The sequence below is a fragment of the Phyllobates terribilis genome, unplaced genomic scaffold, assembly GCF_046119375.1.
Source record: "Phyllobates terribilis strain yellow unplaced genomic scaffold, ASM4611937v1 Scaffold_4__5_contigs__length_816908805, whole genome shotgun sequence".
Taxonomy (NCBI): Eukaryota; Metazoa; Chordata; class Amphibia; order Anura; family Dendrobatidae; genus Phyllobates; species Phyllobates terribilis.
The window spans coordinates 563,479,364-563,623,542 of NW_027362764.1; the positions used below are offsets into that span (position 1 = coordinate 563,479,364).

At 42.7% G+C, this 144,179-nt stretch overlaps 2 protein-coding genes across 4 annotated transcripts in view; both read right to left on the bottom strand.

The window, feature by feature from the left end:
- Positions 1 to 53,518: 53,518 nt before the first annotated feature.
- On the bottom strand, positions 53,519 to 96,332 carry TWSG1 (twisted gastrulation BMP signaling modulator 1). Its single transcript, XM_073676707.1, has 5 exons — positions 96,174 to 96,332; positions 90,274 to 90,431; positions 84,953 to 85,052; positions 78,308 to 78,580; positions 53,519 to 53,985 (listed from the first exon to the last, which is right to left on the bottom strand). Exons 2-5 carry the CDS (start codon positions 90,394 to 90,396, stop codon positions 53,804 to 53,806), a joined length of 678 nt encoding a protein of 225 aa, XP_073532808.1. The 5' UTR covers positions 90,397 to 90,431; positions 96,174 to 96,332; the 3' UTR covers positions 53,519 to 53,803.
- Positions 96,333 to 129,713: 33,381 nt separating this feature from the next.
- The window catches only part of ANKRD12 (ankyrin repeat domain 12), a 130,827-nt gene continuing 116,361 nt past the window's right edge, over positions 129,714 to 144,179 (bottom strand). For all 3 annotated transcript variants that reach the window (XM_073679043.1, XM_073679044.1, XM_073679042.1), the window contains exons 13-14: positions 134,311 to 134,406; positions 129,714 to 131,042 (exon numbers count right to left, since the gene is read on the bottom strand). In XM_073679043.1, coding sequence (XP_073535144.1) covers positions 130,857 to 131,042; positions 134,311 to 134,406 — 282 coding nt within the window. In that variant the 3' untranslated portion in view covers positions 129,714 to 130,856. The remainder of the gene's footprint in view (positions 131,043 to 134,310; positions 134,407 to 144,179) is intronic.

Consider the following 144,179-nt stretch of genomic DNA (forward strand, 5'->3'; position numbering starts at 1 on the left):
CGAAACGTCTGCACTCATTTATGGACTGCAATTAAATATATAAAATTCATTTTCTTCTCAGTGCAAAGTTTTTTTCCTATTAACCTGCAGATTGATCCGATATCTGCAGGTAAATAGAGTTATACCAACAAGAAGCAAAACAATGGTGCACTGAGGTCTCATAAAACTGAATTCTTTATTAAAGTGGATCAAATATATAAACAAAATTGGGTAAGAAGCAGAGTAACACAATGGAGGACCATATATGCAAGTATATAGTAAAGCTTGTAGGTTGTTTGGTATGCTTCCCAATGCTTGCAGTATATATCACAGTGGAAAATGCAAAAACAAAGTGTACAAATAAAAGGATAATGGTACACTGCCAGACTATTGATAGAAGAATAGCGACAATTTATTCAATTAAGGCTGCATTCACACATCTGTGTGTCGCTGTCCGATTACAGACCGTCATTCACGAACTGGCTACAGTTCTTTTTACCTAAAATTGACAACCTCATAAGCTTATATGAGGCTGTAAAGTTCAGGGGTCAGGAGACCTGTAGTCGGTTGGTGAATAACTGTCTGTATTCAGCCTGTGACACACAGGTTTGCTGCTGCTCTCTCTTCCTCCGGATGTATGTGATACGTCCGAAGGCAGGTAGAATGAAGCCAGCGCTGATTGGCTATGGGGATCGCATGACGTAACACTGGTACGTGATCCGAGTGTCAACACCGATGGAACAGAGCCGGTACCGGAGGTGAGAATAAATGTTATTATTTTGAAAGGGGAAAACATTTAGATTGAGAAAAGGTTGTCCAAGTAGTTGACACCCCCTTTAAAGTGGTTATCCAAGACGTTTACACAAGTGGTATAACAAGTAAAGCAAAATTCGACACGACCTGTCAGTGTTCTACGATTTGGGTTGATGACACTTATCGTATGTCAACTGGTGAATTTTGTGTGCCAGGGCTTCTTTTCAGTCCCAGTCTGGTCCTTAGTCACCCCCATTATCTGAATGCAAGGTAGAGTGTGAATTTGTGCTAATTGTGCAGTAACACTTCATCATCTCTGCTCCATCCTGTCTTCCAGCACAGGATTAAAAATGCTCTGACTCCATATCTGGCTTCATGGCTTGATCATAGATGCTGGATCCTGATTCCCAAGAAAATACCCCCAACCCAAGATTGTGAAAGAAACGCACAAAACACTTTTATTGGATGTTAAATCAACTGAATTTTATTACAAATCATATTATTATTTCATTCAGTGTCTGAAATTTAGAATCAGCCAATTGCTATGAAAAAGACACTGAAAATGGCAAACCTCCGACTCACGAAGAATCATCCTTCAGCATTCAGGAGAGGAAAACCCCCTGTGGAGGAAACCTCTAGAGAACCATGGCTGGAGGACTGCCCTTCCCTTGGGCTTAGAAGGTTAACACCAATAAGTAACAGCAAATTGTACCAGAATTTGTACATTGTATCATACTTACAGTGAGACATAATATACATCCGCTATAGATATGATAGCAGTGACATCACACAGTCACACAAGTTACACATTACATCAGCAGAAAACAGACAGTAATGGAGAAGTCAAAGCAGGTGACCTGTGCGAGCACTGTATGGAGAAGCCTAATGCGACCTCTCCAGGCTGTACACATAAAGGTGAAGGCGGCTAGTACCGGACGTGAGGGAGATCTGGCTGCAACATCTGTCACCCCATTGATCACTAGGGTTAGTTTGATCTGGCTGGCTGGGCAGTATGGCTGATCTGGCTGGCTAGGCGGTATGGCTGATCTGGTTGGCTAGGCGGCATGGCTGATCTGGCTTCCTAGGCGTTATCCCCTTCCTCCCTTATAGATTGTGGAGTGATGTGATGCCGCCCCAGGTCTCCAGGCACATCAAGTATGGCACCTCATACAGCTGAATGACCTGTGGTTCCGGAATCTTCTTTTATATCATAGATGTGTGTGTTTATGACAACAGAACAGTTGCCATAGTTACCACAGGTGTTTATTACTGATGCTTCACTGGCTAGAAAGTCCCTGTCAGTGTTCCAAATAATTAACCCTTGAATGACTAGCATTGTGCCTTTCTCCAGACGTCTGTAAAATAATCTTGTCACTAGGCAGGACTATTATCATTATTAGATTTTAAAGTATCCCCAATCAAAGTCTAGTTAGTGAGCGCATCTAAAGATTTGATGTGTAACAAGCACAATAATTCCCTTAAGCCCTAATAAATGTATAAATGCAAAATATGAGTACAGAGCAGACCCATAGAGAATAAACGATACAGGGGTCAATGCAGTTAGATAAAGAAGTAGAAAGCCAAACTGGGGTGAGTGTTTACCATGACACAATACAGCGTATACTGGAAGCCACTCCTAATGCAGGTACAAAAAAAGCCCGCTTCCAATTTGCCAGGGCCCATGCTGAAAAATCTGAACACTACAGGGACGCTATACTCTGGAGTGAAGAAACCAAAGTAAATGTTCTTGGAAATTATGGCTTCAAAACTGTATGGAGTCACAAAGGTGATGAGTACAAAGAAAAATGCATGCTGCCTACAGTGAAACATGGTGGTGGCAATGTCCTTATGTGAAGTGGCAATAGTGCTGTGGGTGTCAGGGAGCTACTTTTCATTGACGGTATAATGAATTCACAGATGTACTGCTCTATATTGAAAGAGAAGATTCTACCATCACTCTATGCCCTTGGTAAATGTGCACTTTTCCAACACAACAATGATCTAAGGTCACTGTTGCATTTGTGAAGAACAGGGTGAGAGTGATTCAGTTGCCAAATATGTATTAATGTTAGCATCGACTAATTTGAGTACATCTCAAGATTTTGTAATGAAAGTTATATTATTAACCTTACTTTCATGTTAGGAATTAAAACATTTTCTGTGAAACTCAGTCTTGTCAAATTTTGGAAATTATTCAGTGACAGATTGATTGATTAAAATCTTACTTTTCAAAGGGGGTGTACTCTTTTATGCTGAGCAGTGTATATTGTGCTGACGTTCTATCACAGCACAATAACTCTAATAACTTTTAGAGCTCTTTTTCCTTGTTTTACATAAACTTTGACTAACATTGGATATACTCCCCTCTTCGCACTTGCGCAAGATTTGGCGAAGTATTTAAATTTCTATAAATATGTCTCCCCATTATTTGGGTTAATTTACCTGACCTCGTTTAGGTGTATACTCCTGTATGCTGCTCTCTACGATTACATTGTTTATTATTTATCAGACCGTACTGTGTTTCCTATCCCCCCCTTTGTTTGGAGGTTTATTTCCTTGTCTATTTTATTCCATTTTTTATCCATTATTTGCAATAAAATTGTCAGTATTTTATCCTTACATTGTCAGAATCTCTTCTTATCTGGCGGTCACATGCCGTTATAGATCTTTTGTGGTAGAATAATTTTGAAGGTGTCTGACCTGATGTTATTGGACTGTTTTTGGATTTTATTTATGTATTAATTTTAGCATTGACTAATTTGAGTAGATCTCAAGGTTTTGTAATGAAAGTTATATTATTAACCTTACTTTCATGTTAGGAATTAAAACATTTTCTGTGAAACTCAGTCTTGTCAAATTTTGGAAATTGTTCAGTGACAGATTGATTGATTAAAAACTTACTTTTCAAAGGGGGTGTACTCTTTTATGCTGAGCAGTGTACAGTCATGGCCAAAAGTATTGAGAATGAGACAAATAGTAATTTTTCCAAAGTTTACTGCTTCATTTTTTGTAATGGCAATTTGCATATACTCCTGAATGTCAAAGAGTGATCAGCTTAACAGCAATTACTGTACTTGCAAAGTCAATATTTGCCCAGAAAATGAACTTTAACCCCCAAAACACATTTCAACATCATTGCAGTCCTGCCTTAAAAGGAGCAGCTAACATCGTTTTAGTGATTGATCAATTAACACAGGTGTGGGTGTTGATGAGGACAGGGCTGGCGATCAATCAGTCATGATTAAGTAAGAATGACATCACTGGACACTTTAAAAGGAGGCTGGTTCTTGGTATCATTGTTTCTCTTCAGTTAACCATGGTTATCTCTAAAGAAACACGTGCAGCCATCATTGCACTGCACAAAAATGGCCTAACAGGGAAGAGTATCGCAGCTACAAAGATTGCACCTCAGTCAACAATCTATCGCATCATCAAGAACTTCAAGGAGAGAGCTTCCATTGTTGTCAAAAAGGCTCCAGGGCGCCCAAGAAAGACCAGCAAGCGCCAGGACCGTATCTTAAAACTGTTTCAGCTGCGGGATCGGACTACCAGCAGTGCCGAGCTTGCTCAGGAATGGCAGCAGGCTGGTGTGAGTGCTTCTGCACGCACTGTGAGGCGGAGACTCTTTGAGCAAGGGCCGGTTTCAAGGAGGGCACTAAAGAAGCCACTTCTCTCCAGAAAAAACATCAGAGACCGACTGATATTCTGCAAAAGGTACAGGGAGTGGACTGCTGAGGACTGGGGCAAAGTCATTTTCTCTGATGAATCCCCTTTTCGATTGTTTGGGACATCTGGAAAACAGCTTATTCGGAGAAGAAGAGGTGAGCGCTACCACCAGTCTTGTCTCATGCCAACTGTAAAGCATCCTGAAACCATTCATGTGTGGGGTTGCTTCTCAGCCAAGGGAATCGGCTCACTCACAGTCTTGCCTAAAAACACAGCCATGAATAAAGAATGGTACCAGAATGTCCTCCAAGAGCAACTTCTCCCAACCGTCCAAGAGCAGTTTGGCGCCCAAAAATGCCTTTTCCAGCATGATGGAGCACCTTGCCATAAAGCAAAGGTGATAACAAAATGGCTCATGGAACAAAACATAGAGATTTTGGGTCCATGGCCTGGAAACTCCCCAGATCTTAATCCCATTGAGAACTTGTGTTCAATCATCAAGAGACGGGTGGACAAACAAAAACCAACAAATTCTGGCAAAATGCAAGCATTGATTATGCAAGAATGGACTGCTATCAGTCAGGATTTGGTCCAAAAGTTGATTGAGAGCATGCCAGGGAGAATTACAGAGGTCTTGAAGAAGAAGGGGCAACACTGCAAATATTGACTTGCTGCATTAACTCATTCTAACTGTCAATATAACCTATTGGTACTCATAATATGATTGCAATTATATTTCTGTATGTGATATAAACATCAGACAAACACTAATAAAAACCAGAGGCCAGCAGATCATGTGAAAATATAATTTTGGTGTCATTCTCAAAACTTTTGGCCATGACTGTATATTGTGCTGACGTTCTATCAGGGGCGTACATAGAAATCATGGGGCCCTGTAGCAAAATTCGAAAATTGGGCGCCCACCAATATAAAAAAAATAAAAAATTCTACAAAGTAGAATAACAACGCAATGGTGCAGTCACAAAAGGGCATATCTCTCAACTTTTGAAGACAGGACAGTGGATATGTATAGTGGCATCTACATGTGTAAATGTGTTCATATGGCAGCCCTTTAATGTTCTCACCCATTATGATACCCCTTTTTATGGCCCTATAGTTTAAGATGCCCCTGAAATGACATCCACCACACTGTATGATACCTCCTACAATAGGTTCCCCTACAGTAACCCCAAAAGTACAGTATGATAACCCCATAGTCCCCCCAGCAAAGTTTGATGCTCTCACAAATCCCCCACACAGTATGATGGACCCACAGACCCACACCGTATGATGGCCCTAACAACCTCCCACACAGTATAATGGCCCTACAATGTATGATGGTCTCAACATGACCCCCAAACAACATGAAGGTCCCCACAGTATGATGGTCTGCATAGGTCCCCCACAAATTAACGTTGGCCCCCACAGTAGTAGCCACCACAGTATGATGGTCCCCACAAGCCCCCCACATACAATATGATGACCCCCATAGTAGTCCCTATTACAGTATAAGGCACCACAGCCCCCTACAAGTCCTGACTGGTGAAAAAAATCTATAAAAACTACTCACCTAGCCCTGTTCCCTCCAATGAGCTGCTCTGCTCTATGCAGCATGTGACGTGAGGCTACACACAACAGGCGCACTATGGTAATGTCATCGTGCCTGCTGCTCTGAGACACAGATTCACCACTGAATGGTACAGGAAAGAGCCTTTTAGCACTGGGTACAAAAGCGGCCACACTTTCTGCCACTGGTAGTATAGGAAGATCTATCTTACACTCTGATATATATATATATAGTACAGACCAAAAGTTTGGACACACCTTCTCATTTAAAGATTTTTCTGTATTTTCATGACTATGAACATTGTACATTCACACTGAAGGCATCAAAACTATGAATTAACACATGTGGAATTATATACTTAACAAAAAAGTGTGAAACAACTGAAAATATGTCTTATACTCTAGGTTCTTCAAAGTAGCCACCTTTTGCTTTGATGACTGCTTTGCACACTCTTGGCATTCTCTTGATGAGCTTCAAGAGGTAGTCACCGGAAATGGTCTTCCAACAATCTTGAAGGAGATCCCAGAGATGCTTAGCACTTGTTCGCCCTTTTGCCTTCACTCTGCGGTATTGCTCACCCCAAACCATCTCGATTGGGTTCAGGTCTGGTGACTGTGGAGGCCAGGTCATCTGGCGTAGCACCTCATCAGTCTCCTTCTTGGTCAAATAGCCCTTACACAGCCTGGAGGTGTGTTTGGGATCATTGTCCTGTTGAAAAATAAATGATGGTCCAACTAAACGCAAACCGGATGGAATAGAATACCGCTGCAAGATGCTGTGGTAGCCATGCTGGTTCAGTATGCCTTCAAGTTTGAATAAATCCCCAACAGTGTCACCAGCAAAGCACCCCCACACCATCACACCTCCTCCTCCATGCTTCATGGTGGGAACCAGGCATGTAGAGTCCATCCGTTCACCTTTTCTGCGTTGCACAAAGACACGGTGGTTGGAACCAAAGATCTCAAATTTGGACTCATTAGACCAAAGCACAGATTTCCACTGGTGTAATGTCCATTCCTTGTGTTCTTTAGCCCAAACAAGTCTCTTCTGCTTGTTGCCTGTCCTTAGCAGTGGTTTCCTATCAGCTATTTTACCATGAAGGCCTGCTGCACAAAGTCTCCTCTTAACAGTTGTTGAAGAGATGTGTCTGCTGCTAGAACTCTGTGTGGCATTGACATGGTCTCTAATCTGAGCTGCTGTTAACCTGCAATTTCTTAGGCTGGTGACTCGGATAAACTTATCATCAGAAGCAGGGGTGACTCTTGGTCTTCCTTTCCTGGGGCGGTCCTCATGTGAGCCAGTTTCTTTGTAGCGCTTGATGGTTTTTGCAACTGCACTTGGGGACACTTTCAAAGTTTTCCCAATTTTTCACACTGACTGACCTTCATTTCTTAAAGTAATGATGGCCACTCGTTTTTCTTTACTTAGCTGCTTTTTTCTTGCCATAATACAAATTCTAACAGTCTATTCAGTAGGACTATGTTACAGGTCCGGGTGGTGGAACCTCTGTGCCGAGGTGCAAGGAGGGACCCAGAGGGGCGTGACTAAGTATCAACCCGAACCGACCCTGGTCGGACGGCAGCAAACGACACCGTGACCAGGGAGGATCTGGGCTGAGGGACCAGGTGCTACTCTGGGGACGACCTTGTAAGAGAGCAGGTGGCTCCCACGGGTCAGATGGCTGGGACTGACCGGTATGACGGATGGACATGGCAAGCAGGCAGAAGTCTCTGGTAGCTGACAGGTGGTCACGGTACGTAACAGCAGAGCAGGTAGTAGTCTCTAGGTTTACCAGGCAGGTGGTCACAGCAAGTGACGGCAGAGCCTCCAGGCAGGCTGGCAGGAAACAGACGGGCTCTCCCTGGTGAGCGGGCAGACCGACAAGGCAGGTAACAGGCAGGTAACAGGTGGGCGCTCCCAGGTGAGCGGGCTGACGGACACAGCAGGTAACAGATGAGCGCTTCCAGGTGAGCGGGCTGACGGACTCTGCAGGTAACAGACGGATGCTCCCAGGTGAGCGGACAGACAGACAGGGCAGGTAACAGGCGGATGCTCCCAGGTGAGCGGACTGGCAGACAGAGCTGGTAACAGGCAGGTAACAGGCAGGTAACAGGTGAGCTCTCCAGGTGAGCAGGCTGGTTGGCTCGGCAGGTAACGGGCAGATAACAGGCTGGCAGGCAGGACGAGGAGTCAGGCTAGCAGCGGGACCTGAGGGCTGAAGCAGAGATCAGAAACTGTGCAACAACTTTGCTCGGGCACCTCCATTTTGGACGAGGTGTCCTATATATGGGAGGAACCTCGGCTATTGGCCGGGGACTCCTTAGGACGGTGCGCGCGGCCCCTTTAAGAGGGGGGGGGAGCGCGCGCGCGCCCTAAGCACAGTGCACGGGGGACTGCGCGCGCAGACAGCAGGCTGAGAAGGAGAGCGGGGAGCGTGGTAAGAGGGACGGCGTCTCTGCCCGACAGGAGGCAGAGACGCCGAAGCTACAGAGCTGCGCGCGTCGACAGCAGGCTGGGAAGGAGAGCGGTGAGCGAGGAGGTGAGAGGGACGGCGTCTCTGCCTGGAAGAAGGCAGAGACGCCGATGCTACAGACTATCAGCTGTGCATCCACCAGACTTCTGCACAATACAACTGATGGTCCCAACCCCATTTATAAGGCAAGAAATACCACTTATTAAACGTGACAGGGCACACCTGTGAAGTGAAAACCATTTCCGGTGACTACCTCTTGAAGGTCATCAAGAGAATGCCAAGAGTGTGCAAAGCAGTCATCAAAGCAAAAGGTGGCTACTTTGAAGAACCTAGAATATAAGACATATTTTCTGTTGTTTCACACTTTTTTGTTAAGTATATAATTCCACAAGTGTTGATTCATAGTTTTGATGCCTTCAGTGTGAATGTACAATTTTCATAGTCATGAAAATACAGAAAAATCTTTAAATGAGAAGGTGTGTCCAAACTTTTGGTCTGTACTGTACAGTATATATATGTATATATATATACTGTATTTTTCGGACTATAAGACGCACTTTTTTCCTTTTCCATTTGGAGGAAAATGGGGAGTGCATCTTATAGTCCGAATGTTGGGGGGGTGTATATATATGTGGGGTGTGGGGGGAGCGGTAGCGGTGGAGGAGCAGGGCACAGGAGGCAGCAGCCGCCCGCTGCAGCCTACACTGTCCCCGCTGCTAAAGAGAATGAATATTCACTGCTCCTCATGCCCCTGGGGCATGGGGAGCACTGAATATTCATTGTACTTCATGATTGTGGTAAAATTTCTTCGATATCACTTGCGTTTAATTGTGAAAGAAACGGAAATTTTCCAATTTTGAATTTTTATGCCCTTAAATCAGAGAGATATGTTACACAAAATAGTTAATAAATAACATTTCCCACGTGTCTACTTTACATCAGCAGAATTTTGGAGCCCAAAATTTTTTTTTTTATTGGGGAGCTATAAGGGTTAAAAGAAAGACCAGCGATTTCTAATTTTTCCAACAATTTACAAAACCATTTTTTTAGGGACCACATCATATTTAAAGTCACTTTGAGGGGTCTTTATGACAGAAAATACCCCAAAGTGACACCATTCTAAAAACTGCACCCCTCAAGGTGTTCAAAACCACATTCAAGAACTTTATTAACCCTTCAGGTGCTTCACAGGAATTTTTGGAATGTGGAAGAAAAAAATGAACATTTAACTTTTTTCACAAAAATGTTACTTTAGACCCAATTTTTTTTTATTTTCGCAGGGGTAACAGGATAAAATGGACCCCAAAATTTGTTGTGCAATTTTCCCTGGGCACGCAGATACCCCATATGTGGGGAAAAACCACTGTTTGGGCGTGCGGAAGGGAAGGAGCGCCATTTGATTTTTTGAATGTAAAATTTGCTTGAATAATTAGCGGATGCCATGTTGCATTTGGGGAGCCCCTGATGTGCCTAAACAGTGGAAACCCCCCCCCCACAAGTGACACCATTTTGGAAACTAGACCCCTCAGGGAACTTATCTAGATGTGTGGTGAGCACCTTGAACCCCCAAGTCCTTTACAGAAGTTTATAACATGGAGCCGTGAAAATAAAAAAAAATCAAACTTTTTCCACAAAAAATGTTTTGGCCCCAATTTTTTTTTTTTTTTTTTTTATTTTCACAAGGGTAAGAGGAGAAAATAAACCCCAAAAACTTTTGTGCAATTTCTCCTAAGTACGCCAATACCCCATATGTGGGGAAAATACAGTGTTTGGGCGCACGGCAGAGTTCAGAAGGGAAGGAGCACTGTGTGACTTTTTGAACGCAAAATCGTCTGGAATCGAGAGCGGACGCCATGTCTCGTTTGGAGAGCCGCTGATGTGCCTAAATAGTGGAAACCCCTCACAAGTGACCCCATTTTGGAAACTACACCCCTCATGGATTTTATCAAGGGGTATAGTGAACATTTTGAACCCTGAGGTACGACACAGAATTTGATAACATTAGGTCATCCTATTGAATAAATTGTCATTAGTCTTGAGCGCAAGTGCTCACAACTTGAGTTTGCAACGTGTACTCAGGTATGCACCATGTATCAAGGGTGCTCGAGTTCCCGCTCGCATGTTTCATGGTTATTAGACACCCAAAAAAAACCATGCGGGGATCACTCGTGCATGGCAGGCAATCCCCGCGAGGTTTTTTTTGGGTCGTGAAGCATATGGGGCAGAGACTCGAGCACCCGATGCAAACTCAAATAACGAGCACTTGCGCTCAGCTCAACACTAGTTGCCATGTCGTCATCTTTTTTTTTTTTTCAAAAGTAAAAAAAAAACAAACAGCCCTAGCGTTTATTTTATACCGCACTAGGAACGGCGTAAAAGTGATTAGACGACCTTATTCTTCGGGTTGGTGCGACTACAGAGATACCAGAATCATATCGAGTTTTTATGATTGACAGCTGTCACATTAAAGGACGCCCTTTTTTTTTTTTGTAAAATCTAGTTTTTCCATCGCCATATTTTGAGAGCTATAATTTTTCCATATTTTGGTCGACAGTCATGTGATGGCTTGCTTTTTGTGGGATGAGTTGACTTTTTTTATTGGTGCCATTTTCGGGTACGTAACATTTTTTGATCGCTTTCTATTCAGATTTTTGGAGGCAGAATAAACAAAAACCAACAACTCAGGAATTGTTTTTTTACATTTTTTTTTTTTTATTTTTTTATCCTGCTCCGCGTGTGGTAAAATTGATAAGGTAGCTTTATTCTTCGGGTCAGTACGTTTACAGCGGTACCACATCTATATAGTTTTTCTATGTTTTGGCGCTTTTACACAAAGCTATTTTGTAGAAAATATTTTTTTTTGCATCGCTTTATTCTGAGAGCTATAACTTTTTGACTTTTTGGATGATGGAGCTGTATGGCGGCTTGTTTTTTGCTGGACAAGATGACGTTTTCAGCGGTACCAATTTAATTTATATTTGTCTTTTTGATCGCGTGTTATTCCATTTTTTGTTTGGCAGTATGATGATAAATAAAAAAACGAAGCAAAAAACAATGCTTTATCTTTTTTTTACTGTGTTCACTGAAGGGGTTAACTAGTGGAACAATTTTATAGGTCATGTCGTTCCAGGCGTGGCGATACCAAATGTGTACTTTTTTATTTTATTTTTTTTCATAATATTGGTATGTTCTCCCCGTGTTTGCGTGAGTTTCCTCTGTGTTCTCCGGTTTCCTCCCACGCTCCGAAGACATACTGATAGGGAATGTAGATTGTGAGCCCCAACGGGGACAGTGCCCAAAATGTCTGTAAATTGTCTGAATTGTAAAGTGCTGCGGAATATGTTGGCGCTATATAAATAAAGATTATTATTATTATTATTATGCTCCTTAATAGATGCACACAGTGTAGCCGCGCTGCGGCTCCTGTTGCTGCCGGAATCGCCTGTGCCCGCTGTTAAAGGGCATGAATATTCAACCTCTCTCCACGCCCATGGGCGTGGGGAGGGGGTGAATATTCATGCCCTTTAATAAGCGGGCACACGAGATAGCCGGCAGCAGCAGGAGCCGCAGCGCAGCTACGCTGTGTGCCGGCTATGAAGGAGAGTTAAGTCACTTCTCCCTGCACACACAGTCCCGGCGTGGGGAGCAGTAACTTCCGGCAGCTGATCTCACCTTGTGAGCCGCGCATGGCAGTGACGCCATGCGCGACTCACATGGAGAGATCAGTGGGGGCAGACCGGACGCAGCGCTGGAGGAGAGAAGAAAGGTGAGTAGGAGTGTTGTTTTTTTTTATGTGCAGCATGATGGGGATTAGGGGGACCATGCATACCAGGATAGGGATGAGGGGTGCCATACATACCAGGATAGGGATTAGGGGTGCCATTCATACCAGGATGGGGATTAGGGATGCCATGCATACCAGGACAGGGATGAGGGGTGCCATGCATACCAGGACAGGGATGAGGGGTGCCATGCATACCAGGATGGGGATTGCTGTGCCATGCATACCAGGATGGGGATTTATGTGCCATGCATACCAGGATGGGGATTGCTGTGCCGTGCATACCAGGATAGGGGTTAGGGGTGCCATGCATACCAGGACAGGGATGAGAGATGCCATGCATACCAGGGTGAGGGGTGCCATGCATACCAGGATGGAGGCATGCCATGGATACCAGGATGGAGGGGTTCCATGCATACCAGGATGGAGGGATGCCAGGCATACCAGGATGGGGATGGGGACCACGTATAAAAGGAAGGGGGGGGGGCATATATACCAGGATGGGGGATATTGTCAGAATTGGGGGACATTACCCCTATACCAGTGTCAGCAGAAGACCCCCTCCCCCTTAAAAGTGCATCATGACCACATTTTTTGCTTAAATTTTTTTTTTTATTTTCCTCCTCTAAAACCTAGGTGCATCGTGAAGTTCATGTTATTACAAACAAGAAAAATGGATGGTAAAGCCCCACATATGCTCCATATATACAGTATGAACCCCACATAGGCTCCATATATACAGTATGAGCCCCACATAGGCTCCATATATACAGTATGACCCCCACATAGGCTCCATATATACAGTATGAGCCTCACATAGCTGCCTATATACAGTACGAGCCCCCACATTGCCCTTATATACAGTATGAACCCTAACATAGCTGCTTATATACAATACGAGCCCCCCATAGCAGATTATATGCAATACGAGCCCCCCGTAGCTGGTTACATACTGTATGAGCCCCCCGTCGCTGGTTACATACAGTATGAGCCCCCCACAGCTGGTTATATACAGTATGAGGCCCCCCTAGCTGGTTACATACCGTATGAACCCCCTATAGCCCATACATACATATATATTAATAATAATTAAAAAAAATAAACACAACACATACTCACCTCGCTCCCGTACTCCCGACGCAATGCTTCGGACAGTACCTGGGGCCATTCCTGCTCTGCCTGACGTCATGAGGCAGGGCAGGTCCAGCATCTGTGCGCGATGGTGACAGCATGCGGCCTCGGCGGCCGGCTTGGAGCAGATGCGTGACGTGAGTGGGCACCTTAAACTTTTAAATAGACACGCCCGGCCACGCTGTGTGTGCTGGGTCTGCCCTGGCTGACGTCATGCGGCAGGGCGGGCTCAGCATCATTCAAGCTCCCTGCAGCCGCGGGTCTGCTACGGTGACCAAAAAAAAGACATGGGATTGCGAATTATAAAGGGGGCAATTCATTGGCATCCCCCGGAGTCTCGGGCCCGGGCAGTAGCCCAGATTGCCCTCATTATAATCCACCTATGGGCATGCCTATGGACAGAGCAGCTGACACCAGGCACCGTAGCCCCGCTATGGGCGGCGCACCACTGCGTTTTATAAATAGTTTCCCAGGTATTTTCCTTTTCTTTTCATGCTGTTCTAGCATAGATTCTACACTAAAGTCTGTGTGGAATCAAGATTCGAATAATTTCAATAAGAAATATGCACTAGTTGGATAAATGCACACTTTCCATATTTGCTGCACATTATCAGCACTGTACTATAACACTGGCCAAACAGATAAGATTATCAATTTTCCATGCAAAAAATTGGAACCAGTATGAAATTTGAAGCATGTCAAATCTTTCCATGTTGCAGGCAAAACAATGTGTCAGGTAACTTATTGAAGTGGATTTTGTATGAAACAGCTTGTGGATTTCACTTGCATTAGCCACAAAGAGAATGAGATTCCACAACACATGAAGCTGTAGCTCTGCTGCAGAAATCCAAGGGTTAAGGGGAACCTGTAACCTCAGAAAACGCTAGAATCTGCATTATTATTTATATTTATTATCTGCAATATTTATACCTCCTGGGAGTCTCTGGCTTTTAGTCATGGGGGCTGTGCACGAAGCAGCAAGAGTTACCGCTCAGTACACATTGAGTAGCAGTTGTGAGCACGCCCCAGCAATTTGATTGACAGCTCAGGGTGGAGAGTGTATCTGCAGAGCTAACTGTCAATCAAAGTTCCTGGGCATGCTTACAGCTGTCGCTCACATTATAGTGAGTAGTGATTGTAGCTGCTCTGTGCACGCCACGTGAATGAAAGTCGGCTCCTGGGAGGAAATAAATTAATTTTCTTCCTGTAGCTGCACTTTCAGTCAGATATTAGGACAGCATTGTAATGCTATTAACCTGCAGATTAACCCTATTTCATCCAGTTAAACACTGCAGGTAAATGGCGTTTTCAAAGTCAACAGGTACCCTTTAACTGGAAATTTCTGCAATGGACTCATTAACCCCTTTAACCCCCAAGGTGATTTGCACTTTAATGACCAGTCCAATTTTTACAATTCTGACCACTGTCAATTTATGAAGTAATTACTCTGGAACGCTTCAACTGATCCCCCTGATTTTGAGATTGTTTTTTTTCGTGACATATTGTACTTCATGGTTGTGGTAAAATTTCTTCAATATCACTTGCATTTATTTGTGAAAAAAACTGAAATTTGGCGAAAATTTTGCAATTTTCAAAATTTGAATTTTTATGCCCTTAAATCAGAGAGATATGTCACACAAAATAGTTAATAAATAACATTTCCCACATGTCTACTTTACATCAGCACAATTTTGGAACCAAATTTTTTTTTTTTTATTAAGGAGCTATAAGGGTTAAAAGTTGACCAGCGATTTCTCATTTTTTCAACAAAATTTACAAAACTATTTTTTAGGGACCACATCACATTTGAGCGCCATTTGACTTTTTGATTGTAAAATTTGCTTGAATAATTAGCGGACGCCATGTTGCATTTGGAGAGCCCCTGATGTGCCTAAACAGTGGAAACCCCCCACAAGTGACACCATTTTGGAAACTAGACCCCTCAGGGAACTTATCTAGATGTGTGGTGAGCACCCTGAACCCCCAAGTGCTTTACAGAAGTTTATAACATGGAGCCGTGAAAATAAAAAAAATCAAACTTTTTCCACAAAAATTATGTTATAGCCCCAATTTTTTTATTTTCACAAGAGTAAGAGGAGAAAATGGACCTCAAAAACGTTTGTGCAATTTCTCCTGAGTACGCCAATACCCCATATGTGGGGAAAATACAGTGTTTGGGCGCATGGCAGAGTTCAGAAGGGAAGGAGCACTGTGTGACTTTTTGAACGCAAAATTGGCTGGAATCGAGAGTGGACGCCATGTCGCGTTTGGAGAGCTGCTAATGTGCCTAAATAGTGGAAACCCCCCACAAGTGACCCCATTTTGGAAACTACACTCCTCAAGGATTTTATCAAGGGGTATAGTGAACATTTTGAACCCAGAGGTACGACACAGAATTTGATAACATTAGGTCATCATGTTGAATAAGTTGTCATTAGTCTGGAGCGCAAGTGCTCGCTACTTGAATTTGCATCGGGTACTCAGGTATGCACCATGTATAGCGGGTGCTCGAGTGACATGCTCGAGTCCCCGCCCACATGTTTCACGGTTATTAGACACCCCCAAAAAAATATGCTGGGATCGCTCGTGCATGGCAGGCAATCCTCACGAGGTTTTTTTGACCGCAAAGCATATGGGGCGGAGACTCAAGCATGTCACTTGAGCACCCGCGATACTCAGTGCATACCTGAGCACCCGATGCAAACTCAAGTAGCGAGCACTTGCGCTCAACACTAGTCGCCACATCTTTTGTTTTTTTACTTTTTAAAAAAAATCCCAACCCTAACCCTAGCCCAACCCTAACCCTAGCCTAACCCTAGCCCAACCCTAGCCCCAAACCTAGCCCAACCCTAACCCCAACCCTAACTCTAGCCCAACCCTAACTCTAGCCCAACCCTAACCCAAACCCCAACCCTAACTCTAGCCTAACCCTAACCCTAGCCCAACCCTAACCCAAGAGTTTATTTTTTACGCCGTTCCTCGTGCGGTATAAGTGATTAGACTACTTTATTCTTTGGGTCGTTGCGATTACAACGATACCAGAATCATATCGGGTTTTTATGATTGACAGCTGTCACACACTAAAAGACACATTTTTTTTTGTAAAATCTAGTTTTTGCATCGCCATATTTTGAGAGCTTTAATTTTTCCATATTTTGGCCGACAGAGTCATGTGGCAGCTTGTTTTTTTGCGGGATGAGTTGACGTTTTTATTGGTGCCATTTTAAGGCACGTGACATTTTTTAATCGCTTTCTATTCCGATTTTTGGGAGGCAGAATAAACAAAAACCAACAATTCAGGAATTTTTATTTTTTTAGTTTTTTATTCTGTTCCACATGTGGTAAAATTGATAAGGTAGCTTTATTCTTCGGGTCAGTACGTTTACAGCGGTACCACATTTATATAGGTTTTTTATGTTTTGGCGCTTTTACACAATATAAGCTATTCTATAGAAAAAAAACATTTTTTTGCATCGCTTTATTCTGAGAGCTATAACTTTTTTATTTTTCAGCTGATGGAGCTGTATGGCGGCTTGTTTTTTTGCAGGACAAGATGATGTTTTCAGCGGTACCATTTTTATTTAAATTCGTCTTTTTGATTGCGTGTTATTCCATTTTTTGTTTGGCGGTATGATGATAAAGCATTGTTTTTTGCTTCGTTTTTTTTTTATTTTTTTTACCGTGTTCACTAAAGGGGTTAACTAGCATTACCCTTTTATAGGTCAGGTGGTTCCGGATGCGGCGATACCAAATATGTGTACTTTTATTGTTTTGTTGTTTTTTTTTTTCAGAATAGCATTTATTGATGGATACGTTATATTTTTATTTTTGGTGGATTTATTTATTTTTTTATATTTTTACAATTTTTTTTTTTTTTTCATTTTTTAACACTTTTTTTTACTTTTATTCTTTGTCCCACTATGGGACTTTCACTTTTTTTTATTCTGATCGCCTGTATAGCATAGGGATGGAGCACCATCCCTGTGCTATACAGGCTGTCAGCGCTGCCGATGCAGAAGATACTTTAGTCATGCATTGCGCATGACCAAATTATCTTCCTGCTGTCTGGTGACCCGGATGTTGTCATGACGACATCGGGTCATCATGGCAACATCCGGGGAGCCGCGGCAGACAGCCTTGGACGCTGGCAGGAGAGGTGAGCATCACGATCACCTCCCCTTGCCACTGCAATGCTGCGATCGACTTCGATCACAGCATTGCGGGGGTTAATGTGCCGGGAGCGGTGCGGGACTGCTCCTAGCACATAGCATCGGGTGTCAGCTGTGACAGTCAACTGCCACCCGGCTGCGATTGCGCCCGCACAACCTGTGTGCGGGCGCGATCGCCGTGGCGTACTAATACTTATCTAGCTCTTGAGTCCCAGGGCGCAGGTACATAAAAGTATGTCTTGGGCTTTAAAGGGGTTAACAAATCTGAAATAGATTTTTCTAGCTCCCTTATCAGTGTGTAAACATATGTTTTAGGCCTCATTCAGATGTCCATTTTTCATGTTTGTGTCCTATCCATATTTTTCACAGACAGAACACATATCCAATATAATCTGTGTGACAGTTCATCTGTTCACTGTGTGGATCCCGATTTTTACCCTAGTCCTGGCTCAAAATTCTCCAATCAAGTCTATGGGTTCATGACATCACTGACAGCATGCATTGCCATCTGTGTGCTGTCTGTTTTAAACACTATTATTATAGGAAAAGCTTTTAAATTTATGTACTGTATTTTTCTGATTATAAGATGCACTTTCCCCCCCTAAATTTGGGAGGAAAAGGGGGTGCGTCTTATAATGCGAAGGTACGGTATTTTACCTGGGAGGCAGTGTCAGTGAAGTGGGGTCACAGATACAGGAGGTTGGCGGCGGCTGCGGCAGGAGTCGGGCGATGCTGCGGGCCCCGTCCTCAGAAGAAGTCGGCGGTGAGCGGATGTGCCCTATCCCTTACATAGCCCTGCGGTAGACTTCGGCAAAATGGCGGTGACGCAGCGTGTAGGAGTGTATCACTGGCCCTTACCTGCCGGATAGTCCCACTCCCAACCCTTTTAAAGCGGACAGAACCATTAGATCACGGCGATTCTTGGAACTAGCAGTGGATGCCGGGTTCGCTGTCCCACACAGTGTCATTCCTGCTACTGGGTACGTTATTATATAGGCACGGGGCCATATATTCCTATTATCTCTCTAGGTGGCTGGCTGTCTTATATCTACTTATCTCCACAGATCTAATTATCCTTAAGGATACTTTGTCCCTTCTATCCTTACTAAACTTTTGTCCTGACTCCGGAGCAGTTTGGTAGCTTCCTGTTATTGATGTATTATTATTATTATTATTTATTATTATAGCGCCATTTATTCCATGGCGCTTTACATGTGAAAAAGGGGTATACATACAAGAACAATTACAATAATAATGTATTACTTGCTTCAAATTGTAATTTAGTATGTTATGAATCCTCTGTACATCCCTGTATATTAAATGAATAATGACACAATCTCCTGATTTTACCAGTATTGTAAATGTTTCCGGCTTATGTAGTGTTCTGTTTTTGTTTTCTATGTTGCAGTACACTGATGAAGGTCTTGTGGACTATAACGTCTGTACTCTTTTATGAACTGCAATTAAATATATAAAAATTCATTTTCTTCTGAGTGCCAAGTTTTTTTGCTATTAACCTGCAGATTGACCCAATATCTGCAGGTAAATAGAGTTATACCAACAAGAAGCAAAATGATGGTGCACTGAGGTCTCATAAAACTGAATTCTGTATTAAATTGGATCAAATATACAAATTAGATAAGAAGCAGACTAACACAATGGAGGACCATATTTGCAAGTGTATAGTAAAGCTTGTAGGTTGTTTGGTATGTTTCCCAATGCTTGCATTATATATCACAGTGAAAAATGCAAAGACAAAGTGTACAAATAAAAGCACTTACATCATGTGATGAGAAGATCTGATTGCTGTGCGGCCCTTGCACCAGCCTGCTTTTATGTTTTTCACTGTGGTTTATATTGCAAGCACTGGGAAGCATTACTCTGCTTTTTACCTAATTTTGTTTATGCATTTGATTCTGTAACCATGCTCCAGCACTGACAGCCGGCTGTGTACTGATGCACTGCTGAGCTGGCTGTCCGTCCGTGGCGGAGCATGGTTTCAGCAGCTGCTTACTATGTATTGAGCGTTGACTGGAGCTGCGCCTCTATGGTTGAAAGCCGGAGTCTGCCAGAAGGAATAAAGTTAATTTCCACCAGGTAGCCGGATTGTCAGCTGCACAGCTTTAGAACGCTATTATCCTGCAGAGTGACCCCATATCTGAAGGTTAATAGCGTGAAAAACTTCAACTGCTGCTCAATGGTTAAAATCTGTATGTAGCACTTCAAAAAGTGTAGCCTAGACCTAACTGACAACTGGGCGTCACTATCCCCTTCTCAAATGGATGTGTTCTTACACAGTCTGATATTGGGAGGGATAATGGTACACTGCCAGACTGTTGATAGAAGAATAGTGTCAATTTATTCAATTAAGCCCGCATTCACACATCTGTGTGTCGCTGTCCGATTACAGACTGTCATTCACAAACTGGCCACGTCTTTTGACCTAAAATTGACAACCTCATAAGCTTATATGAGGCTGTAAAGTTCAGGGGTCACGAGACCTGTAGTCGGTTGGTGAATAACTGTCTGTATTCAGCCTGTGACACACAGATTTACTGCTGCTCTCTCTTCCTCCGGATGTATGTGATACGTCCCAAGGCAGGTAGAATGAAGCCAGCGCTGATTGGCTATGGGGATTGCATGACGTAACACTGGTACGCGATCCGAGTGTCAACATTGGTGGAACGGCGCCGGAAACGGAGGGGAGTATAAATTTTATTATTTTGAAAGGGGAAAACATTAAGATTGAGAAAAGGTTGTCCAAGTAGTGGACACCCCCTTTAAAGTGGTTATCCAACATGTTTAAGCAAGTGGTGTAAGAAGTAAAGCAAAATTCGACACGACCTGTCACTGTTCTACAATTTGGGTTAAGGATAGTGTTGAGCGATACCTTCCGATATCAGGAAATATCGTATCGGATTGGATCGGGCCGATACCCAAAAAGTATCGGATATCGCCGATTCCGATACCGGAAACCAATGCAAGTCAATGGGACACAAATATCGGAATGAAAATAAACCCTTTCTTTCCTTGTAGGTTAATTCTACATGAAGTAAAACAACTAAGAATAATGTAGAATGACATGAAAAGCCGGCAATTCATCAGCGGCATACACCGGTACCCGACAATTTACAACAGAAAGAATAGAGCTTCACACATAGATTAGATAGATAGAAACATGTCAGTCACATATATATGAAGTACAGTGACTGTGTTGCTTACTGTACTTGTCATTTAGTGTAAAGGATTTATTAAAAAAAATATTAGTGTTTTCGTGCACCGTCTCTTTAAAAAAGCCGGCCGGCAATTCAGCATCTGTACCCGACAATTTATAACAGACAGAATAGAGAATCACACATAGATTAGATAGATAGAAACATGTCAGTCACATATATATGAAGTACAGTGACAGTGTTGCTTACTGTACTTGTCATTTAGTGTAAAGGATTTATTAAAAAAAAATATTAGTGTTTTCGTGCACCGTCTCTTTAAAAAAGCCGGCCGGCAATTCAGCAGCGGTACCCGACAATTTATAACAGAAAGAATAGAGCTTCACACATAGATTAGATAGATAGAAACATGTCAGTCACATATATATGAAGTACAGTGACAGTGTTGCTTACTGTACTTGTCATTTAGTGTAAAGGATTTATTTAAAAAAATAATAGTGTTTTCATGCACCGTCTCTTTAAGAAAGCCGGCCGGCAATTCAGCATCTGTACCCGACAATTTAGAATAGAAGGAATAGAGAATCACACATAGATTAGATAGATCGAAACATGTCAGTCACATATATATGAAGTACAGTGACAGTGTTGATTACTGTACTTGTCATGTAGTGTTAAAATAAAGGATTTATTTAAAAAAAAATTGGCGTGGGGTTCCCCTTAATTTTAGGCTCTAGCGGAGGTTAAGCAGACAGCTGGGGCAAATGTTTGAAGCCTGGGAAGGGGGTAATACCCACGGAGCTTCCCAGGCTACTAATATCAGCCCCCAGCTGAATACCTAGCCTTTACTAGCTATTAAAATGGGGGAACCCCCCCAAAAAAATAACGTGGGGTCCCCCCTAATTTAATAGCTAGCACAGGCTAGGCAGACAGCTGGGGGCTGATATTAATAGCCCAGGAAGGGTGCCATGAATATTGGCCCCCTCCCAGGCTAGAAACACCAGCCGTCAGCCGCCCCAGAAATGGCGCATCCATAGGATGCGCCAATTCTGGCACTTAGCCTCGCTCTTCCACGCTGCCCTGGTGCGGTGGCAGGGGGTAATAGGGTTGGGGTTGATGTCAGCTTATAATGCCAGCTGACATCAAGCCCAGGTTAGTAATGGAGAGGCGTCTATAAGACACCCCCATTACTAACCCCATAGTCAAAGTTAAAAGAAAACACAAACACCCAGAGTAAAGTCCTTTAATTGAAATAAAGACACAATTCTTTATTGTTCTAAATTAAACCATACTTACCATCACGCCCATTCCAGCTGAAGCCAACGATCTCCTGCAATAAAAGAAAAATAATAAAGCAACCTCATCCTTACCTTTCGATGGTTCCCAGGACAGCTCCAGCTCTGCTACATCGAGATGACAGGCTGGACCGCAGCAGAAAGCTGCCATCCAGCCTGTCATCCCGCAGACACTGAGAAGCGCAGGCATGCTTGCGCTCCTCAGTGTCTCTCTGTGACGTCATCCAGATGAGCCGAGTTCATGTCCAATGAACTCAGCTCACCTCATGCACGTCACTAACAGCGTGGGAAAATTCTCCTGCACTCAGCGCTTCAGCGTGAGAATTCTCCCACGCTGTCAGTGACATACATGAGGTGAGGTCATGTCCAATGAACTCAGCTCACCTCATGCACGTCACTGACAGCGTGGGAAAATTCTCACGCTGAAGCGCTGAGTGCAGGAGAATTTTCCCACGCTGTCAGTGACGTACATGAGGTGAGCTGAGTTCATTGGACATGACCTCGGCTCATCTGGATGCCGTCACAGCCAGACACTGAGGAGTGGAAGTATGCCTGCGCTTCTCAGTGTCTGCGGGATGACAGGATGGATGGCAGCGTTCTGCTGCGGTCCAGCCTGTCATCTCGATGTAGCAGAGCTGAAGCTGTCGTGGGAGCCATGGAAAGGTAAGGATGATGTTGCTTTATTATTTTACTTTTATTGCAGGAGATCGTTGGCTTCAGCTGGAATGGGCGTGGTGGTAAGTATGGTTTAATTTAGAACAATAAAGAATTGTGTGTTTATTTCAATTAAAGGACTTTTTTCTGGGTGTTGTGTTTTTTTAAATACTTTACTAGAAATTCATGGTGGTCATGTCTAATATTGGCGTGACCCCATGAATTTTGGGCTTAGGGCCAGCTGATAATGCCAAGCTGGCCTTAACCCCTTTATTACCCAGTGAGCCACCGCACCAGGGCCCTGGATGAGTTGGGTACAGCGCCAGAAGATGGCGCTTCTATGAACGCGCCATTTTCTGGGGCGGCTGCGGACTGCAATTTGCAGCGGGGGTGGCCCAGAAAGCTTGGGTCTCCCTGCGCTGCGGATTCCAGCTCCCAGCTGCCTAGTTGTACCTGGCTGGGCACAAAAATAGGGCGAAGCCCCACGCATTTTTTTTTTTTAATTATTTCATGCAATTCATGGAATAATTAAGAAAAAAAGGGCTTCCCTATATTGTTGTGTCCAACCAGGTACAAATAGGCAGCTGGTGGTTGGGGGCAGCCCATTCCTGCCTGCTGTACCTGGCTGGACACAAATATAGGGCGAAGCCCCACGTCAATTTTTTTTAAAATAAATCCTTTATTTTAACACTAAATGACATTTGAGGAGTTAATAAAGATGCAGTCCCTAAATTATTATTTATTTTTTAATTAATTTTTCCCAAAACTTTTGACGTGGGCTTCGCCATATTTTTGTATGCCAGCCAGGTACAGCATCCAGCCATTTTCCGGGGTGGCTGCGGACTGCAATTTTCAGCGGGGGGCAGAAAGCTTGGGCCTCCCTGCGCTGCAGATTCCATCCCCCAGCTGCCTAGTTGTACCTGGCTGGACACAAAAATAGGGAGAAGCTTCACGTATTTTTTTTTTTTTTAATTATTTCATGAAATTCATGAAATAATTAAGAAAAAAAGGGCTTCCCTATATTGTTGTGTCCAACCAGGTACAAATAGGCAGCTGGTGGTTGGGGGCAGCCCGTTCCTGCCTGCTGTACCTGGCTGGACACAAATATAGTGCGAAGCCCCACGTCAATTTTTTTTAAATCATTTCAGGAAATTCATGAAATAATTTAAAAAAATTGATGTGGGGCTTCGCCCTATATTTGTGTCCAGTCAGGTACAGCAGGCAGGAACGGGCTGCCCCCAACCACCAGCTGCCTATTTGTACCTGGCCGGACACAACAATATAGGGAAGCCCTTTTTTTCTTAATTATTCCATGAATTTCATGAATTTAAAAAAAAAAAACGTGGAGCTTCGCCCTATTTTTGTGTCCAGCCAGGTACAACTAGGCAGCTGGGGGCTGGAATCTGCAGCGCAGGGAGGCCCAAGCTTTCTGGACCCCACCCGCTGCAAATTGCAGTCCGCAGCCGCCCCGGAAAATGGCGCATTCATAGAAGCGCCATCTTCTGGCGCTGTACCCAACTCATCCAGGGCCCTGGTGCGGTGGCTCACTGGGTAATAAAGGGGTTAAGGCCAGCTTGGCATTATCAGCTGGCCCTAAGCCCGAAATTCATGGGGTCACGCCAATATTAGACATGACCACCATGAATTTCTAGTAAAGTATTTAAAAAAAACACAAACACCCAGAAAAAAGTCCTTTAATTGAAATAAACACACAATTCTTTATTGTTCTAAATTAAACCATACTTACAGTCACGCCCATTCCAGCTGAAGCCAACGATCTCCTGCAATAAAAGAAAAATAATAAAGCAACCTCATCCTTACCTTTCCATGGCTCCCACGACGGCTCCAGCTCTGCTACATCGAGATGACAGGCTGGACCGCAGCAGAACGCTGCCATCCAGCCTGTCATCCCGCAGACACTGAGAAGCGCAGGCATACTTCCACTCCTCAGTGTCTGGCTGTGACGGCATCCAGATGAGCCGACAATGAACTCGGCTCACCTCATGTACGTCACTGACAGCGTGGGAGAATTCTCCTGCACTCAGCGCTTCAGCGTGAGAATTTTCCCACGCTGTCAGTGACGTGCATGAGGTGAGGTCATGTCCAATGAACTCGGCGCACCTCATGCACGTCACTGACAGCGTGGGAGAATTCTCACGCTGAAGCGCTGAGTGCAGGAGAATTTTCCCACGCTGTCAGTGACGTGCATGAGGTGAGCTGAGTTCATTGGACATGACCTCGGCTCATCTGGATGACGTCACAGAGAGACACTGAGGAGCGCAAGCATGCCTGCGCTTCTCAGTGTCCGCGGGATGACAGGCTGGATGGCAGCGTTCTGCTGCGGTCCAGCCTGTCATCTCGATGTAGCAGAGCTGAAGCTGTCCTGGGAACCATGGAAAGGTAAGGATGAGGTTGCTTTATTATTTTACTTTTATTGCAGGAGATCGTTTGCTTCAGCTGGAATGGGCGTGGCGGTAAGTATGGTTTAATTTAGAACAATAAAGAATTGTGTCTTTATTTCAATTAAAGGACTTTTTTCTGGGTGTTTGTGTTTTTTTTAAATACTTTACTAGAAATTCATGGCGGTCATGTCTAATATTGGCGTGACCCCATGAATTTCGGGCTTAGGGCCAGCTGATAATGCCAAGCTGGCCTTAACCCCTTTATTACCCAGTGAGCCACCGCACCAGGGCCCTGGATGAGTTGGGTACAGCGCCAGAAGATGGCGCTTCTATGAACGCGCCATTTTCCGGGGCGGCTGCGGACTGCAATTTGCAGCGGGTGGGGCCCAGAAAGCTTGGGTCTCCCTGCGCTGCAGATTCCAGCCCCCAGCTGCCTAGTTGTACCTGGCTGGACACAAAAATAGGGCGAAGCGCCACACATTTTTTTTTTTAATTATTTCATGAATTTCCTGAAATAATTAAAAAAAAATTGACGTGGGGCTTCACACTATATTTGTGTCCAGCCAGGTACAGCAGGCAGGAACGGGCTGCCCCCAACCACCAGCTGCCTATTTGTACCTAGCCGGACACAACAATATAGGGAAGCCCTTTTTTTCTTAATTATTCCATGAATTTCATGAAATAATTAAAAAAAAAAAAACGTGGAGCTTCTCCCTATTTTTGTGTCCAGCCAGGTATAACTAGGCAGCTGGGGGATGGAATCTGCAGCGCAGGGAGGCCCAAGCTTTCTGCCCCCCCCCCCCCCCGCTGAAAATTGCAGTCCGCGGCCGCCCCGGAAAATGGCGTGTTCATAGAAGCTGGATGCTGTACCTGGCTGGCATACAAAAATATGGCGAAGCCCACGTCAAAAGTTTTGGGAAAAATTTATTAAAAAATAAATAATAATTTAGGGACTGCATCTTTATTAAGTCCTCAAATGTCATTTAGTGTTAAAATAAAGGATTTATTTAAAAAAAAAATGGCGTGGGATCCCCCATAATTTTAGTCTCTAGCGGAGGTTAAGCAGACAGCTGGGGCAGATGTTTGAAGCCTGGGAAGGGGGTAATACCCACGGAGCTTCCCAGGCTACTAATATCAGCCCCCAGCTGAATACCTAGCCTTTACTAGCTATTAAAATGGAGGACCCCCCCCAAAAAAATGACGTGGGGGCCCCCCTAATTTTAGTCTCTAGCGGAGGTTAAGCAGACGGCTGGGGCAGATGTTTGAAGCCTGGGAAGGGGGTAAAACCCACGGAGCTTCCCAGGCTACTAATATCAGCCCCCAGCTGAATACCTAGCCTTTACTAGCTATTAAAATGGGGGACCCCCCCAAAAAAAATGACATGGGGTCCCCCCTATTTTAATAGCTAGCAAAGGCTAGGCAGACAGCTGGGGGCTGATATTAATAGCTCAGGAAGGGTGCCATGAATATTGGCCCCCTCCCAGGCTAGAAACACCAGCCGTCAGCCGCCCCAGAAATGGCGCATCCATAGGATGCGCCAATTCTGGCACTTAGCCTCGCTCTTCCACGCTGCCCTGGTGCGGTGGCAGGGGGTAATAGTGGTGGGGTTCATGTCAGCGCCAGCTGCCATGAAGCCCAGGTTAGTAATGATGGCCGTCTATATGACACCCCCATTACTAACCTACAAAGTGTTAAAAAGAAAAAACACACTACACCCAGAAAAAAAAAATTTATTTGAAATAAAACACCATTTTATTTAATTCTTAGTTTACTAAAAAAAAAATAGTTACCTGTCCACGTTCCTGCGCTCATCTCCCATGCACAGCTGTCACATCTGGAGATGGTGACAGCTGTGCATGGCTGCTGTAAGCTCACGCTGCCGGGAACACTTCCGCTCCCGGCAGCGGGAGCCACTGACTGAGGTCACCGGAGTGCATTCAGGCAGCGCAGCTCCGGAGACCTCCTTTACGGCAGTGCTGTACCGTGGGAATTTCTCACGATACAGCAGTGCCGTAAAGGAGCTAACCGGAGCAGCGCTGCCTGAACTCCGGTGAACCCTTACGGCCCCGTCATTCTAGCGGCGGCAGCGGTTCAGAGCGGTCACATTCTATGTGGCTGCTCTGAACTGGAGATCTTCGTGGGACACTCGTGGACTGCTACGGAGGGGTAAGGATAAGGTTGTGGTTTATTATTTTATATTTTATTACAGGAGATCGATGGCTTCGGGGAATTAGGTGTCTAGGTGAGTATAGGTGTAGTTTTTTATTTTTTACTTTATTTTAGGTGGCGATCGGCGGGGACAGGTAATGTATGAACTAATTTCTTTTAGGTAACCACTGGCCACCAATGACATGTATTTAAAATTTATTGGGGACACAGTAGGGCAATTTAAATAGCAGGATCAGGCTGATGGGAACTACTGCTCCCATCGAGCTGATCCTGCTGGCAGGAGTGGACGGGGGACAGACATAGGCCGATGGGAGTAGTAGTGTCACATCGGCCTATGTCTGCCTGCACGCACAGACACCCCGCACACACACCCGCACACACACACCCCGCACACACACACCCCGCACACACACACACACCCCGCACACACACACACACCCCGCACACACACCCCGCACACACTAATCATGACGGGTTTGGGAGGAGTGGCTGACCTGTGCGGCCGTGGGAAAGTTGATGTGAGTTCATGCAGTCAAGCATGAACTCACATGAACCCTCTGAGGGCACCGCGGCTACTTCAAATTAACAGCTGATCGGCATCACCTGATACCTCAGCTGTTCATTTGAAATAACCGGCGGGAAAGCGCAGCACAGAACGGGAAAGCCGGCGGTGAAGTCTTTTCACTGCCGGCTTCCCCGCCCGGGTCCTTCGCTCCTTGGTGCTGCACTCCCCGCCCGGTCCTAATTTACGATTGGGATTGGAGGTGGCGAGGGGAGCGGAGGATCGGGGTGGGAGGCTGCGGGGAAGCAGTATGGGGCTGCGTGATTGTTTAAAAGCCGGCGGCTTTTTACCGCGCGCCGGCTTTTAAACAGTCAGGAGAATTCTCCCACGCTGGGATGGCATTCTGATGACAAGCTGGATCGCAGCTGAGCGCTGCCATCCAGCTTGTCATCCTTCACAGACACTGCAGAGCGCAGGCATTATGGGAACTTCCGATTCCGGTATTCGATATTATAAAAGTATCGGAATTAAGTATCGGAATTCCGATACAGTGAATATCGGCCGATACCCGATATTTCAGTATCGGAATGCTCAACACTAGTTAAGGACATTTATTGTATGTGGGCTTGGGAATTTTGTGTTTTAAGGCTGCTTTTCAGTCCCAGTCTGGTCCTTAATCACCCCCTTTATCTGAAAGAAAGGAAGAATGTGAGCTTGTGCTAATTGTGCAGTAACACTTTGTCATCTCTGCTCCGTCCTGTCTTCCAGCACAGGGTTAAAAATGTTCCGACTCCATATCTGGCTTCATGGCTTGATCATAGATGCTGTATCCTGATTCGCAAGAAAATCCCCACAACCCAAGATTGTGAAAGAAATGCAGAAAACACTTTCATTGATGTTAAATCGACTGAATTTTATTACAAATCACATTATTATTATTTAATTCGGTGTCTGAAATTTAGAATCAGCTAATTGCTATGAAAAAGACACTGAAAATGGCAAACCTCCGACTCACGAAGAATCATCCTTCAGCACTCAGGAGAGGAAAACCCCCTGTGGAGGAAACCTCTAGAGAACCATGGCTGGAGGACAGCCCTTCCCTTGGGCTTAGAAGGTTAACACCAATAAGTAACAGCAAATTGTACCAGAATTTGTACATTGTATCATACTTACAGTGAGACATAATATACATCCGCTATAGATATGATAGCAGTGACATCACATAGTCAGACAAGTTACACATTACATCAATAGAAAACAGACTGTAATGGAGAAGGTCAAAGCAGGTGACCTGTGCGAGCACTGTATGGAGAAGCCTAATGCGACCTCTCTAGGCTGTACACATAAAGGTGAAGGCGACTAATACCGGACGTGATGGAGATCTGGTTGCAACATCTGTCACCCCATTGATCGCTAGGGTTAGTTTGATCTGGCTGGCTAGGCGGGATGGCTGATCTGGCTGGCTAGACGGTATGGCTGATCTGGTTGGCTAGGCGGTATTGCTGATCTGGCTTCCTAGGCATTATCCCCTTCTTCCCTTATAGATTGTGGAGTGATGAAGCTCCAGGTCTCCAGACACATTAAGTACGGCACCTCATACAGCTGAATGACCTGTGGTTCCGGAATCTTCTTTTCTATCATACATGTGTGTGTTTATGACAACAGAACAGTTGCCATAGTTACCACAGGTGTTTATTACTGGTGCTTCATTGGCTAGAAAGTCCCTGTCAGTGTTCCAAATAATTAACCCATGAATGAATGGCATTGTGCCTTTCTCCAGACGTCTGTAAAATAATCTTGTCACTAGGCAGGACCATTATCATTATTATATTTTAAAGTTTCCCTAATCAAAGTCTAATTAGTGAGCACATCTACAGATTTGATGTGTAACAAGCACAATAATTCCTTTAAGCCCTACTAAATGCATAAATGCAAAATATGAGTACAGAGCAATCCCATAGAGAATAAATGATACAGAGGTCAATGCAGTTAGATAAAGAAGTAGAAAGCCAAACCAGGGTGAGTGTTTCCCATGACACAATACAGCGTATACTGCAGAGGAATTGTTAGAACCTTGCTCTTAGGTTTTTTCTATTGCTGGTCACATGACCTTGTTGGCCTATTTAGTCCTGCTCCGCCCTTCTGGCTTTGCTGGACTTCATTGTATTACTACTCTTTAGCTAGCCGGTGCTCAGTATCTAACTCTGTTAGTTTGCTTGGTCTTCGGACCTCTGTGTTCTATATATATTATTTGTTCGTCTGTCTGCTACTATTTCTGTTAGGAGGTGTCCATTTTGCTCCCAGTCCCTAGTACTTGTAGGGATTCCTTCCCCACATCTATAGGTCTCCGTACAGACTAGCTGAGGACTTTAGCAGGTCTGATCGCAGGATCAGGTCCCCTGTTACATCGTAGGGATCAAGCTGAGTTCTATCGTAGGGACAGATCTCCTCTCTTTCCTTAGCTCTGGTAGCAGAACATAACAGGAATGGCATGTATGGGTATCATCCTCAAAGGAAGCCACTTCTAATGCCGAGGCACAAAAAAGCCCGCTTCCAAGTTTCCAGGGCACATGCTGAAAAATCTGAACACTACAGGGACGCTATACTCTGGAGTGAAGAGACCAAAGTAAATGTTATTGGAAATGATGGCTTCAAAACTGTATGGAGTCACAAAGGTAATGAGTACAAAGAAAAGTGCATGCTGCCTACAGTGAAACATGGTGGTGGCAATGTCCTTATGTGAAGTGGCAATAGTGATGTGGGTGTCAGGGAGCTTTTCATTGATGGTATAATGAATTCACAGATGTACTGCTCTATATTGAAAGAGAAGATGCTACCATTACTCCGTGCCCTTGGTAGATGTGCACTTTTCCAATACAACAATGATCTAAGGTCACTGTTGCATTTGTGAAGAACAGGGTGAGAGTGATTCAGTTGCCCAATATGTATTAATTTTAGTATCGAATAATTTGAGTACATCTCAAGATTTTGTAATGAAAGTTATATTATTAACCTTACTTTCATGTTAGGAATTAAAACATTTTCTGTGAAACTCAGTCTTGTAAAAATTTTGGAAATTGTTCTGTGACAGATTGATTGATTCAATTCTTACTTTTCAAAGGGGGTGTACTCTTTTATGCTGAGCAGTGTATATTGTGCTGACGTTCTATAAATACAGGGTGGGCCATTTATATGGATACTCCTAAATTAAATGGGAATGGTTGGTGATATCAACTTCCTGTTTGTGGCACAGTATATGGGAGGGGGAAAACTTTTCCAGATGGGGTCATCTGAAGGCAATTGTCTATGCTGTGAAGATACGAGATGTGCAGCATCTGAAACATCGGATACTGGAAGCCTGTGCTAGCATTTCTTCTGTGGTGTTGTTATCAGTGTGTCAAGAGTGGGAGAAGAGGGTTGCATTGACAATCCAACATAATGGGCAGCACTTTGAACACATTTTATAAGTGGTCATAAACTTGTAAAAAACTCATGAAAGAAGAAAGTTATGTTAAAACCAAGCACACCATTGTTTTGCTTATGAAATTCTCAATAAGTTTGATGTGTCACATGACCCTCTTCCCATTGAAAAAAATAAAGTTGGATCCAAAATGGCCGACTTCAAAATGGCCACCATGGTCACCACCCATCTGGAAAAATTTTCACCCTCCCATATACTAATGTGCCACAAACAGGAAGTTGATATCACCAACAATTCCCATTTAATTTAGGTGTATCCATATACATGACCCACTCTGTAGTTTCCCAGGTATGTTCCTTTTCTTTTCATGCTGTTCTAGCATAGATTCTACACTAAAGTCTGTGTGGAATCAAGATTCGAATAATTTCAATAAGAAATGTGCACTAGTTGGATAAATGCACACTTTCCATATTTGCTGCACATTATCAGCACTGTACTATAACACTGGCCAAACAGATAAGATTATCAATTTTCCATGCAAAAAGTTGGAACCAGTATGAAATTTGAAGCATGTCAAATCTTTCCATGTTGCAGGCAAAACAATGTGTCAGGTAACTTATTGAAGTGGATTCTGTGTGAAACAGCTTGTGGATTGCACTTCCATTAGCCACAAAGAATGAGATTCCACAGCACATGAAGCTGTAGCTCTGCTGCAGAAATCCAAGGGTTAAGGGGAACCTGTAACCTCAGAAAACGCTATTTACCTGCAGATATAGGGGGAATCTGCATTATTATTTATATTTATTATCTGCAATATTTATACCTCCTGGGAGTCTCTGGCTTTTAGTCATGGGGGCTGTGCACGAAGCAGCAAGAGTTACCGCTCAGTACACATTGAGCAGCAGTTGTGAGCACGCCCCAGCAATTTGATTGACAGCTCAGGGTGGAGAGTGTATCTGCAGAGCTAACTGTCAATCAAAGTGCCAGGGCATGCTTACAGCTGTCGCTCACATTATAGTGAGTAGTGATTGTAGCTGCTCTGTGCACGCCACGTGAATGAAAGCCGTCTCCTGGGAGGAAATATATTAATTTTCTTCCTGTAGCTGCACTTTCAGTCAGATGTTAGGACAGCATTGTAATGCTATTAACCTGCAGATTAACCCTATTTCATCCAGTTAAACACTGCAGGTAAATGGTGTTTTCCAAGTCAACAGGTTCCCTTTAACCGGATATTTCTGCAATGAACCCATTAACAAATCTGAAATAGATTTTTCGAGCTCCCTTATCAGTGTGTAAACATATGTTTCAGGCCTCATTCAGACGTCCATTTTTCATGTTTGTGTCCTATCCATATTTTTCACAGACAGAACACAAACCCAATATAATCTGAGTGACAGTTCACATGTCCTATTTTTTTTGAGGACTGTGTGGAGTCCGATTTTTATCCTAGTCGTGGATCAAAATTCTCCAGTCAAGTCTATGGTTTCATGACATCACTAACAGCACGCATTGCCATCTGTGTGCTGTCAGTTTTAAACACTGGAAAAGCTTTTCAATTTATGTACTGTATTTTTCAAATTATAAGATGCACTTTTTTTCGCCCAAATTTGGAAGGAAAAAGGAAGTGCGTCTTATAATACGAAGGTACGGTATTTTACCAGGGGGGCGTAGTCGGTGGAGCGGGGTTATGTTACAGGAGGTTGGCGGCGTCCGCAGCAGGAGTTGGGCGATGCTGCTGGCCCCGTCCTCAGAAGGGTCGCTGATTCAGGAAGACCTGGGCATTGGTGGTGGCAGCGGGAGTGGGGCAATGCTGCGGGCCCCGTCCTCAGAAGAAGTCAGCGGTGAGCGGAGGTTCCCTATCCTGTACATAGCTCTGCGGTGGGCTTCGGCAAAATGGCCCCCGGAGAATGCGAAGATTGAGTTCTCGGGAGACGAGATCTCGATCTGTGCATGCTCCAGTGGCCATTTTCCCTCAGGAGACATTGCACAACAAAGTATGCAATCCATTTTTTTGGCCTTTACAAAAATTAAAAACTCGGGGTTAAAACAACATTTTAGTGGTAACAATGTAATTATTCTTTCTTCTTTCTTTTCTTATGTCAAAAAAGCCAACTAATTTGCTAGGCGCTTTCAGCTATGTAACTGAAATGTTACATGTATCCTAATGTTAGAATATGTTTTGCTGTGTTTTTGTTTTTACAAGTTATGGTACTGGTATATTCTCTATTTTGTAATCAGACTGTAATTTTTTCTCATGGGGTCATCTGTATGGGTGAGGTTGCATTTGAAATGTTTCCGTATACCTTTAAAAGGAAAAATGGTTTAGTAAAAATGATCTAATTAGAAAGAGAGGTGTGTCCCAATACTTTTGTCTATAAAGTGTATCTACTAGCTAATGTGCAATGCAGCCCAGGCTGGCCAGCCTTTACTTACCAGGGGACCGCTAGCTGGTTGAGACTTTTTTGTGCAGAGTATGCATCAAACATCTGAGACATCCTGGTGAAAAACTCCCCGAAGATCCTTGTCCTTTTATGAACACCTGTTAATTCCTGTGCTTGTCACTGGGGCTTCTTATCCCAGGACCCCTATATACGCAGGGGTCTGGTGTGATATGCAGGCTTCTGTTGTCATCTACAGAGCTGGAAATATCATTGTTCAAGGAGCCACCTGTTGATTACAGCCTTGGCTTTGTTCTGCTTGTGAAGTAGGAGAGAATGGGAACCGCTACTTTTGGAAGCTCCTCATTTTCAGAATTTTTTTTTTTTTATGATATCTTAATATTTTTTTTTCCCTTTCAAAATTCCTTCAAATTAAATTGAAACAGCAGGCGAGTGTCCTGGTTATCCAGTCCACCATTCATTCCCAGCACCACTATATAAAAGTCTTGCCGTAATATGTAATACAAATAGCCAGCGATCTAATTCCATTTCTCTGTTTAGCACATTTTTTTATGATTATAGGTAAAACTAGATGCTATTTTCAAACACCAATAATCATGGACATATAATAATTATAGGCACTTTAATTGATTTTCATGGATAATGCCGTAAAAATTTTAATTCAAAAACATTTTGTAGTATTAATAATAAAGTATTATAAAGCAAAGTTCTAAAAATGATCAGCTTCAGAAAATTGTGAGCCACATGCAAGAAAACACTGAATTGTAGTTTGTATTGTGGGACCATAAGATCAATGTCATCTCATTCTCTGCTTCCTTATAGGATGATGCCTCAGCTCTTCAGCTTGCACAAACTCCTGCTGATGAGAATAGAAACTTGTATATGGGAAAATTGGGATAACTGGCTAAAGGAGTAAAAAAATTTAACATTTTTATGAAGTTCCGATTCTTGCCAGTATCACCACGCATAAGAGTTGCACAATATCCAAATTAGGCTATGTGCACACAGTGTTTTTAGAGCAAAAAAGCATCAAATTCTTCTCAAAAATGCAAAACTCCTCAAAAGCTTGGAGATTCTGCTCAGTTTCCTATAACAGAAACTGCTAGAGGAAACGCAGGAGAGGGGAAGCGTAGCTTGAAACTCTTCAGACAGGTGTGAGTAAGGAACTTGTGGGACGGGCACTTGCTGGGGTGTGCGCCGTGGGCTAGAAGACGAAGTGGTTAATGAGCTTTGCATCCTCCTTATTGGAGCACTGTGCACCTAGCTGCTGAGTGGAAACTCAAAGTTTTTAAATTTGGATGAGGATTTAGAGAGTTTCTACTTCAAAGACTCCTCGAAAAACTCATTGTACACATACAGTAGCTTTTCATGGACAAGTTAAGAATCAAGGCTTAGGTAAGAAATACTGAGAAGAAGGGTATCTTACAAATTTAAGAAGTGGAAGGAACTATTTATTTCTTATCATCATGGATATGAAGATATGTATACCTAAATAGGTGTATATTATTTTTAATCAATACAAAAATCTGTCACAGAAAGACAATCATGTCAATCAAAGGCCTGGAATAGCAAAGTCAGTTTCTGTTGTATTACTTCTCAATTTTGTGAGGTTAACACTGTTTTAGTTAGCCTATCAAATTTATGCTGGTTCTCTTCTAATTCTAATTTTGAACTTAGTTCAAATTTTGACTTCCTAAATAAACCAATAAAATCATTGTATTGTGATCACAAAAAAGCCTGTCACTTATGAATTGAACAAAAAAATCCTTTCTATCAGTTATTTTAGTAACCAGTACTTCTATGTATTTTTTTTTTTATTCTCGTTTTATCTTTTTTTTTTCTTAGACCTATATACTATGTATGGAAGCCTAAAGGGCCCTGCCAGCGACAACTTTCATGTCAAAGTGAAAACTGACAGGTGTAAATTGAGAGTCCTCATTGGTTTATAAATGGCTAACTGAACAATTGTCAATATGGGAAGGGGAGAAAACAGTTGTAAAACATAAGGATTGCCATGCATTATACCAGCTATCTGACCACTCTATATTCTGCTCATATAATTGGGAAAAAATTAAAAAGAAATAAAGGAAATGAGCATGTTATTTATCCTGTCTAGTGAACATCATAAAAAATAATAAAAAAAACAAAGCCAAAATTTCAGGATTTGGGCCACCTTTCCTCAAAGAAAAAAAATGCATTCAAAAAATCACATAAACCCCAAAAATGATAAACCATACAGGTTTAATATGACTGGCTCCATACCATCTAAAACTTTAAAATTTGCATATTACTTTTCCTGTACAGTGAACACTGTAAAAAACAAGAACAAATAAACATTAAGCCAAAATAATTTTTTAGTCCTCTTACCTCTAGAAAAAAAAAGAAATTAAAAGCATGTGACATGTACTTCAAAATGGTATCATTTAGGTTGGGTTGACACCTTGTTTCAGAAATTCTCTTTGTCTGTTTCAGTTTAGGATAAGACAAAGAAAATTCATGTCCAGAACAAACCTAATGCATGACTGACGCAAATATAGGAAAAAGTGCTCTTACCTCCCAAAAAATGGAATCAAAAGCCATGTGTTCACGAAAAATGGTACCATAAAAAGTACACCTTATCCCACACAAAAAAAGGTAAACAATATACATACCGTATTTTTCAGACTATAAGACACACTTTTTTCCTCCAAAGTTTTGGAGGAAAATGGGGGGTGCGTCTTATAGTCCGAATATTGGGGGGGGGGTGTATATATATGTGGGGTGTGGGGGGAGCGGTAGCGGTGGAGGAGCGGGGCACAGGAGGCAGCAGCCGCCCGCTGCAGCCTACACTGTCCCCGCTGCTAAAGAAAATGAATATTCACTGCTCCCCACGCCCCATGCTCCTTAATATTGGCACACAGTGTAGCCGCACTGCGGCTCCTGCTGCTGCTGGAATCGCCTGTGCCCGCTGTTAAAGGGCATGAATATTCAACCTCTCTCCACACCCATGGGTGTGGGGAGGGGGTGAATATTCATGCCCTTTAATAAGCGGGCACACGAGATAGCCGGCAGTAGCAGGAGCCACAGCGCGGCTACGCTGTGTGCCAGCTATGAAGGAGAGTGAAGTCACTGCTCCCCACGCACACAGTCCCGGCGTGGGGAGCAGTGACTTCCGTCAGCTGATCTCTCCTTGTGAGCCACGCATGGCAGACAGGATGCAGCGCTGGAGGAGAGAAGAAAGGTGAGTAGGAGTGTTTATTTTATTTTTTTTTATGTGCAGCCGGATGGGGATTAGGGGGATCATGCATACCAGGATAGGGATTAGGGGTGCCATGCATACCAGGATGGGGATTAGGCGTGCCATGCATACCAGGACAGGGATGAGGGGTGCCATGCATAGCAGGACAGGGATGAGGGGTGCCATGCATACCAGGACAGGGATGAGGGGTGCCATGCATACCAGGACAGGGATGAGGGGTGCCATGCATACCAGCATGGGGATGAGGGGTGCCATGCATACCAGGATGGGGATGAGGGGTGCCATGCATACCAGGTTGGGGATTGCTGTGCCATACATACCAGGATGGGGATTAGGGGTGCCATGCATACCAGGACAGGGATGAAGGGTGCCATGCATACCAGGACAGAGATGAGGGGTGTCATGCATACCAGGATAAGGATGAGGGGTGCCATGCATACCAGGATGGGGACCACGTATAAAAAGAAGGGGGGGCATACATACCAGGATGGGGGATATTGTCAATTGGGGGACATTACCCCTATACCAGTGTCAGCAGAAGACCCCCCCCCCCTTAAAAGTGCATCATGACTACATTTTTTGCTTACAATTTTTTTTAATTATTTTCCTCCTCTAAAACCTAGGTGCGTCTTATTGTCCGGTGCGTCTTATAGTCTGAAAAATACGGTAATTCATATCACCACGTTCATAACAATCTGAACTATAATATTATCATGGTATTTATACAAACTTCCAAAAATGGGATCACACTCTGGGGCAGTTTCCATTGTGCTGACACCTCAGGGGCTCTGCAAATGCGATAAAGCAGCCAAAAACATTTAGATAAAATTTGCATTCCAAAAGACAAATGGCATCCTTTAAAAGTGCGCCAGTGGGCGCGTCCAACTAGAAGGCGTGGTCTCGCTCAATACAAGTGGATGGCGGGTAAGGCCACGCCCACTGGCCGGGGTATGTATAACTCATACATACCCTCCAGTCCCGGGTTTGAAACCAACGAATCCCTGGAGAGCACAGTGTGTGCCTTGTGGGGATTCATAAGTCTTATCACTTTCGACCGGACAACCCCTTTAACTTCTGAGCCCTCCTGTCTGCGTAAACAATAGTGAACAACCACATATGGGGTATTTCTGCACTTGGGAGAAATTGCATATTTAAATGCAGGGTACTGCCTTTCCTATGACCCCTTGGGGGCAAACAAAAACTAAAAGAAAATATTTTTTTAAATGTATCTAATTAATTTTTACAGCTTAATTCCATAAAATGTTTGGTGAAAACCAAATAAATAAGCTGGAACACATGTTGGTACAGGAGCGTAAAAGCCATCCCAGCGCGACAAGGTATACACAGGATGGTCCCTAACCCCTGCAGTTCACTTTGATACGTGGCTCTGAATCTTGTCTATATAGCTTTCCATGGGCAGGTCCAAAACAGTCAGGTCTGGGTCATGCTCTGCCCCCGTCTATTGAGGCCGGCTGGCACCTAAAGAAGTTTAATATTAGAAATAGGACCATCTACGTTATATATTTGGAGCATAAATTGACAATGGATGAACACTTCTGCCAAAAGTGATTTTCTACACAGATTTTCAACACACTTAGAACCCAATTGGATAAAACGTGTTTGCAGAGCCTGCCAGTGTTGCCATTGTCTTTGCTGGGGTGTTATGTACATAGGGGGAGCAGCTTCATCAGCCTAACTGACAGATTCTGCATCCAGCAATAGACAGTGCAACATGGCAGCTAAAGAAAACAAATGCTGCACCAATTCTCTGGAATGCACTATGCAGGACAATTCCCAATACCCTAAAAACGCACTTCTTTAGACTGGCCTATCGCCTCACCTCACTTATCTAAGGCTATGTGCCCACGATGCAGAAATGCTGCATATTTTTTCCGCTTCTCCCTGGCAGGAAAAACGCATGCAGATTTTACATGCGTTTTTCCCGCCAGGTAGAAGCGTTTGTCAAGCATTTTTGCATGCATTTCTGCAATGTGCGGATGGTACCCGGGTTTGGAGGTCACATGACTCAATGACGTCATGGCAGGTCCTTCACAACACCGCGACCCATACAGCAGACCAGACGGAGGGGAGAAAACACCAGGAGGACATCGGAAGGTAAGTATAATCTTTATTTTTTATTTTAAATTCTTTTTTTAACAGGTTCTATGGTACCCGAGTCTGGAGAAGAGTCTCATCTTCTCCAAACCCGGGTGCCAACTGCACATTGAACCGTGTGATATCCGCATGTGCAGATGCAGTGATGTGGATGTCACGCGGTCCAATGCAAGTCAATGGCGGCGATTATGCCGCATGTCCGCAAAATTAATGGAAATGCTGCGCATTTTTCCGCAATGATAATCCGCAGTGGAAATTTCCGCAGCATGTGCACAGCACATGCGGATTATCATTGGGGACCATGGGGCGGCACGTATTACCAAGCGTTTTTTAAGCGTTTTCGCTGAGGAAATTCCGCGGCAAAAACGCTTGAAAAACGCATAGTGGGCACGCAGCCTAACTATTCCCATTTTCCCCCTACAAAATTTTCTTCAAATCTGGTTCCTCATAGCATCTCTTTACACAGCCTCCATGCACTTAATAGCACTTTGTATCTGCACTTATACAGATACTGGCTGGTGAAGCAGCATTATGTGACTACCCAATTTATTATATTGATAGCTGGACCATACAATACAAGCACATTTAACTATTTACCTTTCTTGTCTCCCCTATTTCCTCTGGGCATCTGTTTAACTATATGTTACTCTGTAATGTCTTATACTGTCTATACATGCCCCTTCTGAATTGTAAAGTGCTGTGGAGTATGTTAGCGCTATAAAGATAAAAATTATTATTATTATAATTATTATTATAAATGGGGCAACATTTTTAATGAAACCCAACTGTGATCATTATCTTTACTCCAAAATAAAGTATTTAAATAAGCACTCCTCCTCCGATCAAAGTTTTTATCCTCTTAATATATTGTAATCCTCATATTAAGCAGCACTGTGTACTTACATTTGCTCATTTTGCATTTCTACCCAGCTAATTCTTCTCTTTTCTCTGCTCTATATAGAAACAGGAAGTCTCTTGTCCCTACATAAATCATCTCCCTCTTCAACTCCTGACCCAGCTGCTCCCTCCTCCCCTCTGCCATAGAATTTTGCAGTGACTCATGACTTGTGCAAAAATAATTGATGTCCTTTTTTTAACATAGAAGGATTCAGCTAGTCAGTTTTTAATCATGTTATATCATAGACCTAATAGAAAACAGAAGAATTAACTGGTTAAAAGAGAAAAATGAGCAATTATAAGTACACAGTGCTATATAATATGATGATTGCAATATTCTAAGAGGATAAAAATTTTGATGGGAGGAGTGCTTCTCTAAGTAAAAAAAAAATATTCCCAAAAGGTGTCCATATCCTTTAAAGGGAACCTGTCACCAGAAAAAAAACGCTATTAAACTGCAGATATGGCTTTAAGCTGCAGGTTAAAAGTGGTATTAACCTGGCCAGCACCTGCACTCAGCCAAATGCTGCCAGGAGAAAACTAATTTTATTCCCCTCGGCAGCATTCAGCTTCCAGTAATGGGGCGCCGCCGGCATGGGTAGCCACGCCTCTGGTACTGACTGACAGCCAGCCCCAATGCAGAGCCAATATCAGTCAGGGCTGGGGGCACAGTTACTGTCTACATCGCCCATGTGATGTGGTTGACGCTGCAGTCAATCTTTGCATTCAGAAGTTGTGTGCTATGTAAGTTACTGTCTGCAGCTCTGACATCATGCCAATAGCACTGCAGTCAGTAACTTGACTCAACAACTCAGCCCGAGTTCATGGCATGAGCAGTCAGAGGCGCTGAGCTCATTGATTGACTGCAACTGTAGCACCCTGAGGACTCGGCTGCTACAGGGGTATTACACCTCAAGCCAGAGGTGTGGTATTCCACTCCCGGGTAAGGATGGAGTGTGGAACTGAGCTCAGATAGCTGCATACACTACATACATCCCATTTCCGGGGGACAGATCGACGGTACTCCCACCAATATATGTGCAGGTACGATAGTGTCTGTCCCTGGCTGGAGTGGGAGGGGGGTGGAACATCCCAGTAGTGTAGGGGCAGATAGGGGGAGCAGTCTGGGTAATGCTAGGAGCTCATTGGGTGCTGGTCACCTGAGCTCACACATAGAGGGAGTATATAAGGTGGGCACCATCTTAGGACAGGGTCTTTTGTAGAGTGAGTCAGAGGAGCAGAGCAGAGAAGCTCAGCCAGAAGGGCTGACAGGGAGTTGTGGTTCCGGCTGGGCCCAGCTCCAAGGCCAAGTCTGAGAGAGAGAGAGGAGTCAGAAGGACCCAGAGAGAAGAAGAAGGAACCCCAAGACCCCAGAATACAAACGGCAGGGTGAAGGGTTGGCACCCAGGGTACCGGATCCCAAGCTGGCAGAGAGAAAAGCACACCTTAGCCAGAGACCGGAGGTCGTGGGCAGGATCTGCCACGACCCTCACTAAATCCACTAGGAAGGCATACCAAGTATAGGGTCAGGGAACCCAGAGGAGGTGTACCCACCAAGAGACCCGAGGGAGCCGGACATAAGTGGATCCCTAGTGAGAACGGCCAGAAGAGAGGGAAAGTCATACAGGAGCTCAGGACCACGCTCCAGAATTGCTTGGGGGTTGGCCGAGTCCAGGACCTGGTGGACGCAGCATGGCTCGGGTGGTCGCTTCAGGCCAGAGTGACCATAAGAACACCCGTAAGTAAAAAAACCCCTGAACTGCACAGCCCGACTCTGAGTCTTCTTGCTGGATCATCCTGCACCTTCACAACCACCATCCTCTACATCTGACCCCCTGAGGCTATACCCCTCCCGTTGGGGGTTATACTATCACAGCTGCACACACACCACCAGCCTCAGCGGACCCTTCTGCAGCGGCGGCCTTTTGACCGCAAATCAACGGGTGGCGTAGTCGACACTAAAGAACATTTAACAACATCTGTAAAGACTGCCACACACTGAGTTTGACACCCTGGGCACGGACCGGGTCGCCGCCACTCGGAGACTACAACCCCCATCTGATCCGGCTCCGGGTAATCCCCAAACAGCACTGGCCCAGGGGGCGCGTCACAACCCTGTTGACTTGACGTCAGCTCTGCATGCATTAACAGACACTAGGATCAGTGGTGAACTTTTTAAAAATGGGTGGTTTCCGAAAGGCCCATAATAGCGACTTGAAAGCTGGACCGGTCCCAAAATGCTAGATTTCTGAACTGTTTTTTTAAAATGTGATAAATTGCAGCTTAACCCTCCGTCAGGGGCAACTGATCTGACAGGCGCAGCTCACTTAGCTTCATTTCTTTATTTTCAGTGGTTTGTCTGGGAAACACCCTCCTCCCAGTACCTTCCTAACTTTAAAGGCTGTGTGAAACCTGAGAAGCCTCTTGTGCTGCAGAGCTTCAGGAGATCAGATATCAGTGTTTTGGCTTCTCAGGCTCATTGCCCCTGAATGCGTCACACCTTTGACGGTTAGTATTTGCTGTTTTTATTCATCCCAATTGTTTTTTAGCTTGTTTTATGAATAGCTAGTGCTAAATTTGTGGATTTGTCATAGAAGGTTTTGTTAGAAATAAGAGTGTGCTTCTCAGGCACATTGCGCCCTAACACATATTCTCTCTCTTGCTTCAGCTTTTCTTCTGAAATGGCGAGGAGAATATTTGACTTGTCAAATGCCCTTCATGTTGAGCAAGTGCAAAATATACTGCTTGATGATGATGAGACAGACCCCTTACAGCTAGAAGATTTAGGGGAAGAAAGTGACATGATTCAGAAGATGATGTGGAAGAATGTCCAGATGTGTCTGATACAGATCAAGATGGAGAGAGTGAGGAGGATGCTCAAGACATAGAAACATATTATTTGAGCAAAGATAAAACAACAAAATGGATAAAAAAAGCCACCCCCTAAACGTTCTCGCACACGCTCGCATAACATTTTGAGCCACCTTCCTGGTGTCATAGAAACTGCAAGGAATGCTAAAAATGAAATGGAATGCTGGAACTGTTTATTCACTGATGACATTCTGGTCACAATTGTGACATATACAAATCAGTACATGGACACCATAAGGGACAGTTTCATTAGAAAGCGAGATGTCAACCCTATTGATGTAATTGAACTGAGGGCGTTTATTGGTTTGCTATATCTTGCAGGCACCTATAGGACAAACTGACAGAGTTTGGAGGAGCTCTGGGGTAGAGATGGGGATGGCATTGAGAAATTTTCCTTGGTAATGAATATAAAGAGATTCAAAATTATAATGCGGTGTCTTCGTTTTGACGACAGAAGTACCAGAACTGAGCAAAAAAAACCTGTCAAAAAAGCTATTGTCTAGGTCAAAATGTCACTATTGATGAAATGCTCCCGGGATTTCGTGGTAGATGTGGCTTTCGGTAATATATCCCATCTAAACCAAACAAATATGGGCTAAAAATTGTTTTCCTTGCTGACTCCAGGATTACTTATACCTACAATATGGAAGTTTATGCGGGGAAACAGCCAGCAGGTCCATAATGTGTAAGCAACACACTGAGTGAGGTGGTAAAGCGAATGGCTGAGCCTTTGTATGTTTCGGGGAGAAATATAACTGCAGATAACTGGTTTACTGATGTGGGTTTGATTGATTTTTTGAAATCCAAAAAAATATCATATGTGGGTACTGTGCGAAAAAAATAAAACACAATTGCCGCCACAGTTTATCAATGTGAAAGGGAGAGAACAATACCACAGTATGTTTGGATTTAGTGAAGGCAAAGTTTTAGTGTCCTATGTCCCACGCAAGAACAAAAATGTTATTCTTGTATCCTCGCTTCATTATGATGATGCGATCGATCCTCGGTCTGAAGCACAAAATAAGCCGGAAATGATAACGCTTTACAACGAAACCAAGGGTGGTGTAGACACTTCAGATCAGATGTGTGCTACTTTCAGCGTGTGCAGAAATGTCAGGCGCTGGCCAATGGTAATTTTTTCACTATGCTAAATGTGGCAGGAATAAATTCTCAAGTTATTTACATAGGAAACCAGCTGGGATCACAGCGTAGAAGACTCTATCTAAAAACATTGGCTCATGAACTGGTCATTGCAGAGCTTCGCAGAAGAAGTGTGAAAACAATTGGAATACCCTCTAGCATGCAAATGCGGCTGAGAAAATTTCGCACAGAACATGAACGCGAAGAATCACCAGCTCCCCCGCCACCCAAAAGACAGAGATGCAACACCTGCACTGTAGAAACAGGACTCAGGAGACTCTCAAATTATGCATGTAAAAATTGCAAAAATGCTATTTGCCTGTCTCATGCAGAAATGATCTGCAAATCATGCTCATTGCTCTGCAAGTGTACTTTTACAGGTGAACCGCTAACATCTGATAGTGACTGATTTTGAGTACAGTACTATTTCAGCAACCTTATAATTTATTTTGCTTATCTAAATTTTAGGTTTACTAATAGTTTTTGAAGAAAACTGTCGGTTTTTTTTTTGCAAGTAGCAAAATGTGTGCACTTTGAAACATATTACTTTTCTGGTTAGTAAACTTTTTTTGGCACCTGATTACGTGTATTCTCATTTATTACATTCCTATTAAGGTAACTGATCACTTTTAGAGCATTGAAATTTTAAAAAAAGGAAAATATAGCCAATTTTCTAGCCTGTGCCTGACAGGCGCAATGCCCCTAAACTCATTATGAAACATATTGCCCCTGACGGAGGGTTAAGTGGTGTAAGGACATATAGTTTCAAAAGATGAAAATTGCAAATTTTGTGACTTTTTTGTGAATGGTTTTCTTTTTTACAAACTCAAAAACATATTGATCCTGCCTCCCTCAATGGTGATTGACCGCGCTGGCTTGACTGGTGCGGGCACTGTTTGCAGAGAAAGTGTAAGCAACCATTGAGGAAGGTGGAACCAAAACTAGTGGGTAGAGTGGTGCACTGAACTTCTTGGCCACATCAAAGGTGCACTGAGCATTCTAATTTACATATTTGGTTAAACTTCAGTTTCGGCAGAACAGAGGCAGCAATTAGGGCCACTAAGTGCAAGTTTTGTAAGGCGCTATAGCACATACAAGGCTATGTGTTTAGTTTATACTGTCAGTTTGGGCTGGAAGACTCCCTTTAAAGATCTGTACAGAACAGACCCGGGACGGAAAGGAATAGCCAAAGGGCCAGAAACAGTGCGTGATGGCGCCCCTATCTGGCGTTTCACTTTCTATGGTATCTGAATCCTAGGAAGGCAGATATAATTGAACATAATGGTGGAGCAGGGATTTGTTGGCTCCCTCTTCCACCATTCAGCCTATGCATATCAGTCTTAACGCAGCAGTTATGATGTCACTAGATCGCACCTGTTGTAAAGAGACTCCGTTCACACACACACACTCAATACATACAAGAGCAGTGCTATGTGAGTAGATTTTTTTGTTGTTGTTTATTGTCAGTTGGCACTTGTGGAGAAACTATTGAGGCATCATACTGTGTGGGGAGCAGTGGGGGCATTGCACAACTTGTTTTGCCAATGGGTGACTACTGGACATGTGAACATAGCATAAACCATAGGGATGTGAATTTATAGAGTACAGGTGAATCATATCACTGTGATACATCATACTTGCTGTGCTTGGTGTAAAGTGTGGTTTGTCTGAACCAGCGGCATTGGATTTGTGTACTTTGGAAAAACCATAGTCCTGTGATCTGCGCCTTCTCTCCTAGTAATCAGGGTCTGTGCATATTCGTCTTCTATATCACCTCTTTGGTGTAAGTGGTTCCAATTTTTTTTTGCCACATAATACATGCGCAAGTCAGGCACATCCTTCATAATCTCAACTGTATTGAAAGGTTTTCCACACAAGCTTGACCTGACCCATATGACATACAAAAGATGACAATTATATTATTTTGGAATATGTGCTTAAATAAATATATGGGGAATGCTGAGTGTCACATAAGATTTTAGTAATACTATAATTTTAAAGATGTGAACACAACCAAGCATAGATGTTGGCAAATGAGCCCAGACTATACATTTCAACTGAACATGAACAATTAGAGGGGCAATAATGAAAACATATTAATCTGGGATGTATCTGCTCACTTCTATTTTAATAGCGTTCTGATTGTTTCTAGGTTTTAGCAAATATATCTCTAAGCAAAAAATATGAGACTTAAGCCCCCGTCTCACATAGCGAGATCGCTGCTGTGTCACGGTTTTGGTGACGCAACAGCGACCTCACCAGCGATGTCGCTATGTGTGACACTTTGCAGCGATCAGGCCCCTGCTGTGAGGTCGCTGATCGCTGCAAAGTGTCCTGGACCTTTTTTTGGTCGTTGCCCTCCCGCTGGTCAGCAAACATCGCTGTGTGTGACCAGCGGGAGCAGCGATCAGGCTGGTAACCATGATAAACAGCAGGTTACTAGGGGCACATGTGCACTTAGTAACCCGCTGTTTATCATGGTTACGAGCCTGCTAAAGTGAGCGGTAACCTCCCGCTCACTGTAGCAGAGTGGTAACCATGATAAACAGCGGGTTACTAGGTGCGCGTGTGCCCCTAGTAACCCGATGTTTACCATAGTTACCAGCCTGCTCCTGCTTCAGCAGGCTCGTAACCAGGACATCGTGGAAAGATTCTTTCCACGATGTCGCTGCTCCCCTGATCGTTGGTGAGCCTGCCTGTTTGACAGCTCACCAGCGACCATATAGTGACGCAGCAACGATCCCTGACAGGTCGTATCGTTGTCGGGATCGTTGCAGCGTCGCTAAGTGTAACGGGGCCTTTAGTGGGGTAAATCTTTAGGCCTGAGCGGCTGTAGAATTCATCATTATCTGCAAGGGCCCTAATTGGAGATGGAGACCCGGGTCCGACAAATTATATTATCATGTCATCTGTGTATAGGTTGACTGGTTTGTTTAATGAACTTTTGAGGAAACTTTTAAAAGACTTGTACAGAAAAACTCTTCTAAAAGGTTCTCCCAAGAGAGTCTATACGAGGAGGTATAAAGAGTCGTTTTGTTGGGCATGAATCCACTTTGGACTAGGAGTAGGGTAACTGTTTTGAGTCTGTTTGTAAGGATTTTAGCCTATATTATAAACATTATAAAATTATGGCGTATCATCTTTGTAAAGAGAAGATAGTAGTATGAAATAGTGTACTCCTGGAGAGCTTCTAAATAAACCAATATACACAAAGATTCTTAAAGAGGAAAGCATTCTACGTCAGTTTCCTTCCTACAAATATATCCTTTTAAAAACAGACAAAGCAGACCCACAAGAAAAAAGCAGCCAAGCAGTGAAAAACAAATATGGTGTAAACTGATCCCCACATGAGCAGAATGACTGGACTGTAAGACGTGATATCAAAGATGAAAAATACAATAATACAACATTAACATGAAATCATAGGATTTGTCCAAATACCAGTCCGCAATTACCTGTAGCAGTGAAACAACTGAAAGTTCCCTTCCTCTCAGCTTCCAGCTTGCTAGAAGGGGGATGGGTGAATGCAGAGCGGTACTGAAGACCAGTGGCATGGTCACACCGCCGGTCCAACTTGTGCACTCTCCTATACTACAAGCAAAGGCAGTTTTGCCTCCGCAGTATGAGAGAAGGGAAAGGGTGACTGAAGCTTGCTGGATCCAGTGATCCAGACACCTTCACAGCACTGCTTCCAAGCTCTAAAGGAGGGGTCCCCAACCTGTGCCCACACATGTGTGTGCTGGTGCAGGGGCCCTTCATCGGATAACAGATCCACTTTTTTGCTACGTGCCCACGATGCAGAAATGAAGCAGAAATTTTCCGGAGCATTTCCGCATGTTCTTGGCAGAAAAAAAAAACGCATGCGGATTTTACACTCGTTTTTGACGCGTTTTTACTTTTGGATTTGCCATGCCTTTTTCCAATGCATTGTATAGGCAAATCCGCAGAAACGCACAAGAATTGGCCATGCTGCATTTTTTTCCACACCTAAAATCCGTACAGAAAAAATCCTGACCATGTGCACAGAACTTGCAAAATGTCATAGGAAGTCATGGGATAAGATATGCAATGCGTTTCTGCTGCATGTCCACACAGAAAAAAACGCACAAAAAAATGCACCAAATCCGCATTGTGTGCACATAGCCTAAATCCTACAAAACAATGCAATGTACCTGTGTGTTACTTAAAAAGTGTAAGTGTATGAAGCAGGAGCCTCCTTCATATTGTACAGATGACTCCCATCTTTTACTGCCCACTGGAGCTAAGGCCAATCATGGTAGTTCAACCCCCACTTCTGTCTAACCGCAGCATCTTCTGTCATCCCATCAGCCCCACTCCTCCCTGCAATGTGATGTTGTTTGATGCATCATGTCGATGACAATCATTTATATACACCTTCCCACCTGCTTGTTTTCCCCATCTATCTCCACCTTTATCTGGGTCTATGAAGCCAGAGCTGTCAAAGAAGAAGAAGAGTGGAGATTGAGGGAAAACAAGCCGATGGGAAGGTGTATTTAAATAATTGCCCCCGCTGTGAAGCACCAAGCAGTGGGACTAAGGCTACGTGCCCACAATCAGGAATAGTAGCGTTTTGGACACAGCTTATTATCGCTGCGTCCAAAACACTGCATTCTAATTACTGCACTTGAGTTTAGGTACATGCGGATTTACTGCATGTAATGACATTCTAATGTGGAAAATACGCAGCGGAGAAGCTACAGAAATTGACATGCTGCGGCTCGCAAACCCGCACCGTGGGCGAGTTTACGCAGCGTTAAAGAAGCACAGTGGGAATGGGATATCTATAAATTCCATCCACTGTGCTTGCAATGTAGAACGCAGTGTTTTGGACGCAGCAAAATTACGCTCCTTCCAAAACTATACTATTCCTTATCGTTTGGTCATTCTGTGCTGACAGAGTCCCTTTAAAAACAAAATTCAAAGAAACAATAGCTTATTTTTATTTATTTTTAAAGGGAACCTGTCACCAGAAAAAACGCTATTAACATGCAGTTTACCAACTTACCTGGCGCCTGCACTTAGACAAACACTGCAGGGAGAAAATTAACTTTATTCCCCTTCGCAGCGTTCCAGTTTCAGTCATGGGGGCGGCGCCGACACGGGTTCAGTCACCACTCTGAGTATATAGAGCGGCAGTTGTAACCACATCCTTGGCACTGACTGACAGCTGGCCCCAATGCAGAGTCAGTGTCAGTCAGTGCCTGAGGCATGGTTACAGCTGCTGCTGTGTACACTAAGAGCGGATTCAGAACCCACGCCTGCACCCCCGTGACTGGAACCCGAATGCTGCCTGGGGGATTAAAGTTAATTTTCTCCTTGCAGCGTTCGGACTAAGTGCGAGTGCCAGGCAGGTTAATAACGCTATTAACCTGCAGATTAACCCCATATCTGCAAATTAATAGTGCTTTTTCTGGTGACAGCCCTCATTTCTAATTTTACAGTATATTATATGGTAAATAAAACGGTGCTATTAAAAACTAAAACGTGTCCTGCATAAAACTTTTATATGGTACTGCTAAAAGAAAAATACAAGATATTTCTGTCTTTTAGAAAGAGGTTAAATCTAAAATAAAATGAAGGTGCCCGAAGGTAGCGTTCACACAGACAATGCAGATTTGGTCCAAATGTACAGTTTTTATTGGTTTCCTCAGGTTCCACAGCACCAAAACAAACTCAAACATAAATCCCTGGCCTTGTCCAGGCGCAAACTAAACAGAACAGACCCTGTCTACTCTGACCGAGCTGGGGCTAGCTCAGCGGTGTATAACAAAACAGCTATTGTCCATACCAAACACTGATTCTTGTGGTTTTCTGCACACGGCCTGTGTAGACTCTTTTCAGAGAGGGATTCTGGCCTGTCTCTCTTGAGCTCCAAGACACATCCAGTCTGGTCAGCTTCCCTGAGCTGACTTAGGAGAACAGCTAGCCTAGTTTTATGCAGCGCTAGCCAGGTGATTTAATCAGAACCTGTAGAGCTAGGATTTAACCCTAGCCTACCTGGCTTACCTACATACACCCCCCACCTCTGCCCAAAGCCAAATGCTGGGCACCATCTGCCAACACACACAGAGCTTACAGGGCTTTAAATTGACCCAAATGTGAGGCTCATTCTTGATAACACGAGGGTAACCAAGTACCTCCAAAAACCGGCCCCTATTTTTCAGTACAGATTTTCAGCCGTGCCGATTTTGGGAAAGTGGCAAAGCTTCTGCCACTGATACCTGCCAGGTTGGCTCCTGACCAGGTCAACAAGCAAAGGGTTTCGAGTGGGTCCGTACCCCTCCAGGGTTTTAGTAGGTTGCCATAATACATGGGAAAGGCCTTCCTTTTCCCTGGTCTGTGTACTTATAGTTGACTAATACCATATTTTCCACCACCATATAGGGCCCCTGCCACTGAGTAAGGAACTTGCTCTCCCCTGTGGGCACTAACACAAGTACCTGATCCCCAGACTTAAATGGTCTCACTCCAGCTGACCGATTATACACCCTGGATTTTTCATCCTGAGCCTTGAGAATGTGCTATTTTACCAGTCCCTTCACTTTATTCCCAAGACACAACAAATCTTTATGCTTGGCTCCTTGTGGAAAATGACCATCAGTTGTCCTGGGACTCTTCCAGGTCAGGGATATTGGCTTCAGGGGATGCTTCCTCATCCTCTTTTCTAGCCATTCAAATTCAGTTTACATCATGTGCCTTTGTTACCATAGCCAACTCGTGGTGACATAGTGGACTACTGGGTGCTACAGCTTTAGCCCATAAGTCCCATCACTTGTACACTGTTCACTGTCATCTGGCATTCCTGAGGCCCCTTGCCAGAATGAGGAACAGCACTACAGGCAGGGTAGGTGAAGTAGGAGTAGCGCCGGCCAACGCTGCAGTCCATCAGCTCTGAGGTCAAGGGACAAATGGCTGATATAAGACCCAGAAGTCAACACCTCCAACAGATAACGGTACAAGATGTAACATTTGAACCCGGCTCGGACCCCTCCTGGCTGTGTGCACCTCATACATGGCCTCGGGCCCCTCTTTTGGCTCTCCCAGAAATGTGAACTTGCCCTCCCTTGATTGCTCAGGGAGCTCTTCATTGACAATTTCTTTCTACCAGGCTTACTAGGTTTTCTGCATTCTGCTGATCTCCTGGGGATTTTGGGAGTGAGTGGATAAAAATCGGTCCATTACCACTCTTTCAACCATCCGTGCTGGAGCACAGGTCTCAGGCTGCAGCCATTTTTTGCATCAGGTGTAACAGGTTGAACATATACCGCGTGAGCCCCCCACACAGCTCCCGATACACTGCTTGAGCCCCCCCCACACACACACACACACAGCCCCCATCCCACATAGCCTCCAATATAAATACAAATATCCCATACACATAAAAAAAGAAAAACACACCATCACTTACTCACCTTTCTCCCAGTGCTCTGCTCCTGTGCACAGAGTTTGATGAAATTACGTCATCGCATCTGTTGTCTCACAGGCCGATTGGTGGAAGATGGAGTTGGCAGCCCCGTCCTTCACCAATGTATTCACATCTGAGGATGCAGATAGCAGTGACACCGGGCAGCGGATAGATGGAGGGCGGGGGAGGGCAGTCTGTGGGCCATTGTTTCAGCCGTTCAACTGTCTCAGTAAGCAGGCCAGACTGGAACAGCCGGAGGGCTGGATGTTGCCTGCAGGCCACAGTTTGCGCAGGTCTGCTCCAGGAGAACAGCTAGCCTGGTTATGTGCAGGGCTAGCCAAGTGATCTACGCTGTGTGCAGAATTTAGGCAAGTTGTATTTTAGAGGATTATTTTTATTATTGATCAACAACTATGTTCTCAATGAACCCAAAAGACTCATAAATATCCAAGCTTAATATTTTTGGAAGTTGGAGTGGTTTTTTTTAGATTTGGCTATCTTAGGAGGATCGGTTTGTGCAGGTAACTATTACTGTGCAGAATTATTAGGCAACTTAATAAAAACCAAATATAATCCCATCTCACTTGTTTATTTTCACCAGGTAAACCAATATAAGTGCACAAACTTTAGAAATAAACATTTCTGACATGCAAAAACAAAAACCCAAAAAATTAGTGATGAATATAGCCACCTTTCTTTATGATGACACTCAACAGCCTTCCATCCATAGATTCTGTCAGTTGCTTCATCTGTTTTTGATCAACATTGCATGCAGCAGCCACCACAGCCTCCCAGACACTGTTTCGAGAGGTGTACTGTTTTCCCTCCCTGTAGATCTCACATTTTATGATGGACCACAGGTTCTCTATGGGGTTCAGATCAGGTGAACAAGGGGTGCATGTCATTATTTTTTCTTCTTTTAGACCTTTACTGGCCAGCCACGCTGTGGAGTAGTTGGATGCATGTGATGAAACATTGTCCTGCATGAAAATCATGTTTTTCTTGAACGATACCGACTTCTTCCTGTACCACTGCTTGAAGAAGTTGTCTTCCAGAAACTGGCAGTAGGTCTGGGAGTTGAGCTTCACTCCATCCTCAACCCGAAAAGGTGCCACAAGTTCATCTTTGATGATACCAGCCCATACCAGTACCCCACCTCCACCTTGCTGGTGTCTGAGTCGGAGTGGAGCTCTCTCCCCTTCACTGATCCAGCCTCTGGCCCATCAAGAGTCACTCTCATTTCATCAGTCCATAAAACCTTTGAAAAATCAGTCTTAAGATATTTCTTGGCCCATTCTTGACGTTTTATCTTATGTTTCTTGTTTTCAGCCTTCCTTACCTTGGCCATGTCCCTGAGTATCGCACACCTTGTGCTTTTTGATACTCCAGTAACGTTGCAGCTCTGAAATATGGCAAAACTGGTTTCGAATGGCATCTTGGCAGCTTCACGCTTGATTTTCCTCAATTCATGGGCAGTTATTTTGCGCCTTCTTTGGCCAACACGCTTCTTGCGACCCTGTTGGCTATTTGCCATGAAACGCTTGATTGTTCGGTGATCACGCTTCAAAAGTTTGGAAATTTCAAGACTGCTGCATCCCTCTGCAAGACATCTCACAATTTTGGACTTTTCAAATCTCTCTTCTGACCCATTTTACCAAAGGAAAGAAAGTTGCCTAATAATTAAGCACACCTTATATAGGGTGTTGATGTCACTAGTCAACACCCCTCCTCATTACAGAGATGCACATCACCAGATTAGCTTAATTGGTAGTTGGCTCTCAAGCCTATGCAGCTTGGAGTAGGACACCATGTATAAAAAGTATCATGTGATCAAAATACGCATTTGCCTAATAATTCTGCACACAGTGTAATCGGAATCTGTAGAGCTAGGATTTAGCCATAGCCTACCTGGCTTTGCTACAATTGTTATATTATTAGCATTTCCGGTGTGTGAAGTAGTACATTTTAAAGACTTCCTGGTTACTAAAATAGACCTCTTTTAACACATCATAAAAAGGAACAAAACACAAGATGCAAAAAAGTAAGTAAAATTGATTTATGAAACATTTCAAAGCATTGACCAAAAGTGCGACAAATTATAAAAAAATATCCCAAAATTAGAGGAATAAGATCAAGAAAAATATACAAATTACATAATATACTTTTCCAGTAAACAATGCCTTTGCCTTTAAACTATTTGAGGGAATGGCCATTTAAGACATAATATCTGTATCACAGCCAACCTTTTTTCTGTTACAGAAACTTTGCTCTCCCAAATGTAAAGACATTATAAATGGTAATGATATGGTAAATTATATAATAAAATTTAATTTTACATGGTTTATAAAAAATACAATCTGAAATGGTACACAGCAATCTAAAACATTTACAGAAATCTAGAGTATAAAAACAAAAAAATGTCGTTACCAAAATTTGAATGCTCCTTTCTATGTGACACATTTTCTTCTTTACCATTTTCTTCAAGCGGACAGTGTCATGTACTGCTGTAGTTCAGCACAGATTATACAATTTAGTGGCAGGAATGCAGTTTTATACAGTGGGCAGTAAAGAGCCTGGGGACAATGCCCTCAGAACATGCAGTTCATACATTTCACTGCCTTACTGCCATAGTCTATACACTCTGGACCGACACACTCACAACACGCGTTGTGAAACCACCGGTATTTCGATGCGCCCATAGACTCACAGGAAACTTTACACTGATGGATAGACATGCAGTCGTCAAAGTACACCACTGTGCACATGTGCTCTGCAAAATAAATACAGAAATACAATACATTATTAAACTGAATCGTTTTGATTAAAATAGTACAGAATCAAATAAGAATATAAGCAATAGAGTTAAAAGGGTTTTACCACGAACAAAAGTTCAGTTTAATCATTAGTGTTTGGAATAATAATAAGTTCCACAATTGAATGTATTTAGATAAAATGTTCCTGCGCTGAGATAATCTTATAAATGTGCCCCTGCTGTGTACTGTGTAATGGCTGTGTCTGACCGTGCAGGACATGGTCTGATCATACCACATCTCCTGGGCAGGGGAGAGGAAAAAAAGGGTATACAGATATTACAGCAGGGGATCGTAGCAGATTTTTTCTTTGAAGTAAAACATTGTTTAAAAAACAGACAGGGAAATGTTTTTCCTCACAGAAAGAATCAGCTGTGATCCCCTGCTGTAATGTCTGTATACTCTTTTGCTTCCTCCTCTGCCCAGGAGATATGGTATGATCAGACCATGTCCCTGCACGGTCAGACACAGCCATTACACAGCACACAGCAGGGGCACATTTATAAGATTATCTCAGCACAGGAACATTTTATTTAAACACATCCAATTGTGGAAGTTATTATTATTCCAAGATCTATTGATTAAATTGAACTTTCATTCATGGGAAAACCCCTTTAACGTGAATTCAGCCATATCTGGCTTTGTAGCCCTCTTCAATGCAGTGTTAGTCCAAATGTGAAGCTCCTGGGCCCATGTCCAATTTGCCATTTCTAACACTTGAGATTTTTTGTACAGCAGTAAAATCATTGGTTCCTAGAGCTTTACATCAGGTTTAGTCATATTCAGTTAGCCTACGGATGTAACTCACAGGCCTGATTCATTGGCCATTCCAACCTGAAACCCTCTAGTTAATGCAAAACTAAGGCTATGTAGAGTTTTTTTTTTCAGGCATTAAAAAATTACATGTTTTTCAGAAACCATTTCAGGAAGCCTTCTTTTTTTGGTGGGGTAGGATTTTTGGAAGAGTTTTTTTTTCCCCTGGAGCATTTTTGAAGAGTTTTATTAGACAATGCCCACTTTGAAGAGGTTTCCTTCAGGATAGACTTCAAACAAGTAACATGCAGTTTTTTCCTTTCTACCAGGCATTTTTAAAACTTCCTCAAGGAAAAAAAAAAATCTCCTCATAACAGCAAATTGGGTTAGTTATTGATGGAGTTTTCAAGTATGCTTTGGAGAGGTTTTGTTCCACAACACTCTTCAAAAAAAAAAGGTGCTAGCATAGCCTAAAACACTCCAAAATGCGATGGCAGCCATCAAAACCATATGAGAAAATCAATGGAAGATTAGATAGATTAGGGGCAAAATTGACCACCACAGTACCGTGGTGAGGTCCCCAATGATATATTTATCACCTTTTCTGTGGGTAAATGTTGTTCGTGGTCATTTCCGTTATTTAAAAATCACACATTTACAATATACTAACATTTGGTACCACCAATGATTCTTCTTTAACATTTCACCCATATGAAAGCAGCATACTCTTTGCAAACTGCATACATATGAAAAATAGGGCGTGTGGTAACTTGGCAGCAAAACACAAGAAACCAAAAATCCTCAGTAATTAAACATAATAGTGACTTTACCGCTGGAAAATATGACCATTGCCAAGGAGAGACACTTGGCAGCCCCTAAATACTGTGGGTGGCTAAAACACTTCCAACATTCTGGGCTTGTGTGCAAGTTTATTTAGACAATAAGGAAACCAATAGTGGACGTACAGACATACGATTATAACCGTTTCTAGAACCAAGACATGTTTGTCTTTCCACTTTTGCCAACCAATTTTTAGGAAGTTCTCTTCCGACACTTTTGAGATGTTTATCCTTTAACTACATCACCTCTGGAGTCATAGATCAGATTTAGACTCTGGGTTATATAAGGACATCTTGAACACACATCTGTACTGCCAAGCTCAAGGAGGTCAGGTTTGGTAGGGAGAAATTAAATGGAACATACTGACCATTAGTCATACAGTAAACACCAGATTTTCAAAGAAAACACAGCTTTATAGTTTATAATCCTCGGGAAAGACTTAACAATCCTTCCAGCAGAATAGAGATATTGTTGAAGACTATTTGCACCTCTTTATGGCTCACCTCAAACTCATAACGGTCATAGAGTGTCCTATTATATCATAAATCAGAAAAACAGCTTCCATCCCTCCCAACATATACATGAATGCATAGAAATGAATGCTCAGTTAAGCCGAGTGAGCATGCTTTTTCAGTGAGGAAAGGAGAGTAAGCTGCTGTTTTCAACAATCGTTTTTCACGAGAAGCCCCCCATACACATTATTTTAGAGATGCACAGACTTTTTGGGCAAATGACCATATTGTATTGTAGGGCTACTTCAAGAGGTCCAATGAAGAAACAAAGTTTTTCACCTCAATAGGTTGTGTGAAAGAGGAAAAATCCCAATATAAGCTCTGAGGCAGTGAGAGGGATCATATGCGAGGGATGGTATGTGTCTCCTAGGATGTGCATAGAGGCATATTAATCCCGCCAGAGTGCATTGCTATCACAGACACAGCTATGATTGCAGTGCAGAATAAAAGTAAAGTTTGGACTTGGTCAAGCTATTTGGCTAAATTGGATTTAAGAAAACCTGGCATGGGCTTTTATTCTTGGAGTGAACTACAGGATGGCAGTGGGGCTGTCTACTCTCTCCAGCCCGGGTCTTACAAGTGGCTCATGGCCAGAGATTCCTTTTAAAAACCTGCAGTAAAGGTTTGGGTGTGTCAGTGTTGGGACTGCTAGCAGCATAGCAGGAAAGATCTGCAAGCTTGTGTGAGGTTGAACACAGGCCTGTGAAGGCAACATATCTTACGCACCCTAAGTGACATAACAAGGACTGTGTGGATATCCCGGCTGAGATCCGGAAGACAGCTTTTGCTTTTGAATTGTGAGTTTTTGCCAAATAAAGCCGTTTAAGTTGGACTTTCCTTGGGTCACTGCCTCATTACCGCACAGTGAACACCGCCGCACTACAAAGCATTGCTAAGACTATCTGGTGCCTAAAGGTTTTAATACTGGTGTGTAGAGCAGACAAAAAATTTAGACTTTTTTTGGGGGTCTGTGTGGGAGTGTGCATTTTTATTGGGGAAATTTAGAATGGTACCTTCATATGATGATCTTACTATTAATGGAGTCACATTGCTGGCACTATTAATGAGTGTGCACACCACCAACATGATTGAAGTGGGAACTTTCCAGTACTATTAAAGGCACTCTGCTATAGCAATTGATGAAATCCCATGCACACTCCAACAGCACTATAAAGAGGGGGCACTCTGCTGGCACAATTAATGCTGGGCATTCGGCACTCAGTTTTATACCCTCGATTTTATGCATTACATGTATGCTCCTTATCTTTTTTTAAAAGAGCCAGTGCCCCTGACTACCACCAATCATCATGTGCTCCAACTAACTATAATGAGAATCCTTCCCACAGTAATCTAGGATTGACCAATGACATCCATTTGGTTCCTAAACTGCTAAGGGTTGTTAATGTTAGAACCCTCCTGTTAGTTTTTTCTATCTTGTGTTTTGCGATCACGTGACCATCTGCCTATATATTCCAGCTCCGCCCTTCTGGCTTTGCTGGACTTCAGTGTTGTTTGACTGTTTTGCTAGCCTGGTGCTTTGGTGCCTATCTCTGTCAGTTTGCTTGGTCCTCTTGGACCTCTAGTACTTTTGTCAGTTTGTCTTTTGTGTTCTACAGCAATTTCTGTTTAGGAGGTGTCCCATTTTTGTCCCAGTCCTTAGTTCTTTTAGGGACCCCTCCCTTAATTCTATAGGTCTTCGTTCAGACTAGCCGAGGACGAAAGCGGGTCTGTTCACTAGGAACAGGCAGCCCGCTACATCGTAGGGATTCAGCTTAGTCTTACTGTAGGGACAGCTTTCCCCTATCTTTCCTTAGTTCTTGTTGCAGATCATAACAGTTAATGCTTGCAAGGTTTGTCTCTTCGACTTTGTTCTATTGTCTGATGCTGGTTCTTAACTCAGCCCATCTCCTGCCAATTAAACTTTTTCTGACCAGAATAACTGTTTTATGTTCTGGCACCACTGTTGCTAATGGAAAAACACTCCATAAAGCAGAGACCTATGGAGTGCCAGGGAGAAAATTGATGCTACCTTGTAGGGATTAAGGGAGGGTGAAGAAAATGTAAATCGCTTAGACTCTACTCCTTGCTTTAGCTTTAAAGAGGTTGTTCACTATTGGAAAAACACTCATCTGCAGGTCCTGGGAATTGAATAAAAAATATTGATACTTCTGAACCGGTACCACTCTTCTAAAATCAGTGCTGTGTCTCCAGCAGGTCTGCTGGGATCAATATCAGAGAGGTGTCACCTAGATCCTGCAGCCAATCAGCCACTGATTGGCTGCAACATTCAACTTTTGCCCTAGCAGACAGGGCCAGCATCAGGGCATTACTGCCCTTACTGCTGTAGGGGGCCCGGTGAGCAGCAATACAGAGGTAGGGCCCCCCTCTTGAGCGTCTGCTCAGGGCCACCATCAGGGCATTACTGCCCTTACTGCTGTATGGGGCCCTGTGAGCAGCAGTACAGAGGTGGGGCCCGGGCCCAGGCAGCGTCCCCCCTCTTGTGTGTCTGCTCACTGGGCCCCATGCTGTAACAAAGTGCCGAGCGGCTGCGGAGCTCCGGGATAGCACACAGCGCTATTGCCAGGACTCCAAAAGCCGAGCTGTCCCTGCAGGTGATGGTTAGTATGATCAAACTTTTTTTTTCCTTTTCTTTCTAAAAATAACTAAATAGGTGAGGGAAGGAAACTGCAAGTGATGGAGTAAGGAGGGGGGCTGTAAGTGATGGAGTGAGGGGAGCTGCAAATGATGGAGCAAGGGGGGGACAAGGGACTGCAATTTATGGAGTGAGGGGGGACAAGGAACTGCAAATGATGGAGCGGGGGGGGACGAGGGACTGCAAATCATGGAGTGGGGGGCAGCAAATGATGGGGGATGCAAATGATGGAGTGAGGGGGGGGACGAGGGACTGCAGTTGATCGAGTGAGGGGGACAAGGAATTGTAAATGCTGGAGTGAGGGGGAGTGCGAGGGACTGCAAATGATGGAGTGAGGGGGGAATGAGGGACTGCAAATGGAGTGAGGGTGGAAAGAGGGACTGCAAATCATGGAGTGAGGGGGATTGCAAATGATGGAGGGATGGGGAGGGGGACTGCAAATGATGGAGTGAGGGGGGGAATGAGGGACTGCAAATCATGGAGTGAGGGGGACTGCAAATGATGGAATGAGGGGGGACGAGGGACTGCAAATGATGAAGTGAGGGGGGACAGCTAATGATTAAGTACAGAGTGAGGGCGTTGAGGTAGCAGGAGTGACTGAATTGGAGGAGAGAGTATGGGTGCTAACTAATTTATATATTAGGTGGGGAAAGTGGCTATTTATAGTTAGTGGGGGTGCAATGGTGGATTATAATTTATATTTACAATGGTGGGTTGCATAATGACTAATGATATATTAATGATGGGTTCATGTCTGTATTTAGCTGAGTAGAAGGGGAAAAAATGGGGAATGTGCTCTAGATAACTGTTATTTTCCGCAGAGACGAGTCCTGGCAGGAAGAAGTGATGGCGGTCTGCAATGGATGAAAAAGAAAAGCGAAGATGAAGGATTTCTACTAGAGACATCACTGGTGAGTCAGCGTGTTACCTGTACACTTACACTATACACTATATAAATAGCTCCCATGTATAATGTCACTGGTGATCCCTGTATTACTGACACTATATACAGAGCTCCCATGTATAATGGCACTTATGGTAATATTAGTATTGTGTTTTTTTTATTAATGATCAGTATTGTAATATTCGGTCACTCTGGTGGTAATATGTGATCTGATGGTGTGGCGGTATTTGTTCCTTGTATGTGGTATTATTCAGTCACTATGTGGTGGTAATATGTGGTCTAGTCATGGTGTGATGGTATTTGTCCCTGTATGTGGTATTATTTGGTTACTATGTGGTGGTAAGAGTCTCCGCGACATGGTGGCAGCTTAAAAAATCTTTTGGCCAAAACAAAAGCTGCTGGCTATGTATGTGATCTGGTGTTCAATGGGAACTGTTAATGTGTGATTGGTGAGAACGGAGTGCAGAAGTGGAGTTTTTCCAAGAGTTATGGGTGGGAATGTGGAAATTTCAAGGTGTGGAGGCGGAGCTGGGGTGGAGCCTGGGCGGAATCCCAAGGGAGCCCGAAAATTTTGCCAGTATGGGACCCTGAAATTTCTGGTGACAGCCCTGCCAGCAGAAGAAACAAAATGTGAATGCTCTACCTGATCAGCAACTGCTGACTGCCTGCAAAGTCCTTGTGATACATTTGCCGGATATTGACCCCAGCCGGGAATGCAGCATGAGTATGGAGGAGCAGCACAGGTCAACTCCCTAAGCCCATTAATAAGAAGTTGTCCAATAATGCCATAACAACTAGTGACTTAAATGGACACTTTGAATACTACCTGCCGTCTTTGACACCCATCTTTGCAGCATTTGGTTCTAATTCAGGGTAAAATTCACAATCACATTTCTTTATAAAATAAATGAAAAACATCTTATGTTGTGGGGGGAGTCTAGGCATAATTTTTTTTTCTATCTTTGTTACGGCTATGATTTAAATAGAACAAGCTTTACAAAATGTTGTCAACAACGATGTACAATGCATATGACACATACTGGAACCAGATGTCAAGTCAAATATTAAGTCACTAAGATTTAGGCGAAAGCATATTTGTGTACACACACATACAGTTGAAACCAGAAGTTTACTATACTATGTAAAAAGACACATATGCATGTTTTTCTCAATATCTGACATGAAATCAGAATAAGGCTGTGTGCCCACGATGCGTTTTTGAAACTTTTCCGCAGCAGCAATTCCGCTGCAGAAACGCTTAAAAAACGCTTGGTAGAAGGCCTGCCATGTCCCCCAATGATAATCCGCATGTGCTGTGCACATGTTGCGGAAATTTCCGCTGCGGATTATCATTGCGGAAAAAAACGCAGCACCACCAATTATTTTGCGGAAGCACTGCGTTTTCACCGCCATTGACTGGCATTGGAACGCTTGGAATCCGATTCACTGTATCTGTACATGCGGATTCCATGCGTTTCAATGTGCGGATGGTACCCGGGTGTGGAGAAGAGGAGACTCTCCTCCGGACCCGGGTACCATAGAACCTGTAAAAAAAAGAATAAAATAAAAAAAAAATATTATATTTACCTTCTGATGGCCCCCGGTTTCCTTCTATTCGCTTGCCGGCAGATCGCGGTGGACTGAAGTACCTGCGCTGAAGTCATAGTTATGCGACAGCAGGTCCTTCAGTGTAGTACACTGCGAGCTGCCTGCAAGCCAGGACGGAGCGAAGCAAGACTCCGGGGGCCATCGGAAGGCAAGTATAGATTTATTTTTTTTTATTTTTTACCATTCTTTCGGTCACACTATATAAATCCATGCCAGTTGCATGGATTTATATAGTGTGACCAAGTTGTCAAGCACTTTCCAGGTGATGCTAAAATCGCTTGGAAAGCGCTCGTCAACCTGCATGCGGAAATGCATGTGAAGAACGCTTCACTTCACATCCGCATGTCCCTGGAAGGAAAAACGCATGTACAAATCCGCATGCGTTTTTTTCTGCCAGGGAGATGCAGAAACGCTCAGGAAAAATCCGGAGCATTTCTGCATCGTGGGCACATAGCCTAGACCTTTTCCGTTTTAGGTCAGTTAGGATTACCATAATTTTTAATATTTTCCAAATTCCAAAATAATGAGAGAGAGAATGTTTTAAGGCATTTTTATTACTTACTGCAAAGTCAAAAGTTTACATACATTTCATTAGTATTTGGTACCATTGCCCTGAAACTGAATGACTTGGGTCAAACGTTTGGGATATCCTTCCACAATAATTGGTCGCAATTTGGGCCCATTCCTCCTAACAAAACTGGTGTAACTGATCCAGGTTTGTAGGTCGCCTTGCTTGCACCTGCTTTTTCAGCTTTGCCCATAAATTTTCAATAGGATTGAGATCAGGGCTTTGTGATGGCCACTCCAAAACATTGACTTTGTTAACCTTAAGCCACTTTGTTACTCTTTCGGCAGTATGCTTCGGGTCATTGTCGATTTGGAATACCCATTTCTGCCCAAGCTTTAACTTCCTGGCTGAGGTCTTGAGATGTCGCTTCAGTATTGCCACATAATCTTCTTTTCTTATGATGCCATCTATTTTGTGAAGTGCACCAGTCCCCCCTGCAGCAAAACAACCCCACAACATGATGCTGCCCCCCACGTGTTTCACATTTGGGATGGTGTTCTTAGGCTTCCAAGCTTCTCCCTTTTTCCTCTAAACGTAACGATGGTCATTATGCCCAAAAAGTTCAGTTTTAGTTTCATCAGACCACAGGACATGTCTCCAAAAATTAAGGCCTTTGTTCCTGTGTGCATTTACTAACATTAATCTGGCTTTTTTGTTTCTTTTGGAGTAATGGCTTCTTCCTGGCAGAGGGGCCTTTCATCCCATGTTGATACAGTACTCGTTTCACTGTGGATATTGACACAATCTTACCAGCTTCCGCCATCATCTTCACAAGCTCTTTTGCTTTTGTCCTTGGGTTGATATGCACATGTCGGACCAAAGCACGTTCATCTCTGGGACACAGAACCTGTCTCCTTCCTGAGCGGTATGATGGCTGCACAATCCCATTTTGTTTGTACTTGCGTATAGTTGTTTGTACAGATGAACGAGGCACCTTCAAGAATCTTGAAATTGTACCCAAAGATGAGCCAGACCTGTGCAAGTCCACAATTCTTTTACTGATATCTTGGCTGATTTCTTTAGAGTTTCACATGATTCTACACAAAGAAGCAGTGTGTTTCAGGTGTGCATTAAAATATATACACAGGTGTGTGTCTAATTAACGCAGGTTTTTTGGCAACATCTATCAGAAGCTTTCAAACACATGACATCATCATATGGGTAGTCCAGAGTTTAAAGGCATAGTAATCTTGGTGTGTGTAAACTTTTGACTTAGCAGTAAGTAATAAAAATGCCTTAAAACATTCTCTCACACATTATTCTGGCATTTGGCAAATATTAAAAATTATGGTAATCCTAACTGAACCAAAACCGGAAAGGTTTATTCTGATTTCATCTCAGATATTGAGATACTGAGAAAAACATGCCTGTGTGTTTTTTTATATAGTGTATGTAAACCAACAGGTGCATCTCACTAAATTAAAATCATCAAGAAGTTAATTTATTTCAGTTCTTCAATACAAAAAGTGAACTCATTATATAGAGTCCTTACAAACAGTGATCTATTTCAAGTGTTTATTTCTGTTAATGTTGATGATTATGCCTTACAGCCAATGAAAAGACAAGTCATTATCTCAGTAAATTAGAAGTATTAGCAAAAAACACCTGCAAAAGGCTTGCTAAGTGTTTAAAAAGGTCCCTTAGTCTGTTTCAGTAGGCTCCACAATCATGGGGAAGACTGCTGACTTGACAGATGTTCAGAAGGCAGTCATTGACACACTCCACATGGTCCCAGAGTTCCCATTTTCATTTGGAAATCAAGGTCCCAGAGTCTGGAGGAAGAGTGGAGAGGCACACAATCCAAGCTGCTTGAGGTCTAGTGTGAAGTTTCCACAATCAGTGATGGTTTCTGGAGCCATGTCATCTGCTGGTGTAGGTCCACAGTGTTTTATCAAGACCAAAGTCAGCACAGCAGTCTACCAGGAATTTTAGAGCACTTCATGCTTCCCTCTGCCAACAAGCTTTTTAGAGATGGAAATTTCATTCTCCAGCATGACCTGGCACCTGTCCACACTGCCAAAAGTACCAATACCTGGTTTAAAAACAACAGTATCACTGTGCTTGAGTGGCCAGCAAACTCGCCTGACCTTAACCCCATAGAGAATCTATGGGGTATTGTCAAGAGGAAGATGAGACACCAGACCCAACAATGCAGACGAGCTGAAGGCTGCTATCAAAGCAACCTGGGCTTCCATAACACTTCAGCAGTGCCACAGGCTGATCGCCTCCATGCCACGCTGCATTAATGCAGTTATTGATGCAAAAGGAGCCCTGACCAAGTATTGAGTGCATTTACTGAACATACATTTCAGTAGGCCAACATTTTGGATTTTAAAAACATTTTTCAAGCTGTTATAAAGTATTCTAATTAACTGAGATAATGACTGTTGTGTTTTCATTGGCTGTAAGCCATAATCATCAACATTAACAGAAAAACACTGGAAATAGATCACTCTGTTTGTAATGACTCTATATAATATAGGAGTTTCACTTTTTGTATTGAAGAACTGAAATAAATTAACTTTTTCATGATATTCTAATTTAGTGAGATGCACCTGTACATACAAAGATGCAATCCTTTCCTTACTTTTTACATGTCATTGATTAATCTGGCCAGTTTTGTTGTTTTTTGGAGTCCACCAAGTTATACCTCCTTTTTTTTTTTTTAGACGTTTTTCAAAACGGCTCAATAAGATACTAAGATTGTCCGGGGAAGTAAATCTCCACCTTAGTATGTAGCCACCATATTTTGTTTATGCTTCAACCTTTTGAAGACGATTCAGCCATTTATCGCACATATGATTTGCTGACGTTGGACAGGAGCACAGTGTAAACACATACTCCTGTTCTTCCTGTCCTCAGGACTTTATTTGTTCCTTTAAGAGGGATCAAAAGGCAAACATTTCCAATAAATTAGTTTAATATGACATCTGCTTTTCCACTTCCTTTATTACAATAACTTAGGCTCTATGTATCTTGCTGTGAAGTAATGCAACACAGAAACATGGCTGAAGTTATATAGACGAATATCCCGGAGCGAGACACAGTGGGACTTCGATCTAATGACTTAATTGAAGTTATATTAAACTTTAAATGAAAAAAAACCAAAACACGTAGGAGCAAAACTCTCCATGGAGTTTCCAAAATTTTTGCAACTTTAACATTATTAAATATATGCATTAGTGCAGGACTTAACCTGCATCATTGTGATAATTACCAAGCAGATCTGTGGTGATTAGGTTCTGCAGAATAAGGAGCCAAATTTTGAATGTCACTATTGAGGGTGATCTGGAAACATCAGCAAAATTTTACCAAGGTGTCTGTACAAGTACTTGTGCACATCAAGGGTATGTGCAGATTTTCTGCTGCAAAAACCAGAGTGTTGGTAGAAAAAAATGTTACGTAAAATACTCCCCTTTTTGACTTGTTTTTACTTGCGTTTTTTCTGCAATCATTTGAATGGGAGAAACATGCTGAAATAATTGACATCCTGTAAATTTTAAAAAACGTTTTAAAAACTGCAAGGAATAAGATAAGCAGCATGTGCATGAGATTTCAGAAATCACATTCACTTTGCTGACCCCGTAAAACTGTACGAGAGGTGGTGAGGTCTCTCCTTCAATGGAAGTCTTCAAACACAGGCTGGACGGACATCTGTCTGAGATGGTTTAGCGAATTCTGCATTGAGCAGGGGGTTGGACAGCGGTCACGTATGTTGTACTTGAGATGTTATCACTGCAGCGTGTCAAGAAAGGCTCAAATCAATGGCAGACAGCCAGCGATAGAGCAAGGTTCAGTAAGTAGAGCTGTGTTTCTTATTTTCAACTTGTGGAAGCCAATGGTGTGAAACAATGTAATAATGGAAAACACCTTTAACCCTTCCTGATGTAAAACGTAATTGTACATCCTACGTCAGGTCACCATGTATGGAGCCAGGCTCAGATTGGCCCACGTGGGAACAGATATTCCTCCGATAGGCTGCTGTGCATGAATGGACCCTCCATATAAGCCATGCATCGCACAGAACACATTATGCACTATATAGGCAGAGAACAGCATCTCAATTTTTAACAAACTACCCCTTTTATTACATATAGAGGCATAGGCTGAGATTACATATAAGAGCTGTAGGAAACCACATAGTATCCTCCATCCCCAGCTAGGAATTTGTGAAGGAGGGTCATATGATATTTCCATGCAACTGAAGAGTAGGTCCCCAGAATCAACATTACTAGTGGGCCTTTGGCACCCAATCTGACACTGTACGGAGCAGGCTCAGGAGCTGAGCTCACACCATGCCCAACAGATGCTGGGCATTACACAGCCGGCAGCTTCCTGTAATAGCAGTGAGCGGAGATTACTTTAATTGCTGCTGTTTAACCATTTAAATTATGCTGGCAATCACTGTAAGCAGCATTTACACATTTACATTAAGTGATTCACAGGGGGCTGATGGGCTGTCATGGCAGCCAGGAACCTGCTGAAAACCTCCATGTCTGCCATTTTAGTTCACCTGTGAAGCCCAGCCTACGACTGAGCTTCATAGGAGGAGAACACCATGTTCACTATATATTGCAGACTCAAGTCACATAGGGGGACTAAAAATAAAGTAAAACATCCAAATCACAACCCCCCACCCTTTCCAGATTACTCGTTTAAAATGAAAAAATAAAAATAAAAACATGTTTATTTGGTATTATTGCACCTGTAAACAAAACGCCGATCAAAATATAAAATTGACATTAACTGTAAAGAGAAAGAAAAAGAAAAATCGAATTGCAGTTTTTCAGTCACCACACCTACATCGAAATACAAGAAAAACCAACCAAACAAACGTTATCATATGTACCCCAAATGGGCATCAATAAAAGTGTCAGGTCGCCTTGCAAAAAAAAAAAAGCCTTCATACGGATCCATAAATAGAAAGAAAAAAAAATGACAGGTCTCAGAAAATGGTGACACAAACAATTTAAAGTAACATAAAGGAAAAAAAAAAAAGTTTGGCAACGCTGCAGTCATACTGGCCTGCAAAAATCACACTGCCAGGTCATTTTTACAGCATAATGAATGCAGTAAAAGTGAAAACAAAATCTATCGTGGAATTGCACATTTTCTTTTATTTTTTTTACCATTTCACTGCACTTTTTTTCTCATCGTCTTCCAATCCATTGTATGAAAAATAAATCATGTAATTTGAGGCGACAACTTGTCCTGCAAAATGCAAGCAGCCCTCATATGGCTATGTTGTTGGAAAAAGAAAGTTGGCTCAGGGAACAAGGGGAAGAAAAATACAAAAGTGCAAAAAACGAATAAGCTAATATCTAAACCGGTCCAAACGCAATAAAACAAACCTTTCAACTAAAACTGGTTGAAATTGAGAGGGATCCAATTTATGAATGGGAAATTAATCAAATTACCAAACTTACACTACATATAGCTATTGTGTATCCACGGTAGGAAGCGAACATAAAACACTGCGTTTCCCAGAGGAGAAACAAACCTTTTAGGGAAGTGGCGGCCGCTTGCATACCTTATTATATAAATAAACGTGGACGCAGCGTTAGGAGGGTATAACATAAACCAGATAACGCTAAAAATTCAAAAAGCTCAAACAGCTCGGAAACCATGGAAATCAGAATGGTGACAAGATAAATATGAGCCGCAGATTGTGGAGGATCAGTGCGGCACCTGGTGTACAGTTGCTAAATGGTGACAAAATAAATATTTGATTATGGCAATACTGGAAGAATTTCTACACCTGGGAATGGATCCTCTGCCCGAAATACAACATACACTATAACATACATAACCTTTCAAAGAAAAATCTGCAGCAATTATAGGGCGGAGGGTGATGCTGTGGGTTTATAAAAACAAAAATCATTGCGGCTGTATTCCCATGTAGGGTAAATATTTTTTTTTTTCTGCTGCTTTTTTTTTGTGAGCAGAATTGTAGGATTTTATTCAAACTCCAGTCCACTGGTGAATCAAAGATTTTCTCTACTAAAAGAAAAGAATAAAAGTTATCTGCAACAAAAAAGACGCATCAAATAAGGAGGAGAAGGCATTAAATAAATGTATAGCAGCAGCAAAAGTCCACTAATCAATGAAGATTGTTATTGTGTATTATAGTACTGACATCTACAGAAGATCTGCAGATACAAAAGCAGCAGAACCCCCCCCCCCCAAAAAAAAAACAACGTAGTGTGAACACGGCCTAAATGTTATACATATTACACATCTTACAACAGAACTGGATCAAAGAAGAAAGACTTCTATTGTGGGTATTGCTATTTGTTATCGGAGATATCTCAGTTAATGAATAGCAATACCTGCAATAAAAATCTTTCTTCTGTGATCCAGTTAAGTCATGATCTGAAGAATTAAAGAAGTTCAGTATATTTTTCAGGTATTTAATTTCACTACTTCACCCTTTCAGGCTTTGCAGAATAGGAAGGTAGGAAGGCCTTAGGCCAGGGTTGGGGAACCTCAGGCCCGTGGGCCATTTATGGGCCGTAATGACCTCTTCTCCTATCCCCGGGCAGATTCCCGAGGACTGCAGTGCTTGGGCCTGCAGCTGTATTTTGATTGCCACCGGCCTTTCAGTTTCTTCTTGCTCTGTGAGCACGCGCACGTAATGTTCACTACTGAACTCTGAGGCGCGTGCAATAAAAGATTACGTTCTGACACCAGTGCCAGCTTCAGGACGTACTTTTATTGGGGAAAGTTAGCGCACGATTTGTATGGCCCCAAAGGCTGGTATAAATGTCCAAATGGCCTTTGGCAGAAAAAAAATATTGCCCACCCCTGCCTTAGGCCATCTTCTCTGTAGTAGAGAGGCAACTTTCTGACGTAAAACCCTCTCTGCTCATTCTGCCACTCAGGACAAGCTAGAGGAAGCCAAGTCCATTCAACTTGCCATTTAAATCATAAATAAGATACGAAATACCCTTAGGCCATGTGCAAGCATTCAGTATTTGGTGAGTTTTTTACATCAGTATTTGTAAGCCAAAAGCAGGAGCTGGCCAATCAGAGGAAAATTATAATAGAAACACGTCACCACTTCTGCATTATTCATCCTGGCTTTAGCTTACAAATACTGAGCTAAAAACTCACCAAATACCCAGTGTGCACGTGGCTTTATTTTTCAGCCAAATATGTGCATTATTTTTGTTGAGTAGATGATTTGTCAGCTGACTTAATAGTTTATTGCGCCATTAAATTGTTGTTGGCAGCACAGGGGAGTTTGTATCAGCGTGTGTGAACAGGCCTTGTATTTAGTTGATCGGTTCTCGTTATGGGAAGAAAACAAACCATAACTGTGGAAATGAAACATTACTGGTTTCACTGACAAGATGACATTCTTTCACTGCTCCTGTCTGATGCTGATTAAACTGGTAATCACATACATTTTGGTAATTACAGAAGTAAAAGACTATTTCTAAATTGCATGTGCAGATGTCTCGGAATCATTTAGAACCCATTAATCAGGATTAATTAGAATATTGTAATATATGGTAGTAATGTCATCTTTGCAGAAAACATTCATGAATGCAATATTTAGGCAAAGTATTCTACTTATCAGAGCACCAGTTGTGCTCCAGAGCTGCACCTCCCTTAATAGGACAGAAACTGCAACAAAGGTCAGTCACTCCAGCTGCCAACAGCGCCAGGGTTGGAAACAGAAAGCAAACGCAGAAACCTCACAATTGGTCAGACACCAACATAGCTTGTAGGCACTGATCCTTACATGACAATAAAAGGAAGTACCCACGAGGAGTACTTGGTACGTTTCTTGACGCGTATTTTGCAAACAAAACACAGTGCATGACAGTTCCAGCAAAGTGGATGGGTTTTCTTTAAATCTCATGCCCACTGTATATTATTTATGTATATGTATGAAGATAGAAAACAGCACCAGCAAATATAATGTGAGTGCAGAGCCTCCCAAGCAAAATCAAGCTTTACATACCATATAAGAAAATGGAAGCAACACACCATTTCATAAAGTGAAAAAAGTTGCTTTTTAATAGCCCATGGTGGCTTGAGAAAGGATCATACCATGAGCCGAAACGTCGCCACCATGGGCTATTAAAAAGTAACTTTTTTCACTTTTTGAATTTGTGTGCTGCTTCCATTTTATTATATGAGCGAGATAGATATAATATATATTATATATTTATATTATTTGTTATGAGTGCTGCAGAAACTTATCTGCGATGCATTTTTAAAATCCACAACGTGTGAATTTTTTTCTTGCGTTTTTACTCGTGGATTTTCTCCACTGACATGAGGAAAATCCACAGAAAAAAAACTTATATACATTTACGCAATGGAAACGCATGCAATATGCACATTACTTTTTCAATAAAATTTTTACCAAAGCTAAGTGACAGGAAGTATCCAAAACAAAGCAGCTTTATGTGACGCGCCCCTGGGCCTGTGTCGCGCTGCGTTGCGCATGCGGGAGCTTACCCGGAGCCGGATCTCTTGAGGGTTGTAGTCTCGTGGCGGTGATCCGGTCCGTGCCCAGGGAGTCAGACTAAGTGGCGCTGTATTAGCGGTAGATGTTGGACGACTACGCCACCTGTTGAATGCAGCTATGGAGCTGCCGCTGCAGGGCAGACCGCTGAGGCCGGTGGAAGGATGGTGCAGCGTGGATGGTATAACCCCCAACGGGAGGGGTATGGCCTCAGGGCAGCCGACGTGGATGATGGGGGTAGCAGGAACCACTCAGAGACGGTACAGTGTAGTTCAGGGTCTTTACTGGTAACAACGACAGACCCTCCCGGAGTACTTGCTAGCAAACGGGGCCTGGTCAGTCTTTGAGCAGATGGGATCTCCCCTGGCCAGGCGTAGTTGTAGGCCTCCCAAACTGACTGTACTCTTCTGGCTACCTTGCTAGAAGCTGATGTAAGTAGCCCACGTCCCTGAGTGTACCGTGTGGTGCTCACCCGTATGGCCGGTGACTCGGGGCCTTCTAATGGCTTCCGCTCCACGATGGCGGTGCTGGTCCCACGCGTGTGACCGTGCCTTCGGGCTTCTGGGCCAGAGGACCTGAAATCCCCTGCCTGACGGATTCTGCTGCTGGGTAGGAGTTAGTCCCCACAGCCTCGGACTCCGGGTCCGGTAAAGAATCTTCTTAGTCAGGGCGAGCTCTGCAGCTGCCAGCCCCTGACTCCTTGTAACTCTGCTGTTTCCTATGCTGCTTCTTGTCTCCACTCTCCTTGTCTGACTCACCCTGCCTCAGCCCCGGGTTTATACAGGGGAAGTTCTTCCCCTCCCAAGACTGGGCAGGAGGTGTGGCATGCACAGGATCCCTGACCAAAGGACCTCCCACCTGCTCTCAGACATAATATCTCTATCACTGTGGCAACCAGACCCCTGGGGTGTCACATTCCCCCCTAGTGAAATTTAGTACTCCGGGACTAAACACATTTAGAAAAACATAACAAAGCAAAAACATTAATAATACAATAAGAAAACATATAAAGATGGTTACGGCGTGTCCGCAACCGGCTGCAGTCTCTGAAGGAAGCAAGGTGTCCATTTCACCAACACAGGGAGACGTAACCAGGTAGGGGTCTGTCCTACCCCAAGTCCTTAACAGTCTCTAGTCCATCCTGGGTTACGCTCCAACTATGTACAAGGATTCCCGGTAAATCCACCAAGGATCCCTAAAAATAACGCCGGAGAGTTCCACTTGTTGCCGTTGCATCAGTGCCCGGATCTCTTTCTGGAGCACCCGCTGCTCGCCGGAGCTGGCATTCTTGGCAACCTGCTGTAAAAGGAAAATCACCTCTTGCCATATGTCCGGGTTGATTGCAGCGGCGGCAGATGGGTCGTCCGTCCTCACTGTATCGGTCACTGGGTCTTCCTCTGGCCGGTGGGGTCCTCCTTGGTCGACGCCACGGGATGTCCTCCGGTCCGGATGCCAGCTGGATCTTCCCTGGGGTGGAAACCTGTAAAGACTGCACAGTTCGGGTTAGCGCAGCAACGCTCTTAGCTAGCTCTTGGACCTGATGGTGTAGGTCTGGAGCCGGGTCATTGTCCAGAGCCTGCGCATCAGCTCCCACAGGCCCTGCTGACAAGGGCGCCGCCTCCTGGTAGTAAGTGGTAGTGGGGCGTCTGTGGGTCACAACGCCACCTGGTGCCGGTTCTCGGAGCACCCGGATGGCTCTGTCCTTGAACTGTGCAAAGTCCAGATGGGGATCCTGTAAGGCCATTGCCCGCAACTGGGTTCGGTGGGCATTGCAATATAAACCCTCTATAAATTGTTCAGTCAACAGCCTGTCCTCGTTTCCCACCCCATCAGGGTCGGTCTGCTTAATGGCCCTCAGGGCCTCTTGTAGGTTTAGTGCATAGTCCCTTATACTCTCATGCGCTCGCTGCTTGCACCCGTAGAATCTAAGCTTAATCTCGGCTGAGGTGCGGGTATCAAAGGTGTCCTTCAGCCGGGTTAGTATCCCTGCGACAGTCTTCCTCCCAGGTGGCCAGGATTGTACTTCCCTTTTGGCTGCCCCAGTTAGTTGGGCCACCAGGATGCTCACTTTTTGCTCTTCTGTGAGGGGGTACACCTGGAAGAGGCTATCCAGCTTTTCTCTAAAGTCATGCAGGGTATGTGACTCCCCTGAGTACTGGGGTAGCCAAGCTGCTCCCGGGATATAGGGCATGGTGAAGGGCATAACTGCAGCAGCGGTGGCGCTGGCGGGGGTTGAGGCAGCGAAGCTCTCTTCCGTATCCGACATCTTCCTCCCCCCTAGTGGACCGTGGCCTACCTTGCGATGATCCTCTTCCGTAGGCCGCGGCTCCGCAGTGGATCGTCAGGGTTGAGGACCTTCCGTCGCGCTCCTGTGACGTCGGCGTCTGCTGGGCTCCTTCCAGGACCTTACGCAACGTCCGGACGTGAGGCGGGGCTTCAGTTCTCGCGCGCTTTCGGAGTCCACGCCCCTCTTCTTCCCGCGCGGCGTCCTCAAGATGGCGTCCAATGGCGGGAAAACTCCACGGATGGCGGGAAGAAGGTCGAAGATGGCGGGAAAACTTCGCGGATGGCGGGAAGAAGGTAGAAGATGGCGCCGGATGGCGGGAAACCTCCACGGATAGCGGGAATCTTCACCACTGGTAAGTTTGAACAGTCTTTGCTTTTCAGGCACGCAGTACCCGGTGGTTGCGGGCACGAAATCCTGCCGACTACGCCAAAGTTGACGCGCCCCTGGGCCTGTGTCGCGCTGCGTTGCGCATGCGGGAGCTTACCCGGAGCCGGATCTCTTGAGGGTTGTAGTCTCGTGGCGGTGATCCGGTCCGTGCCCAGGGAGTCAGACTAAGTGGCGCTGTATTAGCGGTAGATGTTGGACGACTACGCCACCCGTTGAATGCAGCTATGGAGCTGCCGCTGCAGGGCAGACCGCTGAGGCCGGTGGAAGGATGGTGCAGCGTGGATGGTATAACCCCCAACGGGAGGGGTATGGCCTCAGGGCAGCCGACGTGGATGATGGGGGTAGCAGGAACCACTCAGAGACGGTACAGTGTAGTTCAGGGTCTTTACTGGTAACAACGACAGACCCTCCCGGAGTACTTGCTAGCAAACGGGGCCTGGTCAGTCTTTGAGCAGATGGGATCTCCCCTGGCCAGGCGTAGTTGTAGGCCTCCCAAACTGACTGTACTCTTCTGGCTACCTTGCTAGAAGCTGATGTAAGTAGCCCACGTCCCTGAGTGTACCGTGTGGTGCTCACCCGTATGGCCGGTGACTCGGGGCCTTCTAATGGCTTCCGCTCCACGATGGCGGTGCTGGTCCCACGCGTGTGACCGTGCCTTCGGGCTTCTGGGCCAGAGGACCTGAAATCCCCTGCCTGACGGATTCTGCTGCTGGGTAGGAGTTAGTCCCCACAGCCTCGGACTCCGGGTCCGGTAAAGAATCTTCTTAGTCAGGGCGAGCTCTGCAGCTGCCAGCCCCTGACTCCTTGTAACTCTGCTGTTTCCTATGCTGCTTCTTGTCTCCACTCTCCTTGTCTGACTCACCCTGCCTCAGCCCCGGGTTTATACAGGGGAAGTTCTTCCCCTCCCAAGACTGGGCAGGAGGTGTGGCATGCACAGGATCCCTGACCAAAGGACCTCCCACCTGCTCTCAGACATAATATCTCTATCACTGTGGCAACCAGACCCCTGGGGTGTCACATATGCATTTAAAACATGCCTTCAAAGAGACAAAAACGGCAGCAAACAACTACTGATAAAAACGTACCGGTATGTAATAAAAAAAAAAAGATCTAAAAAAAATGCAGTAACCTAATTTAGCTAATTAGTGCAGAAATGCTGCAGAAAATTTGCAACATAAAAAATGCACAAAAATACTAATTACATTAGTAAATATTCAGCATGGTATATATGGACTATTGGGGGGGGGCATAACATTGGGCACAAACACACTCTGATACTGGGAGTCGGAAGAGCCCTCTTCAGAAGCACTCCTCCTCCTCCCATCAAAGTTTTTATCCTCTTAATATATTGCTGTGTACTTACAATTGCTCATTTTACCTTTCTACCCAGCCAAATCTTTTATTTGCTATGTAGAAACAGGAAGTCCCTGCATAAATCATTCCCCTCTTCAACTCCCTGACCCAGCTGCTCCCTCCTCCCCCTGCCAGGGACTTTTGCAGTGACTTATGACTCATGCAGGGAAAAGAGACTTCCTGTTCTACATAGAGATTAGAAGGATTCAGCTAGTCATATTTTAATCACGTGATGTTAGACCTAAGAAGGGAAAAAGAAGGGCAAAATGATCAATTGTAAGTACACAATGCTATATAATATGATGATTGCAATATATTAAGAGGATAAAAACTTTGATGGGAGGAGTGCTTCTTTAACAATGTTTGTGTCCACATGTGTTTTATTCATATATTGGAATTTATTGCATCCCTTCATTAAAGAAGCCCTCCAATGAAGTCTCCCCCCCCCCCCCACTAAATCTGTGTATATGTAGTGTATGTTAATATACTCACTTAATGCTGCCTTCTCCGTTATCCAGCACTGTTCTGCTCATCTTCTCAGTGACATCACCGCTCTTCAGACTATCCATGCATGAGCTGGAATTCTATTTTCGAGTGAAAACCTATAGGGCCTTGTTCTGACGCTCCATAGATTTATACTGTAAAAGCCACGTCTGTGTCACACAGAGCACAGTGTGACCCGGAGAGTCTGTATTGCAGTGATGTCATGTAAAAGAGAACAGTGCTGGATAACGAGAAGGGAGTGGTAGGTGAGTATATTAACACACTGGCTCTACACTACATGCTCATATACACAGATTTAGTGAAAATTCATGGGAGGGCTTCTTTAACTACATTAATCTCAATAGGAGAACAGCCAAACATAGCCATCTCTCTCGGTTGATGGCGGCACTGGTACTACTCTGTGTGAATCCAGCCTAAACAGCCTAACTACGTGCTGATGACTCGATGTATAACTGAACTTCCTTTTATGACCAATCGCTCCAAGCCCTTATGGAGGGAATACATTATCAGAAGGTGACTTATTGGTTAAATTACATTTTTGTATTACATTTAGTTTTTTTTTCAATACACTTTATAGTTCTCTTATATTTATGATTACTTTATTAAAAACAAAACAAGACGCAAAAATTAGCAAAAAAAACAAAACAATTGTGACTTTTTTTTATTTTAATGGTGTTCACCAAGTGGGATTAATATCATGGTAAATTTATAGTTTGGGTCGTTCTAGAGACGATGATACCAAAAATATGTATCATTTATTTAGATTTAATTCCTTTTTCACAATAAAATCCAGCATTTAAAAAAAAAAAAAAAAAAAAAAAGTGCTTTTGTGTGTTGCCCTACTGCAAGAGCCGTACATTTTTCATTGACAAAACTGTGTGCAGGCTTTTTGTTTCTTTTTTTCACCTGACAAAACAGTTTTTAATCGGTACCATTTCGGGTTTCATGAGACTCTCGATTTCATTAAATTTATTTATTTTTTATTTTTTTTAAGTGAAAGGATCATAAAATTGCAATTGTCTTTTTTTTTTTGTTTAAAACGTTGTTTATTGGGAGAGCAAAGTGACAAGCTGAGATTTATAGTTTGGGTTGTTACAGACAGGGCAATGTCCAATATGTGTATGTGTCCCCCTACTGTACCACCAATAAAAGGACTTGAAAGAGAAAAAAAAAAAAGAAGACCTGCTGAAGTTTTTTTTTTAACTTACTTTGCAGGTGTGATACACATTTAGCATTATACAGGGACAGGAAGAGATCACACATCACTCTCCTGTACCTGCTGCTGCAACGCCCCTCAGCCCCCTCTCCTACTGCACACTGGCTTGAGTGGGGGCGGGGTGGATTCATTTTAGCATTTTAGAAGGCTGCATCTCAGACTGGAACGCAGCTACACAAGCAATTTAGGGCTCATATTGAGACAGAATTGTCACTATAATCAAAAAGCAATCTGAGATATCACTAGTCAGGCCTCATTCACAGGTCAAGTTTTTTTCTCACGACTAGAACACGTACCCATTATAATCTATGGTGCTATGCACATGTCCGTGTTTTTTTTTACAGATCGCGTATCTGTGCAACACACATGGAGACATGTACGTTTTTTTCCTGTATCACGGATGAAAAGTGCCAATACAAGTCTATGGGTCTGTGAAAAAGAACGTACAGCACATGGATGGCATCAGTGTGCAGTCCATTTATCCAACACTGGTGACACACACAGGTAAAAACAGACACACAGATGACAGACTGATGGAAAACATGGATGACATACGGATGGTAAAAACGGACACATGGATGGAAATCACTGATGACAAAAACGGACACACTGATGCAAAAACATGGATAGTAAAAATGGACACACTTGGCAGAACAGTGATGACACTGGACTGGTGTTTAAACATGGACGAGTGAATGAGGCCTTAAAGTGAGTCAGTTTAACCCCCGACACCTCAGGACAGATAGCAACTACAAGAATTCTGGACTGGTTTTGAAGTTGTGAATCTCATTTTCAAAACCAGCCCTGGATCATTTCTGTAGCTGTAATCCAGACTGCGAAATGGCCATTAGTAGCCAGGACGTTCTGTTTGGAAGTCACAATCAGGTATCCTCTGCAGGAGAAAATACTGTATTGCAGTAAATTGAACATCTGGCATGCAATCCATGGTCTGCTGATTATAAACTGCTCAAGTCATTTTTCTTTTTATAAAGCACATTTTTTTAAACTTTAGGTTTTAGCTACATGGCAACTTTGAGTCTCCCAGATTTAGATTTTTTTTCTCCTGTCAGTTATCCTATATAGCAATACCACTGCTCAATTCTTCTGTATAAAAGAGTTTAAGCTAAAGTCAACTGCCATTCATCTGCAGTGATTACTGTGCCCCATTCCGCCAAGGAAAACCGGATGATCCTGTGGAAGAACAGGAAGGACACTGGAGTTTATACTGGCATCTAGCTATTGCAGGAAGAGTGAAAATTGGCATCTGCACATTGCTGGAAACAAGAAATGGTGGGAAACTGCAAACACCCATAAAATATAAAGTGGAGGATAATTTATTTCCAGGATCTATGAAATAATAATATTGGAAGGAATGTGAACTTCACAGTTCTGCAGAAGGTAACGAGTTCAGTGGATCAGGATTTTGGCAGATATAAAGAGACTCTGATTGGAAACATTATAAATGTCTTGAATGTTCTTTAGTTAATACTACTTTTCTACAGCAACACAGAGTGAAAGTAAGTTAGTATGGATTTTGCCAGACCTTCCACTGCAGATGCAGGATTGTTAAAGGGATTGTCCACCACAATATTGTATCTTACAAATAGGTCCTGTGAGCTTTAAGGAGAGAAAACAAAGCGTACACTCATCTTCTGGTCCCCCATTGTGTTCCTCTTCACCCCACTGATCATGTTCCCCACTATTTTTTCTTCTTGCTTGGATGGAAATTAATGGTTGTACAAAATCAGTGGTAACTGATTGGCTGCGGTGGTCACCTGATGCCCCCTGCTAGAACAAGACGCAAGGAGACAGATGGAGACAAGGCCAGCAGTGAGAATGGACACAAAAGTCCTAAACCTTCAACAAATCCACACAATTAAGAAAAAATTGCACTGATTTTTGTCGGGAAAAACAAAAAGTTATATGGCAGATGAATGAGCAAGCTCAATCTCAGATTCCGCATGGAAAAGCTGCACATTAGCTCCATTGAATGACAGTACAAGCAATCCTCATACAGGTCATCTGGCACATCCACAGCAGAAATCTGAACACACCGTCTATATTGGCTTTTTTGGAGGACTTGAATTGTGTATTTTGGCATAGCTTTCCTATGACCATTTAAAAGGTGGTGAAGTTTGAGACTGTTCACCTGCATTAAAAATATCAACATGGATATAGAACAGAAAATTGCAAAGAAAACATAACATTGCTCACATACCTTTATCACCCGAGTGTGACACGTGGACTCCATTTTGAGGAACCGACACATTCTGGTGTTGCTGCTGATTTACCGAGTCAAGGAAGGATACAAGGTTTTCATGATGTGAAAGTTCCTCTATCACCGGGAAGGACACAATGTTCCAGTTGAGCTGATTCAGGCTCTCTCCTTCAGTTAGTGCTCGGAAAAGGGATGGAATAGGCTCATGAAGTTCCTCAACCGTACTCTTAGAAGTTGGAGGAGTGTCACTATAATTCCTCGGATTGCACATTCCTAAAGACAAATGGAAACAAGCTGCTCTTATCAGAGTTCATTGCTGGCTGGACAACCATAATTATATATATATATATATATATATATATATATATATATATGTATGTATACAGTACAGACCAAAAGTTTGGACACACCTTCTCATTTAAAGATTTTTCTATATTTTCATGACTTTGAAAATTGTACATTCACACTGAAGGCATCAAAACTATGAATTAACACATGTGGAATTATATACTTAACAAAAAAGTGTGAAGCAACTGAAAATATGTCTTATATTCTAGGTTCTTCAAAGTAGCCACCTTTTGCTTTGATGACTGCTTTGCACACTCTTGGCATTCTCTTGATGAGCTTCAAGAGGTAGTCACCAGAAATGGTCTTCCAACAATCTTGAAGAAGTTCCCAGAGATGCTTAGCACTTGTTGGCCCTTTTGCCTTCACTCTGCGGTCCAGCTCACCCCAAACCATCTCGATTGGGTTCAGGTCTGGTGACTGTGGAGGCCAGGTCATCTGGCGTAGCACCCCATCACTCTCCTTCTTGATCAAATAGCCCTTATACAGCCTGGAGGTGTGTTTGGGGTCATTGTCCTGTTGAAAAATAAATGATGGTCCAACTAAACGCAAACCGGATGGAATAGCATGCCGCTGCAAGATGCTGTGGTAGCCATGCTGGTTCAGTATGCCTTCAATTTTGAATAAATCCCCAACAGTGTCATCAGCAAAGCACCCCCACACCATCACCCCTCCTCCTCCATGATTCACGGTGGGAACCAGGCATGTAGAGTCCATCCGTTCACCTTTTCTGCTTTGCACACAGACACGGTGGTTGGAACCAAAGATCTCAAATTTGGACTCATCAGACCAAAGCACAGATTTCCACTGGTCTAATGTCCATTCCTTGTGTTCTTTAGCCCAAACTTGTCTCTTCTGCTTGTTGCCTGTCCTTAGCAGTGGTTTCCTAGTATCTATTTTACCATGAAGGCCTGCTGCACAAAGTCTGCTCTTAACAGTTGTTGTAGAGATGTGTCTGCTGCTAGAACTCTGTGTGGCATTGACCTGGTTTCTAATCTGAGCTGCTGTTAACCTGCGATTTCTGAGGCTGGTGACTCGGATAAACTTATCCTCAGAAGCAGAGGTGACTCTTGGTCTTCCTTTCCTGGGGCGGTCCTCATGTGAGCCAGTTTCTTTGTAGCGCTTGATGGTTTTTGCAACTGCACTTGGGGACACTTTCAAAGTTTGCCCAATTTTTCGGACTGACTGACCTTCATGTCTTAAAGTAATGATGGCCACTCGTGTTTCTTTACTTAGAATTTGTATTATGGAAAGAAAAAAGCAGCTAACAGTCTATTCAGTAGGACTATCAGCTGTGTATCCACCTGACTTCTGCACAACACAACTGATGGTCCCAACCCTATTTATAAGGCAAGAAATCCCACTTATTAAACCTGACAGGGCACACCTGTGAAGTGAAAACCATTTCCGGTGACTACCTCTTGAAGCTCATCAAGAGAATGCCAAGAGTGTGCAAAGCAGTCATCAAAGCAAAAGGTGGCTACTTTGAAGAACCTAGAATATAAGACATATTTTCAGTTGTTTCACACTTTTTTGTTAAGTATATAATTCCACATGTGTTAATTCATAGTTTTGATGCCTTCAGTGAGAATGTACAATTTTCAAAGTCATGAAAATACAGAAAAATCTTTAAATGAGAAGGTGTGTCCAAACTTTTGGTCTGTACTGATTATATATATATATTATATATATATATATATATATATATATATATATATATATATATATATATATATATATATATAGAGATGAAGCACTCCAAGAAATTTTTGAAAAGAAATGGACTTTAATGAGCCCAAAGGCGACGTTTCGGTTCACAGAACCGTTCAAGCAGAGTTCAAGTGCATATAGTGCAATATATATATAGTATAAACACTAGACTATGGAGGGCACCATCCAAATCAAAAAGGGGATCAACATGCTGCACACCACATAAATACACGTGAAAAAAGGAAAAGAGTTGTGCTATAAAGCTGTTTTTTTGGAGCAGGTGGGCTTCAAATTAGTGGGTAACCCCACTATATTGATTTTACTTGTGTTTTAGCTATTTGGGTTTTTTGACGTTGTTTGTATGTATTTGTAATGAATAAAATTTATTGTAACTTATTATAACGTATGATAATTTATTGAAGTATTGTTGGGTGATCACTGCTTTATAGTATATATATATATATTAGTAAATTTGTATACACTTGTTTATTCCATGCCTAGACTTGCCGCTGTCCCTAAATACTATGGATGGCATTCAAAATATTAGTAGCTGCTTATCCACCATCCGGACTATCCTGCATTGCAACCTTTCGTCAATTTTTCTCTGCCATCCACGTCTAAGGAGATTAGCTACAGTGCCATGGGTTGTTAACTTCTTGATTTTGTTGCGCACCATGGATAAAAGAACATCAAGATCTCTGGAGATGGACTTGTAACCTTGAGATTGTTGATATTTTTCAACAATTTTTGTTCTCAAGTCCTCAGACAGTTCTCTTCTCTTTCTGTTCTCCATGCTTAATGTGGCACACACATAGACACAATGCAAAGATTTAGACAACTTCTCCCCTTTTTGTTTGGTTTCAGGTGTGATTTTCATATTGCCCACACCTGTTACTTGCCATAGGTGAGTTTGAACGATCATGACATGCTTGAAACAAAAGTTGTTTAACCACATTTTTGGAAAGGTGCTAAAAATGTTGTCACCACACTTGATCTATCTAAACTATTAATCATTATTATTTATTATTATTGTGCCATTTATTCCATGGCGCTTTACTTGTGAAAAAAGGGGGTAAACGTAGCAAATACACTTACAATAATCTTAAACAAAATGAGTCAGCGTCTGGTACAGGAGGAGAGGGGACCCTGCCCGCGAGGGCTCACAGTCTACAAGGGATGGGTGAGGATACAGTAGGTGAGGGTAGAGCTGGTCGTGCAGCGGTATGGTGGAGTGAGGGTTACTGAAGGTTGTACGCTTGCCGGAAGAGGTGGGTCTTCAGGTTCCTTTTGAAGGTTTCCACAGTAGGCGAGAGTCTGAGATGTTGGGGTAGAGAGTTCCAGAGTACGGAGGATGTGTGGGACAAATCTTGTATGCGATTGTGGGAAGAGGAGATAAGAGGTGAGTAGAGAAGGAGATCTTGTGAGGATCGGAGGTTGCATGTAGGTAAGTACCGGGAGACTAGGTCACAGATGTATGGAGGAGACAGGTTGTGGATGGCTTTGTATGCCATGGTCAGGGTTCTGAACTGAAGTCTCTGGGCAATGGGAAGCCAGTGAAGGGATTGACAAGAGAGGAGAGGCCGGGGAGTAGCAGTGGGACCGGTGGATTAGTCGGGTAGCAGAGTTTAGGATAGATTGGAGGGGTGTGAGAGTGTTATAAGGGAGGCCACAGAGCAGGAGGTTGCAGTAGTCGAGGCGGGAGATGATGAGGGCATGCACTAGTGTTTTTGCAGAGTCTTTGCTGAGGAGTGTGCAGATCTGGGAGATATTTTTGAGTTGCAGTCGGCAGGAAGTGGAAAGGGCTTGGATATGTTATTTGAAGGAGAGATCAGAGTCGAGGGTTACACCGAGGCAGCGAGCTTTGTTACTGGGGAGAGTGGGCAGTCATTAACTTTAATGGATAGGTCAGATGGGGGGGTTGAGTGAGGTGGGGGAAAGATGATGAATTCAGTTTTATCCATGTTAAGTTTTAGAAATCTAACAGAGAAGAAGGATGAGATAGCGGACAGACATTGTGGGATTCTGGTTACTAAGGAGTTGATGTTGGATCCAGAGAGGTAGATCTGTGTGTCATCACCATAGAGGTGATACTGAAAGCCGTGAGACTCTATGAGCTGTCCCAGGCCGAAGGTGTAGATGGAGAAGAGATGGGGTCCTAGATATGAGCCTTGGGGGACACCGACAGATAGGGGGCTAGATGAGGAGGTGGTGTGTGAGCGGTATGTTAGGTATGATGGGATCCAAGATAGTTCCAAGTCTGTGATGCCAAGAGAAGAGAGAGTCTGTAGTAAGAGGGAACGGTCCACTGTGTCGAAGGCAGATGACAGGTCCAGGAGTAGGAAAGAGGAGTGTATGCATGTTCTAGTGTATACAGAGTATGGGCATGCATGTTATAGATTGCTGAAAAAAGTCCTACCTGTCTGCCTCATATCAGATGCCTTGTTGCTGATAAATCATCTTTTATCACTTAATGTAAATTACCTCTTCCAGGAGAGGAGGATGCTGCTTGAAAGATAACTCTGCTTCCAGAGATTATTATACATGAAGGGGAAGTCACCAGTGTGATGTGTGATGTGTGATGGCCGCTCTCTGCTCTCCTGATCTCACTGCAGAGCTGTGTGTGATTATACCTGACACATCTGCAGGCTCCTCTCAGCTTCCAGCTCACAGGCAGACAGGGTGTAGTATTGATACAATACAGCAGAACTTGGAGAGCTGCAAAAATGTGTTTGCAAGAAGACATTTCAGACATCTGATATGAGGCATACAGGGAAGACTTTTTTCAGCCGTCTATAACCTATATGCCCATATTAATAGTTTAGATAGGTTAGTTGTGGTTACAGATTCCCTTTAAATCCAAAAACGGTCATAGTCCTTGATAATGGTATGAAGAATATTCTCGGCTCTGGTCAGATGGAGAACACATGACAACTGTAAGCTCATAGATACAGGGAGTAAAATAAACTTTGATGTTTCACGGGTAACTTCTGGTTATTTCTACACCTACATCACTTTCCTAGTATAATCGTTGCTGTATCTACTTCTTAAAGAAGGAGATGTGAAGACTTTTTTTTTTTTTTAAGAAAATAAATCAAACAAGCAGTTGAGAGAGTTGGGGAGAGGAGGTGTAATGAAAGTGCAGCTCCAGCTTGTGTTGTTGTAAGCAGTGATGTCAGCTTATAACTTTGCACATCTGGAGAAAAATGCTGTGCGTCTAACAAGCCCTAGGGCTGGGTTCTAATCTGGCACTCGACAGAGTCACCTGCATTCAATTATGCCTGAAGACAGTAAAGTCATGCCAAGTGTGATCTGCCCCACATCACAGCCTTCACAATAGCTGCTGGGGGCTCCAGCTATTCTGTAAAACAATATGCTAAAAACGTTACCAAGGTCTTTTACCTAATTGTACAGAATATCTTCATTTTCCTGCATTTTCTATTAGTACTTGATAGGCTGGATATGTACAGTGAATTATTGAAGGCCCGTATACCTTTAATCATTCTCTTGCCCGACAGCTATTCCTCTAGACCTCCATGTAATACCTCTAAACCTCCATGCATGCTCAGTTTGCTTAAGCGTGCATTTATTATGAATGGGAAGAGAGAGAAATAAGCCACTGCCAGGCAGTCTCCTATGGTGCTGTCACGGATGCGTCAGGTGTGACAGACAGTTGTTCTGGATCCAATTGTAGAAGGTCATTGCGCTTTGCTCTGCAGGCACCTTCTTTATCTTTTCATCTCTGTAGTGAAGTGATATCCTTCTCCTTCTAGGACCTAGCAGTGACCTCCACCTTCTGCTGCTAATTGACACACCCTTGCTCGATGTTTAAATACCTTCAGACTCTCCAGAGAGTCGCCGGTGATAGCTCTTTTTTCCTCTGTCCAGGCTTGAAGTACTAGTAGTCTGCTAGTGGCTTCTTGGAGGATAGTTGGCGTGATCTCTCTGGTGTCTTCTCAAGCTAAGTGTTTCCCTTGTTAGTTGCAGTGGAGGTTGACTAGTGCTCACCCAGTCCCCTCCCTATCTAGGGCCTATCACTAGGGGCAGTCAGGGATTAGGTTTCCTGCTCGGTGATAGGTGCGGAACCTATTAAGGGACGTTAGGGGAGCCAGGGTATTGTCAGGTATGCCCAGGGGTCTCAAATGCCCCTTTCCCTAGTGTTTGGACTTCCTCCCCCTCTTCTCGTTGTTGTGTACTTAGTCTTTCACCTCACCTTGCCTGACAGGTGCTGGCTGATCTCAGTGAGAACAAAGGGTTTGAGTGTCAAAATCAACACTTCTGATCCTTGTTTTAGTCTGAAGCCCCCTTACATGAGATACTTTGCCAACCTTACTGAAATCTGCATGTGTAGTAGAAGTTACTCTAAAAAGTGTATAGTATTCTTATTCTGGTACACTTATAGCAAATCCACAGTGTGTGGATGTAACGTCACCGTGTAGACCTAATCTAATTGTGGTCCTAAAAGGGAAAAAAAAATATTATGCAAATCATGAAATCTCGTAAAATCTGTATATGATTAGAGACTTGTAGTCAGACAGAGCTCCTGCAGCCAAAATAGTCATTAGAGAATATAACTTTTCAGCACAGACTTACCAACACAGTCACAGCACTCGTCCCAGAGTGTACCCAGACACAGCATACATTCCTTACAACAGGAACAGTTCCCATCGGTAGGTCGGCATTGGCAAAGCTCCTGGTAAAGTAATGGACAAAAAGAGTGAAAAAAAAATTAAGATCAAAAAAAGAAAATAAAAAAGTCACACTAAAACCATTAACATCTGGAATTTCTGGGACTGGGCTTTCCAGTGTATTTTGCATGTGAAAGTCAGTAGCTCTGCTTGTAAAATGTGATAAAATCAAGACAGACAAAACTCAGTGAAATTGTCCTAGTGCTCATTATTGCTCCCAGCAGGAGAAATGCAACAACCACGATTTATAATGCGGAGACTTCTGGTCTAGAGCAGAACAAACGTCTGCAGGGGTCACACAAAAGGAAGTCATTAAGCTTCTGTTTACACCGCAACTTCTTAATTGTATTCCAAGAAACAGTAAAGTTCCCAGATTTACCTGGCATATGATGAGCATTTACTATGTAAGTATGGAGCACAATGGTACAAAAAGATAAAAGCTGACATTTCTTTATTTTAGGACTTAAGCCAAACTTATTGGGAGTGTTCTCAAGAAAACTCAGTTCCCAATAAACAGGCTGCCAATCACCCGACGAATAAGCAAAACACTCGTTCATTGGGTGATATTATTGTTAAAGGTGCGTTTACACCACATGACTTGCAGCGTTAAACAACTGGCGGTAGTTTAATAGCCTGTTTATACAGGCAGACCGCATTCCCTATATGTGCTGAACGATTTGTAACAGACCGTTCTATCTGCAAAGACTTCCATTATGCTCAACAGCACAGTTTCTGTTTACACAGGATGATGTGTTGCAGAGAATGAGGATTTTTAAGTCAGCTTAAAATCATTTCATCCAACTTCCAGATTACCGTGAAACGACAGTTCTTAGAAATGCTCTTTCACAAACATCATGCATTATAAATCTATCTTTATTGAACATAAACTGGACACGTGCCCCCCACCACCCCCCTTCACACACTCACACGAGATCACAGAACAATCAATTGCGGATTGTTCTGTCCGTATAGCTAATGCAGTCTGCCTGCACAAACAAACCGCTGATCCGCAAACATGGGGTGACGGTAGCAGAGCCTGTCTGGTGGCCTTACCCAGGTACATAGCTATTTTAGCTTATTTATGACCAATTGTTTGTATTACTTCCATCTGTATAAGGGTTTTAACCCTTTTGTTTCTGGGTATTTTGATTGTGATGGGATATCATTGTTTTGGGGGTACAATTTGGAATAGGTATTCTTGATGGGTGGTATATATTTATTAATACATGTGACCCTGTTGCTGTCCCCCTTATATTTCCACTTGCTATATAGGCTGACCTTTCGGGCGCTGTGTCACAGTTTTTAACATTGTTTTATTCATGTGGATCCAGCACTCTGTGTCCACTCTGTCGTCCGCATTTATCTTTGTAATTTGTGTTTACTACATGTGTTAATAAAGGAATTTTCTTACTTCTTTACAATTTTGAACTTGTGTGGCCATCTTTTTGTTTCTCTGCTTCACAGAGGAACAATCCCCCCTTTCCTTTACTGTTACAAGATGATGGCCCGTTCTCTTCATTAGTCCTATATGCAATAACATGGGTCCATTGGGATTAGATTTATCTTCACTGTGTTGTTTGCATCTGTATTTCTGTCTCTCACTGATCCGCAAACATGTAGCTGATCGGCGGTCGTTTACCGATTTAACCTTACAATGTTCGTTATTTCTACAGTATGAAGACATCCATGACACTGATAATTGCTCCCTCTGTATAGTTCTGAAGAATACACGTTATATTTAATAATAATAATAATCTTTTTATTTATATAGCGCCAACATATTCCGCAGCGCTTTACAATTCAGACAATTTACAGACATTATGGGCACTGTCCCCATTGGGGCTCACAATCTAGATTCCCTATCAGTATGTCTTTGGAGTGTGGGAGGAAACCGGAGAACCCGGAGGAAACCCACGTATACACGGGGAGAACATAAAAACTCCTTGCAGATGTTGTCATTGGTGGGATGTGAACACAGGACCACAGCACTGCAAGGCTGCAGTGCTAACCACTGAGCCACCGTGCTGCCCTACATAACTATATATACGCATTTATTACAAGGAGGGAATAAATATTTTTTAAAAAATCAAGGATACTAAATAATTGTCAACTCTGCCAAAGGCCATTAGATCCTATTGCCCCCAAATGCAGTTTTTGACTTCGCTAAAGGGTTGTTCTGATGATCTCTTCTTTCTCCTCTTCATGTTTGGTGGAGCGCTCTTGAAGACTGACAGTTCGGACCAGCGGATTGACCACGCCACTGGTCCAAACTGAGCGGCTAGCAGACCTTTGATTCTGTAGCATGGGAGAAGTGCTGGGAAACTGAGGCTGGTCGAATCCAGCCAGCCACAAACAGGAGTCAAACTATAGGGCCCAATTATTAAGACTGACGTTGTGTACACCAGTCTTAATGAAGGTCTCGCTGGAGCACGATGTGCCAAATTCATTGAAAGGCGCACACCATTTAATGAATTTGGTGCATCTTCACTGTGGTGTGCGCGCCTCACCAGAAATGCTACTGCAGTCAGTCAGGAACTATAGTAGCATTTCTGGCATAAGAAACACCATCAGTGTTAATTAATTTGATGGGTGGACAAAGTTACGCCTCGTCCCCCCTTGCCAACCCCACCCATTTTGACGGAGCTTGCCAAATCTGGCATGACAATGGCAAAAGTTGCTACATTTTTGCACAACTTCACATTGTGAAAAATGTTGCAATTTTTTCACAGTGTTTTACGCCTGAAAACTGACGTCAATACTTCAGGAAGTTGAAGTAAACTTGTGGCAATCTGTGAGTACTGCTGAGCATCATTACATTCTGCGTGAACGATGCTGAAAAAATAAATAAGGAAAAAAAGTGTATGGTCCTTGGATATACTATGGAGTTGAGATTTAATGGAGTCAGACGTGCTGGTAAGGAATTTTTGTTCTGAATGTCTTTCAATTGCAATGGTTCCCACGTGTGTGAATAAAGCCTGATGATTTTTAAATGGTAGTTGGATTCTCTCTTTCCTTTGCTTATATGACAGGTAGGGTGATAGAAGCATTAAATGCAACTAATTAAGTGAGGGCATTACAGGAATTTCCCACTGTAGGAAGTAACAGCATATTGCTAAAATATGCCACCACTTTCTAATTGGCATGAAAGCTTCCACTGGGACCCCTACTATTTTGAAAATGAAGGGGCACGTTTCCCTTCAGCAGTTGCTGGTGGTCCCTTCATTCCAGTCCTCAATAGAGGGGACAGCGATGCAGATATCACACCTCAGTCACATTAACATTGTATTATTGTCAATGGAAGATAAAAAATACAAGCAGGATTGAGGTCCTAAAAGCCCCTTGATCAATAGGAGTCATTGGGGTCAAGCAACCCTCTACTTATACATTTATCCAGATATATCAGGTTCAGTATTTGGTCAGTATTTTTCCTCAGTATTTGTAAGCCAAAACCAGGAGTGGGTGATAAATACAGAAGTGGTGATGTGTTTCTATTATACTTTTCCTCTGATTGTTCCACTCCTGATTTTGTCTTACAAATGCTGATGTAAAAAAACTCCAATACTCAATGTGTAAGAATTCCAATAAAGGAGTGAATTGCTGTTATTTAACAGTCTCCCCGCTAATATTGGGGGGCTGCAAAGGTGGATCTAAGGGAATATGCTCATTGCTAGGATGGTTGTTGTTTACAGTATGGGTTGTCTTACTGAGGTAAGCAGAATGAGGAATAATGCCTGACAAAGAATAGAGCAAGGCCATCTGCAGACCAGGAGTGAAACGCAACAAGTCACAACAGCTCACAATCTAGTTGAGAAGAAATGTTGTTATCTACAACTGCAAAATTACAATGCAGCGGAGATCAGTTTTAGATATGGTAACAGGGTCTGCTCTTACAGGCATAGAGAGCTAAACATTGGGCGTCTTTCCATTCCCAGGCCTCGTGCAGGCACCAGTCTGTACAGATCTGTAGTCCAGACAGCTGGAATGGTGGCAGCACGCGCCTCACTTTCCCTGCAGCAGGAGAACGTACCTATGACTATTAGTCAGTGCTTAATGTCTACGTCGTACATTCCATCCTTACAGGAATATTTTCCTGCCCTGTTTGTGTGTGGTTTCTAGTATAAGGTACTTGCTCCATTAATCTTGTGCTTCCTTATATGAGTTTTTTTTTCTAGTATTAGGCACTTAGACTATGTTTTATCTTCCAATTAAGTGTCTTTAAAAAGAACATTATTAGCAAACCTCATTGAGCAGTACCCCCCTTCCTAGTGCAACTTTACTCAAACAGGTTATTTTTTTATTTAAAAAATTAAAAAAAGAGGATATTTCACTTGCCATAAATGTTATAAAATAAGTAAATTAATTATGTTTTTTTTTTTTTAATTTTCCGCACCTCACAATTCTTGTGAGTATTGATATGTGGCCCTCTCTTCCCGGTTAGTAAATCTAGTCTTGTTTAACAATGGCGTGTAGTCCTCATATAGACGCCCAGAGTGGAGGACTTGCCCACTTGGCTAACCAGACTACATTTGCAGACAGGGAAGAATCTCAAGAATAGAGAGTTCAGGAAAAAAAAAAAAAAAAAAAAAGTTGCACCAGATTTAGGAAAACAATTTACATATTATTGGTAAGTGACTGATCCTCTTTAATGGTACTTACGTAATTGTAAGCTAGTAGGTGTCATCTTGATAAAATCTGGTCCATGAGCAAGACTGTATTACACACTTTCCACAACACCTAGAGAAATTAATTGGAGCTATGAAAATGAAGCAGCCTGGCAAGCTACATAGTTTCCAAAGGAGTTCATAGGAGTTATGGAAATGGTGTATCTCAGCTGAGCATATAGCTCGCTGGAGCTTGGACACTAACTACTGTACCATATCAGCCAAGAACAGATGAGAAAGGAATAAATCTTTATGAATCTATATTAAAAAATATGAATAGTATTGGTAGAAAGCCGGGAAGGTTGAGTTGTTAGATAAATCGTAATAGCACTGGTCCACCAAGGCACCAGCGGATCCAGTGAGCTCAAGGTCTAAGGGACCAGCAGAAGACAACCCGAGTTGATTGACAGATATTAGATCTCACTGCTATCATTGCAATGCATTATTTGTTAACATGTCATAGCAGAGCGATTAAAGTTGACTTATACATATAGGGAGAATTCTCAACATCACTTTCTCCGATGGACTGAGAGAAGCCTAGTATGAGGCTATAGATTGAAGGTACCTGTATTAAGCATTTGCTGACATCACTTGCGCACAGAGCTTTATTGCAGCAGTGAATGGGCATAATCCACATAAGGCCTAAAATGACAGCTATTGCTGGAATGGGAAAGGTGGACAGCTTCATTCTTTATAGACGATACTCAAAATTACCACGGAAATCTGAAAATATACAGAAAAGATGGTGTTATTCTATTTGCAAATTATAGGCCAAAATGTATGGTTAGGAATACAGAAAGACATTTATCTGGAACTAGCCATTCTCTAGTAACAGCCCCTAGTCATCACTTATGATGAAAGGGGAAGGGGTTATAAGCATTTACTGCAGAGGGCAGAGAGCACTTTAGCATTAGGGACTGCTTTCAGGAGCGGTGAGTGCCACATTAAGGCCATGGCCCCACTATCAGTATTTCATCAGTATTCGATCAGTATTTTTTCTCAGGAGTGGGAGCCAAAACCAGGTGAGGAATAATCAGAGAAAAAGTATAATAGAAACAAGTCACCAATTCTGCATTTATCACCCACTCCTGGTTTGGGCTCCCACTCCTGAGAAAAAATACTGACCGAATACTGATAGTGGGGCCGTGGCCTAAGACTTTTCTTTCACAGTGATGCCTATATTAAAATTATGCACTAAGAAAACTTGAAAAGTTCAATAACATTTCTCTACCATTGTGTTTGTTACTCCTTTACCTAATTCAGTGATCTGAAAAATGTTGCAAATTCTATCAAGGTTCCTGGTCCTGATGGGTCTCGGCTTCCCGTCCCTTCTCTCAGTGAGGACGCAGTCAGACAGCCATATAAACCAGCCCGAGATCGGAACGCAGTGCACAGGCTCTCCCGACCTGAGTGTGACAGCTGCATAAAAATACATGAAGCTGTCACGCCAAGGTCGGGAGAGCCGCCGGCCAGTCCGTGCACTGCGTTCCGATCTCGGTCCAATTTATACGGCTGTCTGATTGCGTCCTTAGAGAGATAGCAGCAGTTGCATACAGATCTGCAGTGGAAACAGGGGAAAGTATTTAAAGTTTTATGGAGAGCAGAGGAAACAAAATAGACAAGGAATAAAGCACATGTGGAGAAAATAAGTGCAGTTCTGGAGCTGTAATGATACATCCAAGTAAAGACAGCAGCACCAGGGAGAGGCACTCCTGTATGAGAAAAATCTGACACTCAGATTAGACTGCAAACTGCATATCAGGTGATCGTAAAATTAAATGGTTATCCCCATTGAGAAAACTTACGACCATATTTTCAGTCAGTTGTAAAAATTAAAACAAATCAAACATTACTTACCCTGTCTGGGTCCTTAACTCTGTTTCCACCACTGCCCTGGTCCCTTGTTTGGCTGCAGTGGTGACATCACTTCAACAGTGCTGCAGCCAATCAATAAACTCAGTGACTCATGCGATCTACAAGGGTAAAGACCAGTGCAGCATTGGAGTCAGAGCATTGGGCCCAGCATTTATTTGTTTTCTATTTTAATAACGGACTGAATGTAAGGCTACGGCCCCACTATCAGTATTTGGTCAGTATTTTTTCTCAGGAATGGGAGCCAAAACCAGGAGTGGGTGATAAATGCAGAATTGGTGACTTGTTTCTATTATACCTTTTTCTCTGATTGTTCCTCACCTGGTCTTGACTCCCACTCCTGAGAAAAAATACTGACCAAATACTGATGGTAGGTCCGTGGCCTAAGGCATAGCTCCCAACCGTCCCGGTTTCCGCGGGACTGTCCCTCTTTGAGGGCGCAGTCCTGTGTCCCGTCACGGCTCAGCTGTTCTCCTGGCTGTGGAGGGTAGTGGGGCGGGTTGCAGCAGTGGAGCAGCAGGTACACGCAGTAGTCGGCAGCTGCAGCTACCACGTGTGTCCACTGCTAAAGAGAATGAATATTCACTCTCTTTAGTAGTGGGCACTGAGGATCGCTGTGCCGCAGCAGGAGCGCGGCCACTGCTGTGTGCGCTCTTGAGAATGACTATTCACTCTTCTCCACACATATAGTCCTGGCATGGAGAGAAGTGAATATTCCCGCAGCTCACCTCGGCATCTGAGGGTACATGGAAGTGATGATATGCGCTGCTCAGATGATGAGATCGGCAACTGACAGACAGGACGCAGCGCTGGAGCAGAGGGGAGGAAGAAAGGTGAGTAGAAGTGTTTATTTTTTTCATGTGTGCAGTGATGGGGGGGCCATGCACACCAGGACTGGGGAAGAGGGGTGCCCATGCATACCAGGACTGGGGAAGAGGGGTGCCCATGCATACCAGGACTGGTATGGCTACAAGCGCCGCAAGACCTGTCCCTCTTTCTCTTCTTCAAAATTTGGGAGGTACGCTTTTGAGGCCGGGTTCAGGCAGACATATTTCTTAGTCTTTATACAGACTGCAATGCTCAGACTGACTGCAAGTCTCCTGACCTGATCATACAGCCTCATATTTGTCTCGGAGGCTGTAAGTTCAGGTTTGGAGACCAGTGGACAGTCCAGGCATTGCAGTCTGTATATGGACCATGACATATGCCCGTCTGAACACAGCCTAAATGCCACACTGAAAAAATCCATGTGTTGTCTTATTAATGCGCACGGTCTGAAATGCGCAAGTGTGAAGCAGATGAATCATTTTAAAATGCTCTGATAATAAAAACCTTTATGGGCATCGCAACTGCTGGATCTATTCCCTTTTCCTGAGTATATTCTTATATCATGACGATAAACTGCAGAATTATGGCAAATTCAGTCATCCTTTTTCCATGTTTATATAGAAACATTCCTCCATATACCTCTAGTATTCTGCTCTAGGGGATCACAGGACGAATTGGTATAGTGCAAGTGACCTCAAATTTTGTGCATTTTACAGAACACTTTATACTTAATGGTTTGTGTCTTGGGGATCGTTTAGAGAATGACATAACGGAGCTGCATTTCTGCCGTTGAGCAATATCCCAGTCTTTCCAGCCCAGTGAGCTAAACACAGAGCTGGAGCTCCGCAGCACAACAAGCAGAGTTATCTTTGACTTAGGTTTCATTATCGGATAATAAGATCAGATTCTGTTCCCGCTGTTGGTTGCAGGGTTGGCACAAGAAGAATGTTAAATCTTTTCATTAGTACGGGTTTACCCCATACCAAGATAAGATAACCAGAAAACATTCCACTTGCTGACTGATGGAAACCTAATTATCTTGTGAAGTTTTAGGCCTCTCTTTTCAGGAAAGTATCCTCTTATTTAAAGCCTAAAAATTCTACTGCCAGGTTAAGCAACCTGTCGTACTTTAGCTGTTGCAGAACTATAACTCCCAGCATGCCCGGACAGCTGCTAATCTATGTGACCTAATTTCCATAATAGGTGTAGAAAATCTGCAACATAAAAAACTCACCAAAAGCTCATTGTGGGAATGTAGTGAGCCCACAATGGGTTTTTGACACTGTATTTTCGCTGCTTAAAAAACGCAGCATCTTACAGTTCCAGCAAAGTGGATGGAATTGATAGAAATCTCCTGCCCGCTGTGCTTATATTTTACTCAGCGTAAACTGACCTGCGGAGCGGGTTTAAATTTACAGCATGTCAACTTCTCTTGAGGGTAAGCGGAGCTTTCTGTGCAGATTTTTCCCATAGACTTTAGAAGTGGAAAAAAAAATAAAAAAATCACACACTATAGAAAAACTGCTGTGTATTGGCCTCCTCACATTGCTTTCTATGGGTGAAAAAAAAAACACTGCCAAAATGCAGAAAAAAAATTGAAATGCTGCAGATTACAAGAACGCTGCACTTCTCGAATGTAGTCAGGAAAAAAAAATATGCGCATGAGATTTGATGAGATTTCATAGCTTTTGTTGAAACTGTAAAATGCAGCTTATTTACATGAAAAAAATGCATAAAAAAAAGGCGGCGTGTGAACAGTCTAACTCCCAGTTAATACAAAAAGCATTCTAGAGTGAAAGTGGCCTGAAGGTTTGTTTGTATGTCACAACACAATTTATTACTAGTGACAATTATTGTATCAACATAGGGGGAAAAAAATCAGCTATGACATACACTTATTTATCATTATACATTAATCATCACTATACTTCAAGCATAATGAAACTGTCAAACTTGCGTTACAAAATGGCATCATACATATAGTTAATTGAAAAATACATGTAAATGTAGCTATAGTGATGTAATAAATGCTGTCTATTACTCCCTGTTAGCAGCCATTCAGATGCAGTGTTTAGGGATCTCCTTTTATTTCAAATATCTACAGTTAGGAGAACCTTTAACATTTACATACATATGTCTTTCACTGCCCTTTAAATATTATTATGTAATAATCGCCATATCAATCCATTTTGTATGTATTCAGTTTATATGCATAGAATATTTTGCTACAATGTGAAGTACACAAAGTGTTGGGCATATAAAGCTGTAGGCAGTCCATGTGTAACAGGATCCTCATGTATTAGGAGAGCGGCTCTAGCACTTGTCATTTAGTGACAGAGACACTTCATAAAAAAATTTGTTGCCCACATCAGGACATCATATGCCTGGCACTATAAAGATCCTCACCACTAACACTTTATCCATCAGACCCATAGATTATACTATGCATTCTTCTCTCCATACATTTACAGACTGGATTTCATACACTTTATATACTATGTACAGACAAAGGCAGCATCTCTTCATTCATTAACAAACTCTGAAGTCTATTATTAATATTAGATAGCTTTGTGAATGAGGGTAATGTAGTATTTGCATGTAGCTGAAGAGTGGGCCCCCAGAGTCGGTGCTACTGGTGGGCCCTTGGCTCTCCAGCCCAACACGGTCTATAATAACAAGAGCATAATTCAACTAACCGCATAATACTTAATCCTTTATTTCTAACATTTTACCACCTGTGTCTTTAATTAAAATAATTGCATCAAATTGCTTACAATCTAGCCTTTTTTTTTTCTAATTTGCAATTATATTTCCTTAGGGTATGTTACGTAGCACATATGGTTTAAAATACTCGTTGTTTCACAGTACCAGCAAAATCAATGAGATTTCTGAAATCTTGCGCATATGTCGTTTTGTTTTTTTCTGCATGTTTGGAGCCTCGCTGCGTTTTTTTGGACATCTGCAGGATGTCAAGTTTTGCAGCGTTTTTTTTTTTTTTTTTTTTTTTTACAGCATTTTTCACCTATTCAAATAAATATCCAATAAAAAAAAAACAAACAAAAACAATGCACTCAATGTATGTACTTTTTTCATGTGAAAAAAAAAAAAAACACTGCAAAAACACCCTGTGTGAACATACCCTAAGAAAACCCAAATAAACTTGTTCCAGAGGTCAGATCATGCAATCTGCCCTTACAATCAGTTAGCCACTAAAAATGAACAAACATCCAACAAAATTCTCTTGCATTCCTGATTTAATTTGTTTTATGAAAGGGAATGTAGACATTTAATGAAGCAAGGTGATACATAATATATATCAGTATTAACAAACCCTTCCTGACCACGTTTAAGCCTTGTTTAATATAGGAACATTTTTTAACGACTCTGGCTGAAAAGGGACTGCACAGTAGTAATAATCTATAATGCAGCCATCCAGATGTAATCGGAACACAAAGCCATGCAGAATTCCAATAACTACTAATGCAATGAATAGAAGAGGAATTACATGGGTTAACAACAACACAGCCCAGTGTAAGTAATTACAGCAGAACATTCCTTGCAGTCATTTGCCATAGGTGCTTTGCACATATATCTCTCTCCGGCCTCCTCTACCTATAAAATCCAACCCTGGATGACACAAATGTGAAGAAGAATTAGTCATTACTCTTGGTTTCTTTGCAGTTTTGAATTTCACCCCAATGAGAAAAAAAAAGACAATTTCTCATGTTCCATGACAACCAAGCCCACCTCCTCCCAGGTTCTTACCAGTAATTGTATGGGATGGGATCCCGACTTCACCTTGGGGTTTGTCTCACTATACTTCTCCTTTAACAAGGATCAAACTATCCAGCTTTCTCTAACCTCCTAGACTCTGATGGCGTGTGGAAGAGAAGAAGGAGGAGCAGGGATATCCCAGCCCCCAATATGCTCACAAAAAAAAGTTGCAGTGAGTTTCCAGAGCACCTCCCTCCTATTTTCCATCCCCATAGACAAATGATTGGTATTCTTCTGTTAGATACCATCACTGCACACAGAAAGCCCTGAGAACCTAAAGAGTGGCTTTTTATCTTGCATTACAAGGGTCTACTGTGCTTTTTTTTCTATTAACAATGCTTTTTTTTTCTAGAATGGATCCATTCACACTAGAGGAATAGATGGCCAATGCTTTATCTTTTTGTGTGATCAAGGGAATCTGTAGGAAATCAGCTGCAAAATACACATATATTAGATGATAAGATGCAGTTTTGTTGCAGATTTGCATCAGATTTTATCCCTTCACGTGGCAGTGGGTGAAATGCATTCAGCAAATCTACAGAATAATGTTTGTCAATTTCTGTGTGGAAAATCTATGCAGCGTTAAGATGGTAAAATCTCATCTACTTGGCTTATTAGGGCTCATACTCATTCACATGAAAAACGGAGGAGTGTAATCCGATAAAAAAATCGGATTGCACTTTGACCAATGTTATTCAATAGGTTACAGCTCATCTGCGATTTTTTTCTCAGCTGAAATCGGACTGAGAAAAAAATCGCAGCATGCTGTGTATTGCCGCGTATCTCGGATGAGACTCGCCAGTGCAAGTCAATGGGTGCGTGAAACTTTTCTTTAAGCACCCTGTCCTGTCCTGACAATAATGCCAGGCTATTGAAATACATGTTTATGTTCATTACACATTCTTATGTATTGAACTTTGTTTGTTTGGTAACAGCACAATCTGCTGACCATTTAATGTAAACGTTTTAGTTTCAGTTTGCAATGTATTTTGGGAGTTTCTGAGGCATTCTGGGAATATTGCAATGCATTGTGGACTTGATATTATGACACTGCAGAAATAACAGCAGTAGTGTTGAGCGATACCTTCCGATATCGGGAAATATCGGATCGAATTGGATCGGACCGATACCGAAAAAATATCGGATATCGCCAATTCCGATACCGGAAACCAATGCAAGTCAATGGGACACAAATATCGGAATAAAAATGAACCCTTTCTTTCCTTGCAGGTTAATTCTACATGAAGGAAAACAACTAAGAATAATGTAGAATGTATTACATGAAAAGCCGGCAATTCAGCAGCGGCATACACCGGTACCCGACAATTTACAACAGAAAGAATAGAGCATCACACATAGATTAGATAGATAGAAACATGTCAGTCACATATATATGAAGTACAGTGACAGTGTTGCTTACTGTACTTGTCATTTAGTGTAAAGGATTTATTAAAAAAAATAACAGTGTTTTCATGCACCGTCTCTTTAAAAAAGCCGGCCGGCAATTCAGCATCTGTACCCGACAATTTATAACAGAAAGAATAGAGCATCACACATAGATTAGATAGATAGAAACATGTCAGTCACATATATAAGAAGTACAGTGATAGTGTTGATTACTGTACTTGTCATTTAGTGTTAAAATAAAGGATTTATTAAAAAAAAAATTGGCGTGGGGTTCCCTGTAATTTTAGGCTCTAGCGGAGGTTAAGCAGACGGCTGGGGCAGATGTTTGACGCCTGGGAAGGGGGTAATACCCACGGAGCTTCCCAGGCTACCAATATCAGCCCCCAGCTGAATACCTAGCCTTTACTAGCTATTAAAATGCTAGTCATTTTTTGGGGTCCCCCTATTTTAATAGCTAGCAAAGGCTAGGCAGACAGCTGGGGGCTGATATTAATAGCCCAGGAAGGGTGCCATGAATATTGGCCCCCTCCCAGGCTAGAAACACCAGCCGTCAGCCACCTCAGAAATCGTGCATCCATAGGATGTGCCAATTCTGGCACTTAGCCTCACTCTTCCCACTGCCCTGTAGCGGTGGCAGTGGGGTAATAGAGTTGGGGTTGATGTCAGCTTATAATGCCAGCTGACATCAAGCCCAGGTTAGTAATGGAGAGGCGTCTATAAGACACCCCCATTACTAACCCCATAGTCAAAGTTAAAAAAAAAAAACACAAACACCCAGAATAAAGTCCTTTAATTGAAATAAAGACACAATTCTTTATTGTTCTAAATTAAACCATACTTACCATCACGCCCATTCCAGCTGAAGCCAACGATCTCCTGCAATAAAAGTAAAATAATAAAGCAACCTCATCCTTACCTTTCCATGGTTCCCACGACGGCTCCAGTTCTGCTACATTCACATGACAGGCTGGACCGCAGCCGAAAGCTGCCATCCAGCTTGCCATGCCGCAGAGACTGAGAAGCGCAGGCATGCTTGCGCTCCTCAGTGTCTGGCTGTGACGGCATAAAGATGAGCAGAAGTCATGTCCAATGAACTCAGCTCACGTCATGCACGTCACTAACAACGTGGGAAAATTCTCCTGCGCTTGCAGTGAGTGTGAGAGAATTCTCCTGCTGAAGCGCTGAGCGCAGGAGAATTTTCCCACGCTGTAAGTGAAGTGCATGAGGTGAGCTCATGTCCAATGAACTCAGCTCATCTCATGCACGTCACTGACAGCGTGGGAAAATTCTCCTGCGCTCAGCGCTTGAGCAGGAGAATTCTCCCACGCTGGGATGGCATTGAGATGACAGGCTGGATCACAGCTGAGCGTTGCCATCCAGCATGCCATCCTTCATAGACACTGCAGAGCGCAAGCATGCCTGCGCTTCTCAGTCTCTGCGGCATGGCAAGCTGCATGGCAGCTTTCGGCTGCGATACAGCCTGTCATGTCAATGTAGCAGAGCTGAAGCTGTAGTGGGAACCATGGAAAGGTAAGGATGAGGTTGCTTTATTATTTTACTTTTATTGCAGGAGATCGTTGGCTTCAGCTGGAATGGGTGTGATGGTAAGTATGGTTTAATTTAGAACATTAAAAAATTGTGTGTTTATTTCAATTAAAGGACTTTATTCTGGGTGTTGTGTTTTTTTAAATACTTTACTAGAAATTCATGGTGGTCATGTCTAATATTGGCGTGACCCCATGAATTTTGGACTTAGGGCCAGCTGATAATGCCAAGCTGGCCAAGCTAGTAAAGGCTAGGTTTTCAGCTGGGGGATGATATTAGTAGCTTGGGAAGCTCCATGGGTATTACCCCCTTCCCAGGCTTCAAACATCTGCCCCAGCCGTCTGCTTAACCTCCGCTAGAGACTAAAATTACGGGGAACCCCACGCCAATTTTTTTTTTAATAAATCCTTTATTTTAACACTAAATGACAAGTACAGTAATCAACACTATCAGTGTACTTATTATATATGTGACTGACATGTTTCTATCTATCTAATCTATGTGTGATGCTCTATTCTTTCTGTTGTAAATTGTCAGGTACCGGTGTATGCCGCTGCTGAATTGCCAGCCGGCTTTTTTAAAGAGACGGTGCATGAAAACACTATTATTTTTTTTAATAAATCCTTTAACACTAAATGACAAGTACAGTAAGCTGAGCGCTGCCATCCAGCTTGTCATCCTTCAGAGACACTGCAGAGCGCAGGCATTATGGGAACTTCCGATTCCGGTATTCGATATTCTAAAAGTATCGGAACTCAGTATCGGAACTCCGATACCGCGAATATCGGTCGATACCCGATATTTCAGTATCGGAATGCTCAACACTAACCAGCAGCCATTTCCTGCATTCTCTTGAAGAGGTATCAGACCATTCATCTGCTGTCTTATGCTCCTCAAACAGCCTGTCCTAAGCATAGTTGGTAAGTTACTATCTATGTGTTAGTATGCAGTGTAAGAGGTACAATGCACATTAGAAGTATGTTGATGTATTAAATAGGTGTCATCAGTTTGTATTACCTCATGTTACACTGTATTGCAGATTACCTGTATCTATGTATTGTACAGTATATGTTCTGAATACCTTGTTATTACATCCTATAGTTTCACCCTTTCCTGTCAAATCTACAATCAATAAAAGAAGGTTACAAGTTCACAGCCTCTCTTTTTCTTAAAGAAGACAGGGGGTTTAGCTATATGTCTCACTGCACACCGTGCTATCGTGTGAGGACAGGACAGTGAAACAACTGCTAAGAATAAGCTCAGATGATCTGACTATATGAAGCCCGCCATTATCCACGTGGAGCCCGCAACGGATATCGCAGCTGTCTACTAACGGTCACATCATGTCTGAAGGAAGAGCATCCCCTACCAAGATGAGATAACGAGTTGGTTCCTCAAAGGCATCATCCGTCAGCAATGCCGCCGCCATCGCCCGCGCAAAAGCAGAAGCAGCGAAAGCACGAGCCGCCTTTGCTGAGGAAGAGATTCAACTGAAACTACAGCGAGCATCCCTGGATGCAGAAAGAGCATCCCTGGATGCACAAAGAGCAATAGAAAAGGCACGCTTAGAAGCAACGTTAGAGAGGCTTGCTATCGAGAAAGAAACAGCAGCAGCCATAGCAGAAGCTGAAGCATTAGAGGATGCCATATCTTTTGGTAGCGAACACAGCGGACGCAACAGTGTATTAGGTCCACAGCAAGACCCTCACGATTCATTGCAGCGCACTTCAGAGTACGTCCAGCAACATTCCAAAGCAGAGGGCCACCCAGACCTAAAGCCGGAGGGAGTACATTTTGTCAACAAGACAAGCCAGCCCGATTATCCGGACCGCCAGAAAGCCAGCTATCAGTTGCCCTGCCATGGACAAGAGAGTACATATAGGGGTAAAACTGAATACAATAATCTTTCTCCAGAGCAGAGGATCCAGAATCGGCCCCAACTTAGAGAGACTCCCTTTGCCTCAGAAAGGTACTACACCAGTTGGACTAAACCAGAGACGTCTAACAGGTATGACCGCACAGCACACATGCACTCTGACAACACACCATCAACTGGTATCAACGCCAACCGATCTACAATAGACTTTGCCAAGTTCCTTGCTCGATATGAGTTGGTCACTAAGGGACTTGTAAAGTTCAGTGATTGCGCTGAAAATTACAGAGCGTGGCGAGCCTCCTTCCAAAACGCCATCAGAGACATAGGTCTATCAAGTAGCGAAGAAATGGATCTCCTGGTAAAATGGCTAGGAAGTGAGTCTGCCGAGCACGCAAAGAGAATCAGAGACATTGATGTAAATTGTCCAGATGTCGGACTCAAAAGAATTTGGAATAGACTTGATGAATGCTACGGCTCCGTAGAGGTTATAGAAAGTGCCTTGTTTAAGAGAGTAGAAGACTTTCCTAAAATAGCTAGCAAGGACTATTCAAAGCTTAGAGAGTTAACTGATTTGCTAATGGAGTTGTATGTAGCAAAAACACAAGGGGACCTTATGGGGTTGACATTTCTTGACACTGCTAGAGGTGTGAACCCCATAGTTCAAAAGCTCCCAGACAACTTGCAAGACAAGTGGCTTATGCATGGTTCTAGGTATAAACAAATTAACAATGTACCATTTCCTCCATTCGATGTGTTTGTAGATTTTGTCTCTGAACAAGCAAGAATTAGGAATGATCCTAGCTTTGATTTCACACTGTCATGTGCCGGTACCTCTGTAAGTAAACCTCATAGAGCAACTATAGAGGTCCACAAAACTAACGTTTCCTCCACAGGTTCTGTTCACAAAGAGTTCAGTTCCCGTCAAGGAGAAGATAAATCCAAGGACCCAAGCAGACAGTGTCCCCTACACAAGAAGCCACATTCCTTACTTAAGTGCAGAGCTTTCAGAGAAAAGCCATTGGAAGAACGGAAGGCCTTCCTGAAGGAGAACCACATCTGCTACAAATGCTGTTCTTCAACATCCCACTTCGCCAGGGACTGTGAGGTTAGTGCAAAGTGTGTCGAATGTGACAGTGCTGGACATAACACAGCTCTACACCCTGGACCACCAACGGGGACTCTGCCCCAAGTCCAAGAGCATAGCGGGGAGCTAAAGGAAACGAATAGCGATGCTCCAGCAATTACTTCTAAGTGTACAGAAGTTTGCGGAAACCTTATAGGAGGCAAGTCCTGCTCTAAAATTTCCTTAGTGAGAGTTTACCCAGCAAACAGAAAAGACAAAGCCGTCAAAGTATACGCGATTTTAGACGATCAGAGTAACAAGTCGTTAGCAAAGTCTGCCTTCTTTGATAGCTTTAACGTCAGAGGACCCAGTGCCCCCTACTCTCTGAAGACTTGTGCCGGTATTGTAGAGACAGCTGGTAGAAGAGCAACAGGTTATATAGTCGAGTCTTTAGATGGCAAAATGTGTCTGCCCTTGTCAACCATACTGGAATGTAATCATATTCCCGACAACAGGTCTGAAATACCTGTGCCTCAAGTAGCATCGCATCATCCTCATCTGAAGCGTATAGAACGCCTGATCCCCAACCTTGATTCAGAGGCTCAGATAGTCTTACTCCTTGGGAGAGATATCCTACAAATTCACAAGGTTAGACAGCAGATCAATGGCCCTCACAACGCTCCATATGCCCAGAGACTTGACCTAGGATGAGTCATCGTAGGAGAAGTCTGTTTAGGAGGTGCACACAAACCAACAACGGTCAACAGCATGCTTACCCATACGCTTGAGAATGGACGTCCATCTCTCCTTCAACCATGTGAAAATCACTTCTTCATAAAAGAATTACCGCAATGCACTTCAGCACCTAGTATCCTAGCAAGTCGTGCCTATAATGATTGTATTTGGGATGGCGACCAAGATCACCTTGGGTGTACAGTCTTCCGCAAAACAAAAGAAGACAATCGTACAGCAATGTCGTTTGAAGATAGACTGTTCCTAGAGATGATGGAGCAAGGAATGGAGCAGGACGAAAATAAGTGCTGGATTGCACCCCTACCCATCAAGCCTTCAAGACAACGCATGCCTAACAACAGAGAACAAGTTTATAAACTATTTATCTCCCTCAGGCACAGCTTCCGTAATAAACCAGAGATGAAGGACCATTTTTTTACCTTCATGGCAGAAGTGTCGGCCATCATAAATGCCAGACCATTAACTCCGATGTCCAATGATCCTGATGACCCAACTGTTCTCACCCCAGCCATGTTGCTTACCCAAAAGGCCGAACCTAATTGCTCTCCACCCGGAGAATTTAATGTTAAAGACCGTTACAAGAGTCAATGGAGACAAGTACAGAATCTCTCCAACGCCTTTTGGGACAAGTGGAGGAAACAGTACCTTCCTACTCTGCAACCGAGGAGAAAGTGGCAAACCAGCAAGCCTAACCTCCAGCCCGGCGATGTAGTACTAATGAAGGACTGTCAGTCTCGATGAAACGAATGGCCGTTAGGTCTCATTACCCAAACGTTCCCGAGTAAAGACGGAGTTCTACGTAAAGTTGAAGTTAAAACAGGGAAACAAGGCGAGGCAAAATTGTTCCTCAGGCCAGTAGGGGAACTCGTCCTCTTGTTCTCGTCTGATAAACTCAATAGTGACGTCGGTTGACGTCAAACGGGGAGTGTCCTGTCCTGACAATAATGCCAGGCTATTGAAATACATGTTTATGTTCATTACACATTCTTATGTATTGAACTTTGTTTGTTTGGTAACAGCACCATCTGCTGACCATTTAATGTAAATGTTTTAGTTTCAGTTTGCAATGTATTTTGGAAGTTTCTGAGGCATTCTGGGAATATTGCAATGCATTGTGGACTTGATATTATGACACTGCAGAAATACCAGTAGCCATTTCCTGCATTCTCTTGAAGAGGTATCAGACCACTCATCTGCTGTCTTATGCTCCTCAAACAGCCTGACCTAAGCATAGTTGGTAAGTTACTATCTATGTGTTAGTATGCAGTGTAAGAGGTACAATGCACATTAGAAGTATGTTGATGTATTAAATAGGTGTCATCAGTTTGTATTACCTCATGTTACACTGTATTGCAGATTACCAGTATCTATGTATTGTACAGTATATGTTCTGAATACCTTGTTATTACATCCTATAGTTTCACCCTTTCCTGTCAAATCTACAATCAATAAAAGAAGGTTACAAGTTCACAGCCTCTTTTTTTCTTAAAGAAGACAGGGGGTTTAGCTATATGTCTCACTGCACACCGTGCTATCGTGTGAGGACAGGACACACCAGTCTCCTTGAAAACCCGACAATTCATCAACCGCGTACAGTAAAATCACAGCGGGACTCGACATTATAGAATAGAGAAAATAGATATATACATAGAATAGTTAGAAAGATGTCAGTAACATATATACAGTTGAGCTCAAAAGTTTACATACCCCGGCAGAATTTTTCCTTTCTTTGCCTTGTTTCAGAGAATACGAATGATAACAAAAAACTTTTTCTCCACTCATGGTTATTGGTTGGGTGAAGCCACTTATTGTCAAACTACTGTGTTTTCTGTTTTTAAATCTTAATGACAACCAAAAACATCCAAATGACCCTGATCAAAAGTTCACATACCTTGGTGATTTGACACAATTGGGTTTGAATGGCTACTAAAGGTAACATCCTCACCTGTGACCTGTAAACTTTTGAGCACAACTGTATTTAGTGCAGTGACTGTGTAGTTTACTGTACACGTATTTTGGCATTAAATTTACACATTTCTGAAAAAAATGGCGTGGGTTCCCCCGTAATTGTATTAACTAGCAGAGGAAAGCGGACAGCTGGGGGCAGTTGTTTATAGCCTGGGTAGGGGTAATACCCATGGGGGTTCCCAGGCTATTAATATTAGCTCTCAGCTGTATACTTAGCCTTTACTGGTTATTAAAATGAGGGACCCCAAAAAAAATTGACGTGGGGTCCCCCTATTTTAACAACTAGCAAAAGCTAGGCAGACAGCTGGGGGCCGATATTAACCCCTTAACAACATTTGACGTACTAATACGCGTCTGTGCCCTGGGACTTAAGAGCCAGACCCGTATTAGTACGTCATGGCGATCGCGCGCGCACACAGGCTGTGCGGGCGCGATCGCCGCCGGGTGTCAGCTGATTGTCACAGCTGACACCCGGTACTATGTGCAGGGAGCGGTCACGCACCGCTCCCAGCACATTAACCCCCGCGATGCTGCGATCGAAGTCGATCACAGCATTGCAGTGGCAAGGGGAGGTGATCGCAGATACTCACCTCCTCTTCCGGCTTCCAGCGCTGTCTGCCGTGGCTTCCAGGATGTTGCCATGACGACCCGATGTCATCATGACAACATCCGGGTCACCAGACAGCAGGAAGATTTTTTGGACATGCGCAGTGCATCTCCAAACAATCTTCTCCCTGTCCAGCGCTGACAGCCTGCATGGCACAGGGATGGTGCTGCATTCCTGTGCCATGCAGGCGATCTGAGAGAAAAAAGTGAAAGTCCTATAGTGGGACAAAGTAATAAAGTATAAAAACTATCAGAAAGTGAAAAAAAAAATAAAAAAAAATTGCAAAAATATAAATAAAAAAAAAGAATCCACCAAAAATAAAAATATAATGTACCCATAAATAAATATTATTATAAAAAAAACAAGAAACAAACAATAAAAGTACACATATTTGGTATCACCGCGTCCGGAACAACCTGACCTATAAAACTGTCCCACTAGTTAACCCCTTCAGTGAACACGGTAAAAAAAAAAAAAAAACGAAGCAAAAAACAATGCTTTATCACCATACCGCCAAACAAAAAAAGGAATAACACGCGATCAAAAAGACAAATATAAATAAAAATGGTACCGCTGAAAACGTCATCTCGTCCCGCAAAAAACAAGCTGCCATACAGCTCCATCAGCCGAAAAATAAAAAAGTTATAGCTCTCAGAATAAAGCTATGCTAAAAAATATTTTTTTTCTATAAAATTGCTTTTATTATGTAAGGCTGTGTGCCCACGTAGCATTTTTCAAGCGTATATGCTGCGGAATTTCCGCAGCGTAAACGCTTGAAAAACGCATGTATATCCGCACCCCATGTTCCCCAATGGGATTCCGCAAGTTCTATGCACATGCTGCGGATTTTTCCGCAGCGTTTATGCCGCGTTCAAAAATCCGCAGCATGTCATTTAATTTTGCGTTTCCGCAAGCGGAATTGCCTTTGTCCAATGCATAAAAAACGCAAGGCAACTCCGCATGTGGAAAACGCGTGATAAACGCGCGAAAAATGCGCGATAAACGCGTGCGGAATTCCGCATGCGTTTTTCCGGGAGAGGACTTGCATTTATGCAGCAGAAATTTTCTGCTTCATAAATGCAACGTGGGCACATAGCCTTAAAGTGCAAAACATAGAAATACGATATAAATGTGGTACCGCTGTAAACGTACTGACCCGAAGAATAAAGCTGCCTTATCAATTTTACCACACGCGGAACAGAGTAAAAAAAAAACAAAAAAAACAATTCCTGAATTGTTGGTTTTCGTTTATTCTGCCTTCCAAAAATCGGAATAGAAAGCGATCAAAAAATGTCATGTGCCTGAAAATGGCACCAATAACAACGTCAACTCATCCCGCAAAAAACGAGCCGTCACATGACTGTCCAAAATCTGGAAAAATTATAGCTCTCGAAATATGGCGATGCAAAAACTAGATTTTACAAAAAATGCGTCTTTTAGTGTGTGACAGCTTTCAGTCATAAAAACCCCATATGATTCTGGTATTGCTGTAATCACACCGACCCAAAGAATAAAGTCGTCTAATCACTTATACCGCACGAGAAACGGCGTAAAAAATAAACTCTCGGGTTAGGGTTGGGCTAGGGTTAGGGCTGGGTTTGGGGTTAGGGTTGTGATGGGGTTGGGATTTTTTTCAAAAGTAAGAAAAAAAGATGACGATATGGCGACTAGTGTTGAGCGCAAGTGCTCGCTACTTGAGTTTGCATCGGGTGCTCTGGTATGCATTGAGTATCATGAGTATTTGAGTGACATGTTCGAGTCTCCGCCCCATATGCTTCGCGGCCAAAAAAACTTTGCGGGGATTGACTGCCATGCACGAGCGATCCCCGCATGTTTTTTTTTGGGTGTCTAATAACCGTGAAACATGCGGGGCAGGGACTCGAGCATGTCACTCGAGCACACCCTGTACATGGTGCATACCTGAGTACCCGATGCAAACTCAAGTAGCGAGCACTTGCGCTCAAGACTAATGACAACTTATTCACTTATTCAATATGATGACCTAATGTTATCAAATTCTGTGTCGTACCTCTGGGTTCAAAATGTTCACTATACACCTTAATAAAATCCTTGAGGGGTATAGTTTCCAAAATGGGGTCACTTGTGGGGGAGCTCCACTGTTTAGGCACATCAGGGGCTCTCCAAACGCGACATGGTGTCCGTTAACAAATTGAATGGAAAATCGGCTCAAATTGTTAGCGGACGCCATGTTGCGTTTGGAGAGCCCCTGCGTGCCTAAACATTGGAGCTCCCCCACAAGTGATCCCATTTTGGAAACTAGACCCCCCAAGGCACCTATCTAGATGCATAGTGAGCACTTGGAACCCCCAGGTACTTCACAAATTGATTCGTAAAAATGAAAAAGTGAAAAAAAAAACACTTTTTCATTTTTATGAATCAATTTGTGAAGCACCTGGGGGTTCCAATTGCTCACTAAGCATCTAGATAGGTGCCTTGGGGGGTCTAGTTTCCAAAATGGTGTCACTTGTGGGGGAGCTCCAATGTTTGGGCACACAGGGGCTCTCCAAACGCAACATGGTGTCCGCTAACAATTTGAGCAGACAATTTGTTAGCGGATAACATGTTGCATTTGGAGAGTCCCTGTGTGCCCAAATATTGGCCCCCTCCCAGACTCAGGCGCCCCAGAAATGGTGCATCCATAAGATGCACCAATTCTGATGCTTAGCCTCCGCTATTCCCACTTGCCCTGGTGCGGTGGATAGTGGGGTAATAGGGTTGGGGTTGATGTCAGCTTTGTATTGCCAGCTGACATCAAGCCCAGGGGTTAGTAATAGAGAGGCGTCTATAAGACGCCCCCATTACTAACCCCATAGTCAAATAGTTAAATAAAACACCAACACACAGAATAAAATAATTTATTTGAAATAAACACACAGACTCCTTTAACAAATCTAAATTTAACGAAAAGCCTTACCGCTACGCCCATTCTGGGGCGGCTGAGAACTGATGTTTGTAGTCTGGGAGGGGGCCAATATTCATGGCCCCTTCATAGGCTATTAACCCCTTTCTGACGTTGGGCGTAATAATATGTACCTGCGCCCTCGGCCTTATGGACCAGGTACAGATTATTGCGCCCTGGCGATCGCCTCCAGGTGTCAGCTGATTCAAACAGCTGACACCCGGTACTATGTGCTAGGAGCGGTGCCGCACCGCTCCCAGCACATTAACCCCTGAAATGCTGCCATTGAAGTCGATTGCAGTATTTCCGGGGCAAGCAGAGGTAAGAGTGCCCTTCTTACCTTGTATCAGCGACCCTGTGCTGTGAGCACAGGGTCCCGATCGTTGCCATGGTGACCCGATGTCATCATGACGACATCCGGGTCATCAGACATCAGGAAGTTAGGTAGATCGTGCTCAGTGAACGATCTACCTAACTTGTGTCTCCAGGGCTGACAGCCTGCATAGCATAGGGAATGCTGCTGCATCTCTATGCTGTACAAGCGATCAGCCTGCAAAAAATGAAAGTCCCATAGTGGGACAAAGTGTAAAAGTTCAAAAAAGTGTCAGAAAGTGAAAAAAAAAATTGTAAAAATATAAAAAAAAAATCAAAAAATAATCCAAAAAATACAAATATGCCGTACCCATAAATAAATATTATTATGAAAAAAAACAACAATAAAAGTACACATATTTGGTATCGCCGGGTCCGTAACGACCTGACCTATAAAATTGTCCCACAAGTTAACCCCTTTAGTGAACACAGTAAAAAAAAAAGCAAAAAACTATGCTTTATCATCATAACTCCAAACAAAAAATGGAATAAAACACGATCAAAAAGACGAATGTAAATAAAAATAGGGTTGTGCTAGGGTTAGCGTTGTGCTAGGGATAGGCATGTGCTAGGGTTAGGATTAGGGTTTTGCAAGGGTTAGGGTTGTGCTAGGGTTAAGGCAATCCCTTCATGTTTTTTTTGGGTGTCTAACAACGGTGAAACATGGGGGTCGGGGACTCGAGCATTCCACTCGAGCACCTGTGATACATGTTGCATACCTGAGTACCCGATGCAAACTCAAGTAGTGAGCACTTGTGCTCAAGACTAATGACAACTTATTCAATATGACGTCCAAATTTTATCAAATTCTGTGTCGTACCTCTGGGTTCAAAATATTCACTATACCCCTTGATAAAATCCTGGAGGGGTCTAGTTTCCAAAATGGGGTCACTTGTGGGGGATTTTCCACTATTTAGGCACAACAGGGGCTCCCCAAATGCGACAAGGCGTCCGCTCTCGATTCTAGCCAATTTTGCGTTTAAAAAGTCACACAGTGCTCCTTCCCTTCTGACCCTGCCGTGCGCCCAAACAGTGGTTTTCCCCCCATATATGGGGTATCGGCTTACTCAGGAGAAATTGAACAAATTGCATGGTGCAATTTCTCCTGTTACCTTTATGAAAATGCAAAATTGGGGGCTGAAAAACATTTTTGTGGGAAAAATGTGAACATTTTATTTTTACGGCTGAATGCTATAAACTGCTGTGAAGCACCTGGGGGTTCAAGGTGCTCACCACACATCTAGATAAGTTCCCTGAGGGATCTAGTTTCCAAAATGGTGTCACTTGTGGGGGGTTTCCACTGTTTAGGCACATCAGTGGCTCCCCAAACGTGACATGGCGTCCGCTAATTATTCAAGCAAATTTTACATTCAAAAAGTCAAATGGCGCTCCTTCCCTACCGAGCCCTGCCGTGCGCCCAAACAGTGGTTTTCTCCAACATATGGGGTATCGGCGTGCTTAGAAGAAATTGCACAACAAATTTTGGGGTCTAATTTTTCCTGTTACCCTTGCAAAAATAAAAAAAATTTGGGTCTAAAGTAACATTTTTGTGAAAAAAAGTTAAATGTTCATTGTTTTCTTCCACATTCCAAAAATTCATTTGAAGCACCTGAAGGGTTAATAAACTTCTTGAATGTGGTTTTGAGCGCCTTAAGGGGTGCAGTTTTTAGAATGACTTCAAATGTGATGTGGTCCCTAAAAAAAATGGTTTTGTAAATTTTGTTGGAAAAATGAGAAATCGCTCGTCAACTTTTAACCCTTATAACTTCCTAACAAAAAATTGTGCTTATGTAAAGTAGACAAGTGGGAAATGTTATTTATTAAGTATTTTGTGTGACATATCTCTCTTATTTAAGGGCATGAAAATACAAATTTTGAAAATTGCAAAATTTGCTAAATTTTCGCCAAATTTCCAATTTTCTCACAAATAAACGCAAGTCATATTGAAGAAATTTTACCACTATCATGAAGTACAATATGTCACGAAAAAATAATCTCAGAATCAGGGATCCGTTGAAGCGTTCCACAGTTATTATCTCATAAAGTGAGTGGTCAGAATTGTAAAAATTGTCCTGGCCATTAACATTCAGACCACCTTTGGGGGTAAAGGGGTTAATATCAGCTCCCAGCTGTCTGCCTAGCCTTTGCTGGTTGTTAAAATAAGGGGACCCCACGTAAATTTTTTTGTGGGTCCCCCATTTTAATAACCAGTAAATGCTAAGTATACAGCTGAGAGCTGAAATTAATAGCCTGGGAACCTCCAAGGATATTACCCCGTTCCCAGGCTACAAACATCAGCCCACCACTGTCTGCTTTCCCTCTGCTGGTTATTAAAATGTAGGAGGACTCCTCGCCATTTTTTTTCAAAAATTCTTTAATTTAATAATAAATGACATGTACAGTAAGCAACACAAGCAAAGCACTGAATATATATCTCACTAACATATTTATATCTATGTACCATATATATATTTATATATGTAGTGAAGAATATTTTCTTGGAAAACTACAACCCCTGGCAAAAATTATGGAATCACCGGGCTCGGAGGATGTTCATTCAGTTGTTTAATGTTGTTGAAAAAAAGCAGATCACAGACATGGCACAAAACTAAAGTCATTTCAAATGGCAACTTTAGGGCTTTAAGAAACACTAAAAGAAATCAAGATTAAAAATGTGGTACTCAGTAAGGGTAATTTTTTTCAGACTAAGCAGAGGGAAAAAATTATGGAATCACTCAATTCTGAGGAAAAAATTATGGAATCATGAAAAGCAAACACACAAAAGAACACTCCAATACATCACTAGTATTTTGTTGCACCACCTCTGCCTTTAATAACAACTTGCAGTCTCTGAGGCATGGACTTAATGAGTGACAAACAGTACTCTTCATCAATCTGGCTCCAACTTTCTCTGATTGCTATTGCCAGATCAGATTTGCAGGTTGGAGCCTTGTCATGGGCCATTTTCTTCAACTTCCACCAAAGATTTAAGTGGATTGAGATCCGGACTATTTGCAGGCCATGACATTGACCTTATGTGTCTTCTTTCAAGGAATGTTTTCACAGTTTTTGCTCTATGGCAGGATGCATTATCATCTTGAAAAATTATGTCATCATCCCCAAACATCCTTTCAATTAATGGGATAAGAAAACTGTCCAAAATATCAATGTAAACTTGGGCATTTATTGAAGATGTAATGACAGCCATCTCCCCAGTGCCTTTACCTGACATGCAGCCCCATATTATCAATGACTGTGGAAATTTGCATGTTCTCTTCATGCAGTCATCTTTATAAATCTCATTGGAACAGCACCAAACAAAAGTTCCAGCATCATCACCTTGCCCAATGCAGATTCGCGATTCATCACTGAATGTGACTTTCATCCAGTCATCCACAGTCCACGATTGCTTTTCCTTAGCCCATTGTAACCTTGTTTTTTTCTGTTTAGGTGTTAATGATGGCTTATGTTTAGCTTTTCTGTATGTAAATCCCATTTCCTTTAGGCGGTTTCTTACAGTTTGGTCACAGACATTGACTCCAGTTTCCTCCCATTTGTTCCTCATTTGTTTTGTTGTGCATTTCCTGTTTTGGAGACATATTGCTTTAAGTTTCCGGTCTTGACGCTTTGATGTTTACCAGTATGTTTGCCTTTAACAACCTTCCCATGTTGTTTGTATTTGGTCCAGATTTTAGACACAGCTGACTGTGAATAACCAACATCTTTTGCAACATTGCGTGATGATTTACCTTCTTCTAAGAGTTTGATAATCCTCTCCTTTGTTTTCAATTGACATCTCTCGTGTTGGAGCCATGATTCATGTCAGTCCACTTAGTGCAACAGCTCTCCAAGGTGTGATCACTCCTTTTTAGATGCAGACTGACGAGCAGATCTAATTTGATGCAGGTGTTAGTTTTGGAAATGAAAATTTACAGGGTGATTCCATAATTTTTTCCTCAGAATTGAGTGATTCCATAATTTTTTCCCTCTGCTTGGTCTGAAAAAAATTACCCTTACTGAGTACCACATTTTTAATCTTGATTTCTTTTAGTGTTTCTTAAAGCCCTAAAGTTGCCATTTGAAATGACTTTAGTTTTGTGCCATGTCTGTGATCTGCTTTTTTTCAACAACATTAAACTACTGAATGAACATCCTCCAAGCCTGGTGATTCCATAATTTTTGCCAGGGGTTGTATATGTAAATTACATAGAGAATTCCTCTACGTAAAAGCCCATGTTAAAATCGCATTGCAGTACGATCGCATACGCATGACAATCGGATGCTAGGTGTGAAAAAAAAATGACACTCATCTGTTTTTTTTCGGTCCAGATATCGGTACGTTTTTTTTCACACATATGGGTATGAGCCCTAAGGCTGTGATTTTTCATCACAAAATCTGAGCTGAAAATCTGCAGTTTTAGGGAAGCATGGTGGCTCAGTGGTTAGCACTGTTGAATTGCAGCTCTGGGGTCCTGGGTTTAAATCCCACCAAGGACATATGCAAGGAGTTTGTATGTTCTCACCGTGTTTGTGTAGGCTTCCTCCCACACTCCAAAGACATACTGGTAGGGAATTTAGATTGTGAGCCCCAATGGGGACAGTGGTGTCTGTAAAGCAATGTAGAATTAATGGTGTGTAAAGTGAGTTAAAAAATAAATTGTTGCACCCTGTGTGCATGTAGCCCCAGGGCAGGGCTCGTAAATGGCTTTGCAATTTGGTTTCATAGCTGCTCATCTGGTTTCACCCCTTGGTTATGTCCAGAAAAACATATTTTCAGTCCATGTGGTATCCTGGTGGTAAAAATGGACCACACACAAACCAATGTTAGTCTATGTGCCAGGGCCCATAGGCTATTTCACAGGAAAATCGCAGCATGCTCTAATCTGGCATGATTTACGGACCAGACACATACATGTAAGAAGCAGACAGCTCATGCACCCATCCGCTATACAAGTGGGCACACAGAGACAGTCATGTCCGCAATTTGTGTACATGAATAGGCTGAGCTTTACACCAGCCAACTGAACTTAGCCTAAAGGTATGTACACCCAACTTCTTTTAGCAGCTTCACAGCTTTCCAAGCCTGAAACTGATAAAAGAAGATACAAAAGACTGGACATATGAACAGCAAGTCATTTTCACATTGCTATGCATATGTTCATTATTTTTAACGTTTAATGAGCGCTTTTTCAGACGGTTTCCAGGCGGACTCACCACAGGTCTCTCAACTCAACTGTGACGCTGAGTCACTTGTCATGGACAAGCCGTGATACAGAAAAGTCAAAGAGTCCGAGGTCAAAATACAGAAAGGTACGTTAAAGACAAGGGAAAAGACAAACGGATAGTCAGAGGCAAAGTCTGGGGTCAGGTAACTAAGGTCAGAGTGTGTCAAGACAAAAGGGGTAATAAAAACTAGTAGACAAAAGAAAAAATCCAAGGTCAGGCAACAAAGATCAGAACACAGAGAGCGTGCAAATACACCAGAGAGCACGGCTACAAATGACAATGTTCTGATCATTGTCAGCCAGCTAAATAGCAAGGTAATCACCCTGAACAGGTGACACCTGGAGGAAATCTCACAGGCCCTGCCAGATTGGACAGTTGAGCTATCATTCACAATACTGACAGCTCAGAATACCCCTGTCTCAGATTGAACAACTGGGCTGTCACTCACAATACTGACAGCCCAGCATGCCCTTGATCCTATCCTGCGGCTGAGCTGTCACCCACAGCGTCCTTAGGATATCGTGAGTGGTGGAATTGTGACAACAACCTCCTATGTGTCTATGAAGCTGTAAGTTCAAGTTGGGAGACCGGCGGTCAGTCGGTCAGTCCGAACACTGACAACTGTATGCAGACCATAAAATATGCCAATCAAAACCTGACCTCAGGCTGGAATCACCCACCCAGTGGTTATGACACAGTAGTGGATACAAAAGAGGAAAATATCAGTTTTTCTTTTAAACTTTGGCTTCCTGTTGGATACATGCCAGGTTTTGGTTTATTAAGCTGCATGACTGATTTCAGCTTAATGGTGTATTAAAATGTAGAAATTTCATCATCAAATTTGCCAATTGTGAATATACCCTAAGGATTTGCTTTTTTTTCGAAGTCTTTATTTAGGCATGTAGAAAACACTTGGAATCTAGATTGTGGGGACAGTGCCAATAATGTCTGTAAATTGTCTGGATTGTGAAGCGCTGCAGAATATGTTGGCGTTATATAAATAAAAAGATTATTATTATTAACACCATGATTTTTTAGAAGCATTTTTTGGGGGTAGTATTTTTTCAGATATTGAAGCTAATTTATATTATATCTTCATGCAACTCAGACTAGACAGTCTTGAAATTTGCAAGATAGATGTATCATAGTGGGTCATGCTATTTCATAAATCTGGCGCATCTTTACATTGTCTAGTGTAAGTTTACACCACCTATTAATGGGCATACTTTGTGCCTGTGTTTTGAGTCTGTTGTGAGAAAAGCGCAATAGAAATGTTTTTGTTGTCAGAAATTTGCATCAAAATTTTGGTTAATTTTTCTTTTACAATATCTTGCACATTAGGTCACCCACTTTTCGGCTATGCATTGACCATTTTCAGCAAAGTTACAACCCAACGTAATGTCATACAAGGAAGAATCTAAAACTCCTAACATATGTGCAAGTTATGAAAAACAGCTTTTTACCGCAAAGTGTGGCTGAATTCTGGTATATTTAACATGATAAATCTCTCCCATTGTTTTTTTTTTCATGCATTTTTCATTTCCTATAGAGAAGGCTTCCTCCATAAATATTTTTATTTTTTTGCTGGTTAAAAATTGCCATGAATTCAACAAACTAAATTAAATTCTGTAAATATAAGCTATAGACGCATGCACTGAAATCATCTGAAAGAAATTAAATGTAGTATTGCAGTGTGGATGTGTTACTCGGGGTCCTCTCTCAGACACAGCAAAATAAAGAAAATGCCATATTGTTTAAATCAGGATTTTATATTAATAGCATTTCTTTTTTTTTTTCTATATCATAATCTGTATTAATAATAAAAAATAGAAATCTTGCCATTTTCACACTGGCCATGGGCTTATTTCGACTGTATCTTCTGGTTGATCAGGAAATCAACATGTACATTAGCAGCAATGAACCCTAGGTTTTGTGTTGAAGCATCTAATGAGCATGTGCAAAGGTCATTGTTAAGGGAGGTGAGCAGGGTCAGCTGTGATATCAACTATTGTGATTGGTGTATCCTGTGTTTTTAACTGTGTATACAGGGGTTACCTGTCTACAGATTAAGCGCTTACAGAAAGGTCAGGAAGCTTTTCCTGAAAGGTCAGGAAGCATGAGTGTAAGGCCTGGCTACCATTTGAGTATAAATACGTATACCATATTTTTCGTACTATGAGACGCACTTTTTTCCTCCAAAATTTTGGAGGAAAGTGTGGGATGTGTTTTATAGTCCGGCTGTGGATGGTGGGGATTGTGGGGGGAGCGGAGCACAGGAGGCTGCGACTAACACTAATAGTCCAGGCGTGGGGAGCAGTGAATATTCCAACAGCTAAACTCAGCGCGTAAGGGTGCATGGCAATGACGTCATGCGCTGCTCACACGGTGAGATCAGCTGCTGGCAGAACAGGATGCAGCGCTGGAACAGAGGGAAGGTGAGTAGAATTTTTTATTTTTTTTATGTGTGCAGCGTGATGGGGATGGGGGGTGCCATGCATACCAGGATAGGGATCGGGGTGCCAGGATGATGGTGCCATGCATACCAGGATGGGGGACCATGTATACCAGGATGGAGATGAGGCCACGTATAACAGGAAGGAGGGGCCATATATACCAGGATGGGGGCATATATATACCAGGATGGGGGACATTAGTACATAATTGGGGGACATTACCCCTATAACAGTGTCAGCAGCAGACCCCCTCCCCCATAACAGTGCACCATGACCACATTTTTTGCAAAACATTTTTTTTTCTATTTTCCTCCTCTAAAACCTAGGTGCGTCTTATAGTCAGAAAAATATGGTAAGTACTCGCATTTATGTTATTCAACGAGGCAGTGTTCATCTACGAGTTTTTCCTCAGTTGGAATAGTGCTGAGGAAAGAATCGCAGCATGCTTCGTATGGCCGCGTATATAATGGACAAGACTCACTAATGTAAGTCAGTAGGTGTGTGAAAAAAATTGGATGGCACACGGACCATCCATATGCCAACCGATTTTTATGCAACTCAAGTCAAAGGAAATTGCATCAGCAAAGCACAGACAATTAACAGCCAGAACCCTGAGAATAGATAGATAGCTAGAAAATATAGACATCCTGCAGATATATAATTTCACAACACCCCTACATATTATAAACTTGCATGTTTTAGTGCCTTTCATGTGGAGTTTAATATTGAGGTTTTTATGCTTGTTTAACCTAATAAATAAATGAAAAAAAAAAAGACGTGGGGTCCACTGTGAGCTGATATTATCGGGCTGGGAAGGTTCCTGGTTATTGGGCCCTTCACAGCCTAAAAATACAAGACTGCAGCCGCCCCAGAAGTGGCGCATCGCATTAGATGCTCCAATTCTGGCGATTCGCCTTGGCTCTTCCCGATGCCCTGCTGCCTTGGCAATTGGGGTAATGGGGTTTGGGGTTGAATTGTCCAAAAACACAGCTGACATCAAGCCCTGGTGTTAGTAATGGAGAGGTGGCTAATAGATACCCTATTACTAAACAAGTAATAAAAAGTAAAAAACACACACACAAAAATAATTTATTTAAATTAACACTCCCAGACACGTTCACCAATTTATTAAAAAAACAACAACCTGTGCAGGTCCAACGCAGTCCACAAATGGATACCTGAAAAACATAAAAAGAGAGACATAAAAACAAGACACTGTCCCTCGTTCACCAATTTGAGCTTACATAGAGAATTACAGTACGTAAAAGAAGATGTTAAAAATGCATTGCACACGGATTGCATACGCATGTCATACGGATGCTAGGCGAGAAAAAAAATCGTACACTCGCGTGAAATACGGAGTGACATACACATGCCACTCATCCCACTTTTTGGTATGAGAATTGGAGCGATGTATTAAACGCTAGTGGGAGCCAGGCCTAAGAAAGACATTGACATTTTTTTTATAAATCTGATATTAAATCTGCTCTAAACAAGTCATTTTCTGATGATGCATTCCCTTTAGCAATGGAATCTAGCATACTATGGGTACATTTTTGCTGCATATATCAACCTGATCACAGTATTTTTTACATTAATAGCATTAGAGAGATATACAATAAGTTAATACAGTCATGGTTGGACTGGGGATTTGAAGCTGCATATTTTGTAGCGTGAAACTTGCCATAGCTGTAGACAGATCCCTATGCAGTTTGGTTTTGCAAGTAGGACTCATTTGCTGGGTCCAAGATAACCATCCAAAAATGTGGTGATATTATGGCCTTCTGAAGCTTGTATTTTTTTTTAATAGTTTGTTACACGACAATCACTCCTTCATTACATTGCATAATGGAGATATGTTGCCCCGTCTAAATATTTATGATCATCTGCCAATGAACAGAACTTCACATGGGGCAGATTTGTTACATTCATTTCTATGATATGTCCCTTTCATCTAACTGGGGCTTGTAGAAATCAGTGTGCTTGTACTTGAAATCTGCAGTGTGAATATATCCTAAGAAACCTTGTTACACAGTGATGTTTGTTTTCATATTTAGTGGTTGAGGACGCCCCATGAGCCTGGTGTAATTAGTGATATCCATAAAGATCAATGCATGGTTTTCCATACAAAACATCCACATGACCAAGTCTACCAGGCGCTAAAGTCTTAGTTCAGCAAGATAGCAAGATTCAATTAACATTAAGAGAATAGTATAGATGAAGTGACACATTCAGGAGCAGCACAGTGGTGGAAGAAACTCTCATTCCAGAGATTAGTATTATTATTTATTATTATTATAGCGCCATTTATTCCATAGCACTTTACATGGGAAAAAGGGGTATACATAGCAGAAACACAATAATCTTGGAACAAAACGAGTCAGCGACTGGTACAGGAGAAGAGAGGACCCTGCCCGCGAGGGCTCACAATCTACAAGGGATAGGTGGGTGAGGATACAGTAGGTGAGGGTAGAGCTGGTCATGCAGCGATGTGGTGGAGCGAGGGTTACTGCAGGTTGTAGGCTTGTCGGAAGAGGTGGGTCTTCAAGTTCCTTTTGAAGATTTCCACGGTAGGCAAGGGTCTGATATGCTGGGGTAAAGAGTTCCAGAGTAGGCAGGATGCGCGGGAGAAAACTTGTATGCGATTGTGGGAAGAGGAGATAAGAGGGGAGTAGAGAAGTAGATTTTGTGAAGATCGGAGGTTGCGTGTAGGTAAGTACTGGGAGACTAGGTCACAGATGTATGGGGGAGACAGGTTGTGGATGGCTTTGTATGCCAGGGTTAGAGTCCTGAACTTGAGTCTCTGGGCAATGGGGAGCCAGTGGAGGGATTGACAGAGGGGAGAGGCCAGGGAGTAGCAGGGGGACAGGTGGATTAGTCTGGCAGCAGAGTTTAGGATAGATTGGAGGGGTGCGAGAGTGTTAAAAGGGAGGCCACAGAGCAGAAGGTTGCAGTAGTCGAAGCGGGAGATGATGAGGGCATGCACTAGTGTTTTTGCAGAGTCTTAGCTGAGGAGTGTGCGGATGCAGGAGATATTTTTGAGTTGGAGGAAGTGAAAAGGGTTTGGATATGTGGTTTGAAGGAGAGGTCAAAGTCCAGGGTTACCCAGAGGCAGCGAGCTTGTGGGACTGGGGAGAGTTGGCAGCCATTAACTTTGATGGATAGGTCAGAGGGGGGGGTTGAGTAAGGTGGAGGGGGAAGATGATGAATTCAGTTTTATCCATGTTAAGTTTTAGAAATCTAGCAGAGAAGAAGGATGAAATAGCGGACAGACATTCTGGGATTCTGGTTAGTAAGGAGTTGATATTGGGTCCAGAAAGGTAGATCTGTGTGTCATCAGCATAGAGGTGACACTATGAGCTGTACCCCAAGGCCGAAGGTGTAGATGGAGAAGAGCAGGGGCCCTAGAACTGAGCCTTGGGGGACACCGATAGAAAGGGGGCGAGATAAGGAGGTGGTGTGTGAGTGGGAAACGCTGAATGTCTGGTCTGTTAGGTATGAAGAGATCCAAGATAGGGCCAAGTCTGTGATGCCAAGAGATGAGAGAGTCTGTAGTAAGAGGGAATGGTCCACTGTGTCGAAGGCAGATGACAGGTCCAGGAGTAGGAGGACGGAGTAGTGTCACTTGGATTTGGTGGTTAGTAGGTCGTTGGTGACTTTAGTGAGGGCAGTTTCAGTGGAATGGTGCAGTCGGAAGTCTGATTGTAATCGGTCAAAGAGGGAGGAGGAGAAGTGGGAGGACAGTTCAAGGTGGACATGTTGTTCCAGTAGTTTTGAGGCATAGGGGAGAAGTGATATGGGGCGATAGCTAGACAGAGAGGATGGGTCAAGGGAGGGCTTCTTGAGGATGGGTGTGATTGAGGCATGTTTGAAACATGAGGGGAAGACGCCAGTTGTTAGTGACATGTTGAAGAGGTGGGTTAGAGTTGGGATGAAGACTGTGGTAAGGTTACGGATGAGGTGGGACTGGATTGGGTCAAGTTTGCAGGTGGTGAGGTGTGATTTGGAGAGTAGGGAGGAAACTTGATCTTCTGTAATAGAGGAGAAGTTGGTATTGGAGAAGGAAGGTTGAGTAGATATGAGGAGGGGCTGTGGGGACTTTAGGCAAAAGCCTTGTCTGATGGTGTCAATATTTTGCTTGAAGAATGAGGCAACCTCTTCGGCTGAGATGAGAGGAGAGGGAGGAGGCGCTGGGGGTCAGAGGAGAGAATTGAAAGTGTTGAATAGCTGTTTGAGGTTGTGAGACAGAGAGGATATGAAAGATGAGAAGTATGTTTGTTTTGCTGCTGTGAGTGTGGATGAAGTGATAGTTGGAGTGGGATCTTTTCCATCTCCGCTCAGCAACCCTGGAGGCCCTTCGCAGTTTTTTAGTCAGGTTTGTGTGCCAGGATTGCCTATTGAGTGTGCGAGCTTTGGTATGTGTCAGAGGAGCGACCGAATTGAGCGCTGCTGCTGTTGTGGTGTTATATAAAGTAGCAGCAACATCTGCATCATGTAAGGAATTTATGCCTGCAAGAGGGAGAAGGGATTCAGAGAGTAAGTGTAGGTCAAGGTGTTTGAGATTTCTGCAAGGGTGTGCAATTTTGTGAAGTGGGAATTGTGGACCTGGAGAGGAGAGGGCAGAGAATGTAAGTAGGTTGAGGTCAGAAAGGGGGAGAGGTGAGTTAGAGAGGTTACAGAGGCGGGTGAAGATGAGGTCTAGTATGTGGCCATCTTTGTAAGTGTGGTTGCAGCAGACCATTGAGCAAGGACGAAGGAGGAAGTGAGGGATAGGAACGTAGAGACAGATGAGTGGTGTCAATGGGGATGTTGAAGTCGCCCATGATGATAGTGGGGATGCAGTGGAAAGGAAGTGAAGCAGCCAGGTGGTGAAGTGGTCGAAGAAAGTGGTGGCTGACCCTGGGGGATGGTAAATGACAGCCAGTTGAATGTTGGAGGGAGAGTAGATGCGCACACAGTGCACCTCAAAAGAAGGGAGAGTAACAGAGGGCGGTAGTGGGATTTGGGTGAAGGCGCAGGTGTCCAACAGGAGAAAACCTACCCCTCCACCATGTTTGCCGCTGAAACGGGGTGTGTGGGACAGGTGGGATCCACTGTACGAAAGTGCGGCTGGAGAGGCTGTCAGGGGGTGAGCCAGGTTTCGGTGATGGCGAGGAAGGAGAGTTTGTTAGTAATGAAAAGATCATGGATGTAGGAAAGTTTGTTCCAGACGGAGCGAGCATTCCATAGAGCACCTGTGCAACTGGGGAAGTGGGGACTGGGTGGATGGGTATGAGGTTAGAAGTGTGAAACACTTCAGGATAACGTTGAAAATATATATTTTATTCAGCTTTGTGTATTCACTTCTAGTGCAGATGACTAAAACCACAGGCAGGCCAGTTTTGAAAGTAATTTTTTTTTTTTTTTCGGTATGTTTTCTATCTGTCATCTTTAAGATTAGATCATGAACCCATTATATGTCCTTTTTTGTGCAGAAACAACTAATTTCATTCATGTTGCAGAGCAAACTCGCAAGTCAATGAGCCCGTGAAAAAATAAAGCAGCGCACAAATGTCATCCCTGTGCGGTCTGTTTTACCATTTATTGGGTACATTTTTTTTTCACATACATGAAAAAAATAGATGCAACAAGTATTGTAAAAACTGACACACGGACCAAAATGGGTTCTTCTTACTGCAAAAAAAAACAGACAATTTTTCACAGTGAAAAATAGAAAAAAAAAATAGGTCTAATAGTAGATCATTGTGGCATTTGAAGATTCTAATATATTTGAAAGGGTAATTTTATGCATGAAAGCTGCATGGGCGCTCCCCCCCCAAAAAAAAAAATACTTTTTTTGTATCAAAATTATAAAATTAAATCTGTCATGCTAACATGTCATGCTAAACCTAATGACATTCTCACAGGTAAGTTTCTTTATGATTTGATCAAGAAGCACACATGCATAAAAACATTAGCTACTCCCTGGGATATAATTTATTATAAAGGCGCTATTTTTTAATAATTACATATTGTACTTGTTTTGAGGAAGAGCTACCATACACTAACTTTTATTATTTAAAAAAAAGAGAAAGGAAGGGGACTGAATCATTATTGCACTTGTGCCTTACTTTGTTTGGTTTTTGGCGTCTTTTGAATGATTTTTATTTTTGCTTCATTTTTTCAATTTTCATCCATCATATTTATGTTCACCTGTTTTTTTTATGTTTGGCATTGTGGGTTTGGGGTTTCTAGATATTTTCAATTGACTCATTAATTGTGATTTTTTTTGCGCAAATGTACTCTAACAAGCTTTGCAACATTTTAGTGGACCATGCGACTTTCTGTGCTAAAAAGTCGTAAAAAAGGTTAAAGAAAAAATAAAAGAGCATTTTTGATTCTGTGAAAAATTCATGAACTGTGTGCATTATTTTGACGAATTTGTGACAAAAACATGAGTGAATACCACAAGGCAAAGAAATGGGACTCAAACTATTGCTCTAGATAAATTACCTAGGTGCAATTTATAATTTAGGTGTTTTATATTTGACCATCATGGTTAATGGAGTTGAAATAATTGGACTATGATGCACATTTGTATACGAGATCTCAACAGCTGAGTGAACTTCCTCCAAATATCAGATCCTATGGGACCAATTCATCAAGCACTTTTCCGTTGTAAAATTGCTTGAAATGCCGCATTTTTTTGCACAACTCTTGTTGCACAAATATTTAAAAACTTTTGCCGTTTTATACTCGTTACTACCAGCTATGTTTGGGCAGGACAGGCCTTGGCTAATCATGCTCGACAAATTCATCATAATTTACACTACAAAAGTGGCGTACATTCCTGCAGAAATGTACTCCAGTTGCTGACTGGCATACATTTCTGGTGGTGGAGCACGACAATTGAAAGATGCGCTAAATTAAAGGGAATCTGTCTGCAGATTTTTGCTAATGTAATCTGAGAGCAGCATGATGTAGGGGCAGAGAGCCCGATTCCAGCGATGTTCCACTTACTGGACTGCTTCGTGATAGAATCCATGTTTTCTCTGCTGTAGATGTAGCAGTGGTCAGAATGCTGAGCCGTATATTACCTTGCAAACTGCCAATCAATGGTGGGGGCTGAGTTGCACATGAGACCTAGTCCTCAAGTAGTAATCTCCTGCTGAAAAAACAACAACCACTGATTGTATTAAAACTACAGCACACAGCCTAAGGCCACGTTTACATGTTCAGTATTTAGTCAGTATTTTACATCAGTATTTGCAAGCCAAAACAAGGAGTGAAAATCAGAGGAAAAGTATAATAGAAACCCGTCACCACTTCAGTATTTATCACTCACTCCTGGTTTTGGCTTACAGATACTGATGTGAAATACTGAACATGTGAACGTGGCCTAATACGTGACATCCCTGGAATCAGTCTCTCTGCCCTTACGTTACACTGCTCTCAGATTAAATAGCATAAACGTGCTGACAGATTCCCTTTAAGACCACTCCTCCTAATGAATTTGCAGCATTTTACTTCAGTGCTCCCTTTATTAGCTTACAAAAGCGTACTGAAATAAAGCAAGTTGTCAAATGCCATCAATTTTCAGATATCACCCCCTGAAAATCCACATTACAAAATCTTTTGCCTAGTGGTTGCCCTTGGATACGTCATGTAGTTCTTTCATAAGAGGTCGCACATGCCCAGTAGATACCGGCTATTCTATCCTTTTATTATTTTACAGTGACACGGCGCATGCATGGTTGCACTGTGCACTTGCAGCTGTCAGATGCGCACTTGCGGCAGTCAGAAGTGGAGCAGCTGCTTGCCTCTCTGACTGTGATAGGAGAAGCAGAGCAAGTGCAGGAGTGGCAGCCACTAAGCCATAAATGTTTTTTTCTCATTAAAAGCATGAATATTTCTGACCATATTTTTATAATGGACGCCTCCTATCGATAAATGCAATCCAACTGTGCTTTTATCTATATAGTCTAAAAAGGGAAACGGTCTGTTGTCCAGAGCAACCCATTAGAGCTCAGCTTTCATTCACTTTAAACAGCTCTGAAAATTAAAGCTTCGATGTGATTGGTTGCTATGAATAACAGACAGTTTTATAGTTGGGCGAGGACGCATGGGGGGGGGGTATACCTGAAACACGTACAGAAGTGTAGGATTAGAAACTATGCACGGCCCCATGTCTCCTCTTGGCAGCTCTGCCCGGAGGAACATTAGCAGATCACAGAGCAGTTACAGGAGTAGCTAATGTTATATGTTCATGGTGGGGGGTGAAGAACAGGCAGCTTGGGAAGAAGCTGGGTGGTTATGGGAAATGTAGTTTACAGTGGTAACATAGGCAGCACTGAAGGACCGACCACTTCTCAAAGTTACAATTATAGAGGAGATGGAGCCAGAAAATGACATAAGCCTTTAGTCAGTATCCGCAGGTACATGATTCCAGGGGGTTTAAGTATAAATTCTGATATAACCCCTTTAATGAACAGGGGCATATATATATATATATATATATATATATATATATATATATATATATATATATATATATATATATATATATATATATATATATATATATATATATCTTCTCTATTCACCATTATTGATGATCTCATATGAGAGATGCTATTTGCGATTGCTATAAAGAGATGTGATATAAATGCATCCACATGCCATAATCATGGAAATGTTCATTTTAGGAGATTTTGTTTTACTATGCTTTCGCTGAACAGGAAAGACGGCCTGGTCACATGTACAGATCGTTCTCTGTAACGTCTATTCTGAGTGTGTACGTGATCTCACGAAGAGCTTCTAAATTAAGAGTAACGAAGAACTAGAACTTGGACCTTAAGCTCAGCTTAAAGATTCGGTGGATGTTTGTGGCATGCTGTATACCAGACCAACAGGACAGGTGATTGGATTGCTCCCTGGTATTACCAATAGTGATAAGCGCAAGAGCTCATTACTCAAGTTTGCCTAAGGTGCTCAGGTATGCATAGAGTATCGCAGGTGCTCGAGTGACATGTTCGAGTCCCCACGGCGGCATGTTCTGCGCCTGTCAAACAGCCACAAAACATCTGGGGATTACCTATGTTTGTTAGGCAATCCCCGCATGTTTTGTGGTGGTCTACCAGCCGCCAAACATGCGGCCGCGGTGACTCGAACATAATATACGAGCATGCCAAAGATACTCGGTAAGCACCCGAGCATGCTCAGCGAAAGGGTTAAACGAGCACGCTCACTTATCACTACTAATTACCAATCATTGAAGATTTTAAACTAGGCATATGTCTTCTCCATACAACCAGATTCCAACTCCACAAGGGTTTTGATTTGACAGATGCCATGAAGTACACTTGCATATATATTAAATATGAGCAAAGAGAAAAAAAAAAAAGTTTCACAGGACCCTGGTCCCACAGCCACTTCTGTAGTTTGTGGGCACCAGGCCTGTGCCCTACCGAGCTCCTGTTACCTGCAGGCATTCCCAGCATCTCTTCTGATTAGATGGATGATGTCATCATTGCAGCGTTCACAATGTTCCATTTTCTGGAGGTGCTACCTCTGTGCACATGGTCTTGCTGTACTTTGAGTCCAGTTCCGTGTAAGCAGCAAGGTTTGCTTGGAGGCCCTATTGCATATGTCTGCAACCACAACTCTGAAGTGTTCCCCATTTACACAGGTACCTCATTATGCAGCAATAGATGAACAGTTTTATTTGGGGTTTAATACATTATTCAAGTTTCATACAGAAAGAGTAACAGTTCAATAAGAGAAAATAAAAAATACAATCTTGATTGATTCTCGCATATCAGAAAACATGTAAGCAGGGATCGTTCCTAGAGTCGGGGCTCAGAATTCAGTTTTTCATGTATATGTTCTATTCATGTTTTTCATGGATAAAACATGTACAGTAAGGTCCAGAAATATTTGGACAGTGACCAAATCTTCGTGATTTGCAGGTCACTATTTTTTTTTAATTTAAAATGAAACAACTGAGATGCAATTGAAGTGTAGACTTTCAGGTTTAATTAAAGGGGTTGAACAAAAATATCCTGTGAAACGTTTAGGAATTGCAACCATTTTCCTGCAAAGCCTCCTCACTTCAGGGACTCAAAAATAAATTGGACAAATTAACTTTACCATAAATATGTTCATTTTTAATACTTTGTAGAGAATCCTATGCAGGCAATGACTGCCTGAAGTCTGGAAGCCATGGACAGTACATCTAAAACTTGGCACTCAACATACGATGAAAGGTAGAAGTTTTAATGAATGACAGCAATCCAGAATTGTAAACGTTTTGGTCTACACAGCAGGGCTTCAGTCTACTGGAAAAATACACAGAACTTAAATAAGGTAAGTAACTCAAGAAACATGTCAAAATTAAAAGAAAATATTCAATATGAATTTTGATAACTTATAACAATAGTTGGAACAGTGCACAATATCAATTCTCAAAAATGAAAAAAGGAATGGGAAGAAAAGGTAACAGGAGTAACAAATAAAATTAAGGGAAACAGTGGGTCATGAGGAGTAAAAGAAATAACCATAAGTAGTGAAAAAAAACATCAAACAATCTAGTGTCAGAATACTAGTAACCAGAGAGGACAAAAAAGGGGAGGAGAGGTGCTCATAGATATAGCTAAATATTAAGATATGTGACTGAGGGAAACATGCATAAATAAAACTGGACCATAGAAGTGAAAGTAACAAGTGAAGTGATTACTGAAGCAGAGAATATACGGGATTGCTCAGGAGAACTGCTTAGTCCAGAGACATGGCGCTATGGTAAATGAGCGGTATCTCACTGCTGTGTGGAGGGATCAGGAGCTGATTGTAAGCAAAGCTAATGATAATCCCAGCGGCCAGAAGATGTGACCAATATAATGTCCATGCATTGGGGGTAGAGCCCGTGCATCATTGTGAGGGGCGTGTCACACCCGCTGTCCATCTGTACTGTGAAGCGCCATCTAATCAATCTTGCTGCATTTGGTTGAATCTGAGCAGAAAATATCACCCTGTACACTTAAGAATTCATCCGGCTGCTTCCGTCTTCAGTCACATCATCAATAAACACTAGTGGCCCAGTGCCATTGGAAGCCATGCATGCGCATGCCATCACACTGCCTCCACCATGATTTACAGAGGATGTTGTTTGCTTTGGATCATGAGCCGTTCCAAGTCTTCTCCATACTTTCTTCTTCCAGTCATTCTGGTACAGGTTGGTGTTAGTTTCATCTGTCCAAAGAATGCCTTTACAGAACTGGGCTGGCTTGTGTAGATATTTTTTATTTTGTCTAATTTGACTTATTTTTAAGGCTGATTAACCCCTTCTGTTTGCACCTTCACAACCAGGCCAAATTTTACAATTCTGACCCCTGTCACTTTCCGAGGTGAAAACGCTTCAACAGATCCCACTGATTGTACGATTGTTTTGTTCATGACATATTGTACTTCATGACAGTGGTAAAATCTCTTCGATATAACTTGCGTTTGAGAAAAAAACAACTGGAAATGTAGTGAAAAATTAGTAAAATTTAGCAATTTTCAAACTTTGAATTAAGCCCTTAAATCAGAGAGAGGTCACAAAATAGTTAATAAATAACATTCCCCACATGTCTACTTTACATCAGCACAATTTTTTAAACTTTTTTTTTTGGTTAGGAAGTTCTAAGGGTTAAAAGTTGACCAGCGATTTCTCATTTTTCAAACAAAATTTACAAAACCATTTTTTTAGGGACCACATCACACTTGAAGTCACTTTGAGGGGTGTATATGACAGAAAATATGCAAACGTGACACCATTCTAAAAACTGCACCCCTCAAGGAGCTCAAAACTACATTCAAGAAGTTTATTAACCCTTCAGGTGCTCCACAGGAATTTTTGGAATGTGGAAAAAAAACAACGAACATTTAACTTTTCTTCACAAAAATTTTACTTTAGACCCAAATAATTTTCGCAACGGTAACAGGAAAAAATGGACCCTGAAATTTGTTGTGCAATTTCATCTGAGCACGCAGATACCCCATATGTGGGGAGAAAACCACTGTTTGGGCGCACGGAAGAGCTCAGAAAGGGAAGGAGCGCCATTTGACTTTTTGAATGTAAAATTTGCTGGAATAATTAGCGGCTGCCATGTCACCTTTGGAGAGCCCCTGATGTGCCTAAACAGTGGAAACTCCCACAAGTGACACCATTTTGGAAACTACACCCCTCAGGGAACTTACAAGTGCTTCTCACTAAATTAGAATATCAAACAGTTAATTTATTTTGGTTCTTCAATACAAACAGTGAAATTCATATATTATATAGAGTCATTACAAAGTTTTTCTAATCATTGCTGTACAATCCATTTAAAGGGGTTGTACAGTTTCAATTTTTTTTTTTTTTTTTTACAAACCCCATTGTGTCCCAATAAGACAGCCAAGCATCTTTGTAATTATGATGCATTATTGTGGCCACCCCGAAACAGTGCTCGGTGGTCACATGACCCCCACAAGCACTTTCAGTTCAGTCCTCTGCTGACATCCTATAGACAGGTCAAGCGGTTCAGTGCATGCAAAGCATTGTCCTTTGGACAGAACGTTTCTTCCCATTAAGGCTTAGTGCCCACGATGCAGAAATGAAGCATTTCTGCATCTCTTTGGCAGAAAAAAACATGCGTTTTTTTACGCGGATTTGCATGCGTATTTGCCATGCGTTTTTCCAATGCATTGTATAGGCAAATACGCATGCAGAAACGCACAAGAATTGGTCATGTCCGTATTTTTTCTGCGAGTAAAATCTGCGCAGAAAAAATACGGACCATGTGCACAGAACTTGCAGAATGTCATAGGAAGTAAAGGGATAAGGTATGCAATGCGATTCTGGAGCGTTTACGAGCTGCAAATACGCACCAAAAACGCATCGTGGGCACACCGCCTAATTCTTGAATGAGATCTCTTTGAAGTGCATGCGCAGACCCATCTGGGAAAAGAGAGAAGCTAATGGTGGGCAGGGTGTATACAGCTAAGCAGAGGAGCAGGATGCAGCCTGGTAATTGTTTTTTTCCCCGCATAAAGCAGAAACTACATATATGCCTCAATGTAATGGGGAAGATTCATGAAAACACCAAGTGCAATATGGATTTTAGCCACCAGAAATACCAAAAAGAAATAGGAGAGCAATTTGAAGGTAGAGCAAGACCCTTGCCAGGAATAATGGGATAACCTCTTTAATTTAACATGTTCCCTATAGACCATCAATGTCCTACCGTTCAGTGGGGCTGTAAAGTATATGCAACTTCCATTCAATTGCGGATTTATTTATTTTAATTTGTCGTGAAATAAATGTACACAGATTGTCCATTTGCTTTCTGAACAGGACCAATAAAATTTATTAAACAATATTTACATAGGTATATACAAATTTTTGTAAATATTAAAATAGAACATTTACAATTTTAGAGCTTTCATTCAAAGTTCTTTTTTTCTTAAAAAATAGGCTCACTTGAGTCCGAAGTCTAAACAAGGATTCATTCTTTTGTTGGTTTTTAGATTTGAACAAAAAAATAATCTGCGTATGATAGCGGTTTTCGGCAGCAGGCTAGCGTGACTTGTATTAAACGGTATTGGATGTGATGTGGTACAAGTGCTGAACTGAGTGGTGCATGCAATACCTTTATCCATAAACCTTTCCAAGGCTATGAACATGCCTTACTGAAACACATACAAGCACAACACGTTACGAGAAAAACAGAACCTAAAAGACAACAACTTTGGTCCATTAAAACATCAGACGTAGGCTTCCACATAAAATATCTATCTTTGTACAGCTCGGGATTGTTAATTACAATACTATATACAAAATGCACAGAAATATGTACACATATAAAATAAGTTATTTAAAATAAGACAAAATTACATTTGTATGAATTTCACACATTATCTTCCTAAGACGTGATCGATTCAGAGCTTTTCATGTTTCCGCTGCATTACACTTCTTTATAGGATGGAACGTTAACCCTTGCTGTTGTCGGGCACGTTCCTGCATTGCACGTTTAGCTAGATCCCTATGGCACTCATTGGAAAAGCTATCCAGTGAATTGTAATGCATTGGTGTGCAAAACACAGGTACCAATAGTAGCAAAAACAAACATGGATGATCGTCCAAGTGGATGTCACCTCAGGCTTCTTGCTACTATCCTGAAGCAGCGTCCTCATCTGCCAGCTATAGGCTTCCATTTTGCTGCGGACAGTGAAATTACTGTAGTAAAATGCAATTTTTTTCTATGATTAAATATATTTATATAAAATAATTTCTAGAAGCAAATCCTAATCCACAAGTTCCTGAAAGACCCGGAGGCTGTGTGCGCATGTAAGTTCTTCGACATTTCCGCTTAAGAAAGAGTGCAGGTTTTCCTCACAGAGGCTGTGCCCTCCCATAATCACCAAACTGACCGTCTGCAGCGAAGCATACAGAAATGCAGTCTATGGAAGAAGCTGCAGAGTAGGATTTCATATAGGCGTCAGTTCAAAGTCATCGTTGACCTCCACAAGTGGAACGTAGAATTCCTGAATCTCATAAATGCTGACTGATTTGTATGTGGCCGGATCCAGTTCTTGTAGCTTCAGCTGCCACTCTAACCTCTGAACGGCATTGAGTGCTGCCGCTTCGTGCTGCTGTCTCATGAGTAAACATGTCTGCAGGCGGAAAAGAGTGAAGTGGCGTTAAGACATTTTTTTTAATTTGAGAAGAATTGTAGATGCATAAATTGATATTGAGGTATTTCTAAATAAACAAAAATCTCAATCTACTGTACTATAATCAACTGCGGCCACATCTCACTCACTTCCCATCAAATATATCCATCTATCTATATATCTATATACACATACACACACACAAACACACAGTGGCTTGTGAAAGTATTCACCTCCCTTGCCATTTTTTCGTGTTTTTCTACCTCACAACCTGGAATTTCACTGTTTTTTGAGGGTTTGCATCAGGTCATGTAAAGAACATGCCCACAACTGAACATTTGGTTTTCGTTTTATTGTGAAGCAAACAAATAGGATAAAATAACTGAAAACTTCAGTGTGAATAACTATTCACCCCCCCTAAAGTCAGTACTTTGTAGAGCCTCCTTTTGCAGCAATTACAGCTGCAAGTCGCTTTGGATAAGTCTAAAGTTTTCCACATCTTTCCATTGGGATTTTTGCCCATTCCTCAAGGCAAAACTGCTCCAGTTTCTTCAAGTTTGATGGTTTCCTCTGGTGAACAGCAATCTTCAAATCTGACCACAGATTCTCAATTGGATTAAGGTCTGGTCTTTGACTACACCACTCCGAAACATTTACACGTTTCCCCTTAAAGCACTCGAGTGTTGTTGTAGCAGTATGCTTTGGGTCATTGTCTTGTTGGAAGGTGAACCTCAGCCTTAGTCTCAAATCACTGACAGAAACAGGTTTTGCTCAAGAATATCCCTGTATTTTGCACCATCCGTCTTCCCCTCAACTCAAACCATGTTGCTGTCACCACCATGTTTCACTGTGGGGATGGTGTTCTTGGGGTGATGAGCTGTGTTGGTTTGGCGCCAGACATAGCATTTACCTTGGTGGCCAAAAAGTTCACTTCAGCCTCATCTGACCACAGCACCTTCCTCCATACATTTGGGGAGTCTCCCACATGTCTTTTGGCAAAATCAAAAACAAGCCTTACAAGTTGTGTAAGTAAGGCTTTTTTATGCTCACTCTTCCATAAAGGCCACATCTATGGAGTTTATGGCTCATAGTGGTGATATGGGTAGATACTCCAGATTTGTTGGGAGATCTCCTTGGTTTTCATGGTGTGGTTTGGTTATTGGTGCCTCTTGCTTAATAGTGTTGCAGCCTCTGTGGCCTTTCAGAGAAGGTGTGTATATACTGACAGATCATGTGACACTTAGATTGCATGCAGGTGGACTTCCTTTCACTAAGCATGTGACTTATGAAGGTAACTGCCTGCACCAGAAATTTTTATTGGCTTCATAGCAAAAGAGGTGAATACATACGCACATGACAATGTTTAGTTATTTGATCCCATAAAACTAATTTATGCCTATATTTTTTTCACTTCACCAACTTAGACTATTTAGTGCTGATGCATCACACACAAATTGGATTACAAAAAGATTTAAACACAAGTTGTATTGTAACAAAATAGGTAAAAAGCCATGTGGGTGAATACGTAAGCCACAGCTTTTTTAATTAAGCAACTTCAATATATTTTGTATTTCAACTTCAGTAATGAAAGGGTTTATTCAGGCCTTTTTTCTCCTCTATGGGGCTATGCACTTATTAGCAGGTAGTTAACTACCTGCCTTTTCTGTCGTGCGATAATCTCTCCGGTTTCAGAGCGATCACGCGGTCCTTCTCTTCTGCTTTATCGATGGCGCGTCATTGCCGATGTAATGTAGACTGACAGCTTGCTTACCGCTGCCCAATTCCACACACTTAGGCAGTGTGAAGCCTGCTGTCAATCAACATGACACCAGCATTGACACATGCCGACGGAGCAGAGTGGAAGAGAAGGAACTGTTCTGTTAACGTCATAGAAATTAGGAGAATTGTTGCCAGGAGCAGTCCGTGACCGCTCTGAGCCAGGAAAGAACAACACATGGCAAAAAAGGTAGGTTGTTCGAGACTACCTGATGATCAGTGCTTGGCTCCATAGAGGGAAAAAAAAGCCAAGGATAAACCTTATAAAATAAACATTACTTATGTCCCAAGTTTCAAAAATAACAGGTCCATGTTTGTCTGCAGTGCTGAAGTCATGTTGACAGCGCTGCAGCCAACCAGTGAGCTCAGCAGCTTGTGCCTGTTGAAGGTTGTAGGCCCCAATGTAAAATCTCCAAGTTACACCACTGAATAAAACTCTTATTTTGTAACCATGCTCAACTCCTTATTAAATGGGTTACTCCAAGTATAGAAGTTATCCACCAGAAATTGGGAAGTAAACCATATACCATGGATAGGTAATAACTTTCAAACTTGGCACAACCTCTTTAAGTCAAAAAAATAATTCACCTAAAATGCAGCACTAAACAAAGGGTTAAAAACAAAAAGTAAAGTGGTTAAAGGGTAAAATCACTTTAACAAATGTTTTGAGAGTAAATACCAGAAATTCATGATTAGATATTTGATTCTTCTTCACTGTTAGAGCAGCCTTCCACAAAGACGGCACAGAGCGCTTGTTCTAAAAATGGACAGGTCTAGTCACATGCGTCTGTGTCAGCCCCCCCATATAAAAGCATTAACATTGGGAAGCTATTTTTCAATTGGAGGAGGCTGAGATCTAGTCACGTGTTCCTTTTATCAGCAGCCATTTTAGAGCAGGAGCACACTGCAGTCTGTGAGGAAAGCTGGAATAGCAAGTGCAGGAGGAGAGGCTGTTAGGGTATGTGCCCATGGTGAGGAGCAGCTGCGGGTTTGAAGCTGCGTGTTTATGCAGCGTCAAACCCGCAGGGTCCAGATGCTACAGTATAGTGGATGGGATTTCTAGAAATCCCATGTCCACTATGCATCCCAGTGCACCTGCAGTTCACCCACAGAAACTGCCATGCGGCGCATCTTTCAGACCCACAGCATGGCAATTTCTTTTGCGGGTCCGCATGTGAACTTTCCCCATAGACTGCATGTGAACTTTCCCCATAGACTAACCTCTATAAGGAAAGTCCGCATGTGGAAAAAAAAAATTGCGGCCGCTCATTTGCATATGAGGGCGAAAGCTGCGCGGCTGCTCTGTAGTGTCGGGGAACAGGCAGCTCCGGATGGTGGGAATGTACCCAATACTTCTATATTAGAAAGTGGCACAAAATCAGGTCCCCAACACGCCTGGCAAAGATAAAAACTAATCAATACCTTTATTTTAAGATAAATTAAGAAAAAAATATGCAGCCGAGAAGCAGAATGAAAGCAGATTGCAACCTACCTTTAATTTATCAAATTTATCATCCACATCATGTAGCCATGACATAAACTGCCTGGCATTGAATCTGTCCCGTACAGACGCTTTCCCGTCTTCTGTCTGTAACAGAGGAAAATATCAAGAGCCATTTAATATGAGTAAAGAGAGGAAAACATTGCTATGACACAAATCACAGGAGACCATGACATTTTAGGGTTCCATTGTATATCATCTGTATTCACTGCAACAAAATGGCTTTTGCATTGAAATCTACCACCACAGCCTCACTTGTAATTTCTAAAGGCTGAATAATAAAAAAAAAAATGAGAGAGAACTCGCATTGTTAATTTTCAAAAGCCTTCAGCTGCAGATTTTCATCCCTTTATAGCCCTTTCAAGGTCCATGATGCACACTGTGCAGAAACGTCCGAGATCTTCACAGAGCACCACTTACTGTCTAAGACGTGAATGTGTAGAGCTGGAGCCTTGTGGTTATGTTGATGCCAGAAAGAATAGGAGCCACACAGCAAGTGCTGCACATTCTGTCTGGCTGTCATATTTCTAAGTCTGCAGGACCAACCTATACATACTAATGCTTCATTCACCAAGCTGGCAATACTGGTCACCCTGAGCATGCCATAAGCGTGGTCACTTGGCATATATTGGACCATTTACACTTTAAAAAAAAATAAGTTAGGAGTAATTGTTGATTTAGGAGAACTTGCAGCAGAATTTCTGTCCTGCCTCTAGCTCCTCCTCTACAGACTGATGAATAGAAACTGCCATCTCCTATCTCTGGGCTGGAGAAATCAGTCTACACTGAATACAGAGTGTACAAAATAAAAGACCAGTCCTGGAGGAGAAAAAAAAATAGCATGCATTTCTGATAACATATTACAAAGTTTCTGGTCGCCAGGTGTTCTATTGAATTAGATCAGGGATGTCAAACGCAAACACACAGAGGGCCAAAATGAAAAACTTTGACAAAGTCGCGGGTCAACCAGTACACAAGATAATGGGTCCCACACAGTCTTCCATACAGAATAACGGGCCCCACATAGGTTTCAATACAGTATAATGGGTCCCACAAGGTCCTCAATGCAGAATAATGGCCCAATATAGGGGTAGTGGTTTTCGTATCGAGGGCCAAAAATATTTACCCTGCAGGCCAGAGTTTGACACGTATGATTTAGACAGATAAAAACCTAAATTGACACTTATCCTTTAGGGTAAGTGCACACATTCAGTATTTGCAGCAGAAAAATCTGATGCGTTGGCAGGAAAAACGCTGCGTCAAATAGGCACCATATTGCTTTTTTTTAATCATTCATTCATACTTTGCAAAAATGCTCAAAGAATTGACATGCTTCAGATTTGAAACTGCTTCAAAATCGGCAAGGAAGAAATGAGCAATTTGTGCATGAGAATTCAGAAACCCCACTCACTTCGCTTTGCAGGGAAAAAGCCGCATATGAACATAGCCTTATACTAATTCCCAATATTGGTATCACTCTCCATAACGGTTCTAGCATTATGGCTTTTGTTATTTCTAGAGTTGAATGCTTGACAAAAAAAAAAAAAAGGATATGGAAGAATAGCTTTAACACATCCAATCCTCTTTTTTTACCCTCTGCCCAATAATCAGTAATTAACTAAATTCAATCTGAATTTTGGTAGACAGACTAGATTAAAACCTAAGTTCTAGCCATTAGCAGTTTATGCTGGTCTCCAGTCACAGATCTGGTCTGTACTGGTAATATAAAAAAGCAAAATCCACTTGCCCTGTCATTTCCCATCTTTAGCCTGAGTGATGGGCTGTGGGCAGGGTTACCCCGCGTGTCACACTCGGCATCCACCACGCAATTTCCCTCTCCTCATTCACTGTGAAAAAGCGCGGTGAATGGAGGGTGTGACGCGCAGTGAAACCCCACCCACAGCCCAGCATCCACCGCGGGGACAGCGTCACTGATGTGACGCCTCACTTGACATGACATCAGCGGAAGAAAAAGCCGGCTGCAGCCGGGGGTCACGTAATGCCTGTGAGCGGCCAGTGATAGCGCCGCTCACAGACAATACATACAACGAAAAGTAATTACAAAAACACTTATGGGCACATGTGAAATACATTGGGGCGCTTGAAAAAACTACTGGACAACTTCTTTAAAATATATGAGAGGGTTGTAGTCATGAAATCCCTTTAAAAGTCACTATTGGGGCATTTGAGCGTCATATAGGAGAGTTCCATGATTGCGAACACTCCTAATGAGCCAGAACAGAGCACAGGTCTGTCATTGATGTATGGATCTAGATAGAAATATAGACAAAAAAAAAAAACAGCTTGTTAATGGATTACAAATTTTGAAAGGTGTTGTCTTGTATGAGATTTATTTAGTGGGGCACTTTAATAAAAATACAGGAGCTTCTCACTAAATTAGAATATCATCAAAAAGTTAATTTATTTCAGTTCTTCAATACAAAAAGTGAAACTCATTATATAGAGTCATTACAAACAGAGTGATCTATTTCAAGTGGTTATTTCTGTTAATGTTGATGATTATGGCTTACAGCCAATGAAAACACAAAAGTCATTATCTCAGTAAATTAGAATAATTTATAACAGCATGAAAAATGTTTTTAAAATCTGAAATATTGACCTACTGAAATGTATGTTCAGTAAATGCCCTCAATACTTGGTCGGGCTCCTTATGCAGCAATTACTGCATCAATGCGGCGTGGCATGGAGGCGATCAGCCTGTGGCACTGCTGAGGTGTTATGGAAGCCCAGGTTGCTTTGATAGCAGCCTTCAGCTCGTCTGCATTGTTGGGTCTGGTGTCTCTCATCTTCCTCTTGACAATACCCCATAGATTCTCTATGGGGTTAAGGTCAGGCGAGTTTGCTGGTCAATCAAGCACATTGATGCAGTTGTTTTTAAACCAGGTATTGGTACTTTTGGCAGTGTGGACAGGTGCCAAGTCCTGCTAGAGAATGAAATTTCCATCTCCAAAAAGCTTGTCGACAGAGGGAAGCATGAAGTGCTCTAAAATTTCCTGGTAGACGAATGCACTGACTTTGGTCTTGATAAAACACAGTGGACCTACACCAGCAGATGACATGACTCTCCAAACCATCACTGATTGTGGAAACTTCACACTAGCCCTCCAGCAGCTTGGATTGTGGCGTCTCCACTCTTCCTCCAGACTCTGGGACCTTGATTCTAAATGAAATGCAAAATTTACTATCATCTGAAAACAATATATTGGACCACTGAACAACAGTCCAGGTGTTTTTCTCCTTGGCCCAGGTAAGACGCTTCTGGCGTTGTCTTTTGGTCATGAGTGGTTTGACACAAGGAAAGCGACACTTGTAGCCCATCTCCTGGATAAGTCTGTGTGTGGTGGCTCCTGAAGCAATAACTCCAGCAGCAGTCCACTCCTTGTGAATCTTCGGGTGCGATTATCCCGGTTGCTTGTGCACCTTTTTCTACCACACTTTTTCCTTCCACTCAACTTTCCATTAATATGCTTGGATACAGCACTCTGTGAACAGCCAGCTTCTTTAGCAATGACCTTTTGTGGCTTACCCTCCTTGTGGAGTGTGTCAATGACTGCCTTCTGGACATCTGTCATGTCAGCAGTCTTCCCCATGACTGTGGAGCCTACTGAAACAGACTAAGGGACCTTTTTAAACGCATCGGAAGCCTTTGCAGGTGTTTTAATTATTCTAATTTACTGAGATAATGACATGTGTTTTCATTGGCTGTAAGCCATAATCATCAACATTAACAGAAATAAACAATTGAAATAGATCACTCTGTAATGACTATATAATATAGGAGTTTCACTTTTTGTACTGAAAAACTGAAATAAACTTTTTGATGATATTCTAATTTAGTGAGAAGCACTTGTAGCTGTATACATCATCCATATCCACGTACCAAAATAACAGTGTCCAGTAAGTGGCAGTGTTCCACTGGAGTTCACCTGTTTTATTCTTAGGCTGTGGGCCCATGATGAGCTTTTACTGTGTTTTTGACGCTGCTTATTTTCGGTTTGGGCAAAAAAGCAGCTTTTTACAGTACCAGCAAAATGAATGGGATTTATAGAAATCTCATGCCCCCGAGCTTATTTTTTACACAAAGTAAGCTCAATTGTGGTGCGTTTTTCCAATCCGCAACATGTCAATTTCTCTTGCGGGTACGCAGGGTTTCCAATGGGAAATTTCCCCATAGACTTACATTAGATGCGTAAAATCTGCAGGTAAAAAAACCCCAAACAACGCACATGCGTTTTTAGTACGTTTACGAAGCATAAACTAATCAAAAGAGCATGTAATCAGCACCCAAGAATGTCAATACCAGGAAGATTCAAAAACAAAGCAGCTATATTTAACCTTTTTATGTCCCAATGACAGACATAACACACATCATGACATGCTATGCCCATCATGACTTTTCACTGTCACACAGTGATAGCTCAGTGCCGACAGCTGTCAGTGACGGCTGGGGGGCAGGGGAAGAGGTGCGGGGACCCATGCTGGCCCCCGCACCCAGATTGCTGTGATCAGTCAGTCAATCTGACTGACCGCTCACAGCAGGAGCTTGGCGCTGCAAGTGGCGGAGCTCCTAGACCAACAGCCAGGAGCGGTGTCTGCACTTCCCCTGGCTGTTTAACTCCCTATATGCTGCGATTGCAACATTTAGGAGGCAGGCAAAGGGAAAGGAGCTCCCTCTGCCTTCAGATCGGCGCCCCCGCAACGTTATTGCTGGGGTACGATCGTTACCATGGTGACCTGGGGTCGTCATGACAAATTGCCAGGTCCGGAAAGACCAGATCTATAAAAGTGTCACTAGTTAACCCCTTTAGTTAACAGGGCTGTGGAGTCGGTAAGCCAAACCTCAGACTCCATCTCAGACTCCTCAATTTCCAGGTCACCGACTCCCTCATACATGGCTCATGTTTAAGTGATAAATTTACTGTAGCACAGATTCATCTCAGCTAAAAGTCTAGACCCTTAGATCAGGAATAGGACATTTCATAACTTTCCCAAATTCTTAGGAAAAAATATTCCCCACAAACTGCATTGAACTACTGTACCCAATTTATTATATATTTTAAGAGTTGGTCCATTTTATACCAACTCCGATTCCACCAAAATGGGCTCTGACTCCACGACTCCAACTCCACAGCCCTGTTAGTGAACGCTGTAAAAAAAGAAAAAAAAAAAATAAGTAGCAAACTGTTTTTTCATCATACCGCAGGAAAAAAAGTGGAATAAAACGCAATCAAAAAGACTAATGTAAATAAAAATGGTATAGCTGAAAACGTCATCTTGTCCCGCAAAAATACAAGCTGCCACAAAGCTCCATCAGAGGAAAAATTTAAAAAGTTATAGCTTTCTGAATATAGCAATGCAAAAATAGATCTTTATTCTATAAAAGTTTGTGTAAAAGAGCAAAAAGATTAAAAAAAAATTACATAAATGAGGTATCGCTGTAATTGTACTGATCCAAAGAATTAAGTTGCCTAATCAATTTTACCACATACGAAACAGAATAAAAACCACACCCCCATCCCCCCACAAAAAAAATCCTGAATTGCTGCTGTGTGTTCATTCTGCCTCACAAAAACTGGAATAGAAAGCGATCAAAAAAAAGGAAAAAAAAAAAAAGGTTGTGCCCGAAAATGGTACCAATAAAAACATCAAGTCATCCCGCAAAAAACAAGCCCTCACATGACTGTTGGCCAAAATATAGAAAAATTATAGCTCTCAAAATATGGGGATGCAAAAAACAGTTGTCTTTTAGTGTGCAACAGCTACAGTGCCTACAAGTAGTATTCAACCCCCTGCAGATTTAGCTGGTTGACACATGCGGAATTAACTTGGCATTGTGACATTTGTACTGTAGATCAGCCTGGAAGTGGGAAATGCACTGCAGCAAATTTTTTTTTTTTTTTTTAAAACGTTAAAAGTTAATTCAGAGTGTCATTTATTATTCAACCCCTCAAACCACAAGAATTCTGTTTGGTCCCCCTAAGGTATTAAGAAGTAGTTCAGGCACCAAGAATAATGAGCTTCACATGTGTGGATTAAAGATCTCTTTTGCCAGCCTTTTCTGACTATTTAAGACCCTCCGCAAACTTGTGAACAGCTCTCAGACATGGTCAACATGGGAAAGACAAAGGAGCATTCCAAGGCCATCAGAGACAAGATCGTGGAGGGTCACAAGGCTGGCAAGGGGTACAAAACCCTTTCCAAGGAGTTGGGCTTACCTGTCTCCACTGTTGGGAGCATCATCCGTAAGTGGAAGGCTTATGGAACTACTGTTAGCCTTCCACGGCCTGGACAGCCTTTGAAAGTGTCCTCCCGTGCCGAGGCCAGGCTTGTCCGAAGAGTCAAGGCTAACCCAAGGACAACAAGGAAGGAGCTCCGGGAAGATCTCATGGCAGTGGGGACATTGGTTTCAGTCAATACCATAAGTAACATACTCCACCGCAATGGTCTCCGTTCCAGACGAGCCCGTAAGGTACCTTTACTATCAAAGCGTCATGTCAAGGCTCGTCTACAGTTTGCTCATGATCACTTGGAGGACTCGGAGACAGACTGGTTCAAGGTTCTATGGTCTGATGAGACCAAGATCGAGATCTTTGGTGCCAACCACACACGTGACGTTTGGAGACTGGATGGCACTGCATACGACCCCAAGAATACCATCCCTACAGTCAAGCATGGTGGTGGCAGCATCATGCTGTGGGGCTGTTTCTCAGCCAAGGGGCCTGGCCATCTGGTCCGCATCCATGGGAAGATGGATAGCACGGCCTACCTGGAGATTTTGGCCAAGAACCTCCGCTCTTCCATCAAGGATCTTAAGATGGGTCATAATTTCATCTTCCAACAAGACAACGACCCAAAGCACACAGCCAAGAAAACCAAGGCCTGGTTCAAGAGGGAAAAAGTCAAGGTGTTGGAGTGGCCTAGTCAGTCTCCTGACCTTAACCCAATTGAAAACTTGTGGAAGGAGCTCAAGAATAAAGTCCACATGAGACACCCAAAGAACCTAGATAACTTGGAGAAGATCTGCATGGAGGAGTGGGCCAAGATAACTCCACAGACCTGTGCCGGCCTGATCAGGTCTTATAAAAGACGATTATTAGCTGTAATTGCAAACAAGGGTTATTCCACAAAATATTAAACATAGGGGTTGTATAATAATTGACACACACTTTTATGTTTAAAATTTAATAAAATTCAACTGAGCAACATAACTTTTTGGTTTGTAAGATTTATGCTTCTGTTCATAAAACCTACTCTCGTTTGCAGTTTGAAGGCTCTAACTTATTTGCATCTTATCAAACCAGCTAAATCTGCAGGGGGTTGAATACTACTTGTAGGCACTGTACCAAACAAAAAAACTATATAAATCTGGTATCGCTGTAATCTTACTGACCTGAACAGTAAAGTCGTCTAATCACTTATACTGCACGAGCAACGGCGTAAAAAATAAATAAAACAGATTCTTCACTTGCTGTTGATTTGTTCATTCTGCCTCCCAAAGATCACAGTAAGGCTCAGCTCACAATTATCCCATGCTGAGCGCTTATACCGGGGTTTCAGTGTAAATTTCTGAAATATGTGATTCAGACAAAACCCTCAGCGGAAGATTCGCTATAATGAGGCACAGTGGACCTCGTCTGGCCTGTGATCCAGCAGTGTCCGTCTTTTTAGGTGTGCATAAAAGTGCAGTTAGCCACAGTTTTGTGCACTTCTGAAAAGGACACCGCTGAACAGACGTCAGCCGAAGCCCAGAGTAACTGCTGCTTCATAATAGTGAATGGATCCCTCGGGGGTTTCATCTGAATCAAGTCACTGGGAGATTTAGATGGAAACCCCGATATAAGTGTTCAGCGCAGAGCGCCGGATAAGTATGATCCCAAACGTTATGTATAATGTTCCCAATAAAAGCTTCAAATCAATCCACAAAAAAATAGAATTAGACTTACCGGTAATTCGGTTTCTAATAACCCACCACGACAGCACACTGGAGGATGTAACCCCACCCTAATAGGGACAGGAAATACAAAGAGGTTTAAATAGCCCCTCCCACATCCTCCCTCCAGTATTATTACAAAGGATCACAAGAGTATAGATGCTTCAAATAAATTTTTATTTTGACTGATCAAGCGGTCGTAGAAACAATAAGCGAGAGGGAGGGAATTACCCGTGCTGTCGTGGTGGGTTATTAGAAACCGAATTACCGGTAAGTTAATTCTATTTTCTCTAATAACCCCCCCACGACAGCACACAGGAGTTATACCAAAGATATACTAGGGAGGGACAAGAGCCTGAAGGACCTTCCTTCCGAAGGCTAAATCTCCAACAGACATTAGGTCTAGTCTGTAGTGTTTGGAGAAAGTATGAATTGAGGACCATGTGGCAGCTCTGCAAATCTGTTCGATGGATGCGCTGGCTTTTTGAGCCCTGGAGACAGATATCACCCTTGTAGAATGGGCCTTGAGCTTTGCTGGAGGTAGAACCTGGATCTGGTAAGCCTCCGTAATCGCCCTCTTAATCCAGTTGGCTATTGTGGATTTTGCTGCTTTCTTTCCTCTGTTTGGACCTTGTGTATGGACAAATAGGTTCTTGTCTTTCCTTCCTTCTGTTTCCTGAAGATAGTGCAGTATTATTCTCCGAACGTCCAGAGTGTGGAATTCCATCTCTTTTTTGTCTTTTGGGTTGTCACAAAAAGATGTAAGGATTAACTCCTGAGATCTGTGGAAATTTGAGACCACCTTAGGTAGAAATGAAGGGTCAAGTTGGAAAATTAGACGATCTTCCAGGATTCTCAGGTAGGGTTCGTTGACCGAAAGGGCCTGTAGTTCACACACTCTTCTGGCTGTAATTATTGCCACCAGAAAAGCCGTTTTTCAGGTCAGCCTGTCCAGTCTTATGGTTGATAAGGGCTCAAAGGGTGGAAGGGTTAACCCTTTCAGAACAATGTTAAGGTCCCAGGGGGGAACCAGGTCTGTTACTCTAGGGTGGATGCGGGTGGCTGCTGTCATAAATCTTCTCATCCACTGATGTTCCGCTAGTCTTTGATCGAAGTATGAACTTAACGCCGCTACCTGGACCTTAAGAGTACTAGGTCTGAGACCTTTGTTCAGACCTTCTTGTAAAAAGTCTAGAATCTGAGCCACATCAGCCCTATGAGGGTCTGGACGAGTGGGTGCACACCACCTTAAGAAGGTTTTCCAGATCTTATGGTAAATGGTGTTCGTTACAGGTTTCCTGCTCTTCTGGAGAGCTTTGATGACTTTCTCTGAGAGGCCTCTTGTTTTTAATATCAGGAATTCAGAAGCCAGGCAGTTAGGTGTAGTCTCTCGGGATCCGGATGGTGAATCGGTCCCTGGAGAAGGAGATCCTTGATGGGAGGAAGGATTAGAGGGCTCTCCACACTCAGACTGGTTAACGTTCCGAACCAACTTCTTTTTGGCCAGCGAGGGGCCACTAGGATTACTCTGGTCCCTTCGGTCCTTATCTTCTGTAAAGCATTTGAAAGGATAGGTAGTGGGGGAAAGGCATACGCTAGTTTGAATTCCCATTTGTAAGCGAATGCGTCCACGCACAGACAAGGGCCGTTTGGATCCAGGGAGAAATATTGAGATACTTTCGCGTTCTGGTGTCCGGCAAAGAGATCTACCTCTGGATAGCCCCATCTCTCGACTAACATCCGGAAGACTTCTGGGTTTAGGCTCCACTCTCCTGGATGAATCTTTGTTCTGCTTAAGAAGTCGGCCTGGATATTAACTGAACCTTTGATATGAAGAGCCGACAAGGATAGAAGATCTTCGGCCCAGGAGAATATTCTTGCTGAGATTGCTTTTAAGCTTTCGTATCTT

Coding starts and splice junctions, on each gene's coding strand:
- TWSG1 (XM_073676707.1), bottom strand. CDS start 90,396: ATGAAGCTGTCCACCTTTCCCATTCCAGCAATAGCTGTCATTTTAGGC. Junction 85,053..90,273: donor TCAGCAAATGCTTAATACAG/GTACCTTCAATC, acceptor TTACTTTACCAG/GAGCTTTGCCAATGCCGACC. Junction 78,581..84,952: donor CGAGTGCTGTGACTGTGTTG/GTAAGTCTGTGC, acceptor ATTTGTCTTTAG/GAATGTGCAATCCGAGGAAT.